Consider the following 144,179-nt stretch of genomic DNA (forward strand, 5'->3'; position numbering starts at 1 on the left):
AGCATCTGCTTTTATCTGCCTCCTTTTGAGAACAAATTAACAAGTCTTGCATATCTCCATACGTTGCTTTCTGTGGAGCATCATGGCTGTGAAGGTACGTTTGCTTTGTCCATAAAAACAAACATGTATGTTTGCTATACATTAGAGAATGTGAGGATTAAATGTTGATGATACATTTATAAGATGATAAATCACTGCAAGAAAGAAAAATCAAAGCCATAAGGATTTTTTTTATTTTTTTTGTCTACAGAAAGCAGCCCAAATCTCAGCTTTTTATGTATACTCTTCAGTTCATAAAAACAGATGCTTTCAAAATGCAGATGAACCCCATATGCTTAATAAAATCACCCTTCAAAGGTCAGTAATGAATTTACATTATTTTTTAACAATTGTAAAGTTATTTTTTAGTGCCACAAACAGAATGAAATTGGCTTTTGTTTTTAGTTTTATTTTTTTGGTTTTGCTTAGCTATAGCCTGTGTATGTATGTGTATAAAAGATTTAGGCAGTTCAGCTGTAAATCCACTCAAATCTTTGAACTGAGTTCTCAATAAATATAGGTAATATTACAATCTGATCTGTGTTATGTGTGCATAAAACAGTATTGAAAAATATATATTTCCCCCTAAACTAATGGTGAATAAATTTAAGCCAAAGAAAATTCCCAGTGCAGTTATTTTTAATCCAAAAATATATTTACCCTAACTTTAAAATCTAATACTGATATAATTTCTAGACTAACAATATTAATATGCTTAACCAGCATTTTACATTCAATTCAATTGCCCTAATGTCATGATTGAAGTATCATTGAAACATAGCTATAAATTACAATTATGGCAGAAAGGAAACATGGATCTGTATTTAAAAATGAGGGCTAGATGTGCTCAGAGCTCAGAGTAGCTGGGGAAGTCACGGGGGTTGTTTCAGATCACGCCAGGTAGGGAGCTACATCTGAACCCAGAGTGTCAGGGGATGGTTTACTCAAGGCACACACCAGTGACAATTGCAGAGATAACATTAGTCCATTTGCAAGAGGGCTTGTAATCAGCTGAGCCCTGCTTACGATGCTTTGTTAATAACCATTCCTTGTGTTTGGTGTATTTACGCACATAAGTATTTTTCTATATAACATTAACATATGAAAATAATATACAGTGGTAATGCCAATCCAAATCAACCAGAAATCAATATTAAGACTTCCAAATGTATGGGACAGCTTTAAAAATGAGATTGGATCCACACACAGTTCTTAAATTCTTTTAATTTTCTTCTAGTTTCTGAGATTTAACATGATATTCAACTTTTCTATCTTTCTTTCTGTAACAATAGGGCTTGGAAATGATGATGTGTGGGGGTTCATTGGTTTTTTTTCCATAATGACATCTGCCATTCTCAAATGGTCATGTGCTTCCAAGAGCATTATAATTAAGAGGAAAAGTAGCAAGTGTTGACAATAATTGCTTGTAGATATCCAGAGTCAGTTTGATCAACTTCTACAACAAGGTTGTTGAATATGAAATAATAGCCAGCAAATTATATTTCTTATGGAGAAGGAAATCAGCCACACTCACAGACAGAATCCTAAGTGTTAAGTGAAGTTTCATCCTTTGCTTGTTGGAAACCACAGCAAAGTCCCCTGTCTTTAATGACTCAAAATCAAGAATTACTTTAGCAGCTCTAGGAATTATGTACCTCAAGCCTTAAGCCACATGTGAGACTTTCATTAAAACAGATGAGTTAGGAATGCTATTAGAAAATTAGCCTGCTACTTGCTACTTTAACTTCCTAAAACACGAGGCTTTGAACTAAATTGTATCAGTTTGGAGCAGCTGAAATTTTCTACTCTGGATTTACATCTCAGTGTTTTGTGGTGGTTTTTTTTTTTTTTTTTTTTTTTTCGGAAGTCTCATCTAAATGGTCCAGATGTCTACAAGAGAGAGGCTAATAGAAAATATAACTTTTGCCTACATTAAAAAAGCAAACCTTTCAGCCAGTCGGCCAAGGAGTTTCAGCAGGATGACAGCCTGGCACATGTGGCTGAAATCTGTCCCCACCTCACAGACAGACATTTTGTACTAACCTTCCCCAAATCTGCCCCATTTATCAAGCCTTTGAAAAACCTTGCTGGGCACATATTGGGTGCAGACTTGTGAGGTTTGGCTCCATCTGCGCCCAGCCCAGGCCAGCAGCCAGGATGCTGCACATTGCCGCCTACTCCAGCTGGATCCCTGCTTGCTGCGGTTGCCACAGGCTTCCTCCTCCCCAGGAACATGCTAGGAGTTGGGGTCCTTGAATTTGAGTCACCTGATAGGGACTGGAGGGGTCTTGGGGCTCTCAACCTGCCACAGGCTTGCTCAGCAGCTGTGCTCCGCAGGCCCCCTGGCTTGCTGCCCCCAAGGTTTCTCCTTGCGCCCTAAGGCTGCCAGTCTCCCCCCTCTATTCTCTTCCCTGCTGCAAGGAGAGATAAATGAATCCTTGTGGTGTTCTAAAGGGAAATAAAGTAAATCCAGGGGTTTCCTATGTAATCTCCACATAAACATCTGGAGGTGGATGTTTAAGATCCCTTAAAAATGGACGTGCATGGCAGAAGGAAGAGGGTATCTGGGATCCTGCATGTGTGTGTCCAGAGACAGACAGAGGCTTGTGTCCGTGTCTCCCTGTCCATGCTGGTGGCTGAGCTGGGATGGCCAGGGAGGAGACAGCTTAGAGAGGTGGAAGCAGCTCCTTCCAGGGTGTCCTCAGCATCAGGCAGCCTGGAAAAAAACACACCACACGGTAGCCCAGAACAGAGGCAAGATTTCTTAGAAGGGGGAATATCTATGTTAGAACCAAAAAAAAAACAAACAAAAAACTACCAAATGAAAACAAACCAAGAAAACCATCAGGCTTACAAGTGTTTTTGCATGTCTGACAGAAAGGCAACAGACTTTCAGTACAGATTGGAAGGAGTTTTGACTCTTGATTATTTTAATAATCAAACTATTGATAAGATAGTATGAGAGAAAAGAGCCTGACTCTCTTTTTTACAGAACCATGACTACAACACGACATATAACAAACTATGCACTTAAAATACATTTATATGAGGTTCCCCCGGGATACAGAAGCATCAAGCAGCAGGGAATGGGAAGTTTTTACACACATTTGTGTGGCATCAGAAGGCTTGGGGGCACTGACAACACCTGAGCATATGTGTAGGTATGTGGTTTTCACACAGGCATTGTCCTGCAAAAGGAGACATCCCACACAGAATCATACAAGGGAGTTTCCAGCCATGGCGTCCCTTTTCCCCCACTCTTTTTTCTCCTTGTGATATTGAGACACCCAGGGCAGCAACAGACTCTTTACACCCAGCCGACTTCAAAACAGTTTCTATCTCAGATTACCAGAGTCTGCAGAATTCAGCTGTTTTGAGAGCAGTCAGAGGTCACTGCAAATCAGCACTCTTTGAAAAGTAACCTGTCAAGGCACCCACTTCTCATGGCTTACCACATCTATCTAAACATATCTATACACAAAATGGATGACGTCTCCTGCTGCCCTTTCGAATGGTTTAGTGTAAGACCTCTCTGTTTTCTCAGCCTTTGTACTTCTCTGATACACAGGGCCAGCCAGCAGCTCCAATTAAAAGAGCAGGGAAAAAAGAGTGGGTAGATCTTCTTCCAGATGGCTTTGAAGAGGCATCAATCTGCTACAGAGATTTGCAAGACCCCAGACAAATAGTTAGATAAGCCAAGACTTATACATTAAGGCTAAAATCACAGCACTGCATCAACCCACATGTTTTTTCAATATATGAATTACCACAGCAGTTTGGTTAAGTGGAAAAGGTGAAAGTGTAAACTTAAACGAAAGAAAAACAAGGACAATACTAGTAAGTTTTCCTACTTTCCCATTATTCCTGTTCTACACTAATGCATCTAATCTTCATTACTCCCTACCACTATCCAGCAAGACTGTACCAGTACACCCATCAACTTGAACCGAGCCAATTGACTGATGCTATCCCACACCATCTTTTCATATGGGTGTTCTCATTACGGCCACAGATAGCCTCGACAGAAGGTCTTTAAATTCCCCAGTACAAGGGGAAGTGATTTCTTATGCTGCTGAGAGGCCACTTTGCCTGTTGGGATGAGGTGGTGCCGGGGCTGCCTCACCTTATGACACCTCGGTGGCTTCGGGACAGCACCGCACGGGTAAACCCACCCAAGCATCACATTTCCCACGTGCAGTTACACCATCAGGAGGAATCCTTCAGGTCACCAACAGCACAGACATTTTGTGACCGCCAGCACCAGCCAGTGCAAACATGAGCAGAAACCATCAGGGTGAAAGGGAGGGATTTGCAGAGCTCGGCACTTCTCGAGCGCTGGCTGCACCTGGCTGGGGCAGAGCATCAGCAGCCACATGAGCAGTGGGAGCCCAAGAGGCCGTGCCTGCCCCCAGGTTGCCCTCGGGGAGCTCAGGGACACAGGAGGCTGATGCCATGCTCCCCCCACAGTGAGATGATTTCCCCCATCTGTGCAGGCTGCTCCAGCCACCGGGGAGTTCCTGCTCCAGCGGTGAGGGCAAGGGGTGAAGGGGGCCGGTTGCTTTTGCAAACACGGTTAACAAAATGTTGATATTATGCTTAACTGTTGTCTCCTTGTCACTCACAGTTATAGGTCCGGATGTTAAAAATGCCATCATGAGAAGGAGCTGCTGAACTCTGGTGTTAGGGTCTTTTTCATTTTCAGTGTGCTTTCTGGGCTCCTGGGGCTGTGGCTGAGTGTCTAGTGAAGGACAGGGACAGCTTTAGGTTTCATACAGAGTGGGTTCAGTTCATTGCATAAATACAGGCAACTTGTTTCATTTGAGACATGTCAGGGCATCCAGACTATCTTGGAGAAGATCACAGGTCTCCTACAGCTTCTATGCTGTATGTGCCAGCTCTGTGTGGGTTGGATATCTTAGTTACCACTGAACATTTCAAATAGCACCCGGCGTCTGTGCTTCAGCAAATTAGCCAAGCTCACCACGTCCTCCTCTTGTCAAACAGCAGTGAAGTTATTGCATGGGCACAGGATAACTCACAGGGAAAAACTTAATGATTTAACTGAAAATTAGAAATGGAAAGGGTGTGATTCCCCTGGGAAGTTTGCCATTTTATCACCTTGGTTTATAGCTTGCAAATGAACTGTGAGAAAGGTTGTCCACTACAGGTGAGAAAAGTTGTCCAGTATCAACACATTGATAGATGGGCATCTCCCTCAGGGTGTTCTGGCTTAGAATCCAGATTATAAGAATGAGAACAGAAGGCCTCATTTCAGACAAGAATAGAGAGTACAAACTGTTTATTGCAGAGTAATTTTAAACCACTGCAAGGGAAATTATTAAAACTCAGAATCCATTAAGGAGAAAATATTTTCTGTATATATATATTTCTGTACCCAAATTAGACCTAAAATAAAATCCTTATTTTTGACCCTTCAAGAAGTGCCCTGTATCTCTCATGAAAGCCAATTTTATTTCTTTAAGAAAAATCAATTGGAGGAAATGTGTAAACTGATAAATACAAATGCCTTAAGGAAAGAAATGGCCATGTTTAAAAATTAAGTAATCTGGATTTTATGACTTTATCTAAGGGGTGAAGGACTCCAGATGAAGTCTTATCAAAGACAATTATTTCTTGGAAAGAACAACAGCATTGAAGTTTCCTGATAAGGATGGAGCTACATCATGAGATGAAAAAGACAATCTTCAATCGGTTCCAACTCCTCTTATTGCACATCAGACTGGATCCACAAGTCCTTCAGTTCCTCTTTGGTCTGGATGGGCTTGAAGTGTCCCTAAAGAGCCAGAATGCTTGCTCCTTGGCACTTGAGTCATTTGTTCATAGTTCCACTCTTCAGACACCCATGGCCACTGAAGAGACTGAGGCACAGTCATCCAAAGGACATCCGTAGCAATCAATGTTTGACTTAAATGACACCAAATATAAGGAACCATACAAATATTACCCTCAAGAAATTGAATTGTTTGATATAAATAGCAACGAAAATCCATCCATGGGATGTATACAGGTCCCGTAAATTATCACCAGCTATATCTCAGATCATGTTCGCAGGCTAGGGAAGAATTCACACCCAGGGGAGGCTGCCTCCAAAACGCCAACACTGACAGCTGTGTTGACATTTCAACATTGTGAGGGTTTTGATACTCCCTGAGCAGGCCATTTTCATCCCAGAACAAGAGTGTCTATACGTGAATTAGAGACCTGCCTGGACTTACCAGGTGTGCTGCTCCACTGGACTTTGGGGCTGATATATAAGGGGACCAGTAAGTGTAAACAAGCTCCTGTGTCAAGGTACGCAAAAGACTGCAGCTATTTTGTATATTTGAAGCCTCGATCCACTTCCCTTTGTTTTTCCATCTTCCTGCTTAATCATCCGGCTGTGAGAAGGGAGATATTATGAAGATACAAGTAACAGGATGAACGTTATGTCCTGTGTTATTCAAGAAGTCAGATTCAGTGATGTAGTGGCCCCTCCTGGCTCTGCAATCTGGAGTCTTTTCTGACTGACACCATCAATTCACTTGCTGGAGAAGCCTCGGGGCCCAGGCAATTGGCTCATCTTTCACACTATCTTGCACTAATCGGCAGTAATGAAGGTATGTGTCAGTCTCTGCTGGATCATGTGTTTTAGGACAACTTTAGAGTAATCCTAGCTGTATGGATGCCACCAGACCACTGTCTCAGTCAAAACTGGAAGGAGAGACTGACTTCACACCACTCTGCCTCATTGTCAGTAGTAGCTACTAATTTTCTGGGTGAAAATTTCCTTCTTCCATAACAAGTTGAAGGTACAAACACTTATATGTGCCTATCCATGGTTCAGCCCAATGAAAGCCATGATGTACTCTTATCATCAATCCAAAATTATGGATATCAAGTTTTGAAGGTATTAGCTGATGCTAAATGGAAAATACAGGCTAAGAAACAGAATATCAGCTTGTCCTTGCTCACCCAGAGTTCTCCATTGCCATATTTACTCCACTCCACCATGAGTAACTTTTCTCAGGGAAATATATGCCACATAGGCAATCTGCTTAACAGGTAGAGAGTGCGAGTAATGGCCAACCTTGCCCCCTCATAAGCCTTCATGTAAGGTCCCTTGTCACCCAACATCATCAGGACAGGGCTTTTTGGCTACTTTTTGCTTCACACAGGGGATGTGGAGAGCATGAAGTTAAATCACAGTAACCTACAGGCTGCCCTCCAACTCGTGTGGATGGTTGGTGTTCTAGCCAGAATCAGAATAACAGAAAACACAAGAGTGATATAAACAGAGAAGTAATACTAATCAGCCAATGAATTTCATTACAAAGTGTGTACAACACTTCCTCACCGCCACATATGCTTTCAGTACTCTAAAGGAAAGGCCAAAAGGGGAGTAATAAAAACACCCTCGGGTACTAAGAAATTGGCTCATAAAATAACTACAATAACAGTGTCAATTATTAGGTTTACAGTACAAGATAAATATAAATGGACTATATCCCCAAACTAGCAAAATATGGGGAATCAATCTCAATAAAAAGAACTGTTAGGGTAAGCTATTTGGGAAGCAGATACAAGCCTTTCCTGGCTTAGAAACATTAGGCTGCCCTTCTCGGTCGTGATTAATGTCTTCTGCTGCCAGATGACACTGAACTTCGCAGCGAGTGAGGCTTGGAGGGAGGTATTTGGAGTGCCTGCCTGTAAACTCCAGAAGCGTTATGACTTCTGTGGAGGATAAATGAACAAATCTCTGTATTTCTGCTCGAAGAGACACTCTGCTAACACAGAAATTAAACATATTTACAAGACAGGGAGTTATGATAGAAACCTGACCAGGCATTTCTCAAAGCAGTTGGCATCGTATTCTACCAATAGTGCTATGCTCTGAAAGCTGATCTCAAAGCCCATGCCGTGTTATGGGGGGCAAAGATGTTATCACAGCATGAAAGTGTGAGAATTCTGTGGGTTTTGGTTGTTTTTTGTTTGTTTGTTTGTTTTTCCTAATCTTGTTTTCCTTTGGGAAATTAAAAGGGCTTTGTTGTTGTTGTTCTTTTCCTTTGGGATGTGGCTAATGGGAATATTTTTGAAAGGGAAGGCAATGGTGGAGTTATACTTAACTTAGTTTCACTAAAGGTCTGCAGGTTAATTCATCCTTGATCTGTGCTTGCTTGGGCTCCTCACAAGACTGGTCATACAAATGTGTCATCCCATTAATCACCTCACTGGACAGACTCGCTCTCACATTCTGGCTGTAATCCTCTTTCTGCATAACCTGTTGTGGAGCTGCTTGAAAGACAACTAACCAGAGTGCAGCACAGGACACAAATACCCACTGGGAGACAGGCTGAAGGATGACATGAGTCACCTCATCTCTTGTTTGTTACGACACAGTGAAAAGTCCATAAGCTTCGGCTTGAGTTCACATCCCGGTTATAATTTTCTAATCACTTCAGGGTGATGTCATGGGTAAAAAATGCATGAGTGACTGAAATTAAATTGAAAGCTAGTCTGTTCCTTTTAGCATTACTACATTACTAGAGAGTGAGAGGGGACACAGGGAGTTTTTTCTTATCGCTTGTGGCATCCTTATTTCACAGAATCACAGAATCACAGAATAGTCTAGGTTGGAAGAGACCTCCAAGATCACCCAGTCCAACCTCTGTCCTAACACTAACAAGCCCTCCACTAAACCATATCACTAAGGGCTACATCTAAACGTCTTTTAAAGACCTCCAGGGATGGCGACTCAACCACTTCCCTGGGCAGCCCTTTCCAATGCCTAACAACCCTTTCAGTAAAGAAGTTCTTCCTGATATCCAACCTAAACCTCCCCTGTCACAACTTTAGCCCATTCCCCCTCGTCCTGTCACGAGGCACGTGGGAGAATAGACTAACCCCCACCTCTCTACAGCCTTCTTTAAGGTACCTATAGAGTGTGATAAGGTCTCCCCTGAGCCTCCTCTTCTCCAGGCTGAACAAGCCCAGCTCCCTCAGCCGCTCCTCGTAAGACTTGTTCTCCAGACCCCTCACCAGCTTCGTTGCCCTTCTCTGGACTCTCTCGAGCACCTCCATGTCCTTCTTGTAGCGAGGGGCCCAAAACTGAACACAGTACTCGAGGTGTGGCCTCACCACAGCCGAGTACAGGGGGACAATCACCTCCCTAGACCTGCTGGCCACACTGTTTCTTATACAAGCCAGGATGCTGTTGGCCTTCTTGGCCACCTGAGCACACTGCTGGCTCATATTCAGCTGCCTATCAGCCATTTATTTCTCAAGACAGGGAGGACTTTTCCACAGCACCTTGCTGTGCTGCTTTCTTTCAAGGCATTCAAATGCATCCAGCAGTGCACCCCCTGGGCATGCCTGGTGAGATCTTACCTGGCTCCTGAGGTCCTTGGAACAGAGGTTCATTAGCCAGCATGCCAGCACTCCATAGAAATGGTCACCACAGGCTCAACTCAAATAGTTCATTGCCCAGTGCAGCTATTAAAAACCAATTTGTTAAACTGTGTGACCACAAAAATGCTTAAACATGTCAGTTGTTCTAATTTTTCAGGGGGGAAGTGGGGATACATTTTAAAGAATGTAGCACAGCACATAAGAAGGTCTGATTTTAACCAGATGGCCTTTCAGTCTCAGGTAATTATGATGATCAAGACAGTACGTTTCTGAGGCACCTCAAGGACAATTTCTGTTCAAACCACAATGAAATTATGTAGAAACAGAAGGCACTATTTGTGGCAGGTGAGATTCACAACTCTTGTATCATTACCGAGATCACTAAATGTAATATTATGCTGACTTAAGAAAACTGTAACAATTACAATTATGATTTAAGAACATAACCCTAATTACATTAAAATAAAATAATAATAATATCATTAACAAAGAGCCACTTCTGAAGAGCAATTTTCATTCAGAACCAATTTTAATGTTCTGGGCAAAAGTCCATCCTAATCACATTGAGAGTCAATACATTACTGTTTGACTTGAGGCAAAGGCACATCAATTCTTGACAGCTTCTGCAGATGCTCTGTCCTTTTGCAAAAATGCCCTTTGGTGTTTGGACAGGGTGGTTTGCAAAATGGTTTCATATCACAGCTATTAGGTAAAGTATAAATTCCCCCAGTGGGAAACACAGTCGTCCTCTACAGCAATGTAGCCCCCCTTTTTATGGATGAAATGTATTGCTAAATTGATCCGAAACATTCAATGGCTTGAGGGAGTGCTCTGTATGTGGCAGAAGTTTCCCAGCTTCTGTGTTGCATTTTTCAAGCTCTGCAGACAATTTACCACGGGGCTCTGGCACATTGTGTGGGTTTGTGGCTTCGCTGGGTTTGTTATTCTAGCCACTTACAGCAAGGCTGAACAAAGTCACTAGTGTCTCCCCTTAAGAAGAAAATTCTGATCGAGCCCACACTGCCATATGCAATTTTCCTGAACTAACAATCCAGAAGAAGCAGCTACAGTTGAAAAACAAAATTTTAGCTTGTTTACAACTGGCGACCCCAGCAGACTGTGGGGTGCAACTCTCTGGAGGACCATGGTTTGCCTGCCCTGTCTTCACATGTGGTTCTTGGCCACCAGATGAGGTGGACTTTGGTGCATCCTTGCAACCACTCCTATGTCCTGATGGGGATTAAATTTATTCAAAGCACACCAGTAAGGACTGGCACATGCTGGTCACAGTGTGCCTGTACATTTCAGCTCCAGAGGTCACACAAACAAAAAAGGTTGAGAGCTTTCTGGAAGGGTTTCTCCTCTCTCTCTCTCTCTCTCTCTCTCTCTCTCTCTCTCCCTCTCTCCCTCTCTCTCTCTCTCTCTCTCGCTCTCTCTCTCGCTCTCTCTCTCTCTCTCTCTCTAGTTTTGTCCCTTCATTTTCCTTTTTTTTCCCCATGCATTAATGTCTCAGGCTATGCTTCTATGAGTAAAACAATGGGAATAGCATAGGTAGTCTTCTGTTCAGATCTGTGACTGTTTGCTCTACTATTTTGGTAATGAACCTCACGTACCATAATCAGTAAAAACTTCAGCACATATTCATAGCACCCATCCTACAAACCAACTTTTTGTTAAAAAAAAAAGAAAGAAAAAAAGAGTTTTCTTTGAAAAGAACACTTTTGGAAGATATGAGAGTTAATGTCGAGATGAGGCTGTAGCATGGTTTCATTTCTTGTGTTGTATAGTCAATAAATTATTCTTTCTAGTTTTGGAACAAAGATCTATTTGCTAAATATCTTCATATCCATTCAAGTCACACACCACCCCAAGGCTCTTAAACATAACAAATATTTACAATTTAAGTCACATCCCACAAGCTAGATTATATTGTTTTTATGCCTAGGCATGAGCTAAAAGAGACCAATATGCTCTGACCAGAGAAAAGTTTAAAGGATGCAATGAGGATTCTAAATTCATGTGATAATTTTTCAAAAAATAAAATAAAAGAAAATAGAGAGAGAGAAAAATGGCTCAAAGTGGAAAAACATCTTGTCAATATAGTAGCCAAGTTAAACCAGATGCCGCGAGGGTAACTTACCATTAGAAATCCCAGAGGTGGTTCTATTTACCAGGGAAGGGATGGAAGGGGTAAGTGAAATTAATATTAATTGGGTTTATTTAGCTTGGCCATTGGCCACAAAGTTCAGATAAAGTGCATTTCCCAGCCAACTCTTGTACATGTAAAATTTCACCAAGTCAGATGTAACTTAATGTTTTTCATCACTTCAAAAAAAAAAAAAAAAAGTAAAAAGCTGTATGGAGAAACAGTTTCCCTGCTTCTTTTGGCCATATTAGGTGCCTTCATTGTGCAACCATACCTGTAAGAAATATTTTCATAACAACCCTGCCGTTGGTCATCCAAAATTGAAACTGTGAACATGGCACTCTGACTCCCCTTCTCTGTAATTAAAGTAACTGAGCAATTTCTCAGTGAAAATTTCTCAGGACTCTGAGCAAGTCCTCCAGAAGTTTAATATAGCAGAAGCAAATTTCTTTTTACTACAGTATTGTTTTAAACCATCCATGTTTGCTGGGGGATGAAGGTTTAAAAATGAAGTGGCATCCTGTGAGCAGGGCACTTACTGGGGCTTTTTTTGGACTCGTGAGGTGTTGCTGAGCTCGTGCACATTTCTTGAGGTCGATCAGACAAGACAAAGCTGGGCTGGCTCACATGAAACAATCTGGATTACGGCAAAACTGTGGGCTAAAATCTTGACCTGCGATCAGAAGTGAATTTCAGGCATGGCAGAAGGATGGGGTGGTTCCACCGGCCTTGGGCATGCACTGCATGTAGGTCTGTGTAGCTGGCATTATTAGCCTGATGCATTAATAGCCTCTCTAATGAAAGATGGGTATTTTCTCTTCCAGTCTTGTGCAGAGCCCCAAACTACTCACTAAGCTCTGTGCTGTCAAGAAGATACAGCTTTGGAGGAACTGCTTATTTTTACTGAAGTTTTCAGAACATACAGAGCAGTGACTCATGGTGAAACCTTCTTCCCTTCTCTTTAAATTGGTTTCTTGTCATTTTTATGGAACAGAATTTATTTGGCACTTTAAAAAAATGCAGAAATATCTCTATGCTGGTGCCCTCATTGCACAGAACTGTACATTATCTGCTGACTTAATTTTTCCTTGTCTGTTCTTGAAGTGCAGTACCAGTGGGAAGCTCCACTCATGACATAAAAGGCTTTTTAGGGGTGAAAAAGCCCCTGTGTAAGAGAACAAACTGCTGTTTGGTGTCTGAGAACACTCTTGAGAAAACCTTGGCAAGAAACTTGCTCAAAGAGCAAGAGAAGAGCAGGTCAAGCTGGAGGAACATCTGAGCAGCAGTGGAATGCAAGGAGTGAAGCTAAATTTCTGTCAAGCCAGGCTTCAGCGCAGAGCTGCAGTCCATTCCCTTGTGACAGCTTCCTTGCCTGTCACCTACTGCAGGAATCTTTTTTTTTTTTTCCTGTGCCTTTTCCTGAAAAGGAACAACCCAGCTGCCTCATTTACTCAGTGAACACATTTGGCATCTGAAGAGCTTGGATGACAAAGTTTTGCTAGCTGCATTTGCTCAGGCAAGGACATCTGGCTGTCATTCCACACACCCCCTTTGCATGGCCTTCTGCTGGTCTGTTTGTTGATCTGGCCATCCATGCTGTTATGTTTCAGATGGCTGGGACCATGACTCACAATTTCCTTTCAAGAGGGTGAAAAAATGGAAAACAAAACTCAGCAAGCTCTCTGCTCTTGTCCTTGATTTGCAAGTATCAAGCTACCCTTTCCCAGGAAAGAAATATATCTTTCTTTCACAGATCTTGAGCCAGTTTTCAGTCAACAAGTGGCCATATAACATCACAGTAGCTGGCAAAGCCTGGCAGCTTTGCTGATGGCCTCAGGTATCTTCTGGCCTCAAGAGACACCCTTGGCTGAAACCAGCTGATGAGGCTGGTTTGCAAAACATTTTCCACCCAAGACTTACCTAACAGTTTCCCAGCATGAAGCAACTGTTTTCTAAGCAGAGAGAGGGAAAGAAGAGGTCTTTCCAGATCCACCAAGACCTGCTCAGTCCCAAGAAACCCATCTTTTACTCCAGGGATTCTGTAAGAGGAGGAGATGCCTTACTGTCCATCTCCTGGAAGTGAGATGAAGGATGTGTCTAGGGGAAGGTGACTAGTTCAGGTCAAAGCAAGGACATGGAGTATAACTAAGAAAACTCCTGCTGAGGCAGGTGGCAGAGGACATGGTGGAAATCACTTCCTGTCACCGTTTCTGTGGTGACAGGGTCTGCTGTCCCAAGGCCTTCACTGAAAGGCAATAGTTTACAAGCAACATCCCACTGCATTGTCACTGCAACCTCATTCCTCTGCCCCCCCCATCAGCTGAGTGATGCACAGACTGTACAAATACACCCATTTCACTGGTGGCACACAGAAATGCCAAAGAGAAAAGGCTATGCCCCAGTCACACAGAGTGAAGAGGCCAGGTGGGAGGCCAGGCAAACCCAGCTTCCCACCTGAAAACAACAAGGGAGGTGTGGGAAATGGGCACTCCAGTTGCTTAGCCTCCCCTGCACCCAGAGCACTGCGATCTGCTGCAGTATCAGCCTGACCTTTCACCCCTGCTGACTGCTCACATTCAGCGAGACACTTAAACACATGCTTATTACTCAACACAGTAACTGAAACCTATTGGACTGTCCATGTGCTTCCAGTTAGGCATGATTTCCTCAAAGTATCTCGCAAAACACTTGGTACAAACATACTCCACAATAAGGAAGAAAATGTCTGGACCAATATAAACCCAGGAGGCAAACTACTGCACACCAATCCTAGCTTGCACGCTTCCTCTTGCCTACTGAAAAAGTTATTGAAAGCACAGGGTTCAATTAGTTGTCAGTGACCCACACATTGCTCAGTATTTTAACCTGAGATTATACCCACAAAATGAGCATGGAGGGAAAAACAAACAAACAAAAAAAAAAAAACAGAGAAATAAAAAGGAGAGGAACTCTACATCCTCCTGCATTCATCCAAATCGTTGCCATCATCTCCAAAGTGGAGAGTTGGTTAGACAGAGATTTAATCTGCTAGCAAGTAGGCTTGGAGGGAAATAAGGGATCTTCTATCCCCCCTTTCAACAATGTTCTGTAGGCTTCTGTGCTAGCGTGGAGATTTCAGAAGAACTTCCTGAGAAGTTAAAGAGGAGGAAAGCTGCAATCTATTCAGTAAGCCTCCAAGTGAGTCAAAAGAAGGATTTATTACTCCACTGTATAAGCTGCTTTTAAGTAGTTCATCTTTCTCCCTCTGTCTGTTTATTTGTCTCTTTTACTGTCCCTAATGAAGAATCCCAATGCTATCAAGGCAGAATTACAGACACTTTATGTTTCTAACATTAGTTCTGCTGATCTCCCTTCTTTTCTGGTACTTTTGACTGCTGAGATGCATTTGACCTGCTGTTGGGAGGAGATACAGCTGCTAACTGCATTCTTCACTCCATCTGTTTTTACTGATTGGTATAACTCCATTAAAATCAGTGAAATAGCGCTCATATCAAGCTGGCATTACATGCTTTAGAATAGGGACTATAAACTCTGGACATTTCAGAGTTTTGCAATTAATTGAAAATCCACCACCTAAGTTTTTCCATGCATGCTGCTTTTGAAATCAGCCAAAAATGTTACACATTATGTGGGCATAATTTCTCAGGCAGATGGAAAACTGCATGCAGAAGCATTTGGCACAGGTCTGCAGGCAAGCAGTACTCTTCAGTATATGGCCAGGCTTTCTGGCTCTCAAAAAACATCATCTTTGCTCCGAGAGAGAAAAAAGGTGTCAGAAGAAGCATGTTTCTGGAGCTTCTCTGGATGCTCGAACCTGACGGGAGAGTTCCTGTGACGGGATACACTTTGTGGAGCCAGCAGTAAACTATCCACAAGTTTCCTCAAAGTCAGCAGGACCCCACAAGGCAATGTCTGTCACTTCCTGGATCGTGGCTGTCTTGCTTCCCTCAATTTTATGGTTTCTAATCCATTTCCATCACTTATCCTGTTTTATGGTTGTAACTGATAAGATAAATTAAGCTCTTTTTTGGAAGTGTCAGAGTTTAGAGAGCACACGGCTGTCAACTGGAGCACAGCGCTCTGTAGGCTCGTCCACTCCGTGACCTCATGCAGCATAAAACAGAAATTAAAATTATTTTAGGGCTTGAAAACACACATGCATCCCCATCAGACATTCCTTCAGGGACTCTCGTGAGATCAGAGCGATTATTTTCTGCTCACCATCCCGCCCCCTGCTGTGCTCACTCGCTGTGGCCGGTGTGCATATCGCCAGCACATGTGCACGCATGCGGAAATGCGGGAAGGGGCAGGTAATTAGCCTTTCTGGAGGGGACATGCCTTTCTCCTGAGAGCAGAACGAGAGCGGCCGGAGGACTGGAGGAGAGCAGATGTGAGTTATCAAGGAGGGAAGCTCGCAGACGGGACGTGAGGGGCAGCATCTGGCCAGCCAGAGAGGCTGGTAACCATTGTATCTGAGATGCCTCCGGGCACCTGAGGAGCACAACACCAAAACACCAAAGATGGGTCAACTGAGTTTTCATTGGCAGAAAACTTTTCAGATCAGCTAGACTATTTCAAGGTCTCACAGGGACAGGATTTCTGCCATTTTGCCATTCTGCTCTGCTCTTGTAGAGTTAGCCCTCCCCAGGGTGTTTTGGCAGGGTTTGGGGTGCTTGAGTTTGAATGGGATGAAGGTTAACTGGGTATTTCCAGGGCAAGCCAAGAGTCCGGCTCAGAGCCATTCCAAAAATGCTCAGCCCGAGCTGCAGCCTTGTCATGCAGAGATCATCCTGAATGACAGTTGACTTTTTTTTTTTTTTTTTTTTTCCTGAGCCTGCTCACCCATTCCTAATTAAAACGATAAGTTGAGGACAGTAGCTTTCTTTATAACATGGCCATTCCTTTCCCTTTTCCCCCACAGGTTTAGCGCTTGTGCTGACTGTTGAAAAATCAGTCATTAACAGCCAGGAAATGACTTTGCCATCAATCAGAATATTGCTCAGCCATGTTTCAGCTTTTTCCCCTTTCTCTGCGTAATTATTCTCATCCTCTGCTGATTACAGTTTATAATAGCTATAATTCTCTCAAAATCAATCATTACTTGACTTAACCACAGGGTTACCAGTAGAAACATGAATGAACACAGATATCCTGGACTGTTTTTTAATTATTATTCTTATTTAACAACACACAAGCTTTTAGGTAGATTATACTTAACCTTCCTCTTGGCAGTATTAAGCAGCAATTAATTTATTTTAATTTTGTTTTACATCACAAAGTGTTTGATTACATGGCCATTCCATCCATGCCAGGTGTTTTGATGACATGTTACTAGCACGTTATTTGGAGGTGAAATCTCAGTGGTTGTCCTAAATTAAACTGCTTTAAAAGAACAAACAGCTCTTGTTTGCCAACACTGACTCCACAATCAAAGTAAAACCCAAGTACCTGATTTTTATATTTGAATTATAGGTAAACACAGTTAAATCAAAGGCTGGCTTGCTCTCCTAAAAGGTGAATTTTGAGTACACTAAATTAAAAGCAACACTGGGATTTAAAAATCACATTTTCTCCTGAGCAGATTAGAAATTTGTAGCCTACCACGCACCATCATATTCCTACTACAGCTGAACAATGGCTTTCTGTTATTTCGCTTGCACCATGTGTTAGACCACTTTGCCTCTAATCATTTTCTCTTGCCCATATATTCAGTTTCCCATACTGATTATGTAGGTCTCTCATGCAGAAAAAGGAAATATTTAAAAATTGAAGGAAATAATTATATGAAATAACTAAAATTGTAAGCTGTACTGAAAAGCAGGTGTAAAGCCTCAATTGACTTTCAAGTTAAAATAAAGATTTAATTTAAAATAGACCTTTTTGTTATTTGGGTGAGGGAAGGTAATTTATGACATTATAGCATTTGATAGGGAATAGGAACTAAGTGTTTTGAGCCTCCTCTTTGTAGAGGTATGTCAGAAGTACTCAAAGGAAGCCATTTTCCCCACAGAAGAGTAACAAGTTCTATGATCCTATAATTCCATGTCTATTCTTGCACAAAACCTAGATATTTTTGTCAAGTATTTACATGCCAATTTCCACTTGTAATGCCCATGTCACACATCTGGCTCCTCTTTATTTGCCAGCTTGCAGTGAGCAGTAAATTACTATTAATTTTGACCTGATAAACAGTTCATCTACACATTCAACTGACAAGAGCAAATCTGGGAGAAAACTCGCGGTCATTAACATACAAATATGATACACACATAGATGGTGCCCCTTACAGCTATCTGCACTAAATAAATCAACTTCACTAGTGTGTCAAAATATAGTAAATACATTACTGGAGACAGTTTGCCAGTCTCAGATCCTGAAAAACAAATTCTGATATGAAATAGCTTGCTATATTGGTACCAGTGTTCCTCTGTGTTGCCTTAGACTTTTCATAAGGTTGGTAGCATGTTTTGAACGAGTGTTAAATGAAAGAAAGTGTGAGGACTCACAGCTGAGATCCCATTTTATCCACCCTTTCTTTATAATTGTATGCTCCCGCATTTCATTGATAGAGCCCCTGTTTTCTCTCAGCTGCACCAGATATGGGTGCAGCAGGGAAGGGTCTGTTCAAGAACATTTTGTCAAAAAAGACTAAAAGATCACTTTTCTTCAGCAGACAGCATGACTGCGTGACTAACCTTGAGCAAAAAGGCACTTGAACTGCATAGGCCAGCCAGAAAGCCTGGTAAAATGCCTTTTATCACTCTGGTCCAAACTCTGGTCCAGCCTATTAGGTCTCCTACCAAATCTGGTGGCCCTCAGAGTGGGAGAGGATGATGGTGTCCAGTGAGCCCTGCTTCTTGCAAAGGAGCTCTGACACAAGTCCCGGGTCTCTCAGCCACATGAGAAATGGTCTGTAGGCCTAGGACCCCAGAGGCCATTATTTCAAAGTACTGCAGCCATCATGCAGGCACACAGAGCACCTCCTGCTGTGTCTCTGCCTTTCAAGAAACAAAGCTGTGTTGTGAACTATTGGCAATGTTAATAGCTTTCTTCCCTCTAGAGATTTGCTCCTGCTTTGGCCCCAAATATTTCAAAACAGCTGAAGCTGGCAGTAAGAGCCATGGGAAGAAAAAAGTGATGCATGTTAATTTCTGGTTTAGACATGATGAGAATTTCATTCTCTTCATTAAAATTCCCCTGTGCCAATGGGATGTTCCTCTGATTCATGGTCTATACCTTGTAATGCTCCTCTGTGAGATATCATATATGCAGTCTGAAGTCTTTAAGCAATTTTGCTGTCCTCTCCTTCCAAATACACCAGTTATTGCTCTCTTGACACAGAACATGTTCTCCTTCCAGTTAGGTGGTTGCATGTTTATTTAGGAATTTCGGGGCTTCTTTTACATTCCCTATAAAAAGACTGAAGTTATCAAAGATGGCAGCACCATGTTTATTCAAAGTTGGAATGGACAGACACAGTGAAAGGTTTGCAGAGAAACCTGCCAGTGGTAAATAGAAAAATAAAATGCAAAGGCAAAGCTGGATTCATAGTGACTTGGGAGCAGATTTGTGGGGCACAGAGAGTAGAACAAATAATCTGACCTAGTCGTCCTGAAGAAATGCCTGAAGAGGACAGACAGAAGGGCTCTATTGCTGGGTAATCAGATGAGTAGTTAAATTCCTGTTAAAAATATCCCATCTGTGGAAAGCTATGGTGTTTTGCTACTCAAACAACAGCTATAGATGTTTGTGCTATTTTTGCTTAGACAAAGAGTGGAAAATTTGCATTTAAAATGAGTAAAAATAAAGTCCTCATAACATAGCACTGGGTTGTCTCTCCTTAACCTGCTTAATCAGTTTAGGCCATAGCAACTGCTTTCCAAACACAAAAATAAAGCCCTTACTTAACTAGCAATAGAGACAAAGGCATCAAGGATTCAGAAAAAAAAAAAAAGCTACAGAGATTAGTGTTCTCTCCTACCCCGTAAAGAGTATTTTTATTATTTGTCATTTCAAAAAAAAATACGGTAGACAAACATGGAGTACTTTTTTTCCAACGAGGAGCCATTTCGGGAGCACTGCATTTCCTTAGCCATGAAATGCACTTCTCACAATGTGAGCAGAATGACACTGGAACAGTGTGAAACAAGAATCAGAAACAGGTAAAAAGCAGGATCAGAGCCATTCTTCAGTTAAAAGGCAGCATACTGGAAGTACAAGTAAATGACCTACTGACTATTTTTTTGACTTCAACAATCTGAAACCAAGCAGAATTCATCCAAGCAAAATAAGGAGACTGGAAGCCCACTATGGTCAACTCCATGTGGAACCAACCTTTGTTGACACAAAGGTCCTGGATAGCACACCAGTGCAAGAGATGCTCTAAAATCCACCAAGAGAGTTATCGGGTCAACTGAGCAGAGAAGAAGGGTAAATGAGAGTGCCCTAAGAACAGCTCCTAAATGTATGTGAAAGAAGTTTGAGTTTGGGTGCATACTTCCATTGTCTAACCAATTACGAAATATTTTAAAACGGATCACTAGTAGATATAGATGAGTGACCGTTCGTGTGCCCATTTTGAAAGGAGCATGCTCCATAATACCAGCCCTGCTGCTGTGAGGATGGTTTCATGTCCATCCTCACCAGCCTTTCCTAGGGAAAGGAGTTGGCTGAAGAAAGCCCATATATCCTCAGAAGGCACCTAGAGGCTTCCAAAGCAGCATGGAGACATATATATGGACCACAGAGTCACTGGGGAATGACCAGGCAGCTTGTGGAGCAGTGGGATGAGGTGTAATGTGTAATATTGATTAAGTTTGTGTCAGACAGAACTGGTACACATGAACTCTATTTCATTGCTAGGTTTAAAGAAGAGCAATGCCCACCAGACTGGGGGGTCTATGATTGTTCGCATCAGCATATACGATGAGAAACAGTCGCAGCATTCCTTGTAACCTCATTGATTCATGTTGCATAACCATGAACAGGTAACCAGATGCCATAGAAAGCCTTTTTCCCCCGTTTTCTGCCTTGCCAGGAGACTTTGTTCACCCTAGATGAGCATGACCTGGGTGACTTAATACAAAGAATAACCAAATACACCTCTCAGTCCACCATTCTCTTTCACCACTTCCACTGTCACTGTATACTCTGCATTTTTAAAAATATACACACTGTGCTGAAGTTTAAAGTGCCATGTTGAACCTCCCTGTGATGAACTCCATCACTGCTGGGAGAAAGCTGATGACTTTTCAGGCTGAGAAGCTGTGCTGAGAACCTGAGAAGCCAAGCCCAGGAGCCTGGTTATCAGTGTACTGGGCTGTCATCACACAGAGTGGTATCACTGAATGATAGGGCAAGCCTGTGAAAACAGATAGAGTTTCCTTAAAAACTCTACCTAACAAAAATACAAATCAGTGGTAGCAATCACACTGCATTATTCCTCAAGTCACCTATTTAAAATCACTTATTTTTTTCTAACTACCCTAGGGTGCCGCATATGTTTTCAAGTCTAGCCATAGAGTGAGGGGGTTTTTGTGCCAAGTACTACAGACCACACAGAAGAAGCTGCAATTAATGGCATTTCAGTGTTCTGCATTGCTGATCTACTTAACAATCCATTTTCGAGGACATTTTAAAAGTTGTTTAGCTGACTGCCAAAAATGAGGATCATTAAAAATAGATTCGCAGCTGTTCGGGAAAACTGAGATATAATTTTGTCTTCATTATGCCTTATTGCAGATGTTATTGATTTAGTCTCACTGCATTTCGGTGGGCAATATCAATTCACGCTGTCTTTGACTTTGGAAACTGGGAATTCCATTTATTCTTATTTTTAGAGCTCACAGTGTAGAAGGAGGAAAAACAATCATGAAGTAAATTTGGGAGAGAGCCTCTTTGTGTGGCAGCATCATTGTGCAGGTGATTGGAGCTGATAAACTCATCAAATCATCCCAAGACAGTGAGCCTGAGATTGCAGCAGAGTGTGTACAAAACATGCCCTGAACTTAGTACATGAATCTTATATGAGAATAGCGTACAGCCTTAAAACCAATACTACAGATCACAGACAACAAAGAAAAGCGTGAATGTGATCATATGCTATCTTCATGATATTACTGCCTTTTTATTATTATTATTTCATTATATCATTGAAAGTTGGCACTGTTCAGAATAATAATTTACCATGAAATAAATTAAGTAATGTACACCTAAGTGTACATTATCATTGCCAAACACAGAAAGAAGATCATTTTCTTCTGCGAAGAACATGCATTTAGTGAGAGTTTTCACATGCAGCTGCAGAAATTGGGTCTGTGTACATACGGATGAACATATATGTTTGTGTGTATATAAATGTAGGATCAAATGCTGCTCTAGGTGGCATGGGGAAAAGATTCAAGTCACACTTGACCAGCTTCACTAGGAGCAGAAGACTAAGTTCCCTGGTATTTGTTCACTAGTATAGGAAGACTTCAAGTGTTCCTCCAAGAGAAATTGTATAAAAAATTCCTGGAAGTTTAAATAAAATGCATACGTAAAAGTCCAAAGGCCATGAGTAAAAAGAAAAAATAGTAATAATAGCATAACCACTGAATTATGTATTAAATACACCTCTCAGCCACTCATTCTCAACAGGCATTGCAAATATACATGTTTTTGACTGCATAACACTGCATAATGTTACCCGTTTTGATGGAGAACAATCTGCAAACAACCTTCCTTTGTCCAGCAAGTTATTTTAAACAGTTGTGCCTCTTAACACCCTCACTCTGACTTTGGTGAGATCTTCTCACTCAGCCAGGCTTTAATGCTTTGTAGCCATTTTCAATGGTGTGAAAGACAACTATTTCTGCAGCCCTCTTCTTTGTTGTGCTGAAGAGGACCCACACATGACCAGTGTGTGGGTTGGGAAAGCAGCTGTGGCATTGTTAGCCAGCACTCGCTTCCCACATACAGTACAACCCACCACAGACAATTGTCACCCACGGCATTTCTAAGTGGCTCTTTGTCCACTTCCATCACTTAACCCAGCAGACTTCCTAGTCTGCTAGAATTAACACTGTGCACGTTGCTGATTTTCACCTTAGGAGCACTCATCTCAGAACTGGTGTGGGACAGTCTTGCTGCTTTGACTACAGATCGTTCTGCACTGGAGGAAAGGAACAGACATTTTGCAGCAACACCTGGTTTTGGTAATCCCACTACATGTCATTTTTCTCCAGGACTGCTGAGAATGCTTAACATTTTGCAACCTCATAAAGGACTGGGGACTGTAAATCCCCCACTTGTATTGGCAAGCCTTCAGCTATAGTGGGTCTATGTGTGTGAGTAACAGCACACAAATATAAGTAAAGGAATTCACAGATTGTCTCTCAGTGTTTTAAAAGGAACTCAAAGCTCTTTACAGACCACAATATATCTCACACCCACAGAAGACCATCTCTACAAAGGAACTTTTCACATTGAAGCCTCAATGGGAGCATCTCAGAAGAACAGAACTGAATGAACCCTTGCAGCACTGAGTCCTGTGTTACTAAGGAGACTACTACTCCAAACCCCATGCTTTGCTAATTTAATTTCTCATCCAGCAGAGTGAAGTATAAATGCTGAATTTAAAGCATATGAACTTTGAAGAGAAGAAGGACGATTCATGTGCTTAGTTTTATGTGCTTTGCTGCTACGAGATTTGGCCAGCCAGCCTGCATTAGGGATATGTATGACTTCAGGTGATGCAGTGAGCTGCAATAACTCACTTTGGCCAAAACAAAATTGCATTTTTCTTTCCTCACTGTCCCCATTCTTAGCCATGTGCTCCCATCACTTGCCATGCACTGATACCAACACTCAGCAGACCAAAACCTGCATGAGAGACAGGTGGAATGACCCAGTCGGGGAAAGAAGAACAAGCAGGTACAAAATGGACAGAAATGCAGAAAGGCTCCTTCTTGTCCACAGGTGTGAATCTCTCACTGGACTTGGCTGTCCTTTGTGCTGACACCTACATGTGACTGTCACCAATGAGACATGGAGAGAACTGAACATCAGCATCAGGACTTCCACATTTTTTCAACTAAGTATATGAAATCTGAGAAGAAAAAAAAAAAAAAAGAAAAAAAGAAAACATTTTAACAGAAGAAACTCCTGTGTTTCAGCCAAGACATATAAATACACAAGGGAGAAGAGATGTATAGAATTATCCCATGTTTGCAGGGGCATAAATCCTTTTGGGTAGTGCAGCCTGCTTTGCTGTACTTTGGCCAGGAACCTCAGCTGGCTCAAAGAAGTGGACATGTTCCTTGCTTATTGGCTGACACATAAAGGATCAAACTGGAACTTAAAAATATGAGCTCTTACTGTCTTAACTCAAGGCTCTAGGCTGTAACAACATGTCTCTGCTGCAGATCAGTGGTCTACTGAGTTGTGTCCTGTTGGCCCTTGCTATGTGTCACCTTTCTAAGTCTCCACTGACAGTAGTAAAGGGCTGTTCATTGCACTCAGCTCTGGATTTGGTATACAAGTCCATGTGTGTTGGCCATCTAGTCCTATTATTTACTGTTTTCTTGGTTTGAAATCACCATTACTCTAAGCTTGTAAACATCATCAGTGATATTGCAACTTGGGCTGTGGCCATTGTTTTGAGTATTTGTATTTATTTGATGATTGGGTCTTGCCCTATTCACTTATACATGTGAGCCTAAATCCATGTCTCCTGAGAGCACTGTGCAAGCATTTCTTAAGTGCTTCTGTGCACTTTCTGGCATTATTCAGCTGGGCTGCATGGGCTTTCTCTTCAGGGAAATACCTGAGGCTGCTCTGACCCATCTGACTTTGTGTTGAGTTCCTATCTGATCTCTGGAGACTTCACTGCAGTGTTCCCACACTACCAAGCAGAGCTGCCTCCCTGCCTGTTCTGCACTGGTTAACAATCTCTTCCTTCTCCAGACTGCCAGCTTCCTATCGCTTTGTGGATACTCTATCCTCACTTCCCAGTCAAAGCTGAATGCGGTCTGAGTTCTGCTGAGGAGCCCTGTGGTCCACTGTCTGAGCAGAGTCATGACAGCAAGACTTTGCCAAGGGCACTGCAATGTCTTTTTCTCAGTCTTTGCCTGAGTGTCCTTCAGACAACACCATTTCTGCTCAGGAATGGAGTATAAAAATTAGTATGGCTAATAGTACAATGATTAAAAACAACCTTTATTCAGGTTCATGCTCATATCTCATGATGCAGTTGAACTGCTCCTTTTGTGTTCTTCTGCGCACTCTGCACACCCTGCACCACCCTAAATCTGCCTTTCTTTGGGCAATCATACCATACCACTGGATCTTCTTTTGGTCTGCAACCATCAGGTCTTTTTCTGGTGTGGGAAGCATGGACACACCACATAGGAGGTGATCTCTCTGAAGTTTAAACAACTGCAGTGTAGGTGTGTACAGATGAACACAGCCCTTGCAGATGCTTTCACAGCTGGTGGAAAGAAGTCATTTTAAAGCTCATCTAGTTTGTTTGGAGAAGCACTTTAAGATAGAGCAAATAATAACCTGCAGTTCACTGGCTATACTGACTATATCTTAAGGACTGAAAAAGGAGCCCAGAGTCTGGATGTGGAGTTCAGTGAGATGATCCCTACCATGACACCAGCTCTGAAATTGCTTAGCACTTTTAAAAGCAATTTGATTTCTATTCTTCTCCCTCAGCAGATAGGACTCACCTGCTGATGCATTTGCAGGTGATGATAGTTCCACTCTATAAGTACTTCATATTTTACTGCCTCCAGCACCCTGTTGTGTCTAACGTCTAATTTGACTGTCTAGCACCACCTTTGAGACGGGCTTTCAGGCAGGTTGATAGATTGCATCTTTCAATGCCTGAACGATTTGTGAAGTCTCAGTAGAGACAATGGGCAATGTCATTTCCTTTCAGTGCAGTCTAATGTCAGGTGGTGACATGAGTGCAGTCCGCGATGGCTTATTCACCAAGCTGCTTGTTGTCAGAAGGCACACTTCACTGACGGCCAAAGGTGAACTGGCAAAAATGTTCCCATCAAAGAAGCATGGGCAATGGGTCATTCTCAGCCCAGATATTTTGCTTTTCTGTACCCACATCATCTCTGCTTACATATGCTATAGGCTGATGGCTTTTGAGCAGTGATGCTGCTCGATTTCCTTTCCTAGTGTCACCCTTTGCCTCACATTGCTCCACAGAGCAGCAATGTTCTATGATTTATGCCTGGCTTAGGCTATCTTTATGCTTTCAGATGCCCACCTGGGGCCTCTGACTAACCCTGCCGTGTGGCAGCTGCCTTATGGCTTTGCGGTACTCTTCTGCATATGCAGAGCATCTGGACATTTCCAAAGATCGAGGCATTTCCTGAGGGAGCCTCTGTATCTCAGAGGGAGAATGGGGCTCAGCAGAGCTTTACCAGATGCCCTGAGGGGCTGGTCTCGGCTTCCTCTGCTGCGTGTAGCCTGTGCTCAGCCTCACACCCCTCAGCAGCAGACATGGAATGGTATCACGAGCCCATCTTGCCTTTTTCTTAGTTTCCCTTTCTCCTGAGGTGTGAGTTTCATCCATGAAAGCCATCTGATGAGTCCTGCCTGTGCCCAGGACCATCCATGGGTAGAGCAGGACGAGAAAAAAACAGTCGGGGGATTTATTTTGGTGCTGTGCTCTGTAAACTAGGAAGAGCTCCCCCAACAGCTCGCTTGTCACAGCTGCACTGCCCAAGCACCCCTCATGTGCTGGAGGACATAATGGCTTTCCCCTCCGGCTCCCAGCCAGCCCCAGCTCGCCGGAGGTGCTGGCACTGCGCTGCAGCTGCTCGCCACCCAGATGCCACCCGAGTGGCCCCTGAGACCGCGGGGCTCAGCCCTCCCCCGTCTTTGGGCCCATGAAGGTCTCTGTGCTCCTCCTCTCTGGTGGATGTCCGTCCATCTTGCCACTGCCTGAGCGGCTGCGTTTTTGCTTCCAGGAAGGGCTGTGCTGGGGTACGAAATGGTTCTGCGTCTCTCCTCTCACATACACAGCCCTCAGATGAGGCTGGTCTGTCTCCATCGTGCACGTGGTGAGGCTGGCCACCCACCCGGTGTCCCAACAGCAAACCAAGGGCTGGTTTTGCTCCCCAGGCCCCAGCGGCGTCTCCCTTTCTGACTCAACACAGCTCATACTCCTGCCTGCCAGGGGTGGTGCTTCAGGAGCTGTCTCACCACTGGTTTGCTCCTTGCCCTGGGTAGGTCAGCCACCCTCATTGTCAGAAACGAGAATGGACAACTTTACGTCAAAAATACTATGTAGAATGGCAGGTCCCCTTAGCAGAGGTGTCTCTGAGTGGGGCCTTTCTGGTTTCAAAGCTGTGAGGGGGAGTTTTGGCCCAGCACATACCTGTTCCCTCACATTCCCTGCCTGCAGGTGAAGGCAGTCTCTCTCCATGCTTTTGAAACGTTTCTTAAACTGGACATTCAGCATTTCCTCTGTGCAACGGGCCAAAAAACACCTTTGCCCCTTATTCAGAGCATCATTTAGACCTTGGCTGGCATTCTAGGCAGGAGCCCCCACACGCATTGATCTCCCCAAATGTTTCTTCCTCCAGGGCGCGTTTCGGGGTCTGTGGGGGTGTTACTCCCGCATCTCCTGGTATCTGGGCTGCACCCCTGATCTATCGAGGCTGTCCTAGCTTAAGCTACTATGACTGTTCTTCCTCATTTACATACGTATTTACTTTTCTCATTTCCCATAATTAAAGCGACTGCAATCCCGATTAATTCCTGTCATCCACGTCCACGCTGTTTAGTCCGAATGACAGCACTTTCCAAGCTACGCTCAGATCAAACACGAAGCCTCTCGCCGTCTCCTTCTGAAACCCGCAGCCACGACAGCTAAGAAGCTCAAACTGCATCCGGGCTAATTAATAAAAAATTAAAAAGCCGCGGGCGCACTTGGCTGAGCACAACCAGAGCCGGCGGCCCGGGGCTGCCACCTGGTGGCGGTGGCTGCGGAGCGGCGGCGCGGGGACAGCTCCCCCCGGTGGCGGCTCGGCTCGGCACGGATCGGCTCGGCACGGCTCGGCTCGGCTCGGCTCGGCACGGCTCGGCTCGGCACGGCACGGCTCGGCACGGCTCGGCTCGGCTCGGCTCGGCTCGGCTTGGCAGGGCTCGGCACGGATCGGCACGGCACAGCACGGCTTGGCATGGCTTGGGTTGGCATGGCGAGAAGCTTCCCGCACAACAAGCATCCTCCCGCATTCGGCCAAGTGCTTGCAATTATATATACACATATATATACTATATATATATAGTGTATAAATATGTATTTTATACATATATATGTATATGTATTTCCTCTATTTTATGTCTTTCTTTGCGTTTTTCTCCTATAAACCTGCAGCACATTGGCTGGCGAGGAGCACGGGGAGTGCACCTCAACACCTGCAAACCTCAAATCCTTTAGTCCAGGTGACGTGTGCCCAGTGAGGGTCAGGGACAAGGTGATCCTGATATGCCCTGAGAGGTAAGCGCCATCCCCAGGAGCATAAGGGATGCCCGGTGACCAGGCCGACTGCCCCTTTCCCGTGACTCTTCAGTCCGCTAACCTGACCCATCCTGACTTTGCACCAGTGGTGCAACGACCTCACGGAGCCCTGGAGCCGGTCCAGTACTTTTTATTTAGTTACATTCTGATAAAGCATCTGCTTTAAAACACAGGTATTATCTGTAGCCTAAATTCTGTTAGGAAACAGCTTACCTCAAAAGCTGACAAGCAATGACAACCCCTATTACATATGTATTACAACACCGGTGGTAAAATTGACCAGTAAATCAGTGGCAAAAAAGTGACCAGTAAATCATGGGCAAGACCTGACTACTGAGGTACAGAGTAACTGGTTAGGAGTTAGGCTGAAAAAATAAAATTAAAATAAAATAAAATATAAAATAAAATAAAATAAAATAAAATAAAATAAAATAAAATAAAATAAAATAAAATAAAATAAAATAAAATAAAATAAAATAAAGTAAAATAAAATAAAGTAAAATAAAATAAAATAAAATAAAATAAAATAAATAAAATAAAATAAAATAAAATAAAATAAAATAAAATAAAATAAAATAAAATAAAATAAAATAATAAAATAAAATAAAATAAAATAATAAAATAATAAAAAATAGCTAGCTCAAGCCTCGGACCAATTGGTGCTCCAAACCTTTTATTACTTTTGCAAATGTAAACACAGTAATTACATCAGCAAGGGAAGGAAGCTTCATTTAGTTCCCCTCCCCACCAGAGGGCTTCTTGCTTGGGCTGGAATTAATAAATACATCATAAACCTTGCCTTCTTCTTTCCTCCTCTCCCCCCAAATCCCTTGGCCTTTTGAGACAGCATTTTTCAAGTGAGGGCCTCAAAATGCTTTGCAAAGGTGGGCAAGTGAATTATTGCCTCTCTTGCCTGCAGACAAAGCTACAGGTCTAGTGGGGAGCCTCTTTGGAGTTCGGGGGGGGTGTGGAATTTGTTGTCCAGAGTTTCCCATGGGGAAGCAGTGTCTCCATTGTGCCGACAGGGAAACGGAGGCTGGCAAGTGACTTAACTTGGGTCACGACTGCCTCCCGTGGCTGGAAAAGGGGAAAGGCAAGGGAAACGAAACCCAAGAAGCTGTGGGTTTTAGTGGTGGAAAAGCACAGGGACCCTTGGGGCCTTCTTCAAACATAATGGGATTCTGTCTCTTGCCAAATATATCAGTTGAAAATGCTGGCATTTGTGTTTCACTGCAAAGAGACTTGCAGACAGGACTTGATCTCTAAACTATAGCAAAAAACAAGGCAGGGAAAACAAAACCAACCCCAAGTTTACTTGGCAAGAGAAGCATGGACCCAAATCTCAATCACACGGCACAGGGGATGTTGTGAAGACATCCTAAGAGTCTGAGCCCACTCAGCAGGAGTGCAGATGACCGTACCGTAAACACATGGCTGACTCCATGCAGGCAGTTTGACTGGAAGTCCCTGAAGAACATGGGCATAGGGGGAGAAGCAGCCATAGGTCAACAGGGAGCAGCACCAGGTCCAGCCCTTGCCTGTCCAGTACTGAGACCCCACACTAGAACAGTCTTCTGTATGTGCCACTGAAGGCAGAAAAGTCCTCTCTTAGACCACTGTAGCAGACAAGTGGCCCTTCAGATGTCTCACATCACTGTAGTGTCTCACTTGAAGGCCATTGCTGGTGGGACATATGTGGGTCCAGCACAAGGCTCCCTCAGCGAGCCTCAAGGCAGCAGCAGCTCCTGCCAGGGGAGGCAGCCTTGGAAGAACAGAATGAGTTAGGGTATGAAGCTAAACAGGTCGATGTGAAGGGTAAATTGCCTGTTGGCAAAGGGAGAGGCCTGCTGCAAACAGTACTGCAGCACGAGCTGAGCAGCCATCACAGCAGCAGAAGGGTCCCTTTCCCATTTTCTCATCCACCCAGGTTTTTACGTGTCTAAATGGTTTCGGTGCTGTTAGTATGCCTTTCACCAGAGCTGTTTCATCTCAAGAGACGTTGTCGGAGAGACATTTGCAGGCACAGCAGAGCTGGAGAGCTGTCGCCTGTTGGGACAAGCATCAGCCACTCCAGAGGAAGGCAGGACAGCCGCTAGATGAGACAACGCGTCACTGGGGACATCGTAAAAGGCAGCAGAGAGTCTCTTTCGTATAAATTACAGCGTATTTTTTGAAAGTTTGGGCTACTCCAGCTGCTGCAGCTAGGAGGGGCCTTGCCCTCAGTCAGAATCATCTCATGCAATTCGCCGGTCATGGTGGTGGTGCCTCACAAATCCCCATTCTGCTCCCCCTGCCTCCAGCTCACTGATTTGGAAAAGGCTTTAGCAAGCTTGCTTCGTATTATTATTATTATTTTTTTCTTTCTGTGAAATAAAAAGCATCTGCCCACTCATCACAGATTGGATCTTCTTGTAAGTCAGAGACCCGGCAAGTTGCTCACACAAACATTTGCAGGGACACGAAGATGAAAGGAGCTGCATCTGGCCTGCTCCGCAGCCTGTTGTTTAAACAGCAGCACACAATTCATACACTTTAGCTACAAAATAATAATGTGCTTTTAATTTACATGGAATGAACCCAGAAAGCTATAATTAGAAAGAGAGTTTCTGGAAGTGCAACGAGAAAATACTAATACAGTGCAAAAAGTGATCCAAAACCTCCAGTCCCATAGAGCTGTGTTGTCTAAAACGTTGTGCTAGCCAGTTTTTCTCTCTTAATCTAATAGGACCGCATCACTGGAGCAATCCTTTGTGAATGTTTAGCCTCTCTGACCATAAATCTTAGCCATTTGACACCCGAGTTATTAAATTATATTTGCGTTATATCATAACACAATGCTTAGACATATATCATGCCCCCAAGGATAGCATGGATCCAGCAAATGGTCAAACAAAGCTCCTCATTCCAGACCTTCTTTAAAGCTGAGAGAATCGCTCTAACCTGCTGGCAGCACTGGCCTGCATTTGGATCTGTGCTTGATTTCACTTAGAAGCAGACCATATTACACATGCATAATGTCCAGGTTATTAAAATATGGCTACTTTTACAAGGAAAGACAAATCGCCAGCCCTAGCACATAGTCATTTCTTATTACAATCCTTAATTGGGATTTCAGAGAGGTCATACACATTATGTCATAAGTAATAAAATTTTGGGGACTGAACAGAAGTGAGAAAAAATATTCATGGCATTGAATTATTTAAGGTTTGAATTCCACTGCATGGTCTGGAGAGGGTCTTCAGAAGCAATCTCTCCCTCTGTGCGGATGGAGGGATGTCTCGTTCAAACACCATATGGATGCTGTCTAACAGCTCGTATCAGCCAGTGGCATTCTAAGGACCAGCTGTGGTTGCCTAGTAGTTTCTGCCTGCTGATTGACCTTCCCTGGGGTGTAGCACACGCGACAGTCGGAAATCACAAAATTCACCCCAGGTAGGGCAGTGCTCTTTATGATGAGTTACAAAGTCAGCAATTTGCCTCTTGGCATTAGAGAAAAATAAAACCATCACATCTTGCCTCAAAACATGTTATGACTTTTAGGGGTTTGTCCCACTTGGTCTCACACCTTGTGCTTCAATTGTGCTAGGGATGTTTTGGAGCTAAAAGTCTTCATGGTCACGCTGACACTTCCAGATTCGCTTTTGGCTGGGGTGCCAGTATGTGTGTGGCCACAGATGTTTTACAATTGCAGCAGGCACCTCCAGAGAAGCTTCAGCAGAAAGCTCCTGCCAGGTGTCCTGCCCCTATGAGAAACAAATGTAGATGATTCATGACACCCAACAGGGGAGTACCACACCTAGTGGTTCTTGCATTATTTTCTTATTGCTCCAGGTTTTTGCATGCAAATTTCTTGCAAAGTAATTTCTCCAACAACTTCAAAATCTGTACTAATTTTGTAACAGAGCCTTCCCCATTACTATAACGTCTTTCCAGTCATCAATTCTTGGGGCTTATTATGTGAAAATTAGAAATACATTATTACCAGAAAAGCTATTCTCTCAACTGCGCAGTCATTTACAACCTGACATAATCTCTTAAAATCTGAATTGTTTGCAATGAAACAGACCTTTTTTCTTCATGAAGATGTCAGAGAATTTCAATTTCAGCTAATTCTTGCAACCCTAATGAGTTTCCTTCTCTAAGGAACTGGCAATGGTCTTTGTGCTATAATAGTTCCAGGAACAATTGGAAAATACTTAGATAATAACATAAAGTTTTTTAGATCAATATCACTTTTGTAATGTGAAACTTTTGCCAGATCTGAGTGTCTAAGCTGTTTCCTCTTTTTCTCTCTTTCTTTTCCTCTTTTCCTCTTTTCTTTTTTCTTTTTCTTTTTCTTTTTCTTTTTCTTTTTCTTTTTCTTTTTCTTTTTCTTTTTCTTTTTCTTTTTCTTTTTCTTTTTCTTTTTCTTTTTCTTTTTCTTTTTCTTTTTCTTTTTCTCTTTTTCTTTTTCTTTTTCTTTTTCTTTTTCTTTTTCTTTTTCTTTCTTTTTCTTTTTCTTTTTCTTTTTCTTTTTCTTTTTCTTTTTCTTTTTCTTTTTCTTTTTCTTTTTCTTTTTCTTTTTCTTTTTCTTTTTCTTTTTCTTTTTCTTTTTCTTTTTCTTTTTCTTTTTCTTTTTCTTTCTTTTTCTTTTTCTTTTTCTTTTTCTTTTTCTTTTTCTTTTTCTTTTTTTTTCTTTTTTTTTCTTTTCTTTTTCTTTTTCTTTTTCTTTTTCTTTTTCTTTTTCTTTTTCTTTTTCTTTTTCTTTTTCTTTTTCTTTTTCTTTTTCTTTTTCTTTTTCTTTTTCTTTTTCTTTTTCTTTTTCTTTTTCTTTTTCTTTTTCTTTTTCTTTTTCTTTTTCTTTTTCTTTTCCTTTTCCTTTTCCTTTTCCTTTTCCTTTTCCTTTTCCTTTTCCTTTTCCTTTTCCTTTTTCCTTTTTCCTTTTTCCTTTTCCTTTTTCCCTTTCTTTCTCTTTTTCTTTCTTTCTTTCTTTCTTTCTTTCTTTCTTTCTTTCTTTCTTTCTTTCTTTCTTTCTTTCTTTCTTTCTTTCTTTCTTTTTCTTTCCTTTCTTTTTCTTTCTTTTTTCTTTTTCTCTTTCTTTTCTTTTTTTTTTAATTTTTCATTTTTTTATTTTTCTTTTTTTTCTTCTTACTTCTTTCTTCTTTTTTTAAATTTCTTTCTTTTTTCTTTTTCTTCTGTAAATTTATTTATATTTTTATTTTTAATGAGGATTTCCCTGAAAAGTTCTTGTGCACTGAGGAAGCTTTATACAATTGTGCACACCAAGAAATGACATTCAAGAATTTAATGGGCAGAGTCCGTAGTACAACACCTGGAAAATTGTACTGTTGCAGCATTGTAGCAGAAATTTCCAAATAGAAGACCATTCTTTCATGTACTTTGAATATTTTACTTTGTGTGTTATGAAGAGTGCATGCCCAGTAAATCTGATTGCAAGCAACTGTGTCATCAGCCCACTGAAAACAGGTCCATCTGTTCAAATTAATCGGTTAATACACTAAGACCGATTTTATTCATGTAGTTTCAAGCTTGCATTCACAAAACATTCTATTTTGCTGGCAAGTTAGTTGAATGAACTGTATTAACCCCAAAAAGATAAACCTCAACTCAGGCGGCAAGCACATCTGGTCCAAAACTTGTACCTGTCAATGAAAGCAATTCTTGGACTTCAAGGGGCTTCAAAGTTGGTCCAAGGAAGGAGGGCTCACAACTGCTGTCATGAAGCTTACACTGCCTGTCTTGAGACATTTCTAAATTGATTTCTCACTCTCCACATCAGCTCTTAGCCTTTTGTTCTTTACTCTGCAGAAATGTCAAGCTCCTGTTTATTTCAGGATTTCCAGGGATCTGAAGACAGTTCTCTGCAAGATACTGCAGCCTACCTTCTGGAATTTTGACTGTGTGCCATAGATCTCCAGAGCAAAACTGCTCTACCTGCATTTGAAAGTTTAAGGGTTTCCTCTGAATTTCAGAATCACTACAGAACTGCTCTGAAACTAGGACAGATTTCTGACATCTCTACTTTTATGTGAAGCATGGGTAGCTCTCCCAGCCTATACCTCCCATAGCTGCCCTTCTGAACTGAAGAAAAGTAGTTCTGAAGGAAATGTCTGCAGTCTGTCCCAAACTCGTTTGAGATCTATCACTCTTGCACTGGGCAGGATCCTGCCCTTCTTCTACTTGTTGCCCTTTTTTTTTTTTTTTGCTGTTGTTGTTAATGTCTTTGGCAAGATGCCATCTCTCTAACCTGGTTCTAGTAGTCCCCCTTGTATGAACATTTGAGTACTATAAATTAGCCATGGAGCAACCTCAAGCTTGAGTACCATTACTTGCCCCACTGCTAACACATTCGAATTAACAAGTTCCCACTGCTCTTGCAGCCTGAGCTCTGCAATCACCTTGGGCCAGGCAGTGCTGTAATTTTAATGCTGCTTCCTTCTGCAATATTTTACAGCCACTTTATTTTCATTCTTTGTTCACTCTTAAAGCAGGCAAAAGTTTGCTGTTTGCTAACATCACCTTTAAATTGGAGAGCCAAAAAATGCAAATTCCAGTTCAGTGCCTTCTTGAAATTCTAAGTTTCCTGGAATTCCTGAAATTCCACTTTCAACTAAAAAGCAGTAGATGAAAGTAAGAAGCATGTTCTAACTGCATTTAGTTTTCCAGACTGAGGTTTATCCCAGTGCAACGTGTGTCCAAGAGTGCTCACGTCTACATCTATGTGAAGGAGCCTGGGGGCTGTTGGGTTTGTCTCTGTACCAAGAGTCACAAACAGCGAAGGACTGGGGCTCCTGCTCTGCTTCCAGTACAACATGTTCCCTGTCTGCAAGGCTGAGGGGGTGGAGAGGCCTGTCCAGTTTACTGCGCCATCTGCTAGGTTCAGCCAAATCGCTTAATCTTAACCAATTTCAAAGGGAATGAGGTCAAAACTTCAGAGGTGACCTTAACTCTTCATAAAATATTTGCTGTCTCAGATGTTATGAAGAAAAGGTTGTTTCAGAGGAACAAGGATGACTTGCCAGGATTCCTCCTGACACTGAAATGCACTTCCTTCTCCCTCCACAAATACCAGAGAGCTCATCACTCCTCTGTCCCTGCCAGCAACAACGAACCATCCCTTGTGACCTCCCCAGCTTCTTCAGTGCTGCAGCTTCCATGGCACCCCATATGCACACCTCCTGCCCCCTATTTCATCCTGTGAGTTCCCAGGACACGTCTCTGTACCCTCACGCAGCTTCATCTCCTCGGGTCCTTTTCATTGCCAGATGTCCTACAAGCAACTAGGACCCCCTTTACACATCCCACCTAGACCCCTCTGGGATGGGACACACATTCAGGTCCTATTTAGGGCTATGCCTCATCCAGTCTTTCCCTTCTCAGGCCTTTTCCAGAGGGACGTTACAAGTGTCATTAACTATGGCTCCAAGCACTGCCTAGCCAGAGTTGTATCAAGACAGGCCACCTCCTTCTCAATGTCAGATGTGCACTGATACAAAACATTGCTCTGTAATTTACCAGTACAGAAAAGTTGCTTTTTTACACACAATATGCTGAGAAAATCCTCAGCTTTAACAGTTGCCCAGAGCTCTTTGGATTGGACATGCAGTAAAATAGGCAATGCAGAGCATTTTAGAGCTTTTTTTTTTTTTCTCTTTTTTTTATCCCTCCCCTTTGGGCACCAGGAAATTGCACAGAGACATTTAGAGTGTGAGGACAGCAGCTTTTGAGAATGGAGTATGTTCCTAGAAGCATCTTTCTTCCTAGCATCCTCACCTGGATACTGTTTTTCAGCCATGGCTTCTTCCAGGTGTTGATTTCCTCCAGCTGGGAGCCAGGAAAGAGCAGTATATCCATGTGCTGCACATCATGTGAAGAGCAGGACCCAGCCAAACAGGGTTTCATGTAGATGCTGAGACAGAAGAAGACAGCAGCCCATTGAAGACTTTGAAGGGGAAGAAGCATTTGATCACACAGACCTCTGGCCTTCCCTCAGGAAAGGAAGATAGGAAATATTTTTATGTTCATATTCTCTAGGAGGGAGAACAACGCCTAAGAATCAGGTCAGTGAAAGACAATCAGCAGCATAAGTACAGTTGTGCTCCACTTGTGTGGGAACACAACATGTGCTATTTTAGCACCAGATCCTGGCTTGAAACACAGCTGAGGAGGACAAAGGGTATCAGCAGAAAACCTGGGGATGCAGAAAGCTGTTTTTCATTAACCTCTTCACTATTCTACTTAACACAGGCTGGTTCAAACGTGGATGTTGATCTGCCAAGATTCTTTGCCCTTAAAACTTTGCTCCTTCTTTACCAGAAATAGTGGAGGGATATCAGATGCCTGAAATGTCATAGATTTTTTCTATGGTTTACTAATATGAACCTTACTACATTCTGAAGAAATATTGCTCTTTTAGTTAATCCATTTCTATGTCCTAAAATCACTGCTTCATGGTGGTAAGAGGGCTTTAAAAACTCCATCATAAATGATCTTTTCTGATGGAAACCTACATCAGGGTTTTCTTCAGGAGTTGATAGTCCTTTGTGGCCTTTCTCAACTTGCTTAGGGTATTTAAAAGAGAATATGAATGCCATGCAGGCTGCATGAAAGGAACATTGAGGGTGACTCGGCGTTTCAATTTAGAAGAGTGTTTGGGTTCAGATAGTTGGAGACAGATCTGTTGCCATGTTAGGTCTGAGAAGGGTGGTGCCTTATGAGAGGGAACAAAGCTTGTTGCGAGTGAAGAGACATGGTGGAGTCTAACAAAAAGGTCAAAGTTTGCAATGTACTGTGCTTTGGCTGCTTTTTGACCAAAGTCAGCTGCTGAACAGGACTGTTCCAGTTTACATGATTTTTACTTTCTACTGGGACATCTCAGCTCCCACAGGAATGCAGGAGTACAAAAGTGATTTGATTTGCATCAAGCCCTATAAGCCCAAGTCAAAAGACAGTCAAGAGGGCTGCCGCCACCGAGATCCTCTGATGTTCAGTGCAACAGCTGAAAAGACAGAGTACCATTCCCGCAGGGGGACTGGGCTCTTTGCCTGTGGCACACCCCGTCTCTCCCAGACAAGCTCTCATGAATGCCATACAACATCAGCACAAAGCCCATTGACTCCATCCCCTCTGGCACAGAGCCTTGTGCCAGGCCCCCCGCAGTGGCTCTGATTATGCAGAGTGCAGAGGAGTGAGATCACTGTGTTGAATTTTGAGGAATGGCCAGCAGATGGGAACAATCAGATAAAGCCGGTAACCATCACGGAGGAGGGGGAAAAAATGCAATTAAGTTCTCCTGTGAAACGTGGGAGCTAAGAAAGACCTTTCTTTCAGGTGCTGTCCAGCCACTGCTTCAAATCCTCACCTGAAGGAATGAAGTGACTGCTCAGCCCATCTGCGTGAGTGAACTATCACAGCCATCGTGTGAAAGATGGGTTGGGAGAGGCATATCCTTCTACCAACATCAATACAAGAGTGCCTGGGGGCAATCTGGCAAACAGCTACCTCAGATCTGTCCTGGAAAGCCTGTATGTGTGCCTGAAAGGTCAGTGAAGCTCAACAAGACAGAGCAGCACGACTGGGTTTTGTTGAGCAAGCAAAGGAGAAGCAGGAAGAGGTCAGGGATAGCAAAACTTTGTTGTGGAGTTTTGGAGGACAGAAGCAAGGGCAGTGACGTGAAGGGACTCATGAAGAGAAGCAGGAAGCTTCCAGGGCCCTGTCCAGGAAAGCATGGCATAGAAGCATGTTGATGCCAGGGAGAGGGGGAGAGGAAGGGGGCTCTGAAGTCTTGTTCATGGACCCTGGAAAGCCCACGCCCATTGATATTATGAGGTTGTAAAGGGATAAATGAAGTAATGTCATAAATGAGGTAAATGAAGATGTCAGTGCCAGTGCTGTAAACTCTTTGAAACACGGACCATCATTTTGTCTGGTGTTTACATTACCCCTACCCCTGTAAAGGCCTGGCCCATAACTGGGTCCATTCTACAGATGCACTGTTAAATGGCCTGGTTATCATCGATGAGATAATGATAACCACTCATGGCAAAAATTTCAATCCCACTCAAGGTGGAATAAAACAGTGGGACCAGTAACTCCTACTAGCTGCTATGGAATAACGTTAATTTCTAGCCACCATTTCTCTTCTCTTCTCAAATGCAACTTCACTTAAAAGAGGGTGACTTTGATTGCTCCTTGAGGGCTGTTATTCTGTCTGCACCTGATGCCTGAAGAAGTTGGTTCAAGAGCTCATGCATGAGTTCATCCTCAGTAAATGGCAGCATTCCCTACAGCAGAGGTTAGTATCATAATCATCACTTTAGCTGTAACAAAACAAGACAAGTGACTTCAGTGATCAAGCAAAACATGTACCAAGAGTCAAGTTATCCACAAGGGAATATAGCAGTAAGCAATACCTAGTGATCTAAAGAAGCAACTTGCAAAGGAGAAAAAAAGAAAAAGAAAAAAAAAAGAAAAAAAAAGTTGGAATTTGAGATAGTTCCTGCCCAAATAACATATTGGATCTGTGACACTTTGTTCTGGTACTAATTTCCTGGCAGCACTCACCACACACAGTTTCTGTTCCCTGGCAATAACTAACAACACTACCTGTACCTTCGCAGATGGTTTGGTGGTGCATATATCTTTCTAGAAGCACGTAATTTGTTTTCCGGCTGTGATGTATTTGCCAGAGATTTTCAACTGTCAAAACAACCCTGTTCCTCGCTCATGATCTCACTGCCGTGTACCCATTAGGCTCCTGTCCAACCCAGAAAGACTATGGTGACATGCATTGCTGAGCACTGGCCTGTGCTCTCATGATGAAGCGCTAAGTTGAAGTTGGCTTGAGAGAGAAGCAGTCAGCTTGGAAGAAGACCTGGGAGAGGTTAGTGTTAGAAATGTTTATATCAGCGATTTGTGTGAACTGATGCAAAAACGGGCTCGCTGGGTCATGATTCGGCAGCTGGGAGGAGGAGAAGGGTGAAGAACATGGGGGTTTTATTTGTCCCTTTACATACATCCATGAAATAAGTGAGATATTTACTCTGGCTGGGGTCTTTCTCTTGGGAGAGGAAAAGGACAACAGTAAGAAAGCTGTATATTCTTGATCTGGCACATTTGTATTAAAATACATATACTCTTAGGCTTCAGACCTTGTGGAGGGAACAAATCTCAGGGTAGCATTACAGTATGGGAAGATGTGGGACAGCACTCTCACCAGGGCACGTGCGTGCCATTTGGGCATCAAGTCCCATCCTTAGGGCTGTGTGTTCCTGCAGGACAGAGGAGACTGGACGTGTAACCATTTTAGGGAGGTTTTTATTCAAACACCCACCAAAACAGACTGTGCCATTCCATTCACACCATGAGCTTCATCCACACTGTGATTTTTTGCTAAAAGCACTGATCTGGAAAAAAAATCTCTGTTAAACCTGGAACAAATTTCAGAGGAGGCTCCATTTGAATTATTCTCCCAGTTGAAAAGTGTTTTTTGGGAAAGGGGAAGGAAAAGAAAATGTTTTGAAATAGTCGAAGTATCCCATGCCTGTGATTTCTGAAAAATAAATTAATTTTCTGGTTCCGTTTTTTGTTTGGAAAATGTATGCTAGTGAAAAGGAGGTATCTTTTTAAAAATATCAATATTAAAGTTAATGATTTGGAAGTAACTAGACATGGGTTTTGTTAATTCATGTTAACAAAAAAAATACATATCTTTTCTTTCTCTAATCACATTGCAGATATTTTTTCTGGTTTTGATTTTTAGTCCTGATTTAGGAAGGATAGGAAAAAATGTCAAAATGCCTGTGAATATTTTCACAAGGACTGGGGAGAACATTTTCCCACGCCACTCTACAATCAAACCCTACAGATGCCAACAGATTACTGATTAGGCTTTCCTGCCCTTGACTTGGGATCATCGTGTTGCAGAGCACTTGGGGACAGAGCAAAAGGCACCTCTCATCATGCTGTTAATGATGTTTTTCGACGCATACAGAAAACACGTTCCCAAGAAATGCCTTAAGTGAATGACTCCAAAATAAAGAACAAAAGTGTCTTTAGTAACCTCTGTTTTTCAACCCCTGTGACTTATGTCTTCAGATATCATGAAACTGGTTTTAAAACTGCATGAATGGTGATCCTGTTTTTCAAGCTTTTCATTAGACTCATTAATTTTTTTGTGTGCATGAAAGCTGAGCATCTCATGGAGGATAACTACAAGATTTTAAATTGTCAGAACAGGTAGCATCACAAAGGCATGCTTGCAGGGGAGACTAGAGGAGACTGGGTCTCTGCATGAATTTCTGTTTAGCAGTAGACATTGTTTGGTTCATTGTTTGTGAAGTCTAAGCCCCATAAGCAGGCAACCTTTTTAAAGATGGAATGTTAGGATATATTCCAGAAATACCCACAACTAAACAGAAAAATGGCAAAACTTGCAGCAGAGTTGAGACCCCATGTGAGGCAGTGGTTCCAGCTCTTTCCTGCATCCAATCCTGTTTGTTTTGAAAAGTATGATGAACAAGTCTTTGAGATGTCAGTGAAAAATGGGTCACTACAGTGAATCTCAAGCCAATTAGTTGTGCTGGGTTTTATCATGCAAGGGTGGAAGAAAGATTCACTCAGCTCTAATCACACCATAAAAAAAAAAAAAAAAGAAAAAAAGAAAAAAAGGAGAAAAGAGGCAAGCCTGGGACCTTTGCACCTCTGTCTTGTCTCAGCCATTTCATCTTCAGTCGTAAGAGACCAGAGCTGCAAGGACACTAATGGGATCCCTGGTGATTTTAGTGGAGTTCCCTGTATAAACACTAGGTCAGAGCATAGTTCTCTCCTGCATTAAAACTGGCTTATAGCAGTAACAAATAAATCTCACAGGTATTTAACCAGCACCCAAATCTTATTTCTGTTCACAGGACATGACACTAGCCTGTCACTTTCTGCAAGGCAGTCTCAGAGCAAGGTTGTGTAAAGGACGAGATCTTTCTTCCGCTGCCATTACAGACCAGGAGAAGAGATGCTAACAGCCTCCTGTGTACTACGATGGAAGGCAGCTGACACAGAAAGTGTGGAACCAGAGAAAAAAGTGAAGCCACAGATTTTGCAAAGGGAGACACTGTGTGGCAATTTACTGAAGCTTGTTATTATTGGTTTTGAGTTAGAGTCCTTTGTCTCTTCAGTTTTTATGGTGAGAAAAAGAAAGGAACAAAAATGTAGCAATTGCTGTTTAAAAACAGCTACAATTTGCTGTAATGGAGCATGGTCTCTCAACTTCATTTTTAATTAATTTCCAGATCCAGGAAATCCATTCATCACAATTCTGGAATGCTGGAAAACTCACTGAGGAACTACAAAGGGCAGGTAAAGCAAAAGCATTTAAAATAGTTGCAGATGAGCTGATAAGAGGCTCAAAGAAACAGTTAAATTTGTGTGCAGATAACTCAGCCACAGTATCTGGAATGTATAAACATAGCACTTTTTTTTTTTTTTTCTGGTCTTAAAATTTGATCCAAGTCTGGGAGTTAAAAAGTCCCATTTTGTGTAATCAGGTTCTGGTTGAACATGATTGCTGAATTATTTTAAATTGAAGACACATGTCTGGATGTTGAGTTCTGTATATTATTCCAGGATGGTGTCCATTAGGTCTTATCCACAGGGGCTATCTTCATTCCTTATGCATCAGGATTAGCAAATGGTGAATCATGAATATGGAGACAGTGAAAAGAATGTGGTACTAGTTAAAGGGTGATTTTGAAAATTATCTTGCATGCATTATTCAAAACTTTTCAGTCTCTCCTGCATAGAGTCCCTAAGGCTGTTTAAAAGTGTTATTTTAAAACACGGTTGTACAAGGCATTTGCATTCTTTCATTTTGAGTCTTGAGTTTAGCAATGAACCAACATTTGCCTTAACCCCTTGTCAGTCCTAAAGCATTCTCAAGAGTATGAGTTGCTCATCTAATGGTTGTGTTGCCATATGCTGTCCTTCTATAATAGATCTGCCCCTGACCTCTATGTTTTTACATTGCTTCTTTTACTGGCAGATGGACCATTACATAAATTGAAACATATTTTCATGGATACTCCCAGTGGTAAGAGTATTGTCTCATTAGCTCCATGGGGAAAACAGTGTAAACCCAATGCAGAGTAGCTCACCTATCCGTATGGTGGGTGAAAGAGGCATCCTTACAGCATATGTTACAGGCAGCGAGACCTCCTGGATTGCTAGAAGATCAAAGTTCTGAGGCGTGGCAAGGAGACGATGAACAAAGACTTTGTATTTTTCCCATCTGGGCTGTCCAAAGGCTTGTGTAGCTCCCTGTTAGCTCCTAAATAACTGGGCTTGAGGCTCTTTGGGTGCCTTGCAGACATGTACATCGGTCACCTCAAGATGCTCTGCCCAAATATTTTCCCTACACAGAAATCCTGGAGGGAGAACTTCTCAAAGTTTTCTGTCCTCCAGATTTTTTTAAAATAAAATGTCTCAAAAAAAATCAAAACAAAATTGACAAAAAGAAAACTGTCACCGCCATTCACATTTTTCAGTTTTCACATTCGTAACAACCGTAATGGGAATCTTATCCATTCTTTAATCAAAACTATTTGAGAAATCACACCACCCAACTTCTTCACAAGGGAAAACACTTTTGTCAGTATGTGGAAGACTTGATGACAGAGTCAACAGTGATTCTAATATAACATTTCATGAAAATTGAAAGATATCCCAAAAGCCTGCTAAGGGGAAGTGACCACAAAAAAATATGAATACCTATAGTCTTTGCAAAATGTGTTCCTCAGTTTTCAGCCTGGGAAACAACAGAGTTCACTGTGCATGTGGGCTCTCTGATTCCCTCATGATGGCATCTCCATGCGTAGCCTCCCTCCTTCCCTCCCTCCTGCCCTCCTTAGGCAGGGCGAATCTTCTGGGCTTTAAATCTTTCCCAGCCAGGAGGAATTCTGAAAGGACAAAAACAGCTGGGAAACACATCCATGCCTCCTGCAAAGGTATGCGCCTTAAATATTACTGCAAGGCACAACATCATTTTCCAAAAATCTCTCACTCTCTTAAATAACACACAACCTATTGTTCTGAGCTGAGCAAAGGTGGAGTTGGCAGCTGACGTGTCTGAGGTTTTTCGATAAATGGGTGTAATGAAGTAGTCATGGCTAATATGTGTTATAAGCTTAATATGAACCTGAAAATCCCACAGAGGAGACATAATATCTTTAAAAAAATGATACTACAGTAATGATTCTAAATCCTACAGCTTACTATAGTGTTTAACTGTTTTGAGCCATTATCATGATATTATTTTAGGGATTTTCATCGCAGTAGATAGTTACATTAAAATTACATTTAAGTAGATAGTTGCCAGACTTTGCTGATGCCTTACTAAGAAACACACAGCAGACACTTGTGAAAGTACTTCCCCTTGCCACATATAAATGGGTAATTTACAATATGGCTGGAGATGACAGATTTAATTAAATTTCTTTCAAGGAGCTCATTCTGGCAGCTAACCTTGTGCTGGAAAGAGTGTGGCACTCAGCTGTGTATTGCTTAGGACAAGGTTCCAGGAATAGACTTTTTAGTAGTGCATACTTAAAAGCAAGTAAATATCATCTTACCTCTGCAAGCCAAGAAATTGAGGCCCAAAGATGTGATGTGTCTTGGACACCACTAATGACCTTAATCCTCAAAGTCACAGAGCCATGCTGTAAAATATCCCAATCAAATCAAGAAGCAAGTTCTCAAAAGAGTATAAAATATTACTTAAACAAAATAACTTAATTCAATAGGTAAACAGGAAGAAAACAAACTACAGCTTATCACAGTAGGCTCCCACATTAACAATTTTCTTATTGATTGTTGTAGGCAAGTTTTTACATAGGGCTCAAATGTACTGATTGACCGAAAACTGATTAGTTTAGAGGGCCCAGATCTGACAATTTCACTGTCTAGAATTTAAACATGTAACACACAAGTGAAGAGGAACATAAATCAGCAGGTCATGTATCCAAGTTTCATCAACACGACCACGCAGAAAGTCTCTTCATGTCAGCTGGGAATGAGGAGCTGTGTTTTTCAGGGGATGGAGGCTGTCTGGATCCCAACAGGATGGCACCCTTCCTGCCCAAAGACGACTTGTCACCATGCTTCTTGAGCCAAGGTGGACAAGAGAATGAGTATCATATACACAGATGCATTTGTGTGCATGTTTACTTAAGTGTATGTATGCATATATATATATATACATACATGTACAAATATACAGTGTGACTATATATACAAACATACAAATACACAAAACAGCTATGTGATCTAACTGAGCTACACTCTGCAGCTGCTTTATTTGGAAAACCATCCCCACAGATTCATCTGCACTGACATGTTTACAGTGAAATTCTATCTACAGCATAAAAATCTTGAATATTGCCTCTTTGAAGCAAATTTGCCCTTCACCATATTGTGTGGCATGCAATGTTGTAGAATGGAACTAATCCTCTTTCCTTAAAAAAAAAAATAAATAAATAAAAACCCACAAGCCCTAATGATGGGAAGGGGCCTGTTTATTCATCTGATTTTTAACACCATACTTGCATCCATATATCTCAGCAAAGGCAGTAGAAAATCCTCTCAACACCAAGTACATCCCTTTGCCATCTTAGTGTTTTCTAATTTGTATTTATGCTTCCTGTACATTTTCAGTGAGTGTTTTCTCTTTTGTTCCTACAATTTTTAACTTCAGCTAACTCCTGTCTTGCTAAGAAGTGATACAACTTCATACAACTACCAACACATATTTTTTTTTGATCTAGAAGCAAGGTCTCATTAAAAGAATCAGGAGCTGAATGGTGCTGGCTGCATTCAATCTGCCTGGAATCACTGCCTACAATGCAGCTTCTTCTTTCTTGCTTCACTTTCCTTGAAAAATTCCTTAACCAAGATCCTGACCCACTTCTGGTTTCCCAACCATTCCCTCGGTACAAAGAATACCAGAAAAAATGCAGAACTTCAGAAAACTTTTCCCTGCTGCAAACTCCATGCTTTTGTCTATGATGTTTCTTATTCTTGAGCAAGCCAGCCTGTCCTTGATCCTGCTTATCAGATGGGCAGGCAGAAGAAGACTTTTGAAGACAGATAGGCTTTTGTTCTCACTGTAATACCCCTTCATGAGAGGCTGGGGTTGTTCTGATCCCTCAGGACACCTAAGTTCACTGAGAACATGCAGGTGATGTCTGGTAGACAGTGCTGGTTGTGAAACACCACTGCATATACTATTAAATTGTTAGTGCAGTTTCAACTCAGATAGCACTTTCACAACAGACTTCTGGGTGCAGGTGTGGGGCCATTCCTAAATGGAAACTTAAATGCAATCACCCTTTTCTGAAGGGAAAAGATGTCCATTCTTCATCCTTTTTCTCAGCGCAGAGCACTGCTAAGCACATTAAAGCTACCAGGATGCACTACCACTGCAGTGCATTGGTCTTCTTTTCCTCTGGGCCTCAACGTATCCCTCATCACCAGTCAGAAAATGTGGAAAAACAATTACAAGAGACATTGTCAACTTAGTGATCTTATTAAGTACAGTTCCAATAGCATTTGGGACATTTCACTTATCCCTATATAGCTTGAGCTGAAAATGTACAACTGCGCCTTAGATACTGCCTTGTTGTGGTAACTCCCTGAGTGGAAAGTACGAATAAGCTCTGCTTACAGGAAGAAACGTTTTCTAGGATTCCTTTATATACATATATTATATATATATATATATATTTATATGTGCTGTTCAGGAAGACGAGTTTGCTAATTATCTCAGTAAAATCTACTGAATTTTCAAAACCTCATTATCTGTGTAAATTTCTCCTGTTTTATAGATTTATCTGTTTGTGTTCCTGTTCTTTCCATGGGAAATAATGTCAAGTTTCTACACCTTCACAAGTGAGATAGGACGAAAGGAGGATAGGTGAAACAAGCAGAGCAAATTTTTTAAAATGCTTGGCTTGTCCTATTTTTATCTATCATATACAGAACAGGCTTCCTCTGTCAAAAATATTCTTCCCTACCAGCAATGCATCACCAGCTCTTACACACTAGGTAGCAGAGCAGTGTGAGAAGTCACATCCCAAGGTTATTCTGTGCAGCAGAAACCTTTCTTGTCATCTGGCTGTGGTTCTCGGAGTTCTACAGAAGCAGGATAGTGAGAATAAAATGTTTTGAATCCAGTGGCCTGTGCCCTGGCAGGTGACTGCAGGTAGCATTTCTGCCTGTGGTTCTCCTGCCTTAAGTTTAAGAAATATTTCTAGTCCTACATTTTGGGAGTTTTATATGTTGCTTGCACTAATAAAAGCTAGTTCTGGAGAATGAATGTGTGTGTTTTGTCCAAAGGCTAAATTCATTTAATTAGCTTTGGGGAATCCTCCAGAAGTCCAGGCAGAATCTGGCTTTATGCATGCTGAAACCCTTTAAAAGTCTGTAGGAAACCTGAGAATACATTGTTCATTTTTCCTCGCACCTCAGAAGCAGAAGTTCTAATTAGTAAGGTCTGGCTTATAATAAAACTTTTGTCTTTGCAGATACAAGGGGAAAACTCCCTACCTTTAGCTAACTCTAGCTATGCTTGCAAAAAGAAAAAAAAAAAAAGAGAGAAAGAGAGACAGAGAGAGGAAGAAAGAGAGAAAGAGACAGAAAGAGAGACAGAGAGGAAGAGAGAGAGAGAGAAAGAGAGAGAAAAAAGAAAGAAAGAAAGAAAGAAAGAAAGAAGAAAGAAAGAAAGAAAGAAAGAAAGAAAGAAAGAAAGAAAGAAAGAAAGAAAGAAAAGAAAGATGGAAGGAAGGAAGGAAGGAAGGAAGGAAGGAAGGAAGGAAGGAAGGAAGGAAGGAAGGAAGGAAGGAAGGAAGGAAGGAAGGAAAGGAAGAAAAAGAAAGAAAGAGAAAGAAAGAAAGAAAGAAAGAAAGAAAGAAAGAAAGAAAGAAAGAAAGAAAGAAAGAAAGAAAAAAAAAGAAAGAAAGAAAGAAAGAAAGAAAGAAAGAAAGAAAGAAAGAAAGAAAGAAAGAAAGAAAGAAAGAAAGAAAGAAAGAAAGAAAGAAAGAAAGAAGGAAAGAAGGAAAGAAAGAAAGAAAGAAAGAAAGAGAGAGAAATACAAACTACACCAAACAAACATGGGGTAAACAATGAAACCAGCAAAGGGCTGTCTTTTGCCAGTGTAAATTAAGGCGTCCCAAGAGGTGGTCTAAATATGCAAGCAGAAAAACTCCTTTTGCCAGTATAAGCTGTATTTCCACAGGGGGGCTTTGCTGCTTTTGCTGGCAAAGCATTTATAGCGTAAAGCACGGTTGCTGATACTGCCTTGTAAGCACAACTGATAAAAAATAACATGCAATTATCATTCCTTTTGCCTGCCTGCACTGGTCATTTGTGGCCCTCAGTTGGACGCTGGCAAACCACATACACATGGGTCAGGATCTGGAGCAGTGGGACTCGAGGGCACAGCATGGTAAAGAGCAGGAAAATTTGAAAATGAAAATAAAATGGGAAACCAATGGTCATTTTTTCAAAATGCTAACTAGTCAGCCAGGTGCTATTCAACAGGATTTGTGTCATCGAGCCCATTCATAAAAATATTGGTGCTGTAACATGCATCAGTGTAGCTAAAGTAATGCAGACTCATGGGTGATGTGGTTACTCCTCTTTGAAAAAACTGCAAATATTTTCAGATGAGGGGAAAATTTGCTTTGACTAACCTGGGAAAATTGACATAAGAATACTATTTGATTAACCATAAAGCGATTAATTTCACGTTACCAAAATACTGAGTTCGGAAGTCTAATCCTGCTTCTCCCTTGTGTAGCCATATACTTAGCTATCCCATGTGTCTGTATCCTTAGCTATACCTAGCTAAAGATGTCGAGGGCTGTTCTGATTCCAGAGCCACTGCCCCGCAGAGGTCTAACAAACACATCTAAAACAGCACGAGTGAGGTCTAATTCTACGAAGCAGAATGCTCTCATCTCTGTATAGCCTGCACTACTTTAAAAATCTTAAAAAGAAAAAAAAAAATCCTTGATCCTCTAACTTTTTGAGAGAATCTTGCTTAGACTGTGCAAAAAGAACCAATTGAATATAAGGAGGACAAAATGCAGACTTGAGCCCAGGTCCAGACCAACATATATCAGTGATTTCACATGGTGTCATTGCAAAGAGCTCCTGTGAAAGTTGTGGTATTAATAGAGTTGAAATGGCACTTAACACTTGAAGGGATGGTTCCTCTGGACTGAATAGGAGTCAGGATAGCACATTCTTCTTACTGGGGGCAGGTGAGGGGGGGCAGGATGTCACCAAATGGCAATGCGCACGAGCAAATACTTAGCAGCCTGATGGAAAAAATACCAGCTAAAGCTAAAGCAAGTATTTTGTCTTGAACATTCAAAAAAGACAAAACAAACTAAAAGTATTCTCACTCCCACTGAGCTCAGTTAGGTTGGGCTGGTGAGTCAAGCCAGGACAGAATCCAGCCCAGAGCAACACTGAGGAAGAAGAGAACATCACAAAAGCACAGAAACAAAGATGCAGGCACCTCATATACCAGAACAGGAAAAGGAGGCGGCGGCATCATGCACGTTTCTTTGTTGGCATAACAAGCAAAGAGAGGTGAGTGGTGTCTGCATCAGGTGATAATATTCAGTTGCAACCGATATATTTACCATATTTCAGTTTCCATGCAGGAAATGATTAATTGTGATGATGCCTAGCAATTATATACTATGTTGCCTCTTCAGAGCCTTACACATACGATAAGCAGGTGTGAGCAATTTGCCATTGTAATGGGTGTCTGTAGCTAGAGCCATTCTTCTTTACTGTTTGAGCTGAAATCGGTTGCCTGCATACATTAAACAGTGCAGTGTTAATCCCATCTCCCTTTTTAACTCAGGTTTGGTTGATGATCTGTGAGAACCATCTGTATATTTGAGATTCAGAGTGTGAAATCCAGGCATTGTGGATCATGGGTTGGTGGTCAAGGATGTCGTCCGTATTTTGTGTAGCCAGAGGAGTCCCCATAGGTTCCCTGTAAATGCCAGTGCCCCTGCTCTGCATCTGGTGCCTTTGAGCTCTGCCTCTTGCTACCCGAAGTAGCAAGCACCACAGCACACACATGCCAGGCTTCTTGCACCTCCTGTTTGGAGAAACTGCAGAGAGCAAAACTCAACACAACAAAACTAGCAGGCACCACAGTCCCAGATTTTGCTCTGCCCCCTCCTCCCCTTCCCCAATCACCTGTGTGCCCCCACAATGTCCATAAGGGAAGAGCTCTCCTTGCCACATCACCTGATGCCCAGCAGCATTGTGTTGATGGACTGGGGGGTCCCAATGGGGCCTCAGGCGAAGCCAACCACAAAAGGTGCAGAAGGAGACTTGTGCCACTGCCTTGTCAAAGGAGAGTGCTTTGGGAATCATCAACCCACAGCTGAAAAGAGTCTCAAGGAGAAGATGACTATTTTTATAAAAGACACAGAACAATAATACCTTCGTGCAGAAGCTGATGTTCAGAAAAAGTCTGAAATGCAGATGTAGATTTTGCTTTGCATCTGGCTGCCCACACTTCTGCTCACTGGGTTGCAAGATGCAAGAGATGGTTTCTGAGGTATAGCTACAAATTTTGTCTTCACAGTAGCAAAATTTGTCCCCAGAGACTGGAAGACCAAGCCACAGATGCACATAAAATACCCATCCTACCTCCAAAAACTATCATGGCACAAGAGAATTAAACCAAGGAGGGAAAGAAAAATCAAGCAAGTTGCTATTGCTTCTGAATTTAAAATATAGGAAATGTTGTCGTAAGCACAGGGTTTATATGCCAGCACTGAGGGCAGGTGTTTTACATGTCTCCAGCTTACCACCCATTACCTGCAGACTGTGGCCCTGACAAATTATAGGCAACATAAGCAGAGAATAAATACGAAAGGTATTTCAATCCAGTGCGATTAAAAGCCCTGCTACCATGTAACCTCACTTCCAAGGAGATAAGCAGTATCTCCAAAGGCCACATAAGGTGCCAAAACAGTCTAATACATTGAGGCAGCCCAGGGGGTTGAAACACCCCCTGCGTTTCCCCCCTTCACTAAGTGCCATTTCTGTGCAGTTTCGCTTGCACGAATGCATTCTATCAGGAAAAAAGACTCCATGAGAAAACTTCCACTTTCTTATGTATGTTGGTGTATAGAACAACACCATGCCCGTGGTTTACACCTGCATTTACCATTAGTCGCTGCCTTAATAATAAATTATTGAAGACATATTCCCTTTAATGTTTACCTAAAGAGGGAACAGCTAGGAAAAGCTGCATACACTGAATTCAAGAAGGGGATATTTCTTTCCTACTATAAACAGAAATGATTATAAAACCAGAATGCAAACTGAGCTCCTTGCCCTTCAGTTTTGTATGAGGTTACATTTCTTTGCAAGACTCTAATTTCTTCAGTTTTTTACTGCATTCCAACCCAGGGAGATATAAACCAAAGCAAACAAAGTACCCCCCAAAGGATTCTCTCCCCCTAAAGCGGGGCTTCTATTTTTAATTCTCTACAGCTTTTAAAACATTTGAATGGGAAGCTTCCATCAGTCTTTGGTGGAAAAGAATTCCTGCTGGTCTCTCAGGACATCCACTCCAGATAATCTCAGCTGGCAACTCAATATAAGACCGATATCTCTTCTCAGAGGGGTTCCTTGCATTGCGTTTCAGCTCATTCTGCCTTTGCAAAATAACTCTTTAAACAGCCATATTTCCTCCCTCAAAGCTGAATCAAAAAAAAAAGAAGAAGTAAAAAAAAAAAAAATTGACCTTGCTCGTTGGCAGTGAGTCTTTCACACTCTGTTGGTGCCTTTCTCCAAAGCTGGCTCTCAACAAAACATAGCTCTGACTTTGCTCTGGCTGACAGCAGAAATGCACACAGGCATTGCTGCAAGGTCTTTCTGTTGTGTTCCTCCATCACACCTCCAGGAGCCTTTGTTCACAGTATCACCAGAAGTCTGGACCCTTCTCCAGGGTGACAGTGATGGGACAGAGTGGGAAGCAGGAGAGATCTTACAGCCATCACAAATATGATACGGAAAAAAAATGCAAGAATCTGAAAAAAATACTCTATATTTCCAACATGTAAGTAATAGAGTGGGAAAGGGTAGAAAACATACAAACATTGTGCCTGAAGAATTTAAAGGAGGGCTCCTTTAAAAGGCTTAAAGTCTAGCAATCTATCTGTCCTTCCAAGAATCTCAAGGCAGGAGCTATCTCCCCATGCTCCCCAAGGAAGGAACCAATTGCTTATCATGAGTGAAAATGTGACTGAAATGTGATAGCGAAAAACAAAGCAATCTCTAATAAGTTAGAGATTCTTTCTCAAACCTATCGAGCACAGTCTGCTTGGAGTCTGTTTTAATCTGTTGCCATAAATAAATCCATTGAGGGAATTTTCCATGAGCTTATCAGACAGCAAAATTCTGCAAGTCACATCCTTGCACGCTGCGTGATGCCTCTGGCAGATTCAACCTGGTTAATATTTATGCTGCAATCACCAGTGACTTTTGAAGCCTTAAAGCCAATATCTCCTCCAAAAAAAAAAAAAAAAGCCCCAGAGCTCCTGCAGATGGGCTATCATCATAAATTCACCCCAAAGTGGAAACTCAAATAACAGATGTGTGTTTATAAACACAGAAAATAAAGTAAATGACTAGATACAATTTCCAGGGGCTTAGAGCTGCAAGGTATCCTTACACACAAAAGCCCGTATTCACACTTGCCTGCACCAAGAGAGCTTTCGCGCTTACCTGGGAATTTGGATTACGATCACTATTATCAAGGGGCAAATTTTTGACTGGTGAAAATAAATCATAATGTGCTTTCGCTCTATGGGATGATCTCTGAGTGATTAACGCCACCATTTACCTCCCCGTAGCAACTGTTTTTTTCCTGTTCCTGGATGAAGAGAACGCAGAGGCATATGGGAAGGTTGTGTAGGACGTGGCCGCCATTGACAAAATCTTAACTTTTTAGAGGCCACCTATCTACCTTGAAATATGCTCCGTGCCAAAAGGCAGATAAGGGGTTAAGAGATCTCCCCCATCTTATCTCTCACACACTCTTATCTGCCCAGCAGTCCATAATAAATCAGAGGACCTCTTCTTCTCTCTGGCTCACTCCAAATTCCTTGCTTCCGCATGATTTGGGAAAGTTTTCCTGACCTTTCATGACTTCTGTGATATTGCACAGAGCATGGGGTTGGAAGAAGTGCATGAGGGAAATCTGGCAGGTATGAAATACGCCTGCAACTGGGTGAAGACTTCAGCAAAGCATCACTCTGAGGATCTCCTCTAGGATTTGCGATCTGCTGCTCTTTCTGCCTTCAGGAGAACTTACCTAGGGCAGCAGTCCATGGGGTAGGCCCAGCATGGATCCACTGCAGAAGGGGCAGGGGTAGCAGGAGAAGACCTCAGGGCCTGGACACTGCTTCGTGCACTCCCAAAGCCAATTTGACCTTTTCATGATTATCAAGAAGCATGGAGGAGCTGTGGAAAAGGTATCAGACACATTGGTCAGCTATGCAGTAACATATGCAATGTGTCACATCACAATTAGCCCTTGATGTAGAGGAGTGAGAAGTTTCATGAAAAAAGATAACAGTATTACTCAAATTTCCCAGTGTTTCCACTCTATTTAAGAATCTTCCTTCTTCCTGCTCCATCTTTATCTCCCATTCTCTTCCCCAAGTCCACCCCCTGAGGGCTGAGCCACCACCCCAAATCAGGCCACTACTCAACATCCTGATCCCTCTCCTCTCCTATGGAGACCCATATGACAAGTTTGCCTGCAGTAGCAAGGGATTAGGGACACCTAACCAAAAAATCCCTCCAGGTTTCTATTCTTGTAGTGGTTCAGCTTTTCCTCTGCACATCCAGGAAAGGCTCAGTATTAATTCTCTCTTTCCAGGTCCCACCTTCAGCCACTGACCTCTCTTGCAGCTCTTCTCTGTACACCCCAATACGTGATGTGCCGCCTGTTGCTCAAAAGGTTCTGTCACACAAAGCAACAGTTGTTCCCTGAACTGATATACTGCACTGGATCGTTTTGTTTTGTCCTAGTGATTACCCAGAATAGAAAGTTTGAGATTGAGAGAGACCAGGCAGGTTTTCAGTGTTAAATATGAGGTTGTGCTTTTTTTGTTTGTTTGTTTTTTCTGCAGAGGTGGGGCTGTGGTATCCAAGGATGCAGCCCTAGCCTAGGAGATGGGATTTTCTGACAGTGATTGCCTAAATGCAGTCCTGCTGCTGCTTCTTGCTCCCTCCCTTGCCTGCACAAGATTTTTTCCATTGGAAGAAATTCAACAATACATGTAATTTTTTTGTTCTGTATTCTGCCTTAAATAGTCATTTTCACGGCAGAAATCAGAAGAATATGAACATATACTAGCAACTGCCACGTTGCAATAATACCATTTTTGCTTACCTAAATGGTTATACTGTCCCAAGTGTTTGCGTTATTGTGCATTCACTATACACTCAATGAATGTGCACGTTTGCCTTTGTGGTATAGTAATGGCTAAGTACAATATAGGCATATGCGTTAAAAATAGTGAGACGAGTTATTTGGTGGTGTAACTCCTTCACTCAGGCTACCACAGCACTGACTCTGGCCCCACATCTCTGTTTCATATATATTTAATAAAAAAAAAAAAAAACTTTATGGTTTTCAAGGCAGATGTCTTTCACCTCAACAAATGCAGCATGAGAGCTTATAACATAGAAGGAAGAGATATCTGCCACTACCTAAATGATTTAAAAAAAAAAAAAAACATAAAGGGAAAAAGAAAACCAACCGTATACCTACATATGGTATTTAATACATACCTCTAATGGAATGAGCTTCATAATTTATTCTGGGGTTTACCTTTTCATGAACTCTGTCTTGTTCCTGTTCATGAAAGATTTTCTGGTGCTTCGAAGATATTAAAAGCACATCATCTCTGTCTCCCTCCTCTTGTTTCTGTGTTTTCACATATTGATATATTTTGCTGGTGCACATGGCACAGTAACAGCAATAATGCTCTTTGCTTCTGCTCTGCTTTTTGTCTCAGGATCTCACGCCAAGAGTTATAAGGCAAAGAGCCTAAAGTTAGGTTTTTATACTCACACTGTGGCCCTTAAATTGTGTCCTGAATTTCAGAGGTGCTGACTTCAAACGGAATTGGTGGTTTGCAGTACCACTGCTCAGGTGACTTAACACCCTGGGAAAGGTTTCACACACTCATGTCTCAACATGATCCACGAAGACCTCATGGCTGTGGCTGCTTCTGTAGGATCCATCAAAGGTGGTTTGCAGGGGTGCGCCCATGTGAGATGTGGCATTTGTGATTCTGGAAAAAATGGGGAGCTCCACAAATCAAAGCAGATCCATGACAATACGCATAGATAGTTTGCCACTTTGGAAATGTCACACATCAGAGCTGGGATTTCCAGGGTCTTCCAAAATACCTGTCTCCTGCTCAAGGATAGCTTTCCCAGCAAAAGCTTTTCTGCAAAGCAGCTTATGGAGGTCTTCTGCTGACCTGCTTGAAATGAGTTGCCCTCATCCCTGCCTCTTTTTGATCACATAAATCCTACAGCTCTTATTAACTTCCCATCGATAAAACCAAGGGTGAGCAAAACATTTCCCCAGCAGTGTTTTTGGCTGCCCTGCTGTTGTGCCCCATGTAGGGGATGCCCCACAGAGTGGGTACGGGAGCGGCACGGGAAGTAGGGGCACACACTCATGCCAGAAAGGGATGGTTGTCTGCAACCTGCTGGGGTTTATTTTTGTTTTCCTAACAGAAACAGCTCTGTTGGTATAAAACATGTGCTAAAACAGGCACGAATCTTCTAAAAAAATCCCAGCTCACGTAGCCCCTATTTTATTCAGCCATCCATCTCGTGTTACAGTTAATGGGAATAACATGTGATTTTCAAAAGACAAACTTTTGCCCGACTTTTCTGTGTATATATTTCCCTCAAATTTATACATTTTTATGACATTCTTTTGCTTTATTATTGCTAAATGATTTCTATCATTTAATGGTAATTTGTCCTGTTTACTCAAAGCGCTCGGCAAAGGAAAATGGAAAAATGCATACACCAAAAGTAAACCCCAGTTGCTTATCTCATTGCACAAATATTGTTTGTCTTTTTTTGTTTGCTTGTTTGTTTTTTCTTTTTTAGAGAAGTATGTTTCTGATAGAGTCAATTATTCTGCCAACGTTCTCTCCCAAATTTGCTGTTTCCCTTTTCATCTCACTTTTTCCCTGCTCTATGCTCTGTGTATTTTATTGAGAAAACAAACATACTTGCATAGCCTTTGCAGTCCAAAGACTGGATAGGACGCATTCGAATGTGCAAACTTCGGAGCGTGTGTAGTTTATTTTTTGTGTAATTGATTTTGTAGTAGATAGAAGCCATGGTATAAACTAACAGGATAATGTTTTTGATCAGTTTCCAATGCTTAATTACAAGTCTGCTATAACTAATTTCCTACATGCACTCACAGCTGCTATTCTTTTGTCATTGGCTTATTTTTCTTTGAAAATCTGAAAGGCATCGAGCTTTTCTCTGAGAGTCATTTGCTCTGATTGACTCCTGCAGACACCTCATTGCTGCAGTCGTTTTGCAAAGTTGTATAGCTGTTTGGTACCTTGCATTCAAATAATATTTTTTTCTTTTTAATTAATAAAAAAAATGTTGTTCCAAAAAAATATGGACTATTTGGCTCATTAGACCATCAGACCAGTCAGCTTTGCAATACAAAAAGCCTTGTGGGAAAAAAAGCCAGCAGAATTTACAGGATTGTCTGCACTGCTCATTTATTAAAGCTGCATGTTTTGAAAGAAAGCACTAGATGATGATGGGATACTTTTTCTTTTCACAAAGATAAATGGGACATCACCTTTAATAGTGTATTTTATAGGAAATTCTACCTAGTGAAACAGTACAAAATCTCCATGTTAATGGTTAATGTACACATGTCAATTTATCCTTTTATTTTATTTATTTATTTATTTTTGGTAGTTTTGTAGGTTACAAGGAATAAAGGGTGGTGCTATCATAACAACATGCTGAGAAGGGCCTAGGTTGGAAGCAGAAGCTGGGTGCAAATCTGACAATCCCAACTACCCCTGAAACCAACAGACCCCCAGCTCTATGAGAGAGATGGAGATGAAATCAAGGTCCAGCATGTGCCTTTGGGCCCCTTTCCAATGGCATAGCTGTGCAAAACTCAACCTGCTCACACAGTGTGGCTTATTGATTAAGGGTCAGACTGGGTAAACGTCATACGACAGTAGGGCTGGTAAGAATGTCACCCACAGTTGTTTCCCCCAAAACTTGTTCTTAACATCATTCTGTTCTCTGTCTCAGCATATGGTGCCCCATCCCTTATTTATTCCAATGAAACCTAATTTGGGTTTGTTTTCTGGATCTGGATATTCAACTCTCATTAGTGTCAACCACTCCTTAGTAAATCTTCGGGCACCTGAAATAATACAGTCAAAGGAGAATTAAGGTTGCTTGATGTGTTTAAGAGCCACCAGTCCTTACTTTCAAAGAGGCAGCTAAGCCAGAGATGGGAGAGTAACATATATCTCTAGCTCCTAATGTTAATGAAGACAACATTTTATATCAATGATTACAAGCAAATGCAAATGTATGTAGATTGTTTACTTGGACAAGAGATTTCATACATCCATCTCTGCATTCCTCCTCCTCCCCCTCTCTTTTCACCCAGGAAGAGATACTATTGTTATTCTAGTCATCTTTCTCTTGATTTTATTATCTAACAGAGCCATAAAAATGACAAGAAAATGGATTTTTCAGACAACAGTCTCCTGTTCCTGGTGTAATTTCATGTTGAGCTACAGATACTGACAACATCAGACAGTTTATACATCTCTCCTTTAATTGTATACTGCAGTCCCATTTTCAGAGAGGTGCTCACCACTACATAATTAAGAAAGTGTTTAAAGCATCTGAGTACTGTTAGATGCTGGATCGAGAAAGGATTGTGTGTGAGTCTGCTGCTGGTGAGGCTGTTTTTGGGCCAGCCTGTTCCTTGCTGGATGTGTAAGGGGTGATTGCGCAGTTCTCAGAGGAGGCTGAAGAGTCAAAAAGAGGTTTGAAGGGGTCGTGAAGGTCAGTCCCCATCACAAAGCTACCAGGCACCGTACCTACATGAGGTATTTGCATCCTGGAGGGGCCCAACATGGGCCTTACACATTACATCTTACACATTTGGACTGAGGTAGGGGATTTCAGCAGGGACGTTGCTCCACAGCTCCTCACGCTAAGTCTGAGCTGGCTGAAATGAGACAAAAGCTAAGAGCATTGCAGGGTGTGCAAAAGCGTGCAGGGTGTGTCCACCTCGTTGCCACAGGCATGGTTGGAAACTCAGAGGGAAACAGATAAATTGCCTTCATTGTCTCAGGGCTCAAACTATTTTGCTTTTTAACAGGACAAACAGGACATCTCCTTCCACCAAACAAACAAATAACAAACTTCAGTACGTAACTCTGTCCCTCCACATTGCAACAACAAAGCAAGCACCCAGCCTTACTGCCCATTCTGTGCAATAGGATTGTGATATTTCACAAGGGGGTTTGAATACCTCACACCTCGTGGTTTTCTCTCCCTGGGGGAGCTTTGCAAATCCCAATCAAACAGCTCGCAGCAAGCACGGATGCACAGATCTCCCTGGTGGCCTGCTGATAGGCTGCCAGAGGAAGGACGAGGTCTGGGCTGTGGAGGTGGCCAAGGACCTTTGTGGGGTGGCTGGGTGCTGCAGGACACAGCGTTTGCTGGCAGAGGAGGGCAAAAGGAGGAGGAGAGAGGTTCAGCACAAAGGATAACTGAGAAGCATCTCTCCCCTGGGGAAAATGTTTCTGAAATAATAGATATTTTGATTGATTTGGAATAATATTTAACAGATGTGGACAGAATATCCTCCATTAAAATAAGATACTCTTATAATTGAAACAATATTCCTTGTACCACTATCTGCAAACTCAAAAAGCTTATTTTAGCTTAGGGACAAAATAAGCTTAAGCAATGGGAAGCATAGCCATTTCCCCACTTGTTTTTTTTTTCAACAGCTACCTCTCATATCTCAGAATTGTTTGTTTTATTAAGAAACCCTGCAGTCTGAAGCCGATTTATAGCAAGCCCAAAGCTGTGTGTTGCAGTCGCTTTCATAAGGGCTATTTATTTTTTTAGCAGCTCACAATAAAAAAAAAAAAAAGTGCCAGTCTGTTCCATATGCAAAGCAAAGGATTAACCAGAAGAGGAACACTAATAAATTTCTTTCCTTCAGGAAAGAGCCAGCAGAGCTGGGGCTTCGATTTGATTTAACCTAACACCGTCGCTCATCGCTTCAAAATGCCCTGCACCCCCACCGGCTGGTATCACAAGGAGCATCGTTTGCAGGGAAAATCACGTGCAGAATCCTATCTGCAACCAGCATGCATAATTACTCCACGTTTTCTCCAGAAGGGATTATCCCGTGGCAATAATTATGCCAAAAATATGCCCCAAAGAATAATATTTCAGACAAGTGCCGCCATCCAACAAATCCACTGTATAATTATGTTATTTTTCCCCTCTGAAAGCTCTCACTCATCTCTGCATCGTGCCCGCATAAGCCCTCCTCCAAGGGGAGCACCAGCTTGCTGCCGACGATGGCACATACATCAAAGCGCGGGTGGCGAAGCTGCCCTGCCCGGGCTCCTGATGCGGAGCCATGCTCGGACTTCGCCCCAAGCAAAAGATGCCACCTCTAATATAGGGAACTGTCACAAATTTGTTTTTTGTCATAAATGAAGCATGGGGCTGCGGTTTAATTTTCCTCACTGCCCTCTGTCAGGTAATAACCGTAAATATTGTCCTGAATCATTAAGTCACAACCTGAAATGTGATCCTGCCCAGTTCCCAATCAGACAGCCATCTGGAAGATGAAAGAAGTCTATTTTCGTTGCAGAATGATCCAGACTCTAATTTGTAGTAACAGTCTTAACAGGCTGTTTCGGAGACATTAACCAGAGACTGGTGGCGGTTACTCAAGGAGGGGGCACTACGTGCTGCCTACAGCACGCGTTGTGGGCAAAATACCCCATCGCTGCTTTGAGTTTCTGTGGCTTTTCATTTGAGGGCCATGTCTCTAAATGGGCACTGGTTATGTACCCAGGGTGGCTGGAAATATATTACGTCGTAAAAAATGCCAACACGTCTGTGGGAGACAGAAAATGGCATTTCCACAGAGCTAGCAGTGGAACCGCAGGTCGTATAAATGCCTCCTATCTTAGGGTTAATTCCATGCTGAAAGCAAATATTTTATATATATATATAAATATATTTATACATACATATAGCTTTTTATTTTCTGGCTACTGAAAAAAGTGTTTCCACCATCAAAGTGCTCTTTTACTGCAACAGCAAAATACCTTTTACTCTGTTAAAAGCTCAGAAGAAAACCAACTAAGCGATTACGTGGCTGAGCAAGAGCACTGTCAGTCGAGAGCATTTCACTGGGACCACTGCCCCCTCCTGATCCATACTGCCTTTCCCTGGGGAGGGACATCAAAGCCCAGCTGGGCTGCAGTGGTGCAAGAAGAGCCAAGTAGACAAAGAGGGAAGCTCTCACATGGCCCCTGCCTGCCAGGATGCAGGGGTGTGGTGTTTTAATTCTCTCCCATTGTCCCCCATTGCCCCTCAACAAACCCCACAGAGACTTGTTCTGCCCATTTGTAGATTTAGGAGCACGGCCTCTCCATCAGCACATGTATGCCAGCCTGTGACTTGCACGGGTAGGCTTAAAATTAAGCCCAAATTAGGTGACTTCAGTACGCCATATGAAAAAGCTACAGGCTTAATTCTGAAAGACAGGTAACTTTGTCATAACTCTCCTTCCATTCACTTCAGAAGAGGGATGTAGAGATGTCTCTCTCATTCTTAAACGGTGATGAAAGCACAGTGTTCAGCCTGTCCTCGTTCTCGCTCCCTCGCTCCTGCAGACCTGCCAATTAAAGATAGATGCAGAGGCACAGAAACGCAAGTGCATCTGACAGCAGACATCTCTCAAGCAGAAGTTCAGAGGGGTGATTGTTTGGCTGAGTCTCCTATTTTCCTTGATGTTTTATCATCCTGGGTTATGTTTCCTTTAAGGCTTACAGAAAGCATTTGCTATAACAGATGTGTGTGTGTGAATGAGCTTAGCCCAGAGGTTTGGAAATGACCACACAGGGGTCTCTTACAGGTAGAGATAACTGAATTAGCATCTTTCTGAATAAGCCCTTCTGTTTTTCTAAAACACTGCAAGTTAGAAGTGGTGTGGAGAGAAGATAAGGAGAAAAATAAATGCTGTTTCTCTGCATCTCTGCACTGCAGATGTACAACATAGCAGGACTGTTTACCAGCAGGTAGGATTGAAGTGTGTCTTGCACAGGCAGGAGAAAAGGGAAAGAAAAATAAGGATTTTGTTTCCTGAATGTTGCTGCTGAGGAAGAACTATACCCTGCCATATAGCCTGCATCCTGAGTAACAGCTTTAGCTTCAGCCTGGTGCGAACACCCTTTGCTCTGGCTTGGGTTATTCTTTGAATGTTGTGTTCCCTGGGACACACCAGAGCACACCACCTTAAGTATGCATGGGTGTCCTGCACATTTCCTACCAGATGCTGAATTACTGGTGTTCTCATCTAAGCTCCCCAATGGGAGGACACAAAGAACCCTCTGGGTGTGTTTGCCCCACACCTCACCACATGGGGCTCACCACATCTACTATTTCCATCCCAGCAGGGCATTAGCTAGGATCAGCAGTCTCTGGTGCTCAAGGCTGCATGTGTCAAATGGAAATCTCCATTCTGGAGCTGATACATGAATAGACAAAACAGTCACACAGCAGGAGAGAGGAAATTCCCTACCAAGTTCCCACTTCCCAGACCAGAAACTGATGGAGGAGTGACACCCTGGATGCCCAGGCACCAGGAGAATTGTCCATCCTGACCTCCACAGTGTTCATGTTCAGCCATGGAAGTGAAGAGGTCTGTGGAAGAGTCATACTTGGACCCATATTTCTATGACCAAAAGACTGTTTTCCCTTCCCTATTGAAAAGTAAATATGTCTCCGCAGCAGTCACCAAAAAACAGCAGGACCACAAAACACTGAAAGCTTTGCCCGGTATTGCATTTCCAGAAATAAGTAAAGGAAGCTTTTTTTTTTTTTCCATTATTTTTAAATGTGAAAGCCTGTGTGCTATACTATTACAGTGCAATGGACCGCAAATTAAATTGTATCATACCGTGTCCGGTAAAAAATGTCCATCACAGCCCTTTGAAATTGTTGGTGAGTTTTTATTTAGCTTTTTTTTTTTAAGTCACATAATTTGGACAAAGCACAGTTGTGATAATAGGGAGCGTGCTGGGTCTTTCTACATTCCATGGCTGTAATAATGAAGCCATTAAATTACTAGGTCAGAGGCCCCAATTCGCAAAGAAATAATACCAGTTTATTATTTCTAATCTTATTATGTTAGAAAATTGTCTTGAGATGTAACGTCAACCTGTACTGGCTGAAGTATTGATTATATTAACCCAATGCTCATGGATAATTCAAAGAGCTTGATTTCATCTAATTTCTGTAATTTTTAAAACAGTCCAGCCCAATTTCTTTATGGCAAACTAATCCAGAATTATTTCTATAAATAATGAAAATGTATTATAAGATTTGCTAGGAGTAAGCCAATAAAACATTTTGTGTGATGGCTAGCAGAGTGGGAATTTAATCCTTTTCTTCTTTATCTTTCTTGAATCATGAATCTTCTTTTTCATTTTTTCTCCCTTTTTAATCTTCCATTGTCTCTTTGGGAAATATATACCCATGTTTTTCAGAAATATCCACGGACTTGCTTTGTTCACCTCTTAACTGAAATTGATAGGTCCTTTGATGATTTTACCTAAATAAATATAACAAACAATATAATTTCATCTCTGCCAAATTTGAATCTTGCCCAGTTTTGTACAATAGATATACAACTAAGGGATACAGAGTAAAATTCCAAAAATCCCAATATTGCTTGGTTCCTGGAGCAAATTTTTTAAAAACTTTTAATTTGCTCTGAAGTTTTTAAGAAATATATAATAGTGGATATGTGTGCACAAGTGATGCACATACTCTTATACTTGCAAGTACACCTGGATGTGGTCCAAAGCCTATTTAACTCAATGGGAATCTTTCCATTACTTCATTGAGGGCTGGATCGAGCCCTAGGGGTGCTGGTTGATTTCAAATATTCATTTTCTAGGGTTGTTTTTGATCCTTCCCACTGACCTTGCTCTGTACCACTTCCCCAGTTCCCTTCCAGAAACCCCAGCTTGAGAAAAGCTGTGTTTAGGGATTTTAATCTGCCTCCTTTTCTGCCTCCATCCCTGTGGCTTTCCTATCAAAGCACTACATGCATTAAGAAAATTAATGTGACTTAAGTTACTGAACCAACCTGAAGGCTAGTTCACTCAAAAATATTTCCTATACGGATATTTATTAGCTCAGAAGACATGTGTGGGCAGAGTGTGTTATTTAGTGACCTGTAATGCCCAAATAATGATCACAATAAATCAGTACTCATTACTATGTAAGGGAGGTCTGGATCAAGTGACTCAATAGGTAATGAGGTCTAATTTAGTGCCATGGTATTATTTTACAGAGTATTTGGGGTGGGGAGGGGTGGGAGGTGGGAAGCTGAGGCTGAAGGGGGGTCTGGTTACCTCAGATTTCTCGTGTGATGATGAGCCTCTAACTTTGGGCAGTTGTTTCAGCAGGGTGTTGGAGGTCAGGCCTTTAATTGCTATTGGCTGCATTTGGCTACACTAAGTGAATAAATATTTCAGGTCTGGACCTCTAACACTGGGTTAAATAGAGCAAGACTGGGACTAGAATCAATATAATGGGATGTAGGGAGCGGTAAAAGAGCACTGAGTTGGAAGATAAAGAATTGAACTCCTTTCTTGGGGGAGCTCCCTGAGGTCCCCCTTCTCCTCTCCACCAGGCATCGAGGAAGCCTGGGGGCACCAGAGGTAGGCTCCTTTACAACCCTCATGCACATCCCAGGAGCAAGCTAGACCTCACACACGTACATCTTTTGCAACATGTTTGCTCCCTGCCTCCCAGGTTCAATCCACGTCTGGAGGTTTGCTGAATATCATCAGCTAAAATTAATAGTGGGCATGAGGAGGTGAGCTTGCCATCATCTGGGTCTCCAGGTAAAGTTGTTCGGAGCTGAAACACTTAAAAGTTAGTAGATCTGTAAAAGTTAATTGTTCCATCTTCTGGAGCAGCCTTGAGCGATCCATGTTGTGGGAACTGTCAATATGGACACAAAGCTGAACTCTCCCGAGCTGTGAATCTTTGAATTTCAGGGATACGTGGGACTGCCTTGGGCACGTAGGGATCCAGACCCCAGCAGCCAGGTGCTGGGCTCTCCTTGGGATAACTATTCAGGGAAATAATGGGATATTCTTTAGTGTGAGTGGAGCCAAACTGTCATCCACAGAAATGCATACTCCTTCTGGTGGAAAAGAGCCTGTGCCAGCTCATCTCCAAGCCTCTGCTCACAAACAGTATACCTGTTATGTCTGGATGTTAGGGAGTGATGAGGCCCGTGGGAGACGTCAGTACAAATCCTGCCTGGACGATTCAAGTGGAAACTAAAACATTTTCTACACTCTAATACCTGAAGGAGCAAAGAAAAACACTCCAAAATGAATTTACATCCCAGCTTTCCCTTCTTTTTGCCCATCTTTCTTTCTCCAGACAGACAGAGTGAGAAGTGGGGAATCACTCAGTACCTTCAGTCCTGCTCTGCTTCAGGGCCAACCCGTGTTAGATGGCTTTGAACAGATGCAGCAGAAAATCCCTGTCTACCTCCAAAGTGTTGAAAGGCCTGTGAAAATAAAGAAATAAATAAAAAGGAAAAAAGAGGTGAGAAAAAAATGAAAGTCCTGAAATTAACTTGATGTGTGGAAAAAAAAAAAAAAAGAGAGAGATGGTCAAAAGCAACAACTATGTAGCAGCAAACAGCATGTGCAGAAGAATATCATGTTTCTGCACATCTCAGAGCAGGAATAAGGCATTTCTCTGTGGTGGGCATCATTTTAGATGGGAAGGAGAGCAGACAGACCCTGGGCTGTAGGTCTGAGAGCTCTCCAACCTCCTGCTGTGGCTCCTACACAGGTTAACCGCTTGCACTGCACAAGGCAGGTTCCAACCAACAAGCTTTTCAAGCCTTGTCCACCAGCATTGCTACAACTACTTTTAAATCCCCCAAGAAGAGCTTGCCACTTAGCAACTGCCCTCTGATTTCCTAAGAAAATGGTATCTGTGTAATGATGCACAATACCAGAGCTCCTGTCTGTCAGTGCCTTCCCTCCTCTCTCCCTCCACAAACTTAGCCACAGATTTTAACCAAATTTGACAGAGCAGTAGGAGTCTTGAAGACATGAAATTCTACAAATTTCATTAGATAGTCAGCCATGTAGAGGAGACAGGTCCCGGTGGTGCCCATGCTGGCAGAAAGGCTGCCGAGTGAGCTCGACCACACAAACTCAGAGGGAGCAGACATCAGCGAATCCACAACGAGAGAGCTGCTACAAATACTGCAACCACAAGAAAAGCCTCGTATTTCATTAGACAGCAAAGACTCCAAACACAGACTACAGAGTCACTGGAAACCAGATTTTCATGGGTCTTACTACTCAGAGCTATTTGACGTTAGTACTTTATGTTTACATGTACAATCTAGTGGGAATCTACAAAGCAAATAAATAAATCCTGGGGAGACTGAGGCACTGAGAAAACTCCAGGACTACAGATAGCATACAGAGGATTCATATTCTAGCTCCTTTCCCATTCCCTTCCTCGGCCTTCAAGCCCTCCCTCTACTCTTTTGGAGGTTATCTGGACACTGGCAACTTGCAGGTTATGGGAATGGTTATGTGTCTGATAATACAGCATTATTTTTGGCATTCTCTCCTTCATGTTTTGGAATAAAAAGGGGCTCTTTTGTTCTAGGTGTGGGTACAGGCTGAAGTGAAATACCCAAAGGTCTGGATATCTCTTTGAGTTGTCCAGTCAGCACCGGTTTCTTACCGTCTGGAGGCCTTTGACACAGCAATCCATTATTTCTTGGTTTAATTCTTTATGCACGGCTTTTCATATTGATTACCTAACATCATTAGTTTTGGTCATTCCATACAAGAGACAATGGAAAGATCAATTTTAACCATATGAGCTAAAGGAACTTGCTCTTAAAGCATCCAGGGACTGGAATCATTTATCTTCTGCTCTCTGAATCATAAATCTTTTACAAGTGCAGCATTAGATTCATTGTTTGCTACAGACGCATGTGATGTAGTTGGGGATCATTGTAAAAGTGTCCTACATTGCACTGTGAGGCTGTACCCATAAAGCATATTAATGTACAGCATTGTCATGGAAATTGTCATGAGTTGCTGCAAAGAGCATGGTTTTCACAAGAGCTCTGCAAATCATTGATTTTTTTTAATTTCAGTGGCTGAAGTGGAAAGAGAGGATTTGTTTGTTAGACCTAGAATGGAAAATATTTGCCTCCTCAACTAATCAGAAACTGTTTTGCATCCAAGAAAATGTTTTGTTTCAGGCTTTTTTAGTAAAAGTAAAAGGGAATTTGAAAGGGATGAGCTGGCCTTACAAAGGGATTTCAGTAATATTTGCAGAATTGTGCAGAAAACAGGAGGTAGTCCATTTACCTGCAATAACTAGGAAGATAACTATGGTTAAGGCTGTCAGTGCAAAATATGGGAATGTGCTGTTTAGGGCCATGTCTGCCTGTTTAGGACCTAGGAAAGAAGGGGACATGCCGTGCTACAGTGTCTCACTTAATCACATTCATGAAAGCTGTATTGCTTTTCAAGACAATTTACACAAATCAAGAAGAGGAAGGTTTTGAGCCTTGACCTCTCACATCCTAAGTCCCAACCACTGGGGACAGATGAACGGAGTGGAAAGACAAGATACATCTACGTTTCTGCTCTGAGCCTGTACCAAAACTTTCCAAGCAAACTTTAAAACAAATCATTTATCACTCTTGTGTAACCAGCTAGCAGTGTCCAAACTCTCAGGGCAAGAGTGGAGTGGGAGAAGCCATCGTCGGAAAGTTCAAGCCTTGATGACACAAGCAAACAGAGCTCTTCCACAGCATTGTTACCCCCTGGTTGGGGCTTGTCACTGCCAGGGAGCACGATCACAATCAATGGGCCTACTTCTGACCAAGATCAGTGCTGTACCAAAAAAAAAAAAAAAAAAAAAGAGGAAAGGTATTTTTGTTGTTTCTGACCTAAGAAATAGTTGTACGGACATATCTGTACATGTACAAGGGTTCTGACCTCTCCGAGGCATCTGATGCAGTTTTGCAGTCTCAAGAGGTCTGAGTCAGATTGCTTCAGAGTACCATACAAATCTGAACTTTCAGATAGTTCACCAAACAAATGGATGAGCTGGAACTCTAGAGATATTTCACATTCAGAAAGAATCTAAAAAGTATTTTTTTTCCAATTGAATTGAAAATGAGTTGTTTATTTAAAAAGAAATAAAAAAAGTGAACATTTTTAGACAAGAGTTTTTATTCTTCCCCAGATTTTAACTGTTCTACTTGGAGCCTTTCGGGAATTTGCTGTCATGAGTCTCCAGATTGTCAAGTGCTGAGGAATATAACTGAAAAATAACAGTCCCTATAAGCCCCAGCTGGGTTGATCTCTTTCAAAAGCCTCCAAAGTCATGGTGTGCCTCTTCCTTTACAGAGAAGTAATATCATTTTAATAATTCTACAACTCTTACAAAAGACCCATTATAAATTTGGGGCTTTTAGACTTTCCAGCCAATGTTCAGCTAGTGTGATTCAATGGTTTTTTAAATTCCCTTCAAGAAACCTATGCTGAGTCACAAAAACTGAAGACCTAGGAGGCAATGAGAGTATAGCATGGATAAAGAGGTGATAAAAATAACAGGAAAGCCTCAAAGCTTTTCCTTTATCATGGACTAGGATACTTAAGAGTGTAACTTTCCTCCAGCAGCATATATTTCATTTCTTTTTTTCAAACCTCCTAAGGCAGTGACTGGTAAAATAAACAGACAAGTGTAATGTTGGAAGAAAAAAAAAAAAAAAAAAGACAACCAAAACTAAGGGTTGAGATCACACAACCACACCTTCTGTGGAAACCAATGGGTAGTATGGGAAAGCTGCATGTACAGTGGTTGCATGGGGTGAAATAATGGGGGAGCTAGAAGAGGATGCATAACGTGGCATTACATGACCAGAGACAAAACCAGTGTGCGTGTGAGCAATTGGAAGGACCCTCTACAGCAATGGCTTGCAGGAAAGGTTTTTGCCTGGGAAATACTGCAGTACTCTTCGCTTTTGAGAGACTCAGGCCTTTTTGTAGAGCTGGTGGTGGTGATAGACAATGCCTCATTCATTCCCAGTAGCAGTGTGATTACAAGACGGAGGTTTGGTGAAAGAAACAAGTACGTGGAGGGCAGACCCTGTGCAATCCACACCTGGAGCAGATAATAAACTACCTGGCTCTTGGGGAGAACATTTTATTCCAGCGTGGCTCAAGATGATGTATGAAACCACCAAAGATTACAGTCACTGATGTCTTGGGAGTGATTTGATGTTTATGGTTAACCCTAACATTGCTTTTGTTTATAGGCACTATTTCTAGAGTAATCTTATCTTGTATGGCTTTTATGGAAACAAAAACTATCAGGCTACAGCTTTTATAGTGCAGAGAGTGACATGGATTTGATTTACACTTCATTACAAACCAGTTCTACAAACTTCGCTAAGATGCATAGCTCTTATTTTCCCACTGAAAGCTAGAAAGGAAATGAGACATTTCTGAGCTTGTGTATGTGACTGGATAATTTGTGTCAGACTTACCTAGCAGCATCTCTGATGTTCACGTTTCTTTGAGCATCAGAATTTCAGCCTGGATAACTCCCCCCATGAGCAGGTCAGTTCCTCCGTGTTACTCTGACATGTCAGGGTGTTCGTCTTACAGCCTCTCCTTTAAAAATGGAAATAGAGATACATGTTTTCACTCTTCACGTATTGTTGTGATGAGTGTTGGAAGCACAGTGAGTGATACAGAAAAACCACAGCTGCACCACCAAAAGGGAAGGAAGGGGAGCACAAAATGGAGCATATTCTGCATGTTGCCATGGTATTGGACTCCACAGATCCCTTTTTTTTTTTTTTTCCCAGGTATAGGCCTATGTACCCTGCTTCAGGGAAGCCCTGAGAAGTGCAATATATATTGCTGTATGGGGCAATTAACTTTATCTCCTGCTGAATAGAAGGGAAGCTTTTGAGGTGAGCTTTGGGCCTCGCAGAGTCCAAAGGATTTCCAGGGAAGTCCATTCCCATATTAGCCCATCTATCTAACTGTCAACACATCTGAAGAAATGTCCAGAAACCCCATGTGAAATCAAAATGCTGAGCAGCAGTCAGGCCTACAGCAACACTGAAGTCCATAAGGGGAAAAAATAATACTTTTACCTTTCAAGGAAAATAATTAATTTCTATGCATCTGTTCAAAGCAAGAAAAGACAAGAAAGAAAATCTGTATTTTTTACAGAGAAATTTTGTGAACTTCCTAGCAAAATCAGCTTTCCAGAATGAAATGGCAATTTCCCTGCTGTGAAAAAATCCCTTTGGGTTTCCATAACCAACTTAAAGAGAAAAAAAATAAAATATTATTTAGATGTTTTTATTATCTAAATCACTGGGGAGCACCTCTGAGGGATCCGCTTGGGAAATCCAGACTTTCCAAATGCAGACCTGAACCATCCCAACACCTTGTTAATGCTAAGTGTTATTTGCATCGCAGCAACACTATGCCACAGTGGAAGAAGTAGCTCCAAGCACCAAAGCACAAGCACAGGAATGAAGCAGGAGATCCTTTTGCCTGGAGCAGGAGGAGGGATCTCCTACTTGGCAAACCCATCTTTGCTGCTGCTTGCTACTGGCCCTGGGAGGAAACAGTTTTGTAGGAGGGGGTGCTGGAAGCATTTTGTCCTGACTGAACCTGAAGCATCAGAGGCGAATGAAAGCAAAGCTCCACAGCTGAACTTTATAATATACCATGTTACATAGCTGTTAAACCCCTTCACTACTGCCTGGAGGCTGGGAAATTGTTACTAAACCTATCCACCATTTCACCACTAGAAAGCTACTTGTTCTCATTGTACCTAGCACATGCTGCAGCTGCAAGGATCTGGCATCTCTAGAGGAGTCACAAGGCTGGGGAAGCACAAGGTCTGTGTGCTCAGAAACAGCCATCCCTGGTGCAATTTCAGTGCCTCATCCCTGAGAGCCAAAATGTTATCTGAAGGGAACTACTTGGTTCCTCCAAAGTCAATGCTATCCAGGGTGAAATTTCCATTGCTCCTGATTTATGGCCCCTGGATTCTCCTCTGTGAGCTGAACAAGGCTGGTGTATCTTCAGACCCACGGACACTCATGGTCCTGTATGGGTGCTGATGGATGGCTGGGGGAGAGGAAGAAGGGAGAGGTTGGCTTTCAGAGCTGCTTGAGTATTAATAAAGTTGGGAAAAAGGAGGAAAATAATCCTGCAGCTAGAAATCCTGGAATTAACTGAAGAAAGTTTCAGGTCTGATTATGAAAAGCACAGGAGGTGAGCGTTTCTGGTTGCTGTTAGCATGCAGCAAATTGAGGTATTGTAGTTTTATCTGTTACTAGAAAAGCCCTCTACTTTAAGGAAAAAAAAAAAAAAAGTAGGAGCCCCACCGTCTCATTTTTAACAAGGACCAGCTGAAAAATGAAGGCAAGCAGCACACAGACCATCTTATGTCTGCCAATTCATTTCCTGGCCCTGAAAGGAAAAAAAAAAAAAAAAGAAAAAAAAACGAGAGAGAGAGGGAGAAAAAAAAATCCTCTTGTTTCCTCTCATGCAGGCCAAACATGGCAAAGCACCAGGGGAATTCTGAATGGAATCAATTGCACTTGTTACTAACTGAGTTTTCTTTTATTCTTATATTACCAAGGCCTGGATATTCAGCTGCAAGCAATTATAATGAAGAGTTACTGAGTAATGGTTTCCAGATTGCTCCATGATGGGGCATTAATTGAAAGGGACAATTTAAGAGCTTAGGCCATGTAAATGCATTTCTTATTCTGTCAGATTGAGAAATTTCTGACTACAAGAGGCTGAAATGCTCGGAACTGATAAAGACTTAATAGTAGCCACTTAAGTGAACATTTGGAAAAGGGATTTTACATTTAAGGGATCAAGAATAATTAAATAAAGTAGAGAGTCAGGGTTTTATTAGGAGTCAGAATGTGCATGTTATCAGCAGCCTGGTAATTCCCCTCAGAGGCACACAGCATTGCAGGGGGGAGATGACAACGGGGTTTGGCGCGTTATCGTGCCGTCTGATCTCGCATCAGTCCTTGATGCTCCAGAGTGAAAGGCCCTATTGAGTCCCAAAGAATCAAAGGCACAACTCCCCATAAAGTCAGCAGGATGAGTTTAGAAGGATAACATTGCATTGCTGATATATCCAGTCTTTTCTAAATGCCAGTTAAGAGAAAGCACTTCCGTACTGATTCCTGATAGAGCTATTGGCTTCAAGTGTAACAGAGGAGAAACGAGATTTTTAATTCTATTGCAGCCAAGCAAACACAGACAAAAAATATCCCTTGGAATATGCTAGTAAAACCTGGGGTTATTTGTTTCAGTGAGGGGATGAAGCCTTGGAATTTGCAAGCTGTCCAAGAGATACTATTTTCAGTATGATATAACCAATGTTTCAAAGCTTTCATATAAATATTTTTTTTCTTGCACTTAACTATGAAATCACGCCTTTCATTATTTTTCTTCAATCAATATCTGATTATCCTGGCAATTGCTATAGATAATACAAATGAGAAATACATTTCACCCCAGGTTAGTAAGTCTTTCTAATTTTTTCATGAATTCACATGAAACTGAAGATAGCTACTGAACAGGAGAAATGTTTTCTTTCCCGCAACATTGAGACACTTCTAGGAATAATTCTGGGAAGAAGGAGGGGGAAGGGAGTTTATGCCTTGGACTTCTGTCATTATCTAGCTTGAACAGATGGAGGCTCAGGCACTTGCGATTAAATCACTGAAATGAAGACGGACACCACTGAAATGGTGGTCAGTCATTTGCTCGATCCTACGTGGCAAGCAGCCCCCCTGAAGCAAGCCACAGCCTGACAGAGAGCCATTACTGGGATGCCTGGGGTTGCAAATATAAACAGCGTCAGAGTGGGTGGTCAGCTCAGGTCAGGCTTGGGGTTGATTCACAGGCACTAAATTAATCCATAAAGGGGATATTGCTAGGACACAGTGTGGAGAGGGGGGAAGCAGGGTGCATGCCAGTTATTGGGCTCTTACAAACGAGAAGGCCAGGCAGGAGTCTGTGTTCCACCATCTGACACAAAAGAAAACTGGAAGTGAGGGCAGGAGGGAAATAACAGCCCTGCTCCACTGCATGGCAAAATCCTCTGGGCTTCCCTGGAGGTCTTCCTCCCAAAGCCCTCTTCCCCACCATAGCCCCATGTCATGCCCTACGTTCCCCTTGGTTATGGCTCAGGGGGGCTGTCCCACCTCAGGACCTCCATCCCAGCTGCTTCCCTGCCTCTTCCCAGCTCCTGTTCACCCTCAGGACGGCAAAACCCACCCTTGCCTGCACTGCTGGGAAGCCCTGAGTGAGTGCAGTGCAGCAGCCCTGTGAAAGGGCAGTGAGGCAGACAAAAACCCCATGCACGCTGTCCCCTGATGCATCCAGGTCTCTGCACCAGGGTATGCACCAGGGACACCCCAGTGACAGGTTGCTGAGTTTTTGCCTCTTTGGCACCTCTGCCTCTCCCTGTGGTGGTGGCAGTCCCCACTGTGGTGGAGGTGGAGAAGACCCTCGCTGAGAAACCCCAGGAGCTGTGGGAAGGAAGCCTGTCAAATGCAGGATGGAGCCAGGGTGGCCTTCCTTGGGGCCAGCAGGAAAAGGCGCCGTGGTTAATCAAATATATCTTCATTCATTTAGTGCCTGGAGAAGAAAATGTGCATGGTGTTACTTCACTGAAGCCACAGGAAAACAGGCTACAGCAGAATGGGAAATTTAGGAAAGGCTTTCCCCGTTCCTTGTTAAAAAACATATATTTATTTTCAGTAGGAGGGCTTCTCTTCAAATCAATGCCATTGCTTTCTTCATTGACTAATAAACTTACACCTGGCATTACTCCAGTCTACAGCCAGTCAGAAATCCATCCAGAAATCCCACACATACAGGAAATAAATGAAAAAGCATTTTTTTTTTCTGTTATCATTAAAAGCAGAGAGAAAAAAAAAGAAAAAAAAACACTATTTGGGAATAAATAACATCACCATTAAAAATAGCCTGTGGAAGGCTAGAGGTTTGGAGTGGGGGGCAGCTGTTATTGTTTATCAGTTTAGGTTTCCCCCCCAAGTCCAACCCTGCTTTGAAATGTAACACGTCATTAAGGAATTTGTAGTTACAAAGTACAGACACTTGCTCCTGACAGTAAGCATGGCCACTTCTGTCAACAGAGCGAAACCATAACCACTCCCTCCACCTTGCCCCTAGTCCAAAACAGCAAAAATCCTGATTAACAGCCAGGATAAATATGGCAACCAACCAAAACACTATCCAACACGAAGCTTGGTCAAGCTATAAAACTGCCAGCAAATAACCCAGAAGCAAAGCTTGACGCTGAATTTTAAGTTTAGAATAATAGTCTAACCCCAAGAAATATGAATCTGATAACCGCTGAGGAAGGAGTCTGGGATTTTCATTAGTGGCTGGCGTGGTGGGGGTGTGCTGCTGGTGGGAGGCGGGATGCAGAACAGCACAGTGCTGAAATGTGAAGGGGGCAGAATGGTTCAAATCCTGAGAAGGAAAAGGGAGGAGGGGGGAAGAATATTTGTTTTTAAAGGCATTTTTACATTAAGTCACACAAGTGGTTGAAAGACTCACTGTTCGTGCAAGTCCTAGGCTGGTCCTCTCTGATGCTGCATAAAAGTTCTTCTGTTTGCTCCATGGGAGCGGGTGCATGTTCAGCACACAGAAGTTAATGGGCTGTACACAAAGTCATTTTTCCCTCAACTCCTCAATTTTTAAAATTTTTGTTTTAAGGAAAAACCCATGACCCCATCACATAATGGAAAGTCGAATGCCTCAGTGTAAATCAAATAATTAGAAGGATATTTCCCTTGCTTTATAAATTTCACTCACACACACAAAAAAAAATCCTCAAGAAACAAAAAATCTTGGAGGTGGCTTACTTGTTTTTTCTGGCTCCAAGTATCATTGCATAGTTGGCCCTCATGCGTCTTGACTTTGTGACACCCAGGTTTTAGTCATGCTTAGCCTTTCTGAAAAATAATAGTAGTAATAACAGCAGTGGCAGATTTAACCACAATCAGACGGGATGTTGCCTCATGGCCCCTTCTCTGTAATGAGCGTAGGTTATTTTGGTTGCTATTTTCTGCTCTGCAGAGGGCTTGAAAGCACTTATATATAACTCTTGGCACCAGACCAACACCCTAAACAGCATTTCAAATGTAGCCAAATACAAACTGCTCACCTAGGCAGGATTAATCTGTGCGTTGTCTACCTGCTGCATACATGTGTGTAGATGTCTACATGGAAGCTCGGATGTTGATTTTCTGTGCATCTCCAAATTTTTCCTATGATCCTAACATGCTAGTGACAGGGAATGCGATAGTTATCTGTGATTTTTGCAGCGAACCAGAGAAGTCCTCTCTTCTTCGTCTTACACAGCATCATGCCAGACTGTTTATGCACGATTTCCTAAAGCCCTAAAACTCAGTTCTGGTGTTTAAAGGCCAAAGTAAAAGCTGCTTTTAGTGGAAAGAAGCTGACAAGTCTTTTTATTAAGACTCTTTAGCTGTATTTTGAGGGTTTATTTAAAAACAAAATCCATTCACACCTAGTTATTGAGAATTCTACTTAAGGAAAAGAAAAAAAAAGTGGAAAAGAGTAATACCATTTATAACAGAAAAAAATAAAATTAAGTTTTTTTTTTCTTTTTGCATGTGATGTAAATTTTATGCAGTTTTTCTTATAAAACTAGACCTCACTGGGTGCCTGGGAAAAGGAAACTAGGAACTAAGATGTTACATATGTTAGATAACATGCTGCAAGCAATTATGCAGATACACAGTGTTTGTGCAGTTCAGAGGAACTATCAGCTCTCTCTCACCTCAGAAATCCTCAAAGGAAGCTACCAACAGATTCCCAGATTTCTAAGGATGCCATTATTTGATAGCTCAGTGTTAGATAACCATAACTGCAGTCTCAGTTTACCTCACAGCATCTTCACTGTAAGTTCAGGAGTAGTTTGCATAAGGGGCAATTGGTTGTGAGCAATCAAAATCACCTAGGCTGCTATATTTGGATTTGTTGGATATAATCTGGAGGGTCAGATGTCTCTGAGCAACCCCTCATGGCATTCACTCATGCTAAAACATCCAATTTTATAGAAAATTTATTAAAAAGTTTTCTACTGCATTTTCAAAGCCACCCCACAGAATTTAACAAAGTTGCACTATAGACTGTTCCACATCAGTTTACAAATCCTGATCATCCTCCTCGAGGAGCAAACAGTGATTTCCATCTCAATGCAGCCTCCTAAAAGGACATTTCACAGCTTTACAGATACAACAGGAATTTAAGCTGTAAAAGATGCTACTGCAGTGCTGCTGACAAAAACCTGGCCATGGTACCTGCAGTATTCACAAGCAACACTCCAGAGAAAACGAGAAATGGAAGAAAAAGTAGAGTATATCCTATGAAGATTGGTTGTGTCCAGGGTGTCATGTGGCACTGTACTTCTCCTCCAGCCTGACAAAGAGTGCAGGAAAGACAAAAGAAATCATGGGAGTCATGTCATGGCATTATACCACCTTATTTTCCTATCAACCTCTGTTCCCAAGCCAACAGATAATTTTTGCAGGAACGATGTCTTTCCTGGAACATCTGGATCCCACAAAGGCTTTCGAAGGGGAGCTGTGACAAATCTGTTGCTGACACTGGCAGCAACAGAGATGTGAGCGTGTTTCTGTTAGAGGACTGCCGGGGATGATTGACGTGATAAATCATTTCTCATTACCCCAAAACAGAAGGAAAGAAGACTTTAGAGGAATGTTCTGCCCTTTTATATCAAGGGAGGAAAGGCACCAGCATGAAAGGACTACCAATATCAAAGACCAATTTAATTATAATAAAAAATATGGTAGAAATATGTATGCCTATCTAGTTATGCTTTGATAGTGAGGTTACTTAGGCATCAGAGGCAGACAGCAGGCATGACTGAGGTTGCAGAACCATGCAGCAGGTGCCTGTGGGCAAGATCTGAGTCTTCATTGGCAGCTACTGAACACCTTCAAGATGTAGATGTTCATCATCATTCTGCAAGAGTTAGGTGCAAGTAAATCCAAGGATTTGCAGAAATCTTTGGGTAGGTCTCTGACCACACAAGATTTCCCCATACCTGATCTGTTTAACCAGGTGGTTTGGTCTGGGTGTATTTACCCCTTATTGTTTCAGGGACAAAATTTAAGAATAGTATTTTCACTTTAAAACCAGTTTGGAAAATATTTCCACTGGTATATACAACTGCAGGCAGGAGGGGCACTAAATATATGAACAGTGAGTGAACAACTATCTTGGATAACATCTGTGGATGACAGCCATTCCACCACCACCCTCCAAAAACCTGACGCTTGGCTGGCTACTTATCAAATACAAACCAAAGCAGCTGCAACCCAGATAGGCTGAGCTGAAAATGAGCTTCCACTGAACCTACTGGAAATGGTGACACCTGGCTATTGCCCTACTGAAAGTTATTTTACAGGGGGAGCTGCCAGCGCACGTGCACTCACACACGGGCTGCCCTGGGACCAACCCTTGCAAAAGGTGCAGCATCTGAAATTCCTGTCAAAACCTCTGAGACACCGGCGTTTACAAGGACTGTTAGTATGGTCTTCCCTTGACCATGATAAGTCAGGAATTTGCATGTATTTGCCTGTTTGCTCTCTTGATTCATCTGCAATGTATGCAGCCATGATGAGACCCTCAAGCCGTGAATAACCAGGGCACTGGGAAAGAGCAGGCCGTCCCCTGTTGCGTGAGCTTGGTCTTGGAGCTCTGGTGCTTTATGGAACTGCTCAACAGAAGCCTGTAACATCCAATTTTTTTTCACTTTCCCTCTTAAACCACTTAATTTGTTAGTAGGATCATTCAGGGACAGCTAAAAAGGTCAGAATTTGCTAGTGAGTGCTGGGGTCAGATCCTGGACCTGGGGGACTGTTGCTGCTCTCCTCCCAGGGCCCAGAGGCCCACTACAGGCTGTGTTAAATGGCACCATGACAGCAGGGTCCACTCCCACATTTCTGCATAGCTGCAGTAACAAGAACTACATCTATCCAAGCCCAGTGGTGTCCTTCCATTACACAATATTTCTGCCCTGCTGGTGCCACATGCACAGTGTGTACAGAAAGCAGAGAAGTGGGTGCAGAATATAAACCCCTCAGCTAGTGATATCCATGACAGACAATGTAGAGCTCCCTAGGATGATTTTATGAGAATAGCTCTTTCAGATTTCTTTTTCCTTGTTTCTTTCCCCTCAGAAACATCACTGAATCACCGAGCAGATGTTCAACAGCCATTGATTTTGACTGTCAGATGTAAGAAAAGACATGCAGACATTTAATCTACATATGTCTGTAAATCCACCTGCTCTTGCCAACAGTATTGATATTTTACTCATTGACCAAAACCAATAGTACATAGGGGTGCTTCTCTTCTGAGACAAGGTCTCTCTTTCTCTTTCACCTCCATTTTCTATCTTCTTTACAAGATGCACATCTCAGAATTTCCCCTCCTATTACACACCTGTATATGTTGATGAGACTTCTATTTTATTTTTATTTTTATTTTATTTTATTTTATTTTGAAGAAGAATAAGAATTATTCCTGCACTTTGTTATATCTTGGTAATGCACACTTGAAATACAGTCTTGATATAGCCCTCTAGACCCCACCAGTCTTTCAGCTGAAGTAATTTCAGCCCTTAAATTATTGCAAAGTTAGGACAGGCCTCAGTGTTACACATTCATTTCAGAGGCTCCCCCAAGTACAGCAGCATATTTAAACTTTTGCCCTGCAAAATCTCTCCTTTTATAAAGTTTTGCATTGCAAAACTTCCACCAGAAAAAAAAAAAAAGCAAATTTACTAATGTATTTTAGTAGGTGATGACACAACTTGAGTAATATACATTTCCAATGTGAAAATAGCACAATAAACTCAAATAATAATAAAAAAGCTTGCTACTATACTTTATTCCTCTCATGGAGAGAAATAGATTAGAGATTTCCTTGCCCTGTTCGGCATCAAGACTGTTGGTTGGTATCACATGAGTCAGAGATTTATCAATCTCCAACTGTCAAATATTTTATATGGTTTTAAATTATGAAAGTTTTTTCAGCAGCTGAGCTAGTGATGACCTAGTGAAAGTGTATGAAGAGATAAAAAGCATCTGCAAGGATGTTACCAAAAGGATTCCATACAAAATCCCAGATGTTGGTAGGGGGATGGTTGGACCAGATGATCTTGGAGGTCTTTTCCAACCTTAATGATTCTGTGATTCTATGTCTGCCACTGGACGTGCACAAGACCCCAGTGAGGCAAACAGGGGTGCCAAGTGCCCATAGACCAAAATCAACAAGGATCCAAGGTTCTTCATGTGCTTTAGATCAGCCAGTTACTTTCTGTTAGGGAAAAATAGTAGTTGTTATTATAAATAAATAAGAATGGCCTGTATGGTTTCTTCTAAGTAGCAAAGCATCTATAACACACAGAGTGCAATCCTGGTATGCCCATACTTCATCTTCCTTTGGAAGAGGCTGGTACAGGCAAGTTTTAGATTTAGATTTTAGAAAAAACATAAACTGCATTTGAAACTTCTCCCAAACGCAGGCTTTCTCATACTACACCTTACTGTTAGGATCAGTGATGACCCTTCTAAACTGAGAATTCCTTTACAGAAATTTCATTTAGGGGAAGATTAAAAAAGCACCAAAACTCTCCAGGCCCTTCCTTATCTCTTAAGCATTGCAGCCCCTGGGATCAGTCTGTCCCTCCAACTGTTTACAAGAATTATATCATGACTGCTGACAACTAGTCATAGGGATCAGTTTGTGCACAGACTGTGAGCCTTGCTTGCACAGCATGTTGGCCAAGGACCTGCAAAGAGTGGATCACCAAGTGCAAACCAGTCTATTTTTTCAGCATTTGTAGAGCATTGCAGATAAATATTGCAGATAAAACATTCTTCATAAAAGACTCTCCATGCTGTGATTACAGACCACCTCACTCCAAGCATTAAACCAGGAGAGTACCAGGGACTGTTTTGCTCATTCTTTAAGATCCAATCTGCTCAACTGACACAGAATTTGCAAAATGTGCTTTGCGGTCTTCACACAACAACAAAGCACTTATAATTTTGGCTCCAGTCCAAACCCAGTGATATTTATCTGATACTTTGCATGGAGTCATCATATTTTCTTCCACACCCACACTTTTCATTTCTGCAGCTTTAACTAGACTTTTCATTAAATTAGGAGTTTGGAGAGCTTTTTCTTTCAACCTTGGAGTCTGCAGGTTGCTTGACAAGTGCTCTACACTTGGCAGCACCTTTAGAAGTTTGACAGCTTAAACTTACAAAGACACAACACTAAACCACTGAATTCATTTGGTTTGCTCTGTTCATTTCAAGATCATTTAATCAAGTTCAGCAAAAACATCTGAGAAATAAATTTACCAGGAGACAGATACAAGGCAAGCAATTCACATTCTGCAGTTTATTTACTAGTTAGCCCTGAACAGTAGCCAGTCAACTTCTACCTAATCCCTAATAAGGTTGTTTTTCCTCGCTCCCATCAAAAATCTAGCACTCTGACCTTAATGCAAAGTGATGGATTAATGTTACACATGCTGTTCTTAAACCTCAGTCACTCTCTGCTATGACAGCAGGATTAGAAGGGAAAGTATGGGCTGAAGGCACGCAGTGGATTCAGTGATTTAATTGTCTGAGCTTCTGGTGTGCAGGATTAACTTTGGCTTAAATAATCTCTTTTTCCCATCAAAAGGAACCTGTTTGAAATTAATTCCTTTTACTGAAGTCCCAAGTAGATCACTTTTGATTTTTAAGATAGTTTGTGCATGACAGAGGTGTTTGTTTACCTTAATGCTCCCAAAACATTAATCTGAAGCTGTGTGCTGCAGCCACTTTCTGCATCTTATTTTGGAGATGTCTTGATCAATTAGTGCAATGTCACAGTTACATGTAGTTATTGTATCTCCAGCTGCAAGCTGTTAATAATAAACTTGCCCACAGGACAAACCTGCCATATGGCTGATGGTCAAGCAAGGCTAAAATATGCATTAGGAAAAAAATGCAACTGTCAACATGAAGCTGGATATAGCTTATTGGATTTGATGTGGGCATCTGACAGCAATGTTTCTTTTAGCAACATTCTGTATTGCAGGTCAGGAATCTGCCTACTGTGGAATATTTGTCACAGGAAGACAAGGGAAAAAAACAGGGAAACATTTGTGAAACGGAGAATATAGGGTAGGTTAATGGAGGATAATTTTTTTCAAAGGAGGGAAGGGGAAGTGAATGTTGATCTGAGTTTTTTTTGTAAGAATGCTTTGCTAGAGAAAGCCTTATTCTAGTGTGTGTTTTTTTCACAATCAGGGGAAATCAGCTGCATATGTCAAGAAAAAAAAAAAGTGTTATTTTTTTTTTTTCTTACAGATACAGAGAAACTTGATTGTCACATAAAACATGAGCTGTGGAAGAAAATAGCCAAAGTCTATTTGGCAATAAATATATTCTCAGATTATAATTTCTTTGTGTTAGGTAATGGCTCAGCATTTGTTGTTTTCTTTCTTTCCCTCTCTGTCTCTCTTTTTTTTTTTTTTTTCATAAAATATATTTCTTGACATCTATTCCAGCCATTCAATGAATGGCACTGGCATGATTTCTTGCCTCATTGATAACACCAGTGCAGCAAATACTTCCTTTAGCTTTATAAAAGTGGAAGGTACCACAACTGCATTTGCCATTGAACAAGACAAGTCAAAGAATGGCATGAACGTAAAAGCAAGCTCTCCTGTTCAGTGACAGCCTTAAAGTCCTTCCCCTTTGCCTCATTAAAGATCACCTCCCAGTAACTTCAGTTCATTTATGAACTGAAGGGCATGCAAACAGCTTCCTTCTCTACTACTTTCATTTTTATCAATGGAAACAGAAACCAACCTACTTGCTGTTCTAATAGCAGCAGTGAAGACCCTATTAAAAGTCTGAGAGTTCATTTTACATGTGGCAAGGTTTGATTTGATTAGTAGGTAATTAGAAGCACACTGTTAATTATGAAATTTAAAAGGGATAGCTGAGAGTCACAGTTCCTAGGAGAATTCTCCAATATATGGTAAAGCATTATTTTTTATTAGATTTTGCTATCAAGGCCTTGTTCTTGCAAATACTTCTGCACGTGCTTATCTCTGGCACATGGTGAATGGTCTCCTTGACTTTCATGAGTCAGTCCTGACTTCATTAGCAGAAGCCCTCTGCATATGTCTTTGGAAAGACTGTGTTTGAGATGACAAAAATCCCTTCCCAGTTTCCAGTCATTTCTTCAGAATTTCTAAACATTTCTCACAGAGATGATATTTCCATTCTACAGGAAACATAAAAAAAAATCCAGGAAAGCTTTCCTGGTAGTTCAGAGTTATCGGAGCATTGCAGGACATATCATGAGGTAAAAGGAGTGTTTCAATGCAAACCTCAGAACTTCAGCAGCTGATCTAAACCTGGTGACATTGACACTTGGCTTCTAAACATGTCATCATGCTGCATTAGAGAGAGGTTCTCTCTCTGCCCACTCAATGCAGAGATAACCAAACCAGACCAACTATTCACCCTACTGTTTTCTGGGTTGAGGTGTGCTGTCTATTCCAAAATGGCATATATTTTTATGACAAACTTTCTGTGAGGAAGTATTCTACAAAAGCTGGATCTTTCCTGGGCTTAGAAGTATTCTGAATGGAAATTAAGAATCTGGTTTAATCCAGGCCTTTCTTTTTCACAGTTTTAAAAATGCAGAGGAGAAATTAAGACTGTGGACTTAAAACAGATTTCAAACCCATAAGCCATCAGGTATATTTGTGGGTTATTCCCAAAGTCCCTACATGTTAAAATGTGTTTTTCTCCAGCTAGCTGAATTTATACTGTGGCATAAACACAGGTTTGGCATATTCACTCAGCAAAGAAATCTCCCAATTAATAAGACAAGATAAGCAATCAACAAGGAACACTTCAGAGTTCAAAAGAAGAAATGAGGTGTTCAGTAAATGGGAAAAAAAAAAAAAAAGAAAAAAAAAAGAAGTCTTTCTGATGTGGTACAAAGTACAAAATCAAGAGCAAAGGAAGAAGAAAACCAAGGGAATAGTGAAGATCATAGTGAGGATTGATAGCAGTGTAGAATATGAAGAGAGAACATTTTGTGTGAGCTGAACATACCTGAAAACAGTAGAGCCCTAAGAACAAGGAATTAACTCTAATATATATTATACAATTTTTCTTGCTATTTCCAACAGCAGAAACATGCTTACTTTGATCACAGAAAGTTAATTAAATGTGCCAATTCTTGGTAGCATATTTATGAGCCACCACTTACATTAACAACAGCTCCGTGTATATACACAGTAACTCATTTGTACATCACCACGTGCTTATTGTTACTCCATATTTTTTCATGATTTCATCCTACCTGTTTTGTCTGAAGGGAGAGTATGTCTGCAACAAATCTGAATCTTCATGATAGCCCTAATTTAGGTGTTATGCATGCACATTTTCTGTGGCCTTCTGGGCCACCCATCTATTAAATGTCCTGCCACTTGGCTGTTTTACATGATGTCAGTTCGTGATCTGGCTTTTTTTACTCTGTTACCAAATCCTGACTTCTTAAAACATTAAATAAAATGTTTCTTTCAGGGTTAATTATTTTGGAGTGTGACAGAAACCAGCACCAATAAAGTTTGTTGACATAAAAAGAGTAGATGTGAAAATAAAAATGTATGCATGTCTACACTGAGCTCCTGAGCTAATGCATTGAGTTTCAGATCTTGACAGAAACTTGGCCTCCATCAGTCTTGACTCTGTTTAAGTGACAGGATGGCTGGCAGCACTCACCGGTGCTTGCAGGATGTACTAATATTTACAAGCAAAGGAAGGTCTCTGGCTTTGTTGAAATAACACCACTTTCTTAATTTGACTGCTGCTCCATAGCAGACCTTAACAAACAGCTACCAAGGGAGGAGGTAAAGGACTGAGCTTTCATCAAATGCTAATGTTTACCTTAAACTGAAAAAAGTCACAATTATACTAAACAGATTTTTGAGGGCAAAGTATAAATAATGATATCATTCTTCTGGAATATCATACTCGGGATGACAATGTAAACAGTAATGAGTTCCAAAAGCAAAACGCAAATAGGGGAAAAAATATATTGGACAAGATTTCTTCACATAAACAATCAAGAAAGGCTTGCAAGTTGCCTGTTTGGTCCTGAGGTGTACAATGCATGTGTTGTGTGCATTGGGGGAGAGGTGGAAATGTATCTAGCATTTCCTTTCAACCTGTTGTTAAGGCAGTGGCTGATTGCAAAGTTTTAGGTTTTAACTTTGTACCAGTAGTATTAGGTTTTAACTTTGGATCCAAAGGAACCTGAAGTTTCAGAACAATTTCAAATCACAGTTCCATTTCTGCTTTAACTTTGAAATAGGCAGGTAAAATACACGGGGTTAATATAATTGCTTTATACTGATAACATTTGCATTCATCTGGAAGGATGTCAGTTTAGCATGGTGGAGTGCTGTGGGATTCAGTTTGATTTACTACTCTTTGTGTGTCTATATACATCTGTACTGAATGGGTTAGTATACATAAAATAAATGTAAATTATCTATGTTACATGTAGCTGCATATAAAGGTATTCTGCAGAATTTGGATAGCCTCCATCAACACAGTGATTCACAATTTATAAAATATTTTTTCTCTTTGCAGCCCTATGTAGTAAAGTAAAAAGAGATATCTATTAATAGAAAATAAACGGAGACTGTGGAGGATCTGAATGGGTTTGCTCAAGATCATTTGGTAAAACAGCAACATGCAGAGTTACACCAAGTCTATAAGTCAATACGTACAATACCCCAAAGAATATCTGGGTGAAAACCAGCTCTATAGAAACTAAGAGGATTTTACCTCTGATGCTAATGGCTCAGTTCAGTTTTGCACACCCTCCCACACACACACACATAGGACCACTGAAGTCTGGAATTCCCTTCACTTAAAACAGTATGAATTTGACGTTTTGTGTCCAAAAGGCAATTTTACACTGAGAGCATTTGATGTTGATACACATTAAGATGGAAAAATCTGTGAAAGGGTACTTTTGCTTTGATATATGCCAACAGAAAATAAGAGTGGTATAACAAACCAACAAAAACCCTACTCACAGCCATCGCAAGGCTCCAGCATGCAGTGTATAATTGAAAATGTGTACTGCTAAATAAAATAATCAAATATGTCTTCAGCTGTCGTTCTTAGCAAAATAACTAAAAAGACCTATTGCTTCTCTGCATGGGGCTATTGGAGGGAGGAAGAGGCACAGCCTAGGTAAGGGGAGAGTGTGCTCCTATACTGTAGAGCACTGTCCCAAACACCCCTGATGAGTTTCCAGGAGCAGCGCACGTCAATGAATACGTTGTCTTGCACGTTTCCAGCCACGACCAGACACTAAGGCTCTTCTTAGCTATGTGTAGCAAGTTTTCATCTTTTATCCCAGTGTTCAGTTTTTTCTCTGTCAGGAAAAAAAAAATAGTCTGAAAATTTGAAAGGATGTGATCTCAAGTGTTGAAACATTCAGCCAAACACAGTGAAATACACAGCTGGAGGAATGAAATAGAGAAGCTATCGCTGCTGCTGGGGATGAGATTCACAAGTTATTAGTCTCCCTGGTTGCTACCAACTATGAGTTATTGAAGTTTCATCCTGCAGGTGGAGGAAGTTTTAGACTCCAGCTCTTCGATGTCATACAATATGTGACTATAGCCTTTGGTACGTATGGTTAAGGCTAGCTATCTGTTTATCTCCTTGTTCACTTTATAAGTTTTCAGAAACTGTAAGTCTAGTTATCATCCCAACTTAATCCTCAAGCAGTGAATTTTCTATTTTCCTCTGAAAATTGGCAGTAGCTTCAATGTAAAACACCATGAAATTATGAAATCTGTTAAACCTTTGGAAAAACTACCCCCAGGGAAATCTTGGGTTTTCCACAGGAGAGAGAGCTTGCACTAGCAATACATATAGTAAACAAGTGAATATGACACAGAGATGCTGCATGCAGAAACAAAACCATGACCACATCTTGTATGTTGGAAAAACTCAGCCAGCAGGACTTCTGGAAGCGGAATATTTTCAAGCAGGTAGGCTTGAATTTAGATTCTTAAGACTCTCAGCTTTGAAGCTGTCAGTCAGGACAATGAGAAGAGTATGAACTTCACAGAAGTTTGTGGCTCATTCACTTTCAAGAGCCTGACCACCACTTTGGCTGACCTCTTGATTGCATTGTCACTCTCACATCTCCTTAACACAAAATAGCATTTTAATTTTTCAAATTGCTCTAATTTCATCCCTGTCCCTTGAATGGAAATGAGGGTCCTGAGTGACAGCCGGAGACAGCAACTTTCAGTGAATATTAAAGACCTTGCAACACTGTAAGAGTAACAGCACTTTTGAGATTTTCTTATGTTTTCCTGCTGTTATATTCAAGCAGATTTTTTTCTTATTGTGCATCTCATTTGGGATCACCATAGTGAGCTTTTGTTCCTTTGCAGGAGAGTCTTGGCAGAAGATATTAAGGCATGAATTAAAGAGGACTTTAGCACCTGGGCTTTCGGCAGTCTTTTTCTCTGTACTTCTAGGTCTTTCCATCATAGAATTACAGCAGCTGTAGCTGTGAGAAAGACTCACTTTTTCCCTTCTGCTTTATGTAATATAATTTCAAGCTAAAGCCTGTGACACTATGAAGCATCTACAGTTCCTATGGATTTCAATGTAGAAAGACAGCCTCGGTATTTTTAGTATTTCAAGGTTAATTCTGACAACTTGGAAGTTTGCAGATGAGGAATTAATATTCATTGTGCTACTAGCTTAACACAACATTGGAACAAAAAACAAACAAACAAACAAACAAAAAACTTTTCATATTTGTATGTTGTGTTTTTTTTTTCCCTGAGTTTTGATTAAGAGAATCATTAGAAAACTAAAATCTGATTCAAATGGTCCCACACAGTTTTGAAGCTTGGCTGCTTCTGTGAAATAAAGAAGGAAGAATTATGTGCTTATAAACCATAGCCAGTAAATTGTGTGACTGGCATCAGAATTCCAGCAACCCTGCCTTTCAAATAAAAAACATTCCAGCAAAAGAATGATGCCTCTGTCAAAGTCCAGGACTTTGTACGATGTGGCTCTGCATAAAATGGGTCTCTTCTTTATAAAAAGTCTTTTTATTAGCTACAGTTATAAAACTACCATCACAGTTAAGCACCATTGTCATTAACCATTAAAAAAGGGACATGGTTCCTCGTAGGCTACCTTAAGGGCACAATTGTTTCCATACTTTGAATTGTTTGGCTGTACATTGGGACATAAAGGCACAGCACCTTTTGGCCCAAGGCACCTTATACATGCCATGAGCACCGTGGTGTCTGTGTAGAAACAACATGTTGGTGGCTGCAGGACAGCGTGAGTTGTCCATTCTCAGATCAAGCCACAGAAGTCCCCCTTGAAACAGCAACTCTAACAAGCACATGATGGAGAGTGTGAGAGTTGGTCTAAAAAATCTAAAAACCTTTTTTTTTTAAGAATCCTTTTAAGACTTTCTTAGGTCTATATTGTATTAAAGTGATGCTTTTATATATGCTCTTTCTACACAGAAAACTTACTTCAAAAGAGAAAAAACTAGGACTACCTTCCTGTTTTTTGTCCTCAGCAGAGAACAAATGTAATCTTTCCATTTCATCCTCAAACATTTGCCTTGTGGTCAGGAAGCAAAAACAATTTGAAAATCCCCCTAGGAAAAATGCAAGGAGCATAGATTTCAATTTTATTCCAGTTAAAATTTTAATACCCCAAATTAAAACATTTGAGTGTTTATAGAGCTCCATGTTTGATGGTTTTTATTGGATAGACGATAGATCCATGCCTTCAGAAACATTGCTTTAATAGTTCAAACACTGAATTGCAGAAATGATTTGGTTTTGAGGGATCAAAATATATAATTCTTCATTCTAATAAAATGTTGAATACCAGCTATAACGTAGATTATAGTAGTAATGCCTCTTGTAGGATCTGATGATCCAAACTTGCTTCTGTAAATGTCCTGGAGTTAAGGTTAATGCACCAAAGAGCTGTAACTCACCCGTGGGTAATAGCACCTGATACAATATAATAATACTAATGCAGCAGCACAGGGCAGCAGTGAAATTGCTCTTCTAAGCTATGAGTAAGGCTGTAGCTCACAAGATGCTTCTCTACATACAAATCTACCTTCTTTCTGTCCAATGTGTTATTGAGCAAAAAAAAAGAAAAAAGAAAAAAAAGGAAATAACCTCATCTTCCCCTCACATAATCTTAGAGTGAAACCAAATAAAGCTGTAACTCCTCATACTTATTATCTTCCTGAAAAGAAACAAACAAATAAACAAACAAAAAAGAAAATCTTTCACTGAAGGCTTATTCCCCACCTGTAATATCTTCTTTTCTTCAACGCCCATCCTGACTGTAACATTATACAGCTGCTGTATCCAGTCTATTCAGTAGTATCAGTGTTGTACTTGCAACAGGTTTAGGAGCACACTTTGTATTTGATATTTTACTTTCATTTTATTGGCATAATTTGGCAAAAGACTTGGATTTTTATCTCATTAAAAGACGTGCTTATCTTTAGTCTTGAGCAGATTCCTTTTTCTAAAGTGGTCAGATACAAAAATGGAAACTTCAGTCATACACTTTGTTGAGTTACTCTTCTATTTTTAGCCCATGATTACTTCCTAGGTTTTACTTATTTGATGCCCATCTCCAGGGTGTCTCCATGCTCAGAGGATTTCAGGACACATTCAACATCCCGGTAAGAAAGAGAATGTTCCACCCCGGGGGCATAAAATCTGTCATCTGAAAATGCTTGTACAAAAGAGTAACATTTTGCAAACCCCCTTCCTAAAAGTGGCCAGGTTTGTGCTTTCTCATATTTTGCAGGGAATCAATTTGGGAAGTTTTCAGCCACCAAAAATAATTTTTTTCTCCCAGTATCCAGACTCTGCTGACATAGAGATGTCAGATTCAATGAGCACATGCGGCTGAGTGGGTTCTCCTTCACTTGGTTGTAAGGAATCCCATCTGCCTCATCTTAAAGCTGACAGGAGGGTTTCTGTGCCTTGTCATATGCCAGATTCATTACAGGATTGAGAATTTCAAGGAAAGGCTTCAGCAGAAAGAACATTAATTTCAGTATGACAGGAGAAGTAACAAGACTCCAGAGTGAACTTTGTGTTTGTAAGAAAGAACAAGGAATATAAAATTTTCTTAAAGTGAGTTTTCTCCTTAGGAAGAAAGTACAGTAGGTATCATCAGCTCCAGCATCATTAAATGAGGAAGATATCTTCAGTTCCCTTCTAGCAGTTTAGATGCCTGTTTTAAAGGTTCACTATTTGCTCAAGATGTCAAGTGTTATTTTGAGAAGAGTCTGAGTTGTTGAAAAAAGGGGTCATTTCTCCAAATCATCAGTCTTGTTCTGTTTTAAAGAAGGGAAGGGAAGGGAAGGGAAGGGAAGGGAAGGGAAGGGAAGGGAAGGGAAGGGAAGGGAAGGGAAGGGAAGGGAAGGGAAGGGAAGGGAAGGGAAGGGAAGGGAAGGGAAGGGAAGGGAAGGGAAGGGAAGGGAAGGGAAGGGAAGGGAAGGGAAGGGAAGGGAAGGGAAGGGAAGGGAAGGGAAGGGAAGGGAAGGGAAGGGAAGGGAAGGGAAGGGAAGGGAAGGGAAGGGAAGGGAAGGGAAGGGAAGGGAAGGGAAGGGAAGGGAAGGGAAGGGAAGGGAAGGGAAGGGAAGGGAAGGGAAGGGAAGGGAAGGGAAGGGAAGGGAAGGGAAGAAGTTAGAAAGAAAGACCTTACTAAGACATTTGACTATGATAATATCTTCCCCAGAGAGGCATGATAAAGAGATTTTCTAAATGAACACCATTCTATTTCCATAGCAGAACAGTTTACTTTTCATCTATCACTAACCATTAGAGTTGTCTGCAAAATTTCCACTAAAATACAATTTTGACAAAGATTTGGAGAGTATGGGGTTATTTTTTTCCTTTATTCCAATTGATTCTTACAGGCAGAAAAGTTCCCTGACAGGTGGTTTGCAAGCATAGCTTCTTAGATCTTTGAATAAGGAAAAGAAGCTTTTTGCATATAGAATGGGAAGTCAGTTTTTGCCTTGCTTATTTAGAAGTTATCTCCCCAAAAATATGGATGTGAAGAGGATTTCCAGTAGATAGCTGGGAGTCAGGTTTAGATTATAAGGAGTCCTGACCCCCTCCTCTCCCTAACTGCAGGGACGCTTTTGGGGCACATTTTGCAGGGCAGGATTTGCCATCTCCATCAAACGCCTGTGCAGAGTTGTAACTTATTGTGGTGGAAAAAAAACGTGTCAACTATTGCTCTTGCTTACCCCAGAGCTATTCAATCAGCCTTAGCTTCACAGTCCTAACCTATTTATAGGTTAATTACTGTAAATAAATGTTAACAAAACAGGAAAATACATCCTTATTGACATCTTTGTGTCACTATATCACTTTGTGCCACTGCTTTGTCACTTTAGAGGAAAGATAAAAAGGAGAGCTACACAGGGTCCTAGCATGAAGGTACATGGCCACAGCACTGGTTAGGATCTGCTGCTACAGCTGGGAGACTGGTTAATTTAACAGCAGGCATCTGGAGGAAACTTAAGGAAAGGAGATGTTAATTACTGCTAAATTTAATAGCACAAACTGAGGTGAAAACAATTGCAGTCATTCAAATTCAGCAGTAATGAGCTTAGTCCAGGATTTGGATATTTTATGAAAGAATCTATTTTAATGACTTGAAAGTTATACCAATCAATGTAAAACTGTAGCTGTAGCAATGAAACAAGGGAAAAAAACACCAGCTAGCAGCCCTGCTTGTGAATAGCTGGCAGGGGTCCTCAACTGACCAGCACAAATCTTGTTCTGGGGATGGAGGCTAACTGTGCCCCTGCTCATATGTTTTCTAAACCATAACTTGCTCTTAATAAATGCAAGGGAAGATGATAAACTGGATGCAGGCAAGCAGTGCTTGTTAAAAACTCTGACTGTGATACTTCCACCTCTGTTCTGCCTGCAGGACTGTGAGTTGCCAGTGAAGTGTCTGATATCCAAGGTGAGGAGGACAAGCCTGTCCTAGCTCCCTGTAATGCTTTCTTCATCTCCTCTTGCTTCAGTTTGCAGTGTCTGAAATAGTTGCTGTGCCAGCACCAGGTTCAGCTGATGCAGGAATGAATGGGAGCACTGTTCCTTTGGCTCCCCGTCAGCACTGTGCTATCGCTCCAGCTCCCAGCTTCCACCTCAGCTTCTCCTCAGCTTGCTCTGGGTCCATAATGAGGACAGGTCCATAATGAGGGGGCAGTCAGGGGCAAGAGTGTGGGGGTATGATGAGAGGGGGCTGAGAGAGCTGTGTAAAATAACACGATCCACCTAAGAATTACACCTCATCTTGGTTTTAGAGATGAGGTCTTAGCACAACAGATGTTTTTTTTCCTCCCCAGAACAAAAAGCAGTACTGCTACATCTGTATCTTCAGTTGTGAACACTTTGAAGAGCAGACAAAGGCTTCCTGGGTCTTCATGCAGCACTGACCACCAGAAAAGCCCACTCTGGTTGGACTCACTGAGTGTTATACCACTGCAAATAAACAAACAAGAAATACAGTTGCAAAGGCCCCTAAGTAAACATCATTCAACACTGTCATGGTTTGGGACCCACATTCTCTCCATCTATACCTTAGCTCCCTTTATTTGTGTCTTTGCTTTGGGCAGTTCAAGACAGAAGAAACCCAAGAGCTCAGGCCTCAAGAAACAAAGGTTGCCCTAGGTCTTCTCAGCAGGTCTTGTGGGCAGCTTGGGTCCTATAGCTCTTTTACTGGCTTTCCCCAGAGGCAATAAAATGCATTATTCCCTTTACCACCAAGAATGTGGTGGGCAGGTCAGGCTGGTAATTCCAGCATCACAAAACGTGCCGAGGCAAAACTTACCCATCAGCTTCCAGCAGGCTCAAAGGAGAGGGACGGTCTGAGACACTGAGAACCTCATCAGTTTCTCCCTCTAACACAGTCTCCAGACTGGATTTTGCTTTTGCCTTCATAACCAGAATATTTATTTCAGGGAACAGGAAAAGGGTTGAGGTCACACACTAAAATTTATGTTTTCGCTGAGAAGCAGAAAATTGTTGCTGTCCTTCTGGTTATTTAGCTTGCCTTGTAAATGCCATTAAATCATACAGGGATGAATCAAAAAACAACCTCTTCCCCAGCATTTTTTTTGAAATTCAGACTGCCCCACTGCAGCCCCTCTGTTCTCTGCCAGCAGCCCACTGCCTTGCACCTATTACTTACGAAACCTTTAGCAGTACCAGAGCAAGAGATAACAACTTCTCACAGCATTTTCCTCTCACAGAGGGCAAAAGGGGGCTGGTACGAATTTGGCAAGCAATAACTTTTAAGGCTAAATAAAAGCTGTGGAGTTCTACTGCCTACAAGCCATGGGAACTGGAGCGCCATGAGCCACCTAGTAAATATGTGAGCTGTCAGAGTCAATGAACAGTAAGATACGGGTGAACTCTGTGCAGGCGGATGAACCGAACTTTTTAATGCATGCCTACCAAGATGTGAAAACTGGTTTATTTCTGGTGCCTGCTCATGCTATTGGCTCTGTCAAAGAAAACACATAAAATGTTGGCACCATAAATCTTGACAAATCCACAGGATAATCCACTCATACACCTAACCAAATAACACTTAGAAAAATACTGCTACCAAAGCTAGCACTGGAATGATAAGACTTCATGTTGTTATGAACAGAAAGATTGAAAATGGTAGGCTCGAGACAACTAGAGATCAATAAATACAAAAGAGTAGAACATAATCTAACGCATATCATGCTTTGCCTCTTTATATCAATAAAGCATTAGCATATTTTTATCTATTTCATTACCAGTGAAGCAACCTTTTCCCTGCATCTGGGTGTTTTACTTTATGGGCGATGCATTCTTTCCTAGCTTGTTGCATAAAGTGAGCTTCAAATTCTGACCTTGTATCTAACATGAGATTGATAGCAAATATTCACGCAAGGAGAATGTAAAATATATTTGACTATTTTTAATTCCAAGGCACTTCTGTTTGTGATTGAATATTACTGCTCCTCACCCAACTGAGAGCACATAAACCATGGAAGAATTTCTGAAGACGGAACAAATCTGTTTTGGCATTTGTTACAGGAGAGAAAGCCTATTGTTACAGACACCTAATAATTCGTTCTATAAGACCCAATTTTCAATGGCTTATATCCTCAACAAACTATAGCCAATTAAGCTGAAATTCTCCATGCCAGGTTTACATTCAGATTTATATTCAGACATAAGTTTTATCCATACCGTTCAGCCACCCTGCAGATACAACCATTGAAAAGATGTTGTGCAACAACATTAAAAATCTCACAAAATCCTTTCTCAGAGAAGCTGTTGTCCACCTGACTTTGGAGCAGGAGATTTAGTATGTCAAGTCTGTCCTTCCTGGGATGTGTCATGAGGGGTGTGTGAGCAGAGGTGGGCTGGTCCCCCTGAGGACAGTGGGGCTGAGGGGTGGCTGGTGGAGGAGGGACTGTGGTCGTGGCATGGGCACATCAAGAGCAGGGAGAAAGGTGCAGGAGAGGAGAGGGAAAGATGCACGGAATAGCAGGGCAAGGAGACACGGAGAGGTGTGCCTGTGCTTTGGGTCAGGAGGAATTAGGTGGATGGAGCCAGCTCCTACTGGAGCTGAAATGGATCCAGAGTCCTGGCCTCCACATTCCTCTGCTGTCAGCAAGTACCTGTGAAAGCCATTAGCAAAGCGTGCTTTGTCCAGGCACTTCCTAACCTCAGAGTGATTGAATTTGCAACTTTAATGCTCTTTCAGTGTAGCTATGGTGTCTAACACATGCCGACATAGCCTATTGGTACACACACATATGATGTACAGACAGACAGACGTAAGTTTTGTATTTGAAGTGCTACAAAAGCAGAAACAGCAGACAGCTATCTAAACTACTTACTTATGTGTCTCTGATCACATGGATGTCCTGGGAAGACCAGAACCAGAACTCTTTTTTTATTAAAAAAAAAAAAGTAAGAACAAATAAAATGTCATTATTTCTTTTCCATACAAAGACATTTTTGCACAGTACCATTGCACAAATATAGGAGTCCTACTTGGACCATGGCTAAACAACCTCTCAGTGACACAGATCTCAGAAGAGGACTATTATAGCCCACCAGCTCTGAGAACTACCTGCTGAATACAAAAATCCCTAGGTCTGTAGCCCAGGCTTTTCTATTTCCAAAGCCAGAGGGATGCATAGGATGAACTTTAAAATTTCAGCATTAGAAAACTAAAGGCAATGGATCAATAGGTCCAGCCATTCACTGAAAGACAAGCAATGAAATACCTCCAAAAATCAAAAATATGTCTGGATCTAACAAAAACAATAAATATTTTCTTAAATTAAAAGATACTCTCTTATTGGCTAGCTTGCAAAAGACAATTTTTAATGACCAAGATTTAAATTGCACTCAAAAATATGTTTACAAAAAATACATATCAACAGAAGGACTTTAGAAGTCCATTTGAAACTTGAAAACCCTATTGCATTCGAATTTAAAAGAATTAATTACTGTTTTTTGAACCCCAGCAGCAGAACACACACACAATGAATAAGAAGTGAAATGGCTGGTCGAGTACCTATAAAAGAGCAAATAATAGAGAAAAGCAACAAAATGTTTGGCATTAAGGTGCAAATAAAGATGCTGCTAAAAGAAAAAAAAATCTGTGTAAATCTGGATGGGAACAGACCCTTTTAATAGGTAGAGAATTGAAATATCATCACTGTGCTGCAACCCCTTAATACTTGCCAGGTGAGTCTTCATCCAAAGACATTTTCTGACCTAGCTAGACCCCGAGGCCGCTTTGTTTAGGGCTAAAGGGAAGGAGTAATTTGTGAATGTCTGAGTGCCCATTGAAACCAGGGAAAGCACAGGAGGGATAGGGATGGGGTCAACTGACCGGGCTTCCCTGGTGGCCACTGTGAAGTGGAGAAGATGATGCTGAGTGTCCTGGTGTAGACAGTCCAGGGGCAGCTCCCGGGGGCACCATGCCTGACTTCACAGGAACCTGAGCCAGGTCCTGGATTTGGGGATGCAGTGGTGCCTAATTATGAATAATTCCCCCAAGGAATTTAATTATGGTGGAAACTTATCAGGTATCTTAATTCAACATCACAGAATTAATGCATTTTGCTTGATTTTTCATCTTTCATTCAACTGCATTTTCTGTCAAATACCAAAAGAATTTGCTAGATGGTCTCTGGAATGTGAGTTGGATCGACTAATCATTCCTAGTCCTAATTCAACATGTTTTCCCTGATCAGATAGATGAGTTTAATTCACATTACAAGGAGTTATAATTGTAAGCCTGACTCTTTCAGAAAGAGCAACGCGCTCAAACAAAGTTACAATAAACAGGATTATAGCATTTTAGAGCACTTTAAATCTTTCTTTTTAGGTCTCATAACACTTCCCTTCAGCAACATACCTAAAAATATTAAAGCCTCTATAAAATTTATTAGCTGGGAACAGAGTACAAATGTATTCCTTCTCTTACTGTGTATGACCCTGCTACTCCAGTGCTTGTTAATAAACAGTCTCCAATCTCATATAAAGCATGTTTGATGCATTATTGCATTGTTGATTGTAATTTTTGTCAGCACCTTCGTGACTGACATAGCATAATGGCATGTGTGTTTCGTTCCTAGCTGAAAAGCATGGACTCAGATCTGTATATGTTTTATTTAATTGCCTCTGTGCCTGGGCTCTGTTAAATGGCTTGAGGAAACCTGATCTATTGATGTCTCGTCCCCTATAAAATATATCACTTCCGATGCAAATGGTTGAGCATGTGAACTTAATTCACTTGCCATCAGTTATGCTGGGAGTAAAATGTGGTTGGTAGAGAACAAACGTCAAAAGAATATAAATGCAGCCAGAACAAATTCTGTTTAAACTTTGATTGCACCTTCATGAGAAACCTTTAATTAATAATTCCAATAGAAAAACTTATTTTTAGAAATATCGAAACAATTAACCTTTGGTTAAAAGCTGAAAATAAATGGCAGTCCTTCTAAACATTTTATTTGATTTAACCAGTTGCTGAATCTTCATTTTGAAATGTCTAAGGCAGGAAACAGTGATCCAGTCACACCTCATTACTGTCTAACAAGGTCACAGGCCACCAATGATCTAGAAGAAGGTGTAGAGGGAACACTTCAAATGCTCAGGAGGATGTTGTGGAAAATAGCTTAAGTCTTACAGAGTAGCCTAAAACAATATTGAATAATTTCTGTCAGCTTCTGAAAACAATACTGAGTAAAAATAGAAACTTCTGCAGAATTGCAAGAATGTCTTTAATATTGACCTATAGCTTTGTAAGTGCTATATTATTTTAAATCTATAGAAAAATAAGTTTCCAAGTCTTATTTAAAGATTCTTACAGAGAGAGAAGGAAGAAAGCAAATGCCTAAGACCCCGGAAAGAAAAACTTTAATATCCTGGTTATTGCCTAGTAAACTATTGTGATAGGGTAAGACACGGAGAGATTTGCTGATCTACCTGCCCATAAAAGTTTGCACATAACTGGTTTCTTCACCATTGTAGAAGACCACAATTTGAATTAACCCTTTGAAAGGGCTTATTCACCATTCTGAATCTACCTGTCTTTCATAAGAAACACTTGCATATTCCTGCTAGTCATCCTATCATCTGTGAAAGGAAGGACAAAGATTTTTACCAAGCACATATCAACAAAATTAAAAAGGGCACAACTCTGCTTTCATCTGTATGTAATGGCAATGCTCCCGTAAACTTTTGAGGAGACCAACTAGATCCATATAGGCTGGCAACACCAGACATCAAAAACTTCTGTTTCAAAATCTGTTTCCTTCTCCAGCAGTGAATCTTCGTTCTTTTCCAACTACTCTAAAGAAAAAATGGCACCTTCCTTTTAAAGACATATCTGGCCCCTGCTAAGGATTTTCAAAATGAATAGTCAGCTGTGTCTCTATCTTCAAGTAATAATGGGTACGGACAGGCAGCCAAGCCTCCTATGAAAAACACACACCCTGTTTTCCACCATCAAGTCACTGGTTCTCAGAAGACGTTCTCCAATGAAACTTGAAAAGTAACCCAAAATCCTCTAGGAAAAAATCTGTCATTGAATCCTGGCAGACTCACTTGTAATCATGTTGAAGAGAAGTATTTTTAACATCAGGAATATTGGAAATGATTTATATCAAAATGTTTCAGTTCACTAGAATTACACAACAAGAAATCAAGTGTTTTTAGGTGGTCAAAAAAAATTATAGGATTGTAGGAATCCTTCCCACGATTCAGCTCGAATTGCAGATTCCTTTTAAGAAAAGAAAGTTAATTTGAGTCCAGCTGTGGTATATCCGTATGAAGGCTTTATTGTGTATAATAATCTATGCCATCTGCTTTGCCTATTGGAAAATTTGTAAGCAATTGTGAAACTGGTCTTCTTGTGAAATACCTCAGCTTCTCCAGTGTAAAACCATAGAATTTGCTTTTTTGTTTTTGCAGTCCAGATGAAAACATCAAGATATTTGGCAATGGCATTTCCAGAATCACAAAGTTGTCATATAAAAGATTAGTTTTCAAAACCCATGAAAGGACCTATGTCTGCTGGTTTATATATTAGCTTCTAGCTGCAGAGTGACTTTGCATATTCCTCAGAGTGAAGAACTTTTGCCAGAAACTTAGCATTATGAACGAGTTTGTCATGAAACTTTAAGCAAGTGTTGCTAATGATCACCTTGAGTATATAAAATGCTTTACTGGCTTTTACAGCCCTTCATCCTTTTTTTCTTATTTCCATTGTGTTATCACAGTTATTTCTCACTTCACTGGGCTGTTTGTTCCTGGCAACCAACAGGACACAACTCTGTTCCTCAGAACAATGTGTCGTGAAAAATATTTGAAGCTAATGTTAGATGACTGAAATTGAAAACAGGGATGTATCAGATATCAAAAATAAGTAAATAAATCTGGGTCATTCCCAGGACATTCTATTGAAAAAGAAAAAAATCATTATCTTGGAAATTATATACTGCACTTTAAGAATGTATCTACTAGAGTCAAAGGCACAGAATAGGGCAACTTCCAGAAAGAAGAGTTATACATAGACGTGCTGCAGCTCTTGGCCAAGAGCTAACTCAAGGCATAACCAGTTATATGACATCCAGTGAATAATGAGAAAAAGACCAAATCATTATATCTCTATTTTATTTGAGTTAAAAGGTGGCTAGCAGAACCAGCTTAGGAGAACATTTTTCTGATCCAACCTCAATCAGCTCTCCCTTCTCTATTGCCTGCTCTTTTATCCTAATGCATCTGATGAAAAGCCCAATATTCTGTATCAAATCTTATTTCCTTATTACTTCCTAATGTTTCCAGGTGTTATTACCTTCTTTCTCTCCTGAAGATCATCTGATTCTTGATTCTACAGAAATGGCAATATCCCTCTGAGTCTCCTTAATAAGCCTTCTTGTAGGAGCTACCAAGAGCAACAATAGTTGCTTACCTAGGCTCTCCCTAGCCTCTTGTATACAAGTAACAGACTCAATTACCTGCACACAGTTATTGTATGAAGAGCAAAAGGCTCCTTCATCATCTTCTTCATCTTTCAGGTAGGTCAAAGAATGATTCTCTCCAGCCTGCTGCACATATTGCTGTGTTTTCCTAAGAGATGCACCATTTATCTTAGATAAAGCAACAATAGGAAGAGCTGCTAAGTCTTGGTATTTTTTTTTCACCTATTTCACAATATTTCAAGTTCGTCAAAAATCCTCAGCTCCCAGAGACTATCAATCAGACAGAATGGGCCTGTCATAATGCAGCACTTGCTGGAAGGCACAAAAGCACACCCAGACACAACCTACAAAAGCAAAGCAAGCAAACGGGGCATCTTGTCTCCTGTGGGAGATACAATAAAGCAACAGAAGAACAAGCCCTCAGAAATCACCCCACTCAGCCAGCATACTTGCCTGCTTTGCTCTGGCATGATACTTCACAGTTTGAAAGTCCACAGCCCCTACAGAGAGGGTGGCTGTAGGGCATTTCAGTTCTGCTCAACCTGAAGCAACACACAGCCTCACCACAGGCCCATCTGTGAACGTTTATGGCCAGTCCCCATGCCAAATACCTGAAACAGCAATTTTGAGTCAGCAGGGCCGCTCACAGTGGTAGAAGCTGGACTTAACAGAAAGCAAAGGCAGGGTTTGGCTCTAAGTGTGTGATGCTGGTGGCGATAAGCAATCACCTCCAATCAATTAGCCTCTGCATTGCCACACTGCTCACTGGGTACTCTGCAAGGCAGCAGCAGCAGTGCTTTTTAGGCTCCAGGAAGGCCTAATACCCTCACTGTGGGAGTGCAGACATCTTAATTTTGTGCTTATTGTCAGAAAACTTCAGAGGTAGGGTCTCTAACTCCTTCATTATCACCAGACCTATAGCAAATTTTCTGTCTGCCTTATGATATTTGATTGTTCTTTCATGTAGTTAAATTAAGACCTGCATTTCCCTGCCTAATTCAGAATCTCTGTAACACCTTTTTGCTTATTCAGAAGCTGCGTTCATAACAGTCGTGGCCTTACTATGGTCTCTCATTGCACTCTGTTACCTGCTCACTCACATGCACTCCTTCTATGATGCTGGTGGTGTTTGTTTAGCTTTCATCTAGCAGCTGTGGCTCACTCCAAAGCTGCTAGGATCCTCTGATCATGCCCCTTTTTATGTTTTTCTCCCCAAAGCAAAGCATCACCTGAGTAGACACCAGTAACCTCTAGACTATCACAAACCTGTTGCATTTCCCAATGAGCTGCCGTAGGTGCCAAGCACAACCCAACCAGTAGGCAGGGGAAACAGTTTCTTTCTTTTACATGCATAAGGTGCTAAATCTGAATAATGGCGTTCTGTGTTTCTCCTAAGAAGAGTGCCAAAACCCTGCTGATGCATCGCACACAAAAAATATTTGCTTTCAGTAAGGTCTTTACTCAGAAGTAACGGAATATGATCCTCTTACACATTTAATTTCTTCCAGTGGGCTTATACTAAGCAAGGTAATGTGTCTTTTTTGTACCTTGACCAGCATCTGGGGTTTTGCTTATGGCTGTGGGATCAAGAGCCAACCCACCTTGTCTACACAGATGAAGGAGCTTGCTTCAGGCTTGAGCTGTAGAAAGTTTATGGTTCTGAGTTTCTGACACCTTTAAAAGATAGACTTCACCTTTTCCTCAGTAGATGTGGTCTCTGCCTTTCCAGGGGACTGTGCTCTTTCTGATGAGATCAAAGACTAGGTATTTTTTTTACTCCATTGGTGGATGTATCTTAGCTTGCTATGATTACAGGTGCTGTAGGCGCCTTTTCTTCCTATTTGTGATATACCACCACATTCAGCCAACATACTGCCAACACACTGCCACTCCTCATAGAAAAGACAACTGATTTCTGTTCAACTACTCTGTTATCTTTACCACCAAAGGAGTGCCAAAGGAATGATTATATCACTCCTTCTAGCGCCAAGACAGATCATGTTCCTGTGTCCTGCTCCTACTAAACAAGACCTTTTGTTTGCTCTTGATGGTTCATTCATTTCCTATTACGATACTTACTCAAGATGGTAACCCTGCTGTTATTTGGTTTCATATGCAACCTAGTGCAAAATGAAGTAATCTTCCCCCGTGCTTTGTCTTGTGTTTTTAGCTACAGCTCACGCAGACATGTGCAGTCTGCGTAACTCTGCTTGATTTGCTTATGCCTTTCTACTTCAAATCTTCTATCTCACCCAACACTTGATTCTCTGTCATCTCCACAGTGCAAACAGTGTCTGCCCCTACTAAGTCTCGTTTTAGACCCAGGAGAGGTTTTTACCTGTACGCACATACATTCTCTCTGGAGCCTGCAGGGAAGCTTGCATGGAGGGGAGGCTGCAGATGCTCAGAGCTCTTCATTGCCAGTGTGACCCAGCTCAGTGGCCAGATGCCTCCTCCTTCAACTTAGCAGACACCCCTCTGGATTTGGCAAGAGGAGTAACCAAAAATGCATCCTGGCTCCACACCTGCATCTCATGTGCATGAGCAGAGACCAGAGGTGAGCAAGAGAAAGCAGATGGCGGATGTCATTGTCAGCAAAACTCCCCAGAGCCTTCTCTGAAGTTTAGTTTTCAAAGGATGAGCTGTGGTTCTACTCTAAAGTTGAAGAGCTCACTGCTATTTGTTATTTAGGCAGTGGTGAGTGGGTCTGGCTGCATTCCTAAGCTTTCCAGTACACACGCTTATGAGTTCAATATAGTCCTGTGTTTAACTGCTTACTGCTTTTCCCCCTAAAACAGTGACACAGGAACTCATAATCATGCCAAAAATGTACTGAAATATAGATTTAAAATGACATAACAATACAGCTTCTGAAAGGTAAACTTGTGGCTTAAAACTAATAAAAGAAAAGTTGTACATAAACTGATATTTAGCTAATCAAAAAGAGATCAGCAACCACCAGCCCTTTGTGAGGGACATCACCCCACGTAGGTCAGTAAGCCTTTCATCCTGAGAGCTTCAAATACAGCAGGTGATTTTAATCCCTGTAACACGGCAGAACAATATGTACCAAGGAATTTGGCTCCCGGCAAAAAGCCTGTCTGTTAGCAGGAGGCTAGTCATCAGAGCAGCCTGTGTGGTCTGCCAGCGCGTATATTCATTATCCCCCTAATTCCTGTTGGGCGCCTCCAAGCAGGGGATCTGGCTTCTTGGGCTCCCTACCAACATCAAATTGGTGCTTGTTATTCAATGCCCACACTACATGCAAAAATACTGTCCTCTTGCCTTGCAGGTCACGCGTGCAGGACGGGAGGCAGCCCAGCAGCACTGGCAGTCTTTGTAATAGAGCACCCAGCATTTTTGGAGACACTGCCATCTGGCCTTCAGCTTTTCAAGAGTGACATCCACCCCCAACCTGCAAGCATCTGGCACAGCTCAGAGAGAGTCTCCTTCAGATCCACAACTCTTTCACACCCTGCAAATGCACCAAAACAAGTGGTGGCTGGGGCAGCACAGAGCTTGCAGCTGGGGAAGGGTTGGAGGAGAGACCAAGATGTGAAATGAAAATCTGTGGTCAGGAAACAAATCTAAACCCGTGTCAGACAGAGGTGACAAGTTTTCCCACTGCTATACCACTGTGTCTCAAGGCACCCCTCCAGTATCTGTTCCCTTAAGGCTGCGAATGGCAGCTGGAGTAAAGGCTTGTGCCTGGGGAGATGCCTTCCTTCCTCTTGTAGGAAGAACTCCCTATGAAATGCTTTCTGTCTGTCATGACATGGGATGTTTGTGCGGAGAAGTTATTTGCTGAGTCGATTTACCAGCCTCTCAACATTTATAATAAAAGATGCAGGAAATGTTCTTATGTAACTCGCACTTCTGGCTCCTTAATGGGATGCGTGCTCATCAGAAGCCTCTTCCCTGCAACTCACTGCTCCTTTTGCACCGTTAACTGCACTAGTTTATGTTATCCCTGTAAGGACTCACTCAGCCTAAGTTTGAAACAACCCTGTAGTTTGTGAATTGCACATTTTTCTGTTTTGAATTTAAAAAAATAAAAATAAAAGTAACTAAAAATCCATCTATATATTTGATACTAAATTTGGAATTTTGTTTTGCCTTCTTACCACACGTTGTTTTAATATTCTTATATACTGATCATTTTTTAAGTGAAAATTAGAAAGTATGTAGTGACACTTGGAAACTGTTGGAATTTTTTTCTCTCCCAAACTGGCATACGGTACTTTTCTATTAAGGTTTCACACCTCTGGCTGACATAGAATCTGTTTGCTAAGAAAACAGGTTTTTATCAGGTAGTGAAAAGTTTCCTACAAAAAGAAAAGGCAGCGTATTTTGATAGTTTGCTAAACATCTGGAACTTTTTCTTTTCTAAATACATTAAAACTTTGCACTGCAAATGGACTGGAAGCATGAGAAGGCTCTGAATGTAAGGGCCAGGGATGCTGAGTGTGTGCCATAGCCAAAGAATTTAGAAAACGCAGCAGCATGGCTGAAATAATAAAGATAAAAGGGAAAGTAGAGCTAAGCCACCGCCACATCCAAAATCAGCTTTTCCCAACAGGAATTTCCATTTTGGCATTGGAGTGGTTTGGTCAGGGCTCACAGGCTTGCATCCATTCCCACTGCTCTCCTCTCCTGGTAATATTTGCCCAGGGGACATGGTCACATTTGGGACACAAAGGGGTGAGGAAGGCTTGGGCACCCTGAGAATGGCTCAGATGTGTCCCCGCGGATGTGTCCTCAAGGCAGCAGGGGACAGATTGGTGCCATGTCGCTTCCCCTCAGCAGCTGAATTTTATAAAAGCAGCAATATCAGATGGAGTATGTTCCAGGTCAATCCAAACCCAGTCATAGTTCATCGTTCTCGGTGAAAGAAAAACAAACAAATTCATTCTGATTCTGGTCGAACAAAAGGCTGTCTCCAGGCTTTTTCAATTCAATTGTTTCTTTATGAAATAATTATTGTGAAATTACACATTTAAAAAAGTCATTTTGAAAATGTCAAAGCAGAATATTTTGATTTTTAAAAGGTTGGCAGCAATTTGTTTCTTTCTGACAAAAATGTAGCCATTCAGGCCAATTTGCACTGGGACATGCATTGTTAGTTTGCTTTTTTTTTAATGGCTAATCTTTTTCTACCTTTCTATCTATTAGGGGGGACTTTTTGCTTCAGATGGCCATTTAACACTCCATAAGCTGTTCTCAAAAGCAGACATGGAGGAAGGATCATCTCTTCACAGGTCCCCCACAATTTGTTTAATCCCTAGCCATCGTACTGGTGACAGGTTTTATGCCTACTCATATAGTACATCAGCTAATGAGTAAATATTGCAACTTTGGAATTCATTTTAATAATTCATTCCATATTCATGTCTCAAAATGAAATATCAGTAGCTACATTTTATGTGACAACATTGATCATACTGCAGAGCTTTAGGTAAACATGCCATGTATTTACAAGAGCTTGCTATTTCGTAAAACCCAGGCACACAATCAAGTTATGGAGGTTTAACGATCTCCTTGCCAGCTGGGTGGAGGTTTAAATGAACTGCAGTCTAGATAAATGTATCTCACTGCATTTTCCACCAGCTCAGAAGGCTCATGAAGAGAGCTGAGACAGCTCAGAGCAGATTTCACCATGCTTTTCAAGACCTGGTTAATTCTTAACCAGGTCACCAGGCTGAACACGACCTGTGTCAGCATGATCACACAATGCTGCTGTTGGAGAGCCCTGGGTGCTCTGCAGCACTTAGGGGAAGTTTTCATGGAAGCAGCTCTGGCACACCACTCATGTTGCTTCATAACCACCACCAGTTGCATTGTTCCACAGCCACAAGCCACCAGGCGTGCCAGCACCATGAAGCCCCAGGGGAGGGGGCTTATTTTGAAAAGCCTGTTTGTGTACAAAGCAGATCTTTCTCTTGCAGAATTTACATATACCAGCAAACCTAGAATATCCCAAGTCGGAAGGGACCCACGAGGATCATCAAGTCCAACCTTTGCCACTGAAATGGTGCTGTACCACTAAAGGGACTACTGTTTGAGGTAGCACTCAGTTCTCTTAGAGTGATGCTGCATGTCTCTGGCTAGGGCTCCGGACGTGCTCACAGTAGATTTTCATTTTGGACTGGTGAGCAAAGGTTACACAAGGCATTCTTGGTGGTGAGTTGAGCTGCACTCACCCATTGGGCACATCAACACTCTGGGACCCTCCATGGACCTTCAGTCACCCTGATGATGGCAGCTCCAAGTCACAGCAGAAAAACATTTGTGCGACATTACAAAAGTCCTTGTGCTGTCTGAACTGCCTGTCCTGTTGGGATGACAGCCAACTTCATATTCTCTGGATCACTACTTTTGGGAGCTGAATATTTATTTTCAAAGAGGGGTAACAGGAGACCTCAGTAGATTATGCAACTGGCAAAGCATATGGTAGCAAATTCTGTTTTGTTGCTACAAGAAACTGATGTATATATTTACACGTTGTTCCTGGCTGATAAAGCTCTAATCATTTCAGAGGAAGATAGGATGCACAAATATTACTGAAAATAACCCAACTGTTTCTCTATGTTTCTGTTGCTTAGTGTTCAGATTTTCACAAAATCATAGAATTTGCCTTGGATTGGGAGGGACCTTAAAGATCATCTAGCTCCAACCCCCATGCCACAGGCAGGGATACTTTGTACAGCACTTCCCAAACCAGGTGACTTTATCTTGTAATACATCTTTGCAGTCATTCATTTCCTACCTTCTCTTGATGTGAATCAGAAAATAGTTTTATTTGGTAAGAAATCAAACAAATTGCTCCAAGCAAGCAAAAAATGGTCCCACATCCCAAAGAGCAGGTGTACATTTCCATAATGGCTGCAAAATTCAGAAAGGCTGTGGCACTTTGTTGCACGTGTCTTGGAATGGAATTAGTAATCTCCGAGTGCTTTGTCCTAGTGATTGAAATAAATTACTTGCTTAAATTGCTAAGCAAGATGACCCATCTGTTGGCCCATGCTTGTTCAGATTCTCAGTGGGTTTATTATTCCAAATAATGACTGCCATATGCAACAGTAAACAGTTCTCTTAAAATTGACTGAAAGATCCTGTGCTACTTTTGAAGGCAATTTACAAAAGTTATTCATGTTCCCCTCAAGAATCTGCCAATCAACTCAACTTTTAGAAAGTGATCCTGACTGGTTTACCCTGAAGGATCTATTGCACTGCTTTTCTGGGAAGGCAGAGATAAAACTATAGCAGGAGTATGGGTTGGATCCGATTTGTTTTTCATGAGTGGGTAAGAATTAAAATTAGGAATCACACATCTCTGCAGCCCCAAACAGACATGTCCCAATTTATACATTTATTTGCATCTCCAGAGCATGTATCATATAATGAAGTTGTAGGAGTAGTCAGTATCTTTAGGCACGTTTTGCAGAGTATATCTAAGCTGACACAGCAGCCACAGCAATGATCCCCAAAACACCAAAGAAAGAAAAAGATTTTCCCCATCTAAATTCACTTTCCTCTTCAGAAAAGGCTCAAATGACTCGCTGGACTCTGTGACATGGACAACAAATTCTGCCTTTGTCGGAGCCAGGAAGGCAGAAAACCCCATGGGTGAGGGCTGTCCCTGAGCACATAGTCCCAGAGGTCCCAGGAGGCACGAACAAGGAGGCTGGCAACACAAGCACCTCTGTGGGTGTCCAGGTCTGGAGCAGAAATCAAGGGTAAAGGCAGAACCTGAGTCAGCATGGAGATGTACCGCTTGCTGTCAGCATGCCCAGATCGTGACACGGAAATTTGCCTACATAAGGGAGCAGGTTCCAGTGTAGCTACAGATGAGTATCAGCCTACGCAGGAGATGAGTACCATCAGGTTATTCCCTGGGAAGCTTCTTCTACCTCTTGGTAACTTATTAAGTCAGTGAGACCAAATGAAACTACATTTAGCATCAAAAACTCTGTGCGCCTTACAGGTTAAAACATGTGTCTGTATGTTGCATTTAATCACTTCAATTTGCTTTATTGGTCTCTATTGTTCTTTTTCTGTTAAATCCTGCTGGTTCCTACCCTCTAACCTTACCCTATTAGGGAAGGTTTGAAAGCCAGGCTTCCCCAAACACTCCTCACCTCAGATACGTCTACTTAATAAATAAATAAGTGGCAAGGCTCCTTTTTGTAACTTCCTTTGCATCTAATTTAGACCATGCTCATTTCATCCACAGGCTGAACACATGTTCTTTTCATGCAAGGCCCATAAACCATGTTAAGACCACAGAGCATCCATGATTTGTTCATGATGTTAGCAGTGACTCACCATGGCCAGATTGCAGATGTTAAATTGCTGATGAATGGCCCAAATCCAGCACGTGATATTCAGCTGAGGTATTAATCATGTGTGGAAAGATCTTTCTTCTTTCTTTTGGTCCCTGTGAATAATGAAACCTCTAATACAGTATATTGTACTTTACAAGCTCAGTGAAATGAACTCCTTTCTAAAAACAGAAAAGGATAATACTATTAAAGCAGCCGAATGCTGTATATGACAAGATGACATATTAGGACTTTCTGACTACTTAAATGAATACATTTGTTTTTTGTTGATTTATGCCGGTGGGATGGGCCTTTCTTTAAAAAGCTCTTTCCCATGAAAAGAAGTTTTCTTGTTTCCTTCCTTCTTTGTTGGAAACAGCTAACCTGTTTCATCCAATAATGGCTTGATAGAAAATTGTTCATGAAAGGAGGAGGGAAGAAAGACTAAGTGCAAACTTGAATAAGAAAAAACACATCTGGAGTTGGAAATAATGTTTTCCGTGGGCAAGCTGGCAGAGGTCTACCATCTTTTGAGGTACTTAATGAGCATCAAGTGCGGGAACCATCCACACTATTTTGTAGGTTTCCTTTCCCTTTTTCTTTTCCATTTCCTTTTCCTTTCACTTTCCATTTTCCTTTTCCTCTTGTTCTTACACAAGTATTTTCATTGGTAAGACGACAGCAAGTTGTCCAGGGCAGTATACATTAACTGCCTATGGTAAGAGTACTTAGTATCATTGTCCTTTCTTAGTTTTCTTCTGTTGTAATGTCCAGATGATCTGATGTCCAATCCCACATGACTTCAGGAAGAGTTTTTCCGTACACTTATGTGCATTGAACAGCTGTTTTCTTTAGTAACACATTCTGCACTGGTTTTCTGCCAAGTCACGCTGCACTGATAATGAGGAAATATTTATGGACAAAAAAAAAAAAGAAAAAAAACACTATCTTAAAGCACACCGAAGAGAAAAAAAAAATCAAGTAAAGACCCCTGTGAAAATGGAGATACTACATGCTAAAACAAGAAATCCCTCTTCCACTCCAGACACAAAACACTTGTTTGTAGAAAAGACAAGACAACAAATGTCCATGTGAACACTCTGTGGAAGAAAGATATGTGATAGCCTGACTAATTTGCTCGGCTTCTTAGGTTGTGCTGAATTCTGCATTTCCTCAGCTAACTTCACTCACATACCAGGTTAGTGCAGTGACAGTTATTTCAGGGAGCTCTAGCATGTGTACATTTTTTGACCTCTCCAAAATCGCATGGGGACACACCAAAACAGGTATTTGAGCTCAGGTCTCCTAAGTTTGCCACTGTGGTAAGCACATTTCACTTTTAGTCACTGAAGGAGGTAACTAAGTTAAACCACAGGTGGAAAAAATAATACCATTTTTTGTTGAAAATTTTTCAAAATGGCAAATGATGACAATTCTAACCTGCTATGTTCAACCTGCCCTTTCCAGTCCATGGCAGGACTTACATCCTCCCAGACCTTGTTTCAGGAATTTTTTTTTAATCAGAGAAGTATATGAGCATGTGCATGCATGAGTACAGTGTGAATACCCGATTAGAGCTGAACATTTTGTTGAGTTCTTTCCTGAACCAGGGTGAAGAAGAAAGGCACGGAATGGATGTCAGGCTGCTTCTCACACTGATCAACACCTTTACTGACAAACTTAGAAGTGGTGAAGGATCCGGAGTCTACCCAGCTCCACAAAGCATGCAAGGCTTGAAATAAGCTTACTTTTTTCTGATGTGTTGTATTTATCACAGTGGAATTAATGGTGCGCTTTTTGACAGTTCACTTAGCTGAATTAATCTAGCCAGAAGCACAGGAAAATTGTTTTGCATGTAAAGAGCCTAGAATTGACATTTTCCCACCTTTCACTCTAAAAACAACGGTGTCTAAATCTGCTTTCTGTAGCTCGGGTTTTGCTTTCAAGCAGTGCTGATGTTGTGCAGGAGAAGTGCTCTTTCATGCAATGGATCACTGCCAGGAGGACAGACGAGGAAAGCTGTCACCAGGCTTTTTACTTTTAGATTCAGTCATGTCTCCTCTGATGTCTGTTTTTTTTTTTTTTTTTAATGGATTTCTCATCAATATTCATACTCATAACCTCCTTTGGCTTAGTGGGAGTAGAGAACCACTTCTTCTCCACCATACTGTTTTGTCTTTTGCTTAATGACTTGTTTCTCCTGGTAACCTATTTGCTTTTGCAGGTACAAGCTCACAAAATCCCATTAACTGAAAATATCATTGGAAGCAAACATCTGCCTGCAAAGAAGGTAAGTGAAGATACATGTAAACTTACATAACTTGGTGCAAGATAGCACTATATACTGGGTCCCCAGGTGTGGCCACATGCTTCAGACTAAAGTACGAAATTCCAAAGCCAAAGTGTCTCACTCTTCTTAGGCTCTTCTTATGGTGTGACCAAAGACAATAATGTATCAAAAATACATATATATATATATATATATATATATATACATATATTCATATATATATATATATATCAGAGGCTGGGGTAACAATAAGTTAAAAACAAAAAAAAGGAAAAATAGAGGCTTGGAAGTATTTTCCTATGCTTCTAAAAAAACCTACCATAACACAAATCATTCAGTATGCCATGCTCCTCAATACAACAAAAGTGGATGGCTTTGATGCGGCCACAATTGTCCCTTCAGAAGGAAAATTCAGAAGTGAAGCAATGGGTTGTGGGATCGTTCAGCTTCAAGGCTAATGGAAATTTCTGGTAATGGTATCATGGATAAGTAGGGTCAGTCTCTGGGCTGTCATAGGCAGCAGGAATGACATTCTGTTGGCTGTAGATGCAGGGGGGAAGAAAACACCTGGGAGCATATTTGGCTTCAAGGCCGCTGCTATTTTGGAAGATGTGGACTTACTTTTGCAGGGACTGGGAAAGGAAGTAATTAATATAGGCTTATGTGCAAGAACTGAGGATAGCACTGCAAGTCTCTCCTGATAGCCACGGCTAGCTATAAATACTTCCACACCCTGTGTGCCATAGCGTGAGATAACCGATATGTTCAGACAGGGATGTAAAGAATGGGGTGGGAACTGGAAACTCCGTGTTGGGCGCCAAGACAATTTTCTTAAGAAAGGAAATCTGAAACCGGCAGAGGGTGGAATGTACCACATGTGGAGGGCTTTGGCCTGCACACCTCTTACACCCACTTCAGTCCTCAAGACAACATTTAGAGGGGGTTCGAACAGAGCACAAACCAGCATGGGGTCAGTATCACCATAGTTAAATTAATCACTACTGCATTAAAAGCAGTGACTGGGGAAATATAATAATAGTTGGGCCATGTGAAGCAGCTGCAAAGTTTCCTAGCAACTTTAATAATGACCCTTCAACCCTTTCTCATTACTCATATGATTAATACTTATTCATGTGAATAGTCTCATTGATTTAAGTCATTCTACTTCTGTGAGTAAGGACTTCAGAATCAGACAGAGAAATATATAATTATACTCCTTCTCCGTTATTTCAAATCCAAATTTAGTTAAGTGCAGTGATTAACTCAGTAGACTTTGCCCCATAGAAGCTTTCCAGGAACTACTCTTTAACTAAGGGATCTACCTTAACAGTATCAACAACAATAGCATAATCTGCCTCTCTGGTCGCACCTGTATCAATGATGTTGTCTGAATATATTTTAAAGACAGATGTTTATAAGCAATCTTTAAAATCAGTCTTAAATCAGCTCATGAAAAGTAAAGAAAAAAATAGGAAAAATATGAAAGACACTAAAAACAGAATGTCTTGTTAAAGTTTCAATTAAAAAACATTTTTTCTCAAATACATTCACTTGTTGAGAACTGCCATTATATTATGACATTTTTCAAACAATTTTCACAATTCCATTAAGCAGTTATCAATAGTTAAGTTCCTATTTTTCCCTGGAAGGCCAATATAATACCATTCTGCTCAGTGTGGTCTGCGTTTTTGACATATGCAACAAGCCCCGAACACTTTCTCAGTATCATCATTCATTAGAAATCTCTAACCTGTCTCTTGTTCCATCGCTAAGTAACTTTCATCTGTCTTTTTCAACACATTTTCTTCAACTCCTTATGAATCACCTTGCTGTTGTCTTAGAGAAGATCCCCTTTATTAGAAGGATCTGCTTCCCTGGATGGGTGGGGGAAGCTAGAAGAATACTGTTCTTGTGCTAATGACTTCATACAGGTTTTCATTGCAGGTATCATAATCCATATTTCAATTAAGACTCTGAGGTATTTTTTCAAGTGACACATACTGTGGACTTCTCTCAGCTTTTATCAAATGCTCCATTAGGTGCCTGCCATTAACACCTCTCCATCAGGTTTGCATTAGGTATACAAAGCACATCTCTGCAGTTAAAAATCATCTCACTGTTCTAGGCAGAGTGCTGGACAGACCCAAACTGGCAATGGAAGTAAATGATTTATGGTCCATTTCAGACAACATTTCAGCTTCAATAAATAAGAACATGAACTTCTTTGCACCACCAGGCTAAGCCCGTTGCCTTATTCTCTGCCTCTGTGTTAGCACTGTATTTTAGAGGTGGCAAGTGGCATTTTTTTCTTTACTGTTGTGTCAGACAAGTTGCTTGTCTCCAGGTTTACAACACATTTGGAAGAAAACTGAACAAACACACACATTGGGAGCAGCTATGGATAATTTAGCTTCCAATAACCAATATTGTACCGCAACTCTGGAACTTTTCATTACCTCCTCCATTTCTCAAACTCAACCAATGTGCATTTCCCATGTCCTTCGGACTTCTTTGCACACTCGTGCTCATACATGAATGACTTTCATGTCACTAGGGGCCTTCATATGCTTTTCATTTGATACAGAACAACTAATACTTGTTGCTTTTTTTTATCCAAGCACTTCTGGCCTTCTTCTGGTCTGCCCCAAGTCAAAACATCATCTATGTAAAACACTCTTGCTGTATGACATGCATTACATTCTCAGCATAACACCTCAGGCACCCCAAAAGCCCTTCACAGAAATTGCATCTGCCAAGAGGTGTGTTAAATTTGCATAAACAAATGTTCCCAATTTTAACGTAAGGTGTACCCATCCAATTGTATCGTTCAAACAGAAATTGTGTAATTCAAAGGTGAAACACTGGGTCAGTGCAGTATAAAGCACCCATATGGAAAGGCCTGAGTTCAAAATAAACCTAAAGAGAAGATAACCTTAAGTGCACTAAACCAAACTTAAACCCTGAACATCAGCCGTTTCAACACAGACCCACACAGATCTGCAAATCAGAGGGGTGTGTATTTTAACACTAGCTGTGAAATCTACAAACAACACAGGAAGAGCTGGGGTTTGATCCAACCATTACCTGAAATAGAGGCTGTAAAATCACTCAATCCCTCTCTCCTCATGGGAGTAGAAACGCACCTTGCTATAGCTCATGATAAACTGGCAGAGACAGTCCTTAACCTCTTGGAAATCTGTCTTCTGTCTCACCATGGACTGTGTGCTTGATGACCTCCCTCCCGGCAGGTATTACTTCTTCACCTAGTGAGGAGCATTTTTTTTTTCCTCTGGCATTTACACAGATTTTCTCTTTTCCTATTATTTACTAAAACATAATTCACAAAGTCTGTTAGTGGAGACAAATCCTATAGACCAGTGCTTCTTTCAGTGCTAATCCTTGTTTCTAGCATTGTGTTGCCTTAAATATTACTGTACACCTCAAAACTGGTTCATGCTCTGACTGTTTTTAGGTCAGCTGCTCTTAGCTCTTCAGCTTTCTGAGAGAGGTTTTTCAGCTGTTTCCTGTATTTCTACGGCATTATGGTTCTTGGCTTTTCCTGTCCTCCCCTCAGGTCATTGACCTTAATTTGTTTTTCACTTTGATATCTCATGATATTCCAAAACCTTTGCTTCTCAAGTCCTACCACAACTGTCTCAGTGTAAAAACACACCCAGTTCTGCTGTTGTTCCTTCTCCACCAACTTCGAGGGTCCAAAAATTTCATCCATTTAAAGATGCACTTCCCAGTGCTGCACTCTCCCAACACAACTGAGATTGCTCCTATAGTTCTGCTCTTTTGGTCTCCCTTAGCTGCCAAAGCACTCATTTACTTCAATCCAGAGGTTCATTTATTCAATGAAAGAGTAATAGTGAGCTCTTCTGACAGAAAGTCCTTCTACTTCCTTCTTTCTACAAAACTAGTAATAAATAAAGCCAAAATTTGACATTTTCAATTTGCATGTTCAACTTTTCTCCCAGCTCCTCCTGACTTGGAGCAGGTTGGAGCAGAGCCAGACAGATGTGACGATGTAGTTCATCTGGGAAGGGAGACCAGAGTGTAATTTGGCAATTCTTTGGGGAGGAAAAGGCATGCCAAAGGGAGCCAAGCCTCTGAAGAAGTAAAATGTACATCGCTCACCTCCTCTCCCACTATTCCAGAAGTAAAGTGATATACCTTTATTAATATTTATTGCCACTGAGCAGCACACAATAGCTCATAGAGATTACTGGCACCAGAAGAAAGGAAGTGAGCAAGGAGAAGAGGATGGGCAAGAGGGATGGGTGCAGTTAAATAAGCTGTCCCAGCCAGCGATGACAGTGATTTGGCTAACCGCTCTGAAAAGGTGCTATGACCTAAAAAAAAAAAACAGACCTTGTGCTGAGAATGGGCTCTCAGCTGAAGATTTCCAGTGCAAGAAAGTCATAATGACAAATAAACCAGGCTGACTGTGAAATGGACGGTGTCACGGTTACTTTCAGCCAGATACACAAAGCAGCTTTCAGGGCAAGGGGAGCTCAGAGGTGTTCGTGAAGCCCTTGGAGGAGGGATAATCATAGCACAGGTCCCGATCCCATGTGACCAACACATGCACCCCACCTCTGGAGCTCTGCCTGGGGCCGAGCACAGCACAGTGGGGCGAATCCTGCCCCTGCAGTGAGCCTGGCGGAGGGCATGGTCCCTGCCCACCACCTGCATGCACTGCAGCCATGTCCCCAGCACAGGAGCACAACAGCGGTGGGAGAACTTCAGGGGGGCACCAAAACCTGTCCCAAAACAGTGCAAGGCACCGTCAGGTGGTTTCAGTCCTCACAGCCAACAATGGAGCCTAAGGCCGTCAGAAACACTTGCCTATAAGCTTACATATTTCACTCTAGCAAATCCAGTGACAGGTCCCCTCCCATGAACTGAGCTCTGGATTTATCAGGAGCAGACATCTGTGGCCACCGTCTACTGGGACCACCCATCAGCAGCAGAAAATGCCTCCATGCACACAGCGAAAATCGGGAGGTCGGGGGTCACTTGCTTCTACCAGTTGACTAAAAGTATCTTTATACAGCCTGAATGGAAGGTCATTTTAAGATACTGTGCAATTCACTGGCAGGGCACGGCTCAGCACAGGACAAAGGCAGCAGAAGGGATCAGCCACATTCCAGCCCTGCTCTGACTTCAGAAGTCACTGAGTTTGCTATGATAACAATTTAAAACACCAGCCCCTTATCAATCACACATTGGATTACAGACAGAAATGCAAGCACAGATATTTTCCCCCTTCCAAAAATAGTTCCTTTTTTTTTTTTCTTTCTTTTTAGAAAATGAAATATGAGGGAAAAGACCATTTTGTGTTTCTGCAGGCTTTACATCTTTCTGACTCAGGAGAAACTGGTAGCAGCTGGTTTAATTTCCTCAGTTTCCAGTGTCAAAGGTTCAAGCACAGTTGTAGATGGTCGTTGTGAGTGAAATGTTCTCCTGCTCTTTGGATCAAAAAATTTTAAACAAAGTCAGATGATCCACTTTCAGTGTGCTGGGAAAGCCTGGGTGAACTCTTTATGGATACATTTCTCCTCATATTTACAAGCACTGCTCTGCAAAATGTTCTCTACAGGGAAATATCTGTCTTTCAAGTGGCCATCCTATCTGCATCTTTCAGTTAACCCTTTCTACCCAGTCCAAAGAAGACTTATCCCTTGTCAAAACTCCAGGAAATCCTGTTAAAAAAAAACTAGGATGGATCTACATTTCTTTTACTCCCAAATCTTTTTCCTCGCCAAATAAAGACTGAATAAAAGTAGAGAAAAAAATATATCAGAAGAGGGAGACAGCAGTCAATGAATTAGGCAGGAAAAGCAGTGAGAAAGGAGAAAAAAATCATCACAGGGAAAAACAGATGCCAAGTGTAGACCTATTGGTCTGGGCAATGAAGACTTACAAGGGAATCTGCTCATAAAGATAGTCTCTGACAGCCCAGAAATGTCTCCCAACAGCAGCTGTCAGGAGTGGGAGGACAAGCCCTATTCCACTCCTCCTAAAGATATGATAGTTTCCTATTGTAGGTGCTAATTATTATTTCCTTTCTAGGACTGAGGAAGGCTTTTAAATTTTTCCAATCCATCAGGAAAATAGGCTGTGACAAGATATATATATATTTGGCAAGATGGAACAGTATAGGGCTCTCTTCATCATGGCTGAGAGGCAAAATAGAAAACAAGTGTTAGTGGAAAATCGTTTTGTTTCCAGCATGAGGGTGCACCTGGTTATCCACATTGGGGGTTTCAGGCGGTGGGACCACAGGGTGTGCGAACATGAGAAATATGATAAGCTGCATTTCTAGAAGCCTTCAGATATAGGAAAGGCTCTTGGGTCTCCACTGTGTGCATCGAGTGCTAAGGTTCATGGTTTTGTTCAGTTGTGCACCAAGGGTGGAAACCAACACCAGTCACTGGGGGAGCCTTTTCACTTCAGCAGGTGAAGGTGCTGACTCCACTTCCTGCAGGCATGCCAGACCTTATTTTGCTTACTAAAGAGGATGGCACTTAAATTAAAACTTGTGTAACCATATGTTTCAAAACTGCGGGTCATATTTTATACAGAAATGACTGTGACAGGCTGTATATTTGTGCTGATTTGCTGCATTTCCACGGTGCACTGCTGAATAAAGCTATCAAACTTTACCCCATTTTTAAGTTAAAAAAATAACCAACAATCCTATATGTCAGAAAGATTCCTTACGTGAACTAGATATGACAGTAAAGAAAAGACATGGCTTCCATATTAATGATATTTTCTGTAATGTTGAGGGATTGATTTATAATGTGTGATTGTGTGCACTTAAACCTCCATTTAACCTCACAGCACATTGTTTGAACTATATATTTCACTTGTGCTAGAAGCCTTGGGCCTTGAACAATGTGTAACTCAATACAGCAGAACAAATCAAACAAGAGAGTGAGCCAAATCGCAGTGTATTCTGCCATCATTTATAGTATGGGGTCCTACCACAACATACTGGGTTCAGCAGTTATGTCCAGATGAAACACAGAAAACCAAAATGTCAGTTTTGATGGCCAACACCAGTCAACGTGGAGCTGAGAGTTGCTGCTATGAAAGCAAGGCTCTGTCACTGGGACCCACATCTCCAGGCTGGCAAGGTCAACCCTGGTAAATCTCAGGGGAAAATGCTGAAGTGAAATCCACGTGGGACAAAGGGCTACCTGAAACCCAGGAAAAGTATGTTGTTTGCAAGGAGGCATGAGGGGCATGTGGAGCAGGAGAAAAGGAAGGAAAGCTCAACAAAGAAGCTTGCAGGAATCTGGGAGCGAGAGCCAGAGCTCCGGTGTCCCAGGAATGAAGGCAGAGGCAGCAAGATAGGGCTGGTACAGCCTCAGGGTCAGGTCTGAAGCAGCCTGAAGGTTCATTGGACAGATGGTTTCACAATGTGTCCATGAGCCATCAGGAGGAGGCAGAGGGGGACTTCCTTAACCCCATGACAAGAGCCACATCCAGATACCATGCCCCGCAGCTGTCCCAGGGATGGTGTATGGAGGAATGACTCCGTTTGTAACGCAGCTGGGACCTTCACATCTCCTTGTGGTCATGCAAATGCTCAAGACACAGCTCCCAGCTATACTGCAAGAAGAAATAACGTCTTAATCACAGTGTGGAGCAGAGGCAAAACCACGCTGTTAACACAATTCTCAGATTACTGACACCTCACTTTAGGTGTAGCCCAAATGGCAGCCACTGGGGTATTTAGCAAATCCCTGGGCTTTAGCTGTAGTCTGCAGACTGCTGGGCATCCGCAGCGCAAAGCTAAGGAATCCACAAGAAGTACCTAGGAAATCAAGCCCTACTGTCTTAAAGAATAAATTAGCTGTGTCACTTCCTGTGTCAAATTCACATCTTCGTGCAATCCTGTTCTGCCAGTTTCCTCTCAGTACTTCTGGGTTTGAGGCTGTCCCACAACTTTTCCCTTTTAGGTGAAGAGAAGAGTTCATCCCCTGCCCTCACACCTAGAGCACCTAAACCCTCGGGTTTGCTACCACAACAAAAAGCAGTCATGGAGACTCAAACAAGACCGAGGAAATTTTTAGAATAAAAAGAGCATCCAATGTTTTATTAAATATCTTTTACAGGAGTGTTTTTAGGGAGAACATAAAACCTTTTAATTCAAGTCATACACTAACTATCAAATAACAGAGAGAAGCTCAACCAGAATAACTTATTTGTCTGTTCCAATACCATGTTTCTACCACCCTTTACCACAAGAGCTGGTGTGACCATGGTCACTCCAACTCTGAATGAGACTTTTATTCCATATCGTAAGTCAGATATTCCTTAGTGACAGAGCAGAGTCAATGCCTGAACGGGACCAGCATTTACAAGCTATCAACCCACTTTTTTGAGAGGTGGCCCACTAAATCTTCCAGCTCCTGCCCCACCGAAATAAGGCAAAGACCTTGGGTGTCTGATACCAAGACAGCATCTACACCATCACCAGCTGTGATTTGTTCTCTTCTCACTACCAAATAACAGAAAAACACGTCCTTTAGAAAGACAGTTTTGACTGAAGTTCATATAATCCCACGTCAGGTGAAGTTTCTTTGGCAACATCTGGCAGTGTTGCAGAATCTCTACACTCCACTGAGATTTAGAAGAACATATGGTTTCTGCTACAGCAAAACAAATCACTTTGTGAACAAAAAGCTCTGAAAAGGAGTGGGAAAAGGAAGATGAAAGTTTCAAGTCTGTTTGTAAATTATGCATTATCCGTGCCTGTAATGCCCAGAGGAGTCATAAATTTAGAGGTTTCAACAGAAAAGCCTATAGCTGACACCTTACATTCGTAAAACTCATTACTATCCCAGGAGTGAAAATGAAGGGGAAGAAAAGTGAATAAATAATTGAGAAGATAAGAATGTTTCATCATTTCCTTTTGCTCATTTTCAGCTTTTCAATGTAATTTCAAGACCAATATAGGATTCACATTAGCTGTGGTCTTAAATATGAAAAGTAACCAGAATCTTTCTAGCGCCTTTGATTGCACAACACAAAACAATTCAGTTAATCTCACAAGTACAGATGGCCAAAATGGGAAGCTCAAATATAAGATGTTTTCACTTTCAACATTCAGTTCTGCATCTGCCAGGCATATCAATTCTGTAAACTGGATCCAAAGCCAACCTGGGCTCTCACTTTATTTTTGGTACAGCTGAAATCTCACAAGAACTCTTCTGCTGGCTGAGAAAGCAGACATTGGCCTTTAGGAAATTTTTAGAATATTTTGGATGATCTGGAGGCTGTATAGTATTTTAAAACTTTGTTTGTAGTCTGAGCCTTTTTATAAATTCCTTTTATTCTTTTTCACCTCTTTGGCCTTTCTATATATTAGCCAAAATCTGTAGAAGGATTATTCGTAGAAGCCCATGTGACATAGGACTCAATTTACACAAGTAAAACAGACGAATGAGTAAGTGAGTCACACAGAGCAATTTTGTCCAAATATTAGATGTGAATAACTGAAAACTATGCTTTTTGTCACCCTTTCTTGCAGGAACATCTGTGTCTAACATCGCAGTGTTGAACTTTTCTGCTTTTTCCTCACTTCACTTTAAGGCATATGTGAAATGTCAAGAAATAGATGCATCATCTGCCTTATGAATAGATGCAAAGATGTCTCTTCCTATGGATAGACGAAATAGATGCCTCTTTACCTCCCTTTTCCCTCCAGCACAAAAAACACAGAAGGAGAGGGAACAGAAGGGAAATAATAAAAAATAAATTAAAAAAAAAAAAAGAAAAAAACCACAGCTTCTTTCTTTACTGTGAGAAGTCACCATTTTTAACTCAGTTTTGCAATTGAAGGGAAGCCCAGGGGCTCACGGCTGCCTTCCAACCCCTGCCAGGCAGGCTGAGGCTCACACATCGACCCTCACCTGAAGGAGGCCGAAGAACCACAGTTTGGCCAGCAAATGGCTCACAGATGCTTTTGAATAGCTGTAAAAACACCCTGCACAAATGAACAACATGACACTTAGGGCTGCTAGTATTCCTGCCAGTCAAAAGGAGTCCACAGGAAAGCCTTCTGAGTAGTTTTACAGACAGGAATGCCCCATGGAAAATTATACATAAACACGAGAGGTTGGCAATACAGTGCAGAGCAGTGTTCCCACATAACTTCGTTTAGATTGCACTGAGCTGGTATATTTTTGTATGTCTTGAAGAAAAACATCTTTCTCATTTGCAGAAGATAAATTTAAAACACCAGTGGTATGCCAGTGCCCAGGGCCTTTCATGCATCAGCTTTTACTATTCTAGTCCATGAGTCATAATTTAGGGCATTTATCCCATAGGAACTTGTATTCCCTGGGCTACTCATTCAGATTGGCAGGTTTTGCAAACCAGCATGTAGTCCATAAGAGGCTGAAATTAAAAAGGGAAAGGTGACAGTGCACAAAGAGAACCCCCTAGGAAAATAAACACCAGCAGTGGAAAGCTGTGTTTTTCAGGGCAAGAACGGGTCTTTGCAAAGGAAGAGTGACTTCATGAGCAGTAAGGAGTGGGGGAAGTGGCTGAATCCGTCCCTGCATGCTAGGAGTCAAACTTGAATCGTGCTCACAGTGCTGGCTGCCCAGTCCATGCTTACTCCCAATCTGTCCTTCTGAAGAGCCCAGGGGCTGGTCAAGTCCCGGAAAAAGTCAAGACCTGCCTGAGTGTTGCACCTGGTTAACCAGTGACCTGTGTCCCCAGGCCAAGGGCCTATACACCTTGCGTATTTTGTGTGTACCATAGCAAAAACAATTGTCTGCTGTAGGTTTAATCCCACAGGTGGAGGCATTTCCTTCACCAGAAGGGTTAGACCAGATGACCTCCACAGACCCCTTCCCATCTCAATCATTTTGTGATTCTGTGTTTCCCAGATTCCCTCTAAGCCCCCCCAAGGCCTGGTGGAAGCACAAACCATGCCAGGCCTTGGCTGCAAAACGCCTGCCTAGTGGTGCTGGCCGTGTCAGCTGCATCCTGCCTCGTCCTTTGTTGCTTTGATACCGCTGTCCTGTAAGGAAAGGGATCTGCAATGGGAACACAGAGCTGGCACTGCCCCTACTCTTTCACTCCACCAGTTCCTGGCAATGAGGTGTTGTGTAGTGTGATGGTCCCTTAAAAATGAATATTAACATCTTCACGCCATCAGTGGTCCTGGGCTGATCAAAAGGTATGTTCCACCAGCCAGTTATCTGCCTGTGATCTGAGGGCCCCTGGGAGACTCCAGGTCCAGGGAAGATGAAAGAAAATAAGTTCATAAATATTAGATAGTGATCTACAGATGTAACATTTTTTAAAGAGTTCACAGTTTTGCTGGAGGATGCCTAAGGAAGGCTACATTAATCATAAAAAGGTGGAAAATGACTCTGCTAGCTTTCAAAATACAAGATCATTGGTGCAGAAAACTGCATTTCTTTCTTTATAGAGGCATAGGTACATTATGGCATCATATAAACATCATGTTTAACAACAGATAGATGTATCCAGATGGCTACATCAATTCATAATAACAGCAGTTCCCAGGCAGCGTTGTTGTGGATTATTACCGAGTTCAAAGGTTCACAACGCATTTTGGACTTTGCCAGCAGAAGAAATTGCTTATTGCACAGGCACAGTCGAAGGATCCCACAAAATCCAGGACTGTTGTCTTTCCTGGCATGCTCTAAATGCTATTGAACAGCTCAGATTTTTTTTTTCCCCTCTGTGAAACACGTTTTACTAGGAAGAGTCTGATGTACCAGTGTAGTGGAGGACTTTTTTCACATGACTCAGGCAATGATACACACTGTAGTAGCTACTCATCCCGCTGACAGTCACTTAACCAAGCCATCCTGCAGGTGTTAACAGGACCACCCAAGCAAGAAACAGCTCACCCACATCTCCAGCAGGTTCACCGGACTGCACCACTGGAACTAGCAGAGCACCCACGCAGCAGGGGAGGACGGGTGCACTGATCCCCTAAGTGATCCCATGCCACCAAGCCCAAGTGTTTCTTCTGAGCTTTGCCTCTTTGGACTGAATAGGCAAACAGACAGGCTGATATTAATCCTTCTAGAAGGGCATTTTGTTGCACAGTAAGCAGTCCCCAGAGGACATGCACTCCTCATCAGCAAATCTGACATTTTGAGGTTTGACTAGAAGCCAGGGTGTGTAAGGTTTCAACCAGTTGGGGAGTTTAAGCATACAGTATAGCTAATTTTCAGATGCAAGGTCAAAATTTCCTAACCTGCCCCCTGTTGCTGTCCTAACCATTAGCTGAAAGGTCCAATTTAGGCTATTAATGCGTCTAGGTATTTAATCGTGCCTTCAAATCAAGTAGTTAGACACTGAGGTCACTTAAATTGCGCCTATAATTATTTGTGCCAGAAAAAAAAAAAAAAAAAGTGGGAACAAAGACTCCTTGATGGGCCTAGCCAGCTCTGGGCCTCTCCAAAGGCAGCCCGTGAGCACAGGGTGTATTACCCCCGTATTTCCCACCGCACCCGCAGCACCAAGGTCCCACTCACCCCACCCCAAAGGGGAAGCCCACCAGTGCATGGGGAGGAGGTAGCACTGGCGTAGCAGGTTTCAGCCCCAGCATCCAGCAGTACCTGGTGTGTGTCCAGGTGCTGAGGGGTCTGGTGTTCAAAGCAAGCCCTCATCAGGAGGCTGCAGAAGGCATGTGGCTTCACTCTGCAAAGCTCTCCAGTTTCACGGCTATTTTCTTAACTTGTAACAGGGGGTACCCGTTTAATATCCTGCCGTAATACTGAACAGCAAGGGTCAAGAGCAGCATTGGGAGAACTGGGGCAAACTTAATGAAAAGAGGCTTAAACATCTTGAAGGTATATGGCAGTGCAGGCACAGGGAGGGCCCTCAGGTGGGGAGCATAAATCACTCAGGAGGAGAAGATGCCACCTCGTGGTTTGCAAGACCATTGGATGGGAAACGGCAGCAAGGGAAAAAAACAAGAATTTTGGCTGTGATGCAGAAATGAGAGGCATCTGCCTACAGCAGCAAGGCTCACAACCCACGTGTTGTTACCCAAAACCTGGCTCTCACCCCAGGACCCCATCCTCCTGTGCCTTCCCACCACCACACCAAGCTCCGACCTCTTGCTTTGCCCACAAGGGGTCTGAAGCTGCAGCCTGCAAAATGCACACCCCTTTCCAGAAGCAAACAGGACCCCAAATTCACCAGGGGGGATCACTCTATGGCACCTGTGCCCAGCAGCACCTGTTGGAAATTAAACTCCTCGATTAAAAGCAGGACTCCCGGGTTCACTGCTTGAAGTCCCCATGCCACAGATGAGGGTCTTTTTCCCCCTCTCCCTTTCTATTTCTTTTAGGAGTAATATAAGCTTCTTTACAGGAGAGATTGTTTGAAACTTTCCATTCCCCATTAACAATAACCAGAAGAAGTTTGTAGCACTTTAGGGCTTAACTTAAGGAAATGAAGGAAGGAAGGATCTCCTGCTCACTGGGCTCTCACCCTGGTCTCTGATTTTGTAGGCATTATTCTGCAAGCAGGAACACCTGCACTTTTCCCCCTGTGCAATTAGCAGGGGTACAAACCCTTCAGGACATAAAAGCACAAATTTTGAGTAAATTCTCTCTCAAATGTGTGCAGCCACTCACACAATCACTTACTGGCTGTGCAGCTGCAGCTCTTGCTGGGTGAAGATGTGGACAACTGTGTTTAAAAGTGTGTGTGTGAGATATTTGTCCAGTTTTCCAGATTTTTGTCAAGAAAAACCCAGTGCACAAACATTTCAATAGCAGGTAGTAATATTTTGTGAAAAAATATTTTGTGGCATCTACTGAAAGAGGTAGGACACTCACAGGGAAATTTGGGGGCTTGCATTCAACATTAACAACAAGGAGTGAGGAATTTTGGATGCTGAAGGACCCAGCACCGTAGGCTGTACTATTACTGCTGGCACATGTGTCACAGAGACACAGCCCTTCAGCAAAATGACAGCTATTCCAGCAGGAGACCCAGGAATGCACTTTATTTGAGCAAGCAGCTTCACTTTCTAGTTAAAGTCACAGTTAATAAATGGCAAGAAGCGCTTCTCAGCATGGGAACATTCAAGCACAGCCTGAACAAATGGGGTGCAGATTTTTTAAGGGTTTATTTTCACTCCCATTATAATATATGTCTCAGCTTGTAAATGCTTTTATGCCAACAGTAAAAATTTCCATTTATATGGGTTGAATTGAGCCTTTGCAATTCAGTGGCAGTCTGGCCACTTTTAAGCAGATGTTGATATGGCTCAAAACTTATTTAGCTGAGTGAGTGACAAGCTGCTAGAGCCCAACGATTTTCCATGGCTGAGCATGCAGATAGGATAGACAGATATCCAAACTGGTACATCGTTCATTCCCATCAATGAAGCTATTTTGCTTGCCTGTGTGTTCATGGGATCATATCATAAATACTTAAAAACATAGGATAACAGCAGAAAAGTTGGAGCAAAGAAGGCTCATTAAAATAAAAGTCCTACATGCAAAGGAAATTCTGGATAGTTCATTGTAAGTTATGGACCTGAAAACAAAAAAACAAGCACACACACAAAAATAAAATTAAAATAAAATAAAATAAAATAAAATAAAATAAAATAAAATAAAATAAAATAAAATAAAATAAAATAAAATAAAATATAGGCACACTAACCAGCCTGGGAAGGTTTCAGTGCATTTTGGTAGAGCAGAATTTCTCTCCCACATTTTGCAGTCCATGCTGCAGACTCACCCAGCCAGTGTGGCTGGGTTTTGGTTTAACTGTCTGTTAAGGCACCATTAAAGAAACCTTTCTTTGCAGAGAGGTTTTCAATACACTTACAGGGCCAAGCTGTCCCTCAGATCAGCTGAACCCCAACGGGGCTGTCTGATACTTCCCTGTGAAACAAGGACAGCTTATGTTCAGCAATTACATTCCTGTCTGTGCACAGGCAAGTGGCCACTGCCTTTGTTAGGCAGTGCTCCTCGGGCTTCCCTGGCCTTTCTGTGGGGACGGTGACCTCTCTGACCACATCAAGATGCCCCACTGCCATGTGCTCCACATGGGGCCCACTGTGCAGCCCAGCTTTTTTTCCAGGCATTGGTGGAAGAGGAGCCAGTGGGTCTCGGCTGATGCAGCCTGAGGACAGTGATGGACTGCCCTTTGGGCCTAATCACTCCTCTCCACAGAGAGGGTAAATAATCTACATGACAACAGGCCCCATTCACTCGTACCCTCCCACACATCCCTGTGCCTGCAGCTTAGCCCCTGAGTGATGGATGGAGCAAGAGCCCATGTGGATGAAATGGGCTCCCCTCCTATGGACTCGCGTTGGCCATCCCAAACAGGCTGGAACATCTCCCTTTGGTGGCAGAGCAGATGCCCTTTAAGTCAGTCTCTACCATCCTTCATGGACGGTAGTCCTGTGCAGTTTAGCAAGATGAAGCCAGATTATTCTCCACTTACAGTGATTCTCAACTAAATTATGCAGGGACAGTTTTCTGGAAATGTGTCTTTCTCTACTCTTTTCCTTCAACAATGAAAGGAAAGCAATCAAGGCCAGGCAGAGGTGACTCCTTGAATACCTTTAGGTGCCCACAGGGCTCTGTACCATGCTGGCTGTCAGCTGTGGTTGTTGTGCTGCTTCAGAGAAAGAAAACCACTCTGTTTATCCTATGACATACCCACTGACTTGAAAATTAATTGTAAAAGCTGCCAACAGTGTAAATCTTTCCTGTCGGCATATCAGTCAGGTGCTCTTCTTAGGGCTTTGTCCAAGTAAGACCTATATTTCAGAGTTTAATCCATTAGGTAATCAGAACAGGTGGATTTCTAAGGCAACACCACTTTTTATAGCCATCGTTGTCAGCATCCATGAGAGGCAGCTTTCTAGAAGCGGCTAACCTTCAAAGCAACCCTTGCCTAGGAGTGGCCACAGCCCCACAGACCAGGCAGTGCTCCACTGCTGTGAGTAAACACAAGGGAAATACGCTGGGGCAGAGGGGAAGAAGGCAGAGGAAATATATTTTGCTGCAGCTTTTAATCACATGCTGACATGATAGACTCTGTCTAAAGTAGCAGTTGACAAGCTGTGAGAGTCCACTGGTTTTCCACAACTTTGCAGACAAGCAGAACAGACAGGATGGGAAAAGAGCTGCTGCTGCCATGCGGCATCCGTCCCAGGCAGGGCATCCCTCCCACCTGCTTCTTTGGGTCTGGGATCACACCATGGGTATACGAAGCCAACAGAGATGCCAGCAATGCTCTGAGGGATGTAAACCCACTCATTACAGGTGGAAAACCTGCATATTCAAGTCCATCAGGAGCCCAGCTGCCCCAGTAACACAGGACTGCATTGTGTGCAGAACCAGAGTTTGCCACCTCTGTAAAAACAGGCAAGGGCCATTCCCTGCGAGCTGCGATAAGAACAGGGGCTGTTTGTTCAAATGAACTCCCTCACCAAAAAAAAAGAAAAAAAAAAAAAAAAGATGAAATAGCAAACCCTTGAAATGCAAGTAGAGGATCATTATTCTCATTAGAGCAACACTGGGCGCTTCTCATAACATGCAGTGAAACACTGGCACTTGAGTGAATAGGACCAACTGTTCAGGCCCCAGAGCAAATTGCACATCACTCTTAACCTAATAGGTAAGATTAATGGAATGCCATCTAACAGGGGAAACTCAAAAAATTAAGGTAATTCGGCAGAAATGGCTTAGAATCCTAGTCCACCTAAATGCATTTCATCCGGAGGATTACTGTCTCCAGTGCTTTAGTTAAGAGTCACATTAATTTGAAAGCCGTGCCCCATACAGGCCCATCCTGCACGTCAAGGCTGGCTTTCTGCTAGCGGTGCTTCCCACCCCGATGCCTCGCGGCCGATGGCAAAGGCCTGGGGGCTCGGAGCACAGCCGGTACAGCCGGCTGACTTCTTGGCTCCAGCACCTGGGTTTGTCAGGGCCTCCTCGCTACTGCTGGGAATGTGCCCCAGCAGAGGCCGGCTGCTCTGCCCTGTCACCCCTCTGACAGATCCGAACACAGCGGGGTCTGTTGGATGACTGACACATTCCTCCTCCGTCTGGCTCTGAAAGGACTTCATTTAACAGCCCTGGAGCCCGGCCTGTGACTGACAGATTGCGGAGGGGAAAAGTCATTCAGTGCCATTAGGCTCAGTAACCGCTGCGGAACAAAACACCTTTAAAAAAAAAAAAAAAAAAGGATGAAAAAGGAGCGGGGGCAGGAGCTTTAGGGAGGAAAAAAAAAAAAAAAAAAGAGGATTCTTTTCAGGTTCAAAGACAATCTTTCCCTTTGCTTTCTGTCCATCAGCGAGGGCAGCATTCCCAGAGGGAAGGCGGCCGGGCGCTCCTTGGTGCCATTCAGCTGCCAATCCTTCTGACAGGGCGACCAAAGGGCCCCATGTTGCGCTGCGGAAGCTGTCCGTCAGGCCGTCGGCAGCTGCCATGACATCATGGGCCTGCTCTGCCAGCGCCACCGCGGGTGCGGGAGGGGGCAGATGGGGCCCGGGAGCCCTGCTCCAGATCAGGATTCAGATTTTCCTTCTCTGGTCCACCGCCACCCCCCTCAGGCCCAGATTTCTTTCTCAGAGGAAGCGCGGCCATGGCCGCCAGGCCGTGGTTGCAGGGTAGCTGATGCCAGAGCGGAGGAGGAGGGCTGCGTGGTTTCAGAACAGCCTTTTTCCACTTGAAATAGGGCATGCCAGAGCTGCACAGACACTTAGATATCTTTTAGTGCGAAGGGAGTTCTGTTGTAAGAAATACTCCAAGCTAAATAGCAAAGATGAACCTTTTTTTTCTCTCTTTTTCCCAAAAAGCATCTTACTTAAATCTCCCTGCTTTTTCTATAATTCTGAAGTGTTCGTATTGCTGTCCTCACACATAAATATGCACATGCACACACACAAATACATACATATAGAAGCCAGACCCTGCTCCTATTCACGCTGTCAGCGCTGCAGCTGAGGCTGCGCTCCTCCCCAGCCAAAGCGCTGCAGGAATGAATTATTAATCCTGATCACAGAGGGAGAGAAGTTAAGCATGAAATGCAAACAAGCTACCAGCTGTAGGTGTGAAGTCTGGTCAGGAGCAGGGCTGGGACAGGACATCCTGCCGGGGCTGTCCCCTCTGTCCTGTCGAGGACTACCAGGGCTTTGGTGGGGAGGTTTTAACCTTTCTGGCCCCGCAAGTCCTTATCTATAAGAGCAATACAAACACCTTAGTACATGTGACCTGAGCCTAAGTTAATTTGTGACTTAGTAGCACACCGAGCTAACTCAGGAGCAAATCCCAGGCAATGAGAACAATTCTGACTGACTAATTCCTGCCTGCAAACCAAGGAGACCCAGCCTGAGACCGGTCCTGCCTGGCAGGGCTGGCGCATTACAGCCAAAATCCAGCCTTGAGGAAAGGCCGTGGGCTGCCCAGCTCTGCTGGATAGTCACAGCTTTTTTCTGTTACTTTTTTTGGCCGGCTGGTTGGCCAGTTGTTTGGTCAGTTGGTCGCAGGCAAGCATTAGCACAGGCACTAGCATTAAGGCCAAGCTGCACAAAAGGATAATAGCTCGGCTCCATATGGAGCTATGCGCGGGCTTGTTCCCCTGCCAAGGTCCTGCTGCATGAGCCATTTTCAGCTGTTAAGTCCTCTGCTTTGTTTCAGTAAGGGATTATTGCAAATCTTCACACGTTCCACATGGAATTTAGGAGACAGTTAGTCAGATCCTGGACAGGCTTGCACGCACAAGCATCCTGCTGCTGCCAGGGTCACAACGTCTCCCTTTTTTTTATTATTATTTGTATTTTTACAGCCCTGCCAAAGGTCTGCAAGTCTTGAGCAGCTACCATTTCAATCCCCTCCAGCAAGCTGTAGTCTGATACTCCAGCTATGTTTGCTCTGTACTTTTAGGCATTATTCTTTCTCACCTGGCAGTGAACCATGCAAATTAAGACAGTCTCCAAGCACACACACACAAAACCCATGGAAACCAGAGCTGCCAGATTTCAACATCAGAAGCATGCGAGGGGTTAGGGGCAATAACACTCAGGCTTCCCTCTTCTGTCTGCCCTTTTCTGCACAAGGAGGAAGACAAATGCTGTGATTTACTCTTCTGGTATTCATACCAAGAAGATTGTGCAAGTGCAGTAGGAAGCACTAGAAAATCATGTATAAGAAGATCTCCAGACCAAATCTGATAGGGCTGGCTCCAAGGTATTTCAACACACACATTTAACAAAACAAGGAGCAAACACTGACAAAGAATGGAGTCTCTGTTTTTGCTAAAAATCAGAAGTATCATGACACTTTCTCTGGGGACCAGGAGTTGTCACAGAAGCTAAGCATGGAAACACTGAAAAGCCCTGTCATCTTTGACTTTCTGCACTTGCATGGTGTAAGAGTGAACCAGGGTGGTGTCAGCCAACAGGGTTGGTACAATATAAAATCATTGGTTAAAGCCCCACATGGGGAAGGTGGTCAGAAGTAGGGGAGACCTTTACGACATTGTACATCTGAATTTCAGCTCCCAGCAGAGTGAAGATGTTGCTTAATGCCCTGAGGGAAAAGAATGCATCTCAGAGTCTGGAAAAAAGGACCATTTTGAGATGAGAGTGAGTGACAAATGACATTTGATGTGAAGAGAGACATACTGATGTGGAAGGGAAGCATATATTCATAAGTCCATTCAGCTGTCTTACAATACATGTTGTGTAAAAATAGAGGTCTAGATCCTCAAAGATCTACCTCCTCTGTAGGCTCCTAGTTGCCATGCAGTAAATGGAGAAAAGGTCTTTAAATTGATTTGAAAGTCAGGACCTCAGTGATTAAATCTGGGTCCCAAATAAAGGTATGCTAGAAGTCCTTTGACAGTCTACTGTAAAAAAAAAAAGGCTACAAACAGGTTACTTCAAAAACAGTATCTTATATGTCCCTTTAATACTATATTCATAATGGGACAGATCTTATTTCTTTGCCAGTGTCCCCGTGGTAAACAACAAAGTTGCTGTTTCAATACTTCCCTGCTTTTATGTACATTTTAAACACATCCACTTCTAGTTTAAAAAATGGCTTTGTGCAGCGCATTTCATTTTCAGATTGTTCTGGAATGCTTTTAGCAGGTCCACTGCCAAAAACACTCAGCTTTCTTGTTTCTGTGGATAATAGGAGCTTACAGCTTTTATAGCAAATTTTTTATTGTTTTTCAAACTCCATATGACTTGTGAGGCATAAGGTGAGGTCCTCCATGTAGTCCAAACTTCTCCTTAGAGAAAAGGGGAAGGTTTTCTCTCTCCTTTGAATGCCGGAGCTGAGGCTCCTGAAGAAAAGCTGAGACGATTGTGGTTTCACACTGCACCCCAATCAATCCCTCAGAAAAATACAGCCATTGAGGGAAGAAGGGAGGAATCAGTGGTCTTTTGGTGGGCACCACAGTCCTAATAAACTATAAAGTGGCTGTGACAAAATTAATGGCACAATGGAGCAGTTTGTCTCTTCTGGTTCCATCCTGGGGTATTTTCCTAATACAGTGACGTTGTAACTCCACTGTTATTGATGGTCTGCTGATAAGTTCTTACCTAATGAAAGTAAATTTTCACTGGAGCCACAGATTACACTGTTCTCCTGAAGTATTCTCTGTTTGCTATCCTCTCACTTTAAAACTTAGTGTTTTGATTACTTCCCCTCCAACGTGATGAGGTAGGGATAATTTTCAGCCATAAATTTGGTCATCTTGGAATGTGTTTTTTTTTTCAAAGATCAGATGCTTGTGGTTTCAGCTGAGAGTTTCTCATTTTCATCATCTCTGAAAAATCATATCACAAGACCAAATTCAAGTATCAAGAAGTATCCATTTAAATCTAGTTTTGTCTAGCCACCTAAAGAGAAATCACTTAAATATGTGTATATATTTGAAGTTGTTGGGAGCTCCAGGGAACTCCATTCAGAACCAGGGAAAACAGGCCATGAATGTATAGATCTAGTTAATTTTCTGTAAGCACTTAAAAATACTAGACTATCCTGTTTTTATCCTGGGATTCCTCATCCCACCTGTACTAATCTTGAGAAGTATTTTCACATTGTCCCTGTGATCAGGACACATTTTTTCAGCATTTGGTAGATGTAAAGCTTTACAGAGGCCAACTTTGGGATAGCACGTCCTACAACAGCACATCAGTGCTTGCTTTTGAGCTGTACTGGTTGCTCAGGACTGCAGTTTTATTTAATATTCCCCCACAAATCATGACTTTCAGTGCTTCTTTCTATGCAAAGCCTTTCCCGGTCAGAAATGTATAAATACATCTTGTATATTGGAGAGGTATTTCTACCCTGTACCCTGGCTCCATCCTATGTCCCCTCTGACACATTCACCAAGCAAAAGACAGCAACATGGGTAGCTCACGCTCGGGGGCCAGCAGGCTGCTGTCAGGCTGAATGGATCTGTTTGCTTTCCCATCTGTGGGGGCACTCATTTGGCTTTATCTCCTCTATCCAGATGCTGATTTTCCCCAGCTTTGTAGGAAGCTGATAATCTCAGAGCCTTTTACCTTCTGTCAAATTTAGTTGAAATTGGCCAGTGGACTCAAAAGTTATTAGGAGGAAACAAACATAAAACGCAATTGCATTCACTTCATTTTTGGCTAATTCCTTTCTGTAGGAAGCAATGCCAGCCAGGAACGGATGCCTAGTGTTGCCTTCTGTATTTATTTTCACAATGAAAATATGAACATCAGCCACGAGACATGTTTATAAAGGTGAGAGGACTGGGTAACGACAGCTGAACAGGTTTCCTGCATTTGGTTGGCCACCACTGCTGAACTTTAAGACACAAGAACAAGATGTATTTGTTATTTGCTGCAAACTCCATCTATGTTTTTTGTTTGTTTGTTCCTGATTGGAATAACAAGCTCTGGGTATGCACAGCAAGGGCTTTCAGGGGGTGAGCAGGAAGCACTGAACAAGTAAAAGACTTGCACTATGAGAATCGATGACCACCCAGTCTATTCATAGCTGTCTGGTTTTTACACCTCCTCATCTCCCTAGGCAGCTCTCAGGGCCCAGTTGTTCAACTCTTCCTTCTGTATTATGTGAAAAATCTCCCTAAAGCCAGTGATTAATGCTGAGATTACTCCTTTAGTTCTAAGATATCTGCATGGCTGTAAGCACAGCACAAGGCCAGGGAGAGGGCAAGGGGAAGATGTACTTTGTCACCCCTGTTAGTCTTGATCCAGCCATTGAAATGGAAAGCCACCAGCTGTGGTCAGAAATTTAAGGAGTACAGAAGATGTAACTGAGCACAAAAGAGAGAATGCCCTGAAAGGTTTCTTTTTTGCCTGTGTCTGCACTGAAATAGGGATGTGATAGTAGCAAACAAATTTACAGTCTTCTCCCAAACACATTTGAGGAATGGGCATTACTTTTCTAAGGGAGGGGAGAGGGGCAGAAAATTTCAAGTAAATAATGTCAGTTTTTATTTACTTCAGATTTGAATACCTATCCATTATTTAATATTTGTAAGGCAACCTTATGTAATTAATCTATCACAGAACACTGTTTACTCTTTACCAGTAACATTAAACTCTCAGTGACATATACCCAAGCCCTGGGAGATCCAGCCAGCTAAAGGGTTTGGAAACCTTGATTTATTTTTACATGTTGCAAACAATTCTATTTAATTAGAAAAATATGTCTGAAATTTTAGTCAACATGAACTCAACTTTTTGTTTTGTTTTGTTTTAAGATTCAGAAAGTGCTTGGGAAAACATCTAGCACTTTGAGTAAAATTAGGATGAATGATATTAGTTGTATTGCCACAACACCGAGAGATGCTAGTTGTGTGTTAGGAGCCCAGTGTGCTAGCTGGTGTACAAGTACAAAGACAAATGTGTGAAAAGAAAGACAACTCTTGAGTCAAAGATCTGAAAACACAAAAAGCAGAAGCCTCCAGCTGTGTATGGACAGGCAAACAGCAAAATGCACAAAGCATTAGGACAATGGCAACTACCATGCTGTACAGCGTGCCAGATGCATCAGCTCACTGCAGGGAAGCCCCACATTCCCAAATTCGTGAGACCCTGCATGATTGCAGTACTGTAGACACCCTGGTGCCCACCCACATGCTTCTCTGCTGAGCATTTGCAGATAAACTGCAGGAATTGTTCTTTGACATGCCAAGACTTCAGGTGTGTCTTTGGGTTCATTACTTCATGGTATATCATTTTTTTCTAGGGCAAGTAGAAGACAAACCAATGCTGGTATTTTTAGAGGTACAAGATGTCAGACACCCCAGCTGGATTTTCCAATTGTACATAAAAATTCTTTCTCTGTGACATGTCCCAAATTAGGGATAATGAAATCCCCTACTCAGTTGCTAATATTATTCACTAAGAGGTTTCACATTTTTTAATTAGCTTATCCACAAAGTGCAACTGCAATGGTTGTACCTATGACACTGGTCAGTTTTACATCCGTATTTTCATTTGCACTCAGTTTCTTTCTTATGACACACCTGAGTTGTATGTTATCCTGCAATAAATTTCACCTTTCAGTTTCAAAACTAAAAAGACATGGGTCTGCACATTTTTTCTTTCTGCTACAACTGTCCCTTATTTGACCTGACCACTACAACTAGTGCTTCAGTTATGACCTTGGCTTCTAAACTTGTAGGTTGGTTTCTGAGGTAGAAGTCAACTTTCGGAATGCTAGTTGCTCTTTCTCAACTTTTTTCCTAACTTTCCTAAGTTTCCCTAACTTTTCTCCTTTGAAAAAAAAAAACAGAGTAAGAGTTAGATGGAAAAACAAAACAAAACAAAACAAAACAGAACAAAAAAGCTTTTTTGCATGGAAAGGTCGTTCTGTATGGTTGCTGAGGTAGAGACTAATTTTCATTTCCCAGCATCTAGTTGTTTTTTTTTCCAATACTAAAGTCCATTAAATGCTAGTTGAAGGAAGCTGACCTTCCTCACAACAGCATGGCATGCAACTGTGAATGAAGTTAGACGTCTTTATTTTTTTTCCAGCTGAACATATTTAATCAAGCTATGGAAAATGTAATTGTCCATTTTAAATTTTCTTAGCGTTTGCAGATACTGCTGCTTGCATGAAGAACCTCATTTCTCATCTACAACCGGGTACGTGTTACAAAGCACAGTGTGCCACGTGTTTTTTATACCTTGACAGTTACAAATAAGATTAGCCCTGTCACAAAGGCAACTGCCTTCAGTTTTGTGTAACCTGAATTTTCTGAAATAAAATAGTTTTTTATGCCTGTATTAGCAGTAAAGCCATAAATCCCGCTTATGTGGGCACTTCAGTTGACTTGATGGAGAATACAAAGAAGTTAGGAACAAGTCCAAGAAAATATGAATTAAGATATGCAAGCAAATCTTCTGATACTATTTTGCTAACACTGAAAAAGAATATTCAAACAGAACATAAAAGAAGGTATAAGGGATTCAAGGTTCCCAAAATCTAGAAAATATTCTAGATTGGTCTGGAGTTAAGCTAGACATGGTTCAGACAATAAAAACAGAAGTTCCTTTCACATTTGAGAGTGCATTTTTTTCTGAAAATCTCAAAGGACAGAGAATCCTTGATCCAGTGAAAGCTCTAAGCATGTGCTTAACTTTTACACAGAATGAATAGGTCCATTCACTTTATTTGACTCAGACAGAGTAAATCACAATCTTAAAGACAAACATGTATTTATGTGCTTTCTGGACTCTGATTTTAAATTCCATTACTATTTATCCAATACTTTCATTTCCACTTCCCTTTTTCCTGTGTCCCTTTATAGCACACACATAAGGGACAGAATTATGGCTGACCTAACAGGAGCCTTAACTCTGCACTTCATGACATCTGTGAATTTTTAAATCACATACCTTAATTAATACAAGGAGTTAATTTTTCCTCTGAGTATGCAACAGCTGGATGTTATATGCCACAGTTTATTTTCTCACTGAAGAAGATAACTTTTGTATGTTCCTTGAGTTTTCCCTTCTTGCAGGAGTTTGGGTCACTTTGCTAGCCAGTGAAATGAACTGCGATGCACTACAACCCAGCACCACGCATACAGAACTGAGGTGCCCCCGGCATCCCAGCACTGCCCTCCCAGCTCACATCTCCAAACTGCACTGGAAGCCACACAGGGACAGTCATCCGGATTGGTTTTTTTTCCAATTAAAAGAATGGTTTCTTCCTGCTTTCAAGCAGGATATGAAATTATTAACATTAAGATGACTGTGTGGAAACCAGAATCCAAAGCCAATTAGAGAAGGATGATGTAAGGCTGCCAATTTACAATTACCACAACACCTGCAACATTTATAAATATTACCTCACAAAATTCCTGTGTTCTTAGGTAAATCCTGAGATTTTACTCTTGTAAAATGGATCACATATGTTCCCTTCTTCTGTGACTTGACACACTTCTTTATATAGAGCAAGTCACTTTAAAATGTTTTGGTATTTAAAACATTTGACAAGTAGGACTGTTAAGTCCTTGCAGTCTTAATTCTGTAATTCAGATTGAAGTGAAGCTACCAAACTTATGGTTAAATAAGAGGTCTACTAAGCACCAGAAAATATGTGACAGCTCAGAACAGAGAGGGACCAGGATTTAAGCGATGAGCAAATGTATCAGTACCATCCCTCTATTAAAACATAATTGTTACCTTTATCTTTGGTTTATATTAATAATGTTGACAGTAAGAACATTGATAAAGTTCCCTGCAATACCACTGACTGTAGGAGGATGATGATATGCCTTCTTTAATCCTCAGGGCTACCTTCCAAGCTTGGCCCAGGCTTGGACTGTGGGCCAATGGCTGTTGAAGCTGGGGACAGTCTGAATTTCTTCTTTCAGCCCTGCATGGGTGGAGGAATATTGAAGAAGCCATGCACAAACTCAAGCTGCATGAGTTATTTGCTTATGAAACAGGTATGGCAGCTTACAAAGACACCTCCTCTAAGGCTTTGTCCCCATTGTTCAAGGGAGAGAAAAATGTCCACAGAAAAGTGCCCTGGACCATTTCCCCCTAAATATAGGAGGTGAATGTAAATATGAAGATGGTGGCAGTCAAGAGCTGGGAGACAAAAACTTCATAAAATTTAATGATTGTTTCACAGACACCAATAGTGGTAACACTTTTTTAAAACCTTCATCTCATTACAGCCCACTTCTAAATAACTGTAACAACATAAGTATTATTAATCAGACAGGGGGTATTTGTTCAATTACTTGGGCAGGCACATGCTAAGATGCAAACTCAGGTCAGAATGCTATTAGGCCCAACTGGGTTATTCATAAAAAGATATGCCCAATTTGTCCTGTGTTAGTAACTGAAAGACATGCAAACTACATGATGGGGCTAAATTCAGAAATTACTTATATTATTCTTTGATATTTTTTGTAAAAATATTTTTAAAATGAGTAAAGTTGAGTGAATATCTAATAATAATCTAATCTAATCTATCTAATAATAATAAACTCAGTTAGATTCCACTGTTTTTTAATATTAAACTCAGTTAGATTCCACAGTGGGACTACATTTACATCAAGCAACAACTTTCCCCCTGACTTTAGTTGCACTAGCATAAACCCTAAATAAAACCATGTAAGCCTGAGGGAATTATTCAGAATTCACAATGATATAAGAGGCAACTTGAACCTGTCCAATCATTTTCAAAAAGGTATAAGAGACCACACCATCTAAAAATGTGATATGTTGCCAGATTATTTTCTTCTGCCATACTTGGATAAAATTCTTGCTTGAGTCACATGCCAGTCCCAGTTTATCTTTCTGGACTCAATTTCAGATGAAACACCTATCATTTTGATGTTTCTACAAATATTCATGTCAAAGACAGAAGTCTCAACTGATTGCCTGTGGACTCAGCTAAGATGCACGGCCACATTGTTCAGCCAGAAACAAAAGGCTTTTCATAAATATGTTCTAAATGTAACCAATTCCTCCGTGTGAGTGTCACTTTCCATGTTTAAGCCTTTGAGGATCTCCTCTTCCAAAATTGCTATTTTTCATCATCTGGGAAAGACTGCCTCAAGTTACTTCTTCTTGATCTAAAATTCTCATGCGGGGCAGCTTAGGAGCAGGTGATTCTTGATAATGAAATATTTTACTATACAACTGTTCTTTAAGTTGTAATATCATCCAGAACACCTTGGTTCTTATCCCAAAATAGTAAAATGGAGATGAAAGACTTCTTAGACATCAAATAATCCCCAAAGAATAAATGACTTTCTTTTTTGTGTTGAAATACTATGAAGTGGGAATGGCAGTGGGATACCCTTGGATGAAGGCAGAGTCAAGCCAAAAGGACAAAAATTCAATAAATTACAAAAGCAAACAGAAAATACAGACACAAGGATTTCAGCTGTATAAATCACTGCAGCTCCAATAGCACTATGCTGATTTATCCTTTCTGTGAGCCTTGCCAGTTAAGCTGTGCTGGCTCGCTCACAGAACGTACAAACCACTTTCTGCAAATGAAAATACAGAGAACTTAATAGCCAGCACTCTGTCCCTCCCCATGGCGTGCCCAGTATTGGTTACCAAATCTGCAACCTCACCCTGTGGTTTGAAATGAGAAGAATGACATGAGGCCTCAAGGGATGGTAGCTACAGCTGCGGCAGGAATGAAATAAGGAGTACCAGCGTGACAAGGCTTGCCTTCACCCCATCTCCTCTCATCTCTGGCATTTGCTGGCAGAATCAGCATCAGATTTATTACAGGGACCTCAGACAGAGGTGAAGGCATAGGCTCTTCTCTCTTCCCACATATTGGATGACTTTCAGCACTACTGAATTTAGTGCACCGTGACTCTCTGCCCATGGTCTGCGCCCTTGGCTGATTATTCGGATATTCACCCCCAAAGATAGCTCTCTCCACAGGTCTACAGCAGAAATGCACCTGTTCCAGTCCAAAAGCCCTTCAGACATTTGGCTTTATTTCTCACATTAGCAGACGTATCCTTGTCCTCTTCAATACCTCTGAGTATTTTCCTGCTTCTCTCTGGTTTCAGTTCTGGTGATGCGGTAATACTAAGGTTTAAAATCAGAAATAGCAGAGATCAAAAGAGCCCTCAGATCATCTCACCAGCCTTCTGATTGTTTCCCAGGGTACCTTCCCCAAATTTGTTCAGTCCTGTTCTCCATGACTTTACTAACAGGGCTTTCAGCTGCTTCCTTTGGTAGACAGGTCCACGGTGTTATATTTCTGAAATTTGACAATGGCTATTATTGTGCCTAAAGGGGGAAAATTAGGATTTTTGCTTTTCAGTAATTTTCTCCTCCATTACTAGAAACTCTAGCCCTAAATTTCAGTTGACCCCCTGGGTCACTATTAATCAACCTTGTGTATCATTTGAAACTCCAGTACATGCTCTTCATCTTTCTAGCCTAGTGTTTTAAAGTCCAGAAGCATTTTCTTTTAACATAAACATAGTAAATACAGCACAGGGGAACACGATAGGAGGATATCATATTCTTGGCTAGCACCGCTGGTCACTGTCAAAAACTGTCAAAGAATTACCCAGCCAGAGCTTGGAAGACAGGGAATAAGAGAGTGTAGAGCCCAGCTCTGCAGCAATCCAAGAGGCTTCTCTGGAGTTAGTGAGAGATCACATGGCAATATTCCAACTAAAAACAAATAGGTACATAACAAGTTCTGCACTCTTTTTTTTTTTTTTTTTTTACAGGTTATTCTCTACCTAGCACCTAGTCTCATCTCCAGCTCAGGCTACGAAGCTCTGATCTCACCCCATGCCATGTCTTCCAGTGGGAAACCCTCCTTGGAGCTGTCCCTCAGATTCCCTTCCCAACTGGGAGATCCAGAAAGCTCCTTTCACCCCAAGCCTTCCAATACTTCACTTGCATTCTTACACCACATTTCAAAGACATTAAGGGGCCAAGAGAAATCCCACTGTGCTAATTACTAGCTCATCAAATGGCAGGAGTTCATAAGCACTACTTGAAATGGCCATTTTTATAATGAACTGGGACAGAGCATGAAGAGCATGTGTCCTGTGCCCTCTCCTCCCACCCAGCCAGACTGTCCAGAGTATTCTCCCAGGGCCCTATAGACAAGCATATTCATGTCTTGAATGGTGATAGGTGTAATGTGGCTGAAGACTGTGTAATTTATTCTGTGGGATAAACATATTTCTGATGGCTGCATCAATAAAACAAGGAGCCTCTGAGGCTAACATGGAGAGGGTTCAACGTATGTTAACAGTATTATGCACGGTTCTCATAGCTTGCTCCTCAGCTTTGTAGTCACAGAGCAGGCTGCCCTATTCTTGTTTACACTGCCATAAATCCAGTGACCAACTTTTTGCATGTTCCGAATTCATTTCATCAGTGATGTGGCAGGAGTGAAGAAAAAAGGTTTCTCATAGCCCTATCAAATGTCTGAGACTGAAATATATTCCAAAGGCATGCCTCAAAGCCTCCATTCCAATACCTGGGCAAAGACATGGACACCTGAAAATAATACAAGATCAGATGAGGGGTGCACATCTGGCCAGAGATTCAGGGGGTGATAATTTTCACTGATGCATGAGTTTCGGATCTTACCCCAGGCAACCGAGCTCCTATCAGCTAACCATGAAAATTGGTCACATATGTCTTCTGAACTCTTCCACTCCTGCGATTTGACAGGGTCCTGCATGCAAACATCTCCCCTGACCCTTTTTAGCTTGCCTCACAAATATTTTATCCAAATGATAGAGGGTGACCAAACAATTTAGGGCAGTTTAAGATAGAGGAAGGCGGAAAATAGGAAATGGAATGTAATCCTATTGAGAAAGGGGGAATTTTAATGAGAAGATGAGAGGAGAGATTTCATCAGAGGCCTAATGGAAACTAAGTTGAACTTAAAAATGAGGTGATTTTCAAACCACGGGGAACAAACCTGCCTTGGGCACAATTATCCTTCCTGTCTCCAATCTGTACAATGTTGCAGTATGCCACAAAGGCAGCCAAAGCAGTACAGATTCAACATCCAGCACTACAGAGAGCTTAGCTTGGAATTTTTCTGGAGCTAGGCTGATCTGAAAGCATTGAGCAATTTATTGTCACAATCTGTGGGCTGCTGTGTCATTCAGACTGTGTTTCCCTGTAACGGTGCTGTTAACAAAGCTGCAGAAAAAAAAAAAAGATATATTAAGTCGAGATTGTTTTTTGGAAAAAAAAAAAAAAAGCAGGAAGACCCTAACAGCCATCTCTTTATCAGTTACAGGTGAGGATAAGTGTGACTGAATGAAAGAGCTGGATGCGCATTGAGCTCTGCCCAGCTCACAGTGTGACCATCAGGGAAAAGCTTCAACTGACTGAAAAAGCTGTAGGGAACAGAACACAAGCACAGGAAGAAATGGAAAGCAAATAGAAAGTTCAGGTTGTTTTGTTTTCTGCAGGAGCCAAGAAAGCTGACCTGAGGCAGGTGAGCAGAGCCTGGCTGAGCCCACAGGGAAAGGTCCTCTCCTTGCTGGTGTCCCAGCTGAAGAAAGGCCATGTGCTATTCCCACCAGCCTCAAGCCACCACCGCTGTTACCACGGCCCCATTTTCTGTTTTACAGTAAGGGTCACGTGCAGAAAGAGACCGCTGCCCCTCCTGAGGATGGGATCTATAAGATTAGATAGTCTCTCTCATGGCATAATAAATCACGCACACCTATGCTGTTCATTATTACTGAATACTTCCAGTGTTCAATATTTCAAGTACTTCTGTTGGTCAAAACCCATACTGATTTTCTGGAAGTAGTTTCGTTCGCATTATACTTGTACAAAAACATGATTTATTTTAAATGTCAGGAGTAAATTATAGTTTTACAGATTTTGTAGAAGGTTTTTCTTCCTGACAAAATAAATTATTCTTCCCCCAGAATTACCAGGTTTCCTCAGGTCTTGGTTTTCCTCCTCTTTATTTAGAGAGCCACACATATGAGTACACTAAATATTTATGAATATAATTTATGAGCCCAGTTGTCTGTTTCTTGCCAAAAGTAAGAAGTTGGCCTGTGTGTGGCCTGAAAAATCCTAACTATGACCAGACTGAAACCACAGAGGTGACAGCAACTTCACATTCATTGGGAAAAAAATGTTCAAAAATTCCATGTATGCCATAAAAAAAAGTGTCCTAAATAATAAGGAAACATACATCATCTCTAAGCTAACCAGGCTGTTAATCCAAAATAAAAGGTGATAAGGGAAGTTAAAACACAAGATGGTTGTCAGCAACATTACAAAGGCCAAAAATAGAAAAGAAAAAAAAAAAGGAAAGAAAATAAAAAATGTAATATTTCCTCGGCTGAATTGATTTATTTTGTTTCAGTGTGTTTATTTAATGGTTTTCTTTTTTTGTCTTTAAACAAGCTGATTTGGGCTTCCACTCAAAAACTGAAGTGAACCTCTCCATTAACTGCAAGGGAAGGTGGATCAGAGGATAGACAGAAGCGGAAGCAATGCACTTGAATGAACTCCCTAGGCACTCTGAAACTGCCTCCCATTGTCCCCTGGGAGCAAATCCTGCCTCCTCTGACAGCAGCCACAACATTGCCACAGCCCCCAAGATCTTGGGGATTTGATCTGATATCTGGAGAACAAAAAGCTGTAAGTGGATGCCAGTCTTTCACTATTGTAGATCACCCCAAGTAGTGCTTTTCATCAAATAACATAACATCCTTCTTCATAAGCAAAAATAAGTTTTTATCCTACAAAAATAGAGCACTATCTGTAACAGGTCACTAGCATTCACTCTTGGCAATAGGAAAAAGCATCAGATTAATACCGCAGAAATTACAAAAATAAAGCTTTGTGTAGGGATCTTTGCTGTCTCTTAGATTTTATCAGCTGAGAATTCCTCCCAGCCAAATTTTTGACATGAGCGAAACTAAGAACTAAAGGTATTTTTCAAATGAAATGAAAACCAGAATGAAATGTTTGGCTTTGAATTAACAAATAATTATTCCTTAAGGTTTAAAATGGTGTGTGGGGCTCCAGAGGCAGTGCTATTGAGTGGGCCTTTTTGAAGCAATTGTTATCTCTTGTCCACTGGACATGGAAGGGGACAAACGATCTGGGATTGTGCAGTCCCACACTTCACATTTCCTAGCCTCACACATTTCTTGAATGGAGGAGTTCCTGCTTTTCTTACCTCTAGTGTACAATTTACAATGTAGCTTAAATATTTATAACCAGGTTGCTTTTCATGTTCCCCTAGGTACTGCGTATTAGCCTGTTTTACGAGATTTCGGTAAAGAGCAGCATATCCTATAAATTCAGAGTCTGAAACCCAGTGGGACTTATCAAGTATCAGTTGGAGGATGCAGAAACTTTGCTAGACAGCAAAATTCTCTGCCTTCCACGTATTGTGCCCCTAATTGGGGGAATTTTCCTGTTTACATGCTGGTTGAAGAAAATCACTGACCATAGATCTGCAGCTAATCCTGTGCTGTGGAGAAAGGCAAACAATTTGCTGAATAAGGTGTGTGTTTAGAAGCTCCTAAAGTGAAGAAAGAGGTCTCCGGGCTTTGAGCACTTGCACATATGTACAATGAACACCTTTAGGTCTGTCTCTGATACTGTGTGGATCTGTGGCTACTGTAAATGGATAACCTTCACAGGCCATTAATTTTGTTTTTGTTAACCCACAGAATTAAACCCATGGGCACATTTAGAAGGTTTATTTCAGTCTGATCTTCCAATGACCCTTTGTTCTGGCTACAGGAGTCCAAATATTTCCATGGTGGATACATAATCAATTAGTTATTTTATATGCAATTATCTTAATGGAAACTCAATGAAACATCACGGCCTTCTTGAGCACCATTTTTTACCATTGTGTCAGCCTTTGGAGATGTCTTGAGGTAGAGTGTCTTTAGTGAGTTTTATAAAGCTCTCACGTGCAGTGCCTGCCACTGTAAGCCAAAAAGAGCTCCTTAATTAGTTCTGTAAGAGAGCAGCTAATGCAGCACCATCTGTGCAGGTTTTCAGACCAGGCACTTCCCTCCTTGTTGTTTATGGGGTTGAGAAATGCCAGTTCAGCTGGCCTATCATGCCACCCTAATTGCCCAGTCATTTAGCAGCACTCAGAGCTGATGGGGATGTTTGTTGTTGTTTTAATCTAGGAATTAACTTATTTCTAAATCCACTCCAAGTTCTCACTTGTAAAAGACCTAGTAAGTCTGTCACCTCTGGGTAGTCCAAACCTCTGTTTAGGGAAAGCACCGCTCCAGGGAAATGCCTGAGAAAGAATTTGCAGATTTAACCGAAAACTCTCAGGCCAAAAACCAGACAGGCTCCAACATAAGCAACCTGACATTTGCAGCTATTTGCCTCTGATGTTTTCCCTTCCTCTGGCCGGTCTCAATTGGATTTTTAGCTTTGTTTGGCTTTTAAGTAGACCATATAAGCATTGGATCTGAATCACTGCAAAACATCAAGCAGTTCATATATAACTGTACTTTCACACATTTGACGTGGTGCTTCGATGGGGTGTGTTGTATTGCCATTCACATACAGGTTGCAGCAAAAGGGGGCTGTGACCACCACCTTGATCTCCTGAACTCAGCGTGTCAGCCTTGAGCCTGAAGGACGACCTGGGACATGAGCAGAGGACACAGATCGTGAGACTACCTGCTCAAACCCACTCAATCGTCTGTGCTTCACCCTGCACCACAGCTCGACCCAGAGCCTGGGGAGATCCCACATCTCTGAAATACTAGCGAGAGCCGTGGGCCACCCTTTGTACAATTTTGTATCATCTTTCACCCACAGATCTTAATCCAATTTGCTGGTATTAATTAAGCCTCATAAACTCCTCTGGGAGTTAAATAAATGTTGTTGTACACACTTGATACCAGAGCTTACCTTAAGAGAGTTTTTCTAAGTGCTTATTCCTGCTGACCTATGCAGGAGCAGAAGTTGGTGTGAATATGCTGACATCCTGAAATGCTGCTTCTTGCAGGTAAGCCTCAGTTAAGTTTTCTGCTGAAGCAACATATGGAAAAATATATACTTAACCATGCAGAGTGTGACTTAAATATGTTATTTACTCAAGGGCATACATAAAATAAGACAGTCAACCAATGTTTCAGACTTTGCGAGACGTCTGATATACCTTTTAACTGATACTTGTGAAGGACTGATTTGTGAAGGACTTAGATTGTGCCACAAAGTCCCTTCAAAGCAGTTCATGCCAGCCAGCTGGGCTAAAGCTGTGCGTTGTTACGGAAGTGGTAGAAGTTTAACTCCTGGATTAATCTGCCGTTCCTCGGAGATGGGGCTCTTGGAGTTTCTTGATTTATTCCTGTAAAACACAGGTGCTATTTTTGGCATTGCTGCAAGACAATCTGTCTGCATTGCTGAGCCTCCCATCCTGTCATGAAATGAAAGGTTTTCTTTCCTCCTTGAACACCGCAAGAGTTGCTGAGGTTTCAGTTCTGACTAGGCTGAAACTCATAAGAGTTTTGTCATTGGCTTTACTAGGACCAGGATTTCCCCTAGACTGAGGCTATTCCACTGGTAGTCAGTAGAGCCTTGGGCATAGATTGACCACTTCTAATGTAGCATATGAAAAGCTAACCTGTCATGCATAGGCTTTAATTCTCCCTGCAGACACATGCATCCTCCCTGGAAAATCATTACAAATCCACAGTCTGAAAAAATGCCGAAAACCATCTCCCTTCTCCATTGAGAAAGCTAGGATCAGTTAAAAGCTGGACCAATGTAAGCACTGTTCGGTGAGGGGCTATATTCAGGTCTCTTTACAACCTTAAAGACCTGTTTCCTACATACATTAGAACCACGGTCCAGTCCACAGATGTCCTGACTTGTTGGGCACTTTGCCTCCACATTTAGCAGCACATACAGTGCCCGAGCATCGAACAGCCCAACCTACAGGCCAGGAGTGGACTTTGCAGCACTGTCCTGCCCCCGGTTTCCACTCTGCTTATGTCCAAGCTTTGATGTTCCCTTGAAGGGTCTTCTCTTGCTTTCTTCTTCTGCATTTGTCTTAACCTCAAAATGTCACAAGCCCTCTGCACAGATGTGGGGTGCTTAGGGATTTTGTCAGTGCTAAGGCATGCAGGAAATCTCCCACAACGGAAGCAATAAGGGTTTAGTGAAAACTTGCCAACTACACAGGTTTAGGTCCAAAATGCCAGGGCTTTGGGTTATTTTATTTAAAGATTCAGGAACCATACAACACCAGTATGCAGGGATAAGCTATCCTACACAAGTCCTAAATACAGAGAGGAACCCACAGAGCCATTTTACAAGTGCTCCTGACACCACAGCTAAAGCCCCTAGACACAGCCATCTGCCTCTTTTCTTCCTTTCCCCTTTGCTACAAACACTTCCTTCCCCAGATGTTTTTCATCATCTAAGGTAGCAATTCAGGCATTCGTGTAACTGATCCTAAGGAGTGTGCTGCATGTGATTAGCATCAAGTCACCAAAGAACAAAGAAATGCTATTAATCCCTGTTTAAATAAAAAACAGATTAGATCAGATAAACTTATTAGGAACGGACAAAGCCCACATGGTTTGGAGACTGGACTTGGGCTGGAAAAGTGTTCAGGAGTGCCAGTATTAACCCGGGTCCTGTCCAAACTTTCTGCCAATTCCATCCAAGAAGGCTGGAAAGCATGAGGAAACCTCTCCTGTACAACTCTCTGCACTTCCTGCTCTCCGATTCAGTTGGAAAAAAAGCAGACACTCTCTTGGTATGTTGACTTCTGGCACCAACACCTCTGATCCTGCTCAGAATGAGAAAATATTGATGGCAGAGTTGCATATCACAAAATGGGTGGTTACTTAAAAGAGCTTGCTATGGTTAAGAAGATTCCAGGGTCAGGTTTTCTGGGTATTTTTTGTTTGTTTGTTTGTTACGCATTGAATCAGTGTCTAGGATTTACAACAGAAACAATGACCACCTCCAGTTTTGTTATCCAACCAATATTCATGGTGTTGTATGTGTATTAAATAGAGCATTTTGAACAACCCCTCTTTACAAAAATAACTCCCATTCTCCAATGGTGATTAGGTTGTCAGCATTCTGATGTTGACATTTTTGTCAACACCTATAATAGAAAAATTTTGACTATCCCATAAAAGTAATTGCAAATAGTGGTGA

The 144,179-nt window shown here is 41.8% G+C and overlaps 6 long non-coding RNA genes across 6 annotated transcripts; 3 read left to right on the forward strand and 3 right to left on the reverse strand.

Annotated features, from left to right (window-relative positions):
* Positions 1-1,865: 1,865 nt before the first annotated feature.
* Positions 1,866-36,194, reverse strand: LOC308189005. Its single transcript, XR_013945940.1, has 2 exons — positions 35,892-36,194; positions 1,866-2,755 (listed from the first exon to the last, which is right to left on the reverse strand). It is a non-coding gene; the product is annotated as an uncharacterized lncRNA (long non-coding RNA).
* A 1,205-nt stretch (positions 36,195-37,399) lies between these two features.
* Positions 37,400-42,248, forward strand: LOC308189002. Its single transcript, XR_013945937.1, has 4 exons — positions 37,400-39,000; positions 41,027-41,298; positions 41,405-41,471; positions 42,154-42,248. It is a non-coding gene; the product is annotated as an uncharacterized lncRNA (long non-coding RNA).
* A 6,100-nt stretch (positions 42,249-48,348) lies between these two features.
* On the forward strand, positions 48,349-118,877 carry LOC308189006. Its single transcript, XR_013945941.1, has 3 exons — positions 48,349-48,761; positions 107,936-108,001; positions 117,552-118,877. It is a non-coding gene; the product is annotated as an uncharacterized lncRNA (long non-coding RNA).
* LOC308190036 lies at positions 61,502-71,300 on the reverse strand. The gene is made up of 4 exons (XR_013946792.1): positions 70,012-71,300; positions 68,143-68,269; positions 64,013-64,107; positions 61,502-62,124 (listed from the first exon to the last, which is right to left on the reverse strand). It is a non-coding gene; the product is annotated as an uncharacterized lncRNA (long non-coding RNA).
* Positions 88,576-98,109, reverse strand: LOC308189000. Its single transcript, XR_013945935.1, has 2 exons — positions 97,844-98,109; positions 88,576-90,383 (listed from the first exon to the last, which is right to left on the reverse strand). It is a non-coding gene; the product is annotated as an uncharacterized lncRNA (long non-coding RNA).
* LOC308189001 lies at positions 98,133-101,026 on the forward strand. The gene is made up of 3 exons (XR_013945936.1): positions 98,133-98,272; positions 99,756-99,947; positions 100,683-101,026. It is a non-coding gene; the product is annotated as an uncharacterized lncRNA (long non-coding RNA).
* Positions 118,878-144,179: the final 25,302 nt, after the last annotated feature.

Source organism: Anser brachyrhynchus, assembly GCF_964034855.1.
Source record: "Anser brachyrhynchus genome assembly, chromosome: 2".
Taxonomy (NCBI): domain Eukaryota; kingdom Metazoa; phylum Chordata; class Aves; order Anseriformes; family Anatidae; genus Anser; species Anser brachyrhynchus.